Here is a 144,179-nt window from a genome sequence, read left to right as displayed (position 1 = left end):
ATTAAATAATGAGCCCATGAATTTTGACTAAATATTTTCAAAAACAAAAACTTATTAAAAACATTTTTAACATGTTTTTATTATTTTGTCAAAATTGGCACCTTTATTTTATCATTTTTTTTCTTTTCACCAACCATTTTTTACCTATAAATACATGGCTCATCATTCATTTTTTCTTGCCAAACACAAAAACTTAAGTTATTCTCTCAAAACCTTGAAGAAAATTTGAGGTACTTTCTATTTTTATTAAATTTTTTTCAATATTGTCATTTATATTTATATTTATGGTATATTCTTTGTAAAATTCGAAATTAATTATGTTTATATGTTATAATTAGTATTATAAGTGTTATGATGCATAAAAATAATTTTGATAATTTATGGAATATTATTTATAATTAAATACGAATTATGTAGTGTTTAAACGTAAAAACAATGTAAAATTCGTAATAAATACTTTTAACCAAAACTAAAATATATATAATTTTTTTATTAGTTTTTAAAACTTATATAGATCTAAAAAAATTATAAAAATAATTACTTGGGTCGAATTGGTATTTATTATATAATTAAACTCTATTATTATGTAATTCGAAGGTAAATTAAGAATAAATATAAAATAATAAAAAATATTTTTTTATATATTTTTCTACAGGTTATTAGACTGATAGAAACTTATAAAAATTATAAAAATAATTATTTGGGTTTATTTAGTAATTATATAGAATTAAAATTGTTTTGTGAATACATTAAGGGTAAAAACAAAAATAAATACAAAAATATAATAAAAACATTTTCTTAAATTTTTCTACTAATCTATATGATTAACTAAGACTATAAAAATTATGTATGTAATTTTTAGATATTTAATTTATTATTTAGACATTTTTGAATAATGTTCGATTAATAAAACACTATTATTTTTGAAGTAATTTAGGTATTTATTTAAAGGTAATTATATTTAATATATATAAGGCATACTAAGGTATAATAACTAAATATTAAATAAAACTTAGGTTATATTATTACATATATAATTATTAAGTACATTAATAATTCGTTGTGTGTATACACCTAAAGTGAAGGTTAATCAAAGATAATGTATAATTCATGTGAACTTCATCGCTACTCACGGTCGTAAGTGAATGATGTCTAGGTTGCCATTTATGGGTAAGCTTGTGGATCTCGAATGCCATGATTTAGATTCTGGTCAAGAATCCTGGGCCCCAGTTACATCTGGTCATTCCTGACTTATTTGATAGCAACGAAGTTTGAGTAGAGTTGTACAACATCTTGCTAAAGATTAACCCGAACTTTCTAAAATTGGAAAATTACTATAAGTGGAAACTTTCCATAAATAGTAACCTTCCGAAAATGGAAATTCTTTAGTGAACCATTACTATCAATATAGTACTATATACTATTGTCTGTTAGGCAATGTCTGATCATACGTTCTATCTCTAGGTTGAGATCTCGGTCACGTCCTTCCGTTCAATTCTTTCGTGTGCTACTAAGGTGAACTTCATAGCCCCACTTTTTACTGTTTCATAACTGTTTTACAACTTTTGGGGTGAGACACATGCTTGCTTTATAACTGTTTTACACTTAGTCACAAGTACTAAATTTTTAACTATGCTGTCATGCTTTGATTCATATTAAATCCCTACCGTAATATCGTCAATTGCTACGTTTAAATGCAAACTTAATTATTGTGAGTAGACCTATTGAGAGTAACGTCTCTAACCATTCGACTGTTGGTCTTTGGTTACATAATAATGATTCCACGACACTGACAGTACAAGGTGTCATAGGGTAAACTTGTTTAGTAGCGATATTACAAAATGCAGCAACACTTTTAGATTGATATTTCTATATCAATCAACTTTAAACTAAATCTTGTGGTCTAAAACTTTGGATATTATTTATAAACCTGTGAATTTCACTCAACCTTTTTGGTTGATACTTTAAGCATGTTTTGTCTCAGGTGATGATTGAGCTAGCTGTTTGCAACTTTGTGATGATAGATTTGATGCTTGCATGGAGTCCACATCGCATATTATATTTTAGTTCATAAACATTTATTTTACGTTTTAATAATAATGTAAACATGTATTACTGCTTCCGCTGTTTTATTAACAAAGGTTTTATTTAAAAAGTCTCATATAGAGTCGTTCTCGTTTATACAACTGTGTTATGATATGATTGGTCACAATTACCCCTGGTCCTTTTTGGGGGGTGTGACAGATTGGTATCAGAGCAGGCTGATGTAGAGAACTAGGATTGCATTTTATGTGTGCCTTATACAATTAGGTACCTTAGCAATGTAGGACTACAACTTTCCTTGACTATAGTGCCTTTAATTGTTGCCTTAAACTGTTAGATGCTACACTATACTTTAGAAACTTTACTTATCTTAGAATGCCGAGCCAACCTAAGAACTCTGCTCACTTTCCTAAGTACTATTCAATTCCGCCACCACATTTAAATGCGACACCGTTCTCGACATTCCTATGTCATCTATCATAGTTTTGTGTATTACATATGTATTACATGAAATGTTATCCATGATTTTTGAAACTCCTATATTTGTTACTATTCATACTCAAACGTATATAACCTCCTTGTTATATCACGTACCTATATGCTTTATGCCTTTATGCATCGGTTTGTGAACCGGAAAATGTCATTGAGTTATCTCAAAGACATTATAATGTCATCACTACTCATATTCATTACTTTTAAATCTTTGATTTCTCGTTATTTTTTTATCATTGAATTTTCTTGACGGATGGCGTCTACGAAACTCTAGAATAGAAGGGTTTGGATTATCGATTTAAAGGATCCTATAGCTCAAGCCGTAGACCTGAATAGGCCATTACGAATTGAAAGTCTTTAATCGAAAGATTATCAGATTACATACTTATCATTTTATGATCTTGACACGTCATACTGCTATTATTGGAGTATAGACACATCATATCTTATTATATCTTATCATATCTATCTTAATAGACTTTGTCTAACACTTTTTCTAAATTTCCTCCGTAAATTACGAAAATCTTTTTGCTATATATACGTATATCAAGAAGACAAATATATCATTCAATATTCAACACTCATCTTATAACAAAAACCCTTATTCCGATCAGATAATATGGATTTCTCACTTGATTCCTTGAACTCCTCAAGCTCTAATGGCAGTGTAACCGGAATGAACCAACCAATTAGTCATCACCTTTTCTGGATGAATTGGGGGTGGGTTCGTAGTCTACTTAATCAATGGAGAAGTGAAGAAGGTGATCCTTTTCACCCACCACATTGCCCTATTGGCGAAGAACCTGAAGCACTTACCGGCGAACCCTTTCGGAACACTATTTTCACCCTCATTTCCAGGATATCCCGTCACGAATATATAATATCTAGAATTTCAGATCTTATTCATCCCCTTGTCCGAACCGCCAATCATCCCGGAATAATAGAAGAAGTCAACGAGCTTCGCGCTCGAGTAGTGGTTTTGGAAAATATGGTGCAAAACCTACGAGCACCAGCAGCAGCACCAGCAGCATAACCAGCACCACCAGTACCATCAGCATCACCGCCAACAGCATCAGCTTCACCAACAACAACATCTGCATTCCACGCCTCAACATCACACTCAGTACCTCAAACATTAACATCATACGCCCCATAGATACCAAGGAATATTAGTAATAATGAGTTAAGATGTATTGACTCATTCTTTCTGAAGAATTATATATGTATACTTTATATATATATGGTTTGGAACAATAATAAATATTTTCATACTAAGCTATTACGTGTGAATCTTAACTAGTAAATACTACTCGGATAATTCATATCACTAATATGCTATGATGTACATCCTTCGTTAATGACTTAACAATCGTTAATCACTGCTTCAGCACACTAAACTCCATTTTCATAATAAATCAAGTGTATTATTCAAATACATGTTTGATTTTACACTTCCATTTTTGATGTACTCAAAACTTTCTAGAAAACATTATTCGTGCCTTGTGAATCTCACAAGAAATCCACGAGCACCAACATCATATACCGAGATATATCAATAACAATGAACGATGAAGTATTGATTCATAACTTCATTAGCGAAATATTTCGCGACAATTATTAAATCTCTAAGGTTTTGGAGATTATTAATTCTCATTTCAACCGTAAATCAAATGAGTTTAATATTATATTAACTTATTAAATCCATGATTACATCTGAAAGAAAATATATATGTACGTATATTTTCATAAAGATTGTAATTAAATATTCTGTTGTACAAACTGTTGACGGTGAAAATATTTTAACGGGTAGGTAATACCCGAGAAATATTTATATCTCACATTAATATGTTACACCGTACATTCTTCAATTCTGATTCAACAGTCATTAACTATACTACTTACATTCACATATGTATCCGTTCACTAAAGAACAACCATTTTCATACAAATTCAAATACATATTCTGATTTTGACATATCGGAATTTAAGTAAAACTTTAGCAAGTGTTATCTTCTTAAAGATCACTACATTCATGAATTATATTCATTCGTATTCTATGATGAATTATCACATCAAACCACCGAACTTACCATTCCTTACTTTTGAAAATCACAAACATTTCTTCGTCAACTGTTAGATCCATTGATGGATGCATCTTACGCTTAAACACTTCAAATTCAAAATTTTTTAAAACATCCTTTGAATCTTGACAATCACAATCAGCGTTCAATCATCTAAAAATGAAATTTCTTGAAACCATCTCATATTGATAACCGACGATTCAAATATGGCTGCATTAAATGCAGAGGAAACAGCAAAATTGTAGATAGCCTAAATGGCCAGGAGTTTGATGATAAAGAATGGGGTATTGGGAACGCTCGATAGAAAATTTGGTGCTGAAAAACGGATTGAGCAAACCATGAAGGAGACCGTGGACAAATCACAAGGATTAAACCTGTAATCAAAGAATCTAGATGATTCGATTTCTGATGAAAATCACAAAAGATCTCCTTACGCATTCTAAATCCTTACAGAAGAATTTTTCTCGTTATCATTTGATCTTAGAAAATTCTAAGATATCATCGTATCTTTCGTTATAAATATCCTCCATATTTCTGAAGATACATTCATAACTACTCTTGTCCGAAATTATTTATCACTTCGCACTTTCTGTGTTACATAATAAAGGAAACTGTTTTAGTTTCTATATTTCTATAACATACAAGTTTAAATTTTGAATGATTTAAGGTAGTGTTGGGAATTGAAGCATGAGTTAGTATAATATAATGATGTCAGGCCAACATGATTATATTACAGTAAGTCATGCTAAATTTTTAATGGAAGATGATGATTCATAGACTTTATAATCATCATTTGCCATGTTACATGACTTTTACATTCTACTTAACCTCTGAACATATCAAGAACATATATTCTTGATAGATCTATCCTTAGTAATTCTAGAAATTTGACAAATCAAATCGTGCTATTACCTTTCCTTCTGCTTTGTATATTATGATCATTTGAAACTCCATACCTACGAATTCTAGACCATTATTCACTTGACTTGAAGTCGGGAAGGAAAAACAAGAGCATAGAGCTCCGACATGTAAGGGAAAATATAAAGCCCGATAACAACACGGAAATTACAAATCGTGTATATCAATGCGTATAGCAACATAAAGACACGGGAGAATTAAAAACACTATAACCCTGATATTACTCAATAACATCATATATATCTATCGCAATATCGTGTAAAATGCTCTAGAATCGAGGATAATGAAGGCGTTTCTACAAGTGATAATCCAAGATGCGCAAATTTGTATCGGAAGAGTGATTTACAAAGAGTTTTGATGATTTATGACATTGGTTGATCCCGATACGACTTAAGGTCTATTTAGTGCTCTAAAATGGTAAAATAAAGCTTCCAAGGTGTTAGGCTTCGTCCAAATAAAAGAGGATTGAAAAGAAAGCGAAACAGTGGATTTCAGCATATCTGGACGCCGTCCGGGGTTATAGGACGCCGTCCAGCCTCTTGAAACAGGACGCCATCCTGGATTTGAAGATGCTGTCTAGATCTTAAGGACGGGACGCCGTCCAGCCTTTTTGGACGCCGTCCCGTAGTAGGTTTCAGCCGACTTTTGTGCTTTTTACCTACTTTCTCCACTTTAAAACTACTGTTTTGAGGGACTGTTTCATAACTTATGAACCAGAGAGTACAGAGACGATTTTTAGGAGCAAAATTGGAGAACTCCAAGCTCTTGGAAGAGGCTCAACATCAAGACATCAAAGATCAAAACCTTCATCATCCAAGAACTCCTTGTTCTTGTAGGTTATTCCTTGTTCTAAAACAATGATTTCAGTTGTTAATCTGATTGTTATGTTGTCTGTTACCATGATTGTTGGCTAGTTTCTATAATGTTTGTCTAGATTAATAACCAAGGTATTGGATGTAATCTTATTGATTGAATGTATTATGTGTGATAGATTAAAGCTTGAATTAAGAACCATGCTTATTGCTGTTAAAATCATTTGTATCTAGTTAATTGATATGTTGTTGATAAAGAGAACTCTTGTTGATGTATCATATTGATTTACAATCAACTTGTCTTAGATTGATTGTTTACTAAACCGGACCAAGGGGGTAAACTAGATTAAAATGGTTAAACAAAATAGGAATGAATTGTGTGGAGCGAATGCAAAGACAATAGTTATTCAAGTCTTTGATCTAGCTAATCAACTAGTCACAAATGAAAAGGTCTAAGTAATAGGGAACCCTCACTTAGTAATTCTAGTTTGAGTACTCGCTAAAGAGAACTCTTGGCGGGTCGATTTAGGTGATTAGCATGCTTTTAATAGTTATTTGATTACAAATACAAGAACTATAGTGAAAAGGGAACCCTTGATCTTGTGATTGTGTTTGCGTGTTTATTCAAGAGAACTCTTAGTGAACCTATTAGATAACTTACACACATAATTATTCAATCAGGCCTTAATATCAAAACTTACATCCAATATCGAGGGTAAAATATCTAGATGAACATTTCATCTCTTTGATTTAAATCAAAACTATCTTACTTGCTTTCTTTGCATTTATTTTCATCTTATAAATTTAAAAGACCAAAAATATTGTTTTTACATTTAACCTTCTCTGATTTGGTTAAATCGTTAAATGGCCACCAAAACATAAAACTTGTACCTTTAAGTTTCATTTACTTAGTTAATCATAATATAGTTTCTAATTCTAGTTTAGCTAATACAACTGTCCTTGGAACGATACACGGAACTAAACCAGTTACTATACTACTACACGATCGGGTACACTGCCCGTTAGTGTGTAGAAATCTTTAATCGGTATTTTTTCATATTATTTTATACGACAATTTATACGACACTTCTCGCACATCAAGTTTTTGGCGTCGCTGCCGGGGACAGTTTTGTGTCAAAATAGAATTATTAACTGATTTGTGATTAAGTAGTTTCTTAATTATTTTTAAATTATTAATAGTCTTTGATTTTAATTTTGTAGAATCGGTATGTTTAATAGTTTTTGTTAGTTGTGTGATTGATAGTTTATAGGTCGCATATGCCACATACCCGAAGTTCAGAATCTCCATTACTTACACCGTTTACAGAACCTGATAGAAAGCTTGGTAGGATTTCAAAAGAAGTACTTGAAATTTTTGAATCTTCATCAAAGCAAGAAACCTTTGATTCAGAATCAAGTACGACCAAGCCTCGATATTCAGACTTTGGTAAACCCGTTCAACCCCCAAATTTTGAAATGGAAGGAGAAAGACCGTTGGTACCACGACAATCAATGGCAGCAAAGATGAAAGCAACCCGGACCGGACAAGGTAGTGCTATTACTCCACCTACTGGTGAGGTAACTTTTGAAATAAAAGGACCTATTCTTCAAATTATTAATAACAGGTGTCAATTTGGTGGTGGTCCGAATGAAGATGCAAACGAACATATTCGTCTCTTTCAAGAGATATGTCTTCTTTTTAAACTTAAACCAGAAACTGACCAGGCCATATTATTAAGACTTTTCCCTTGGACACTCCAAGGGGAAGCACGAAGTTGGTTAGATTCATTGGCCGAGGCTACGATAGAAACGTGGGATGGTATGTTGGAAAAATTTCTTAAGAAATATTTTCCAGCATCCAAGTCAGCGAGACTCCAACACGAAATTACCCAATTCTGTCAAAAGCCGATGGAAACCATGTACGAAGCATGGAATCGATTTTCCAAAATGCTAAGAGGTTGTCCAAACCATGGTTTGGATACCTTTCAAAAGGTCCAAATCTTTTACAAAGGTTGTGATGTAGCAACCCGAATTTCAATTGACCAAGCGGCCGGTGGTTCTCTTATGGACAAAACCGAGCAAGAGGCTTATGAAATAATCGAGAAGCTAGCCGATTATTCTCATGAGTGGCATCAAGAACGCCCAATTACTTGTAATGCTCAAGTCCAAAGCGCCGGCGCCTATGATGAACTTAGTTCCCTAAGTGTTAAAATAGACGGTGTTGCTCGAACCATGGATAAAATCACCAAGGAAATTTATAGTATGAAATTAGGTTGTGAATACTGTGGTGGTCTTCATTTAGGAAAAGATTGTGATGCCGGTTTAACAATGGCTCAAAAAGAAGAAGTGGCTTTCATAAGCCAAAGAAATAACAATCAATTTCAAGGAAGAGCCCAATTTAACCGGAACTTTAACAACCCCTACAACCCTCAAGGTCAAAATTCCAATTACCAACAAGGGTCAAGTAGTGGGTTCCAACAACAAACTCCGGGTTTTTATCAAAAACCCCAACAGGAAGAAAAAAAGTCAAATTTGGAGAGTATGTTGGAAAAGTTGATTTCATCACAAACTCAGCTTGTCACAAATATAAACCAAACCAACGAGAAAAACGAACACCAGTTTCGAAATCAACAAGCCTCAATTCAGAATTTGGAGAAACAAATGAGTGGTTTAGCTAATTTACTTAGTGAGAGAAAACCAGGTAGTTTACCGGGCGATACAAATAAGAACCCTCGAAATGAGCACGCCAATGTTATCACAACACGGAGTGGTTTAGCATACGATGCTCCAAAAATGCCCGAAAATTCTGATTTTAGTGTTCCGTTGAACCGAAATGATGAACCGGTTAAGGAGCCGGAAAAAGTGGTTGAAAAGGAAGAACGGGAAAAACCCGTAGTGAAACCATATCAACCACCGCTCCCATACCCAAGAAAACAACAACAAGAAAGGCTAGAGGCCGAAAGGTCAAAATTCCTAGATATGTTTAAACAAATTAACATAAATATGCCTTTCATTGATGTAATCTCAGGTATGCCCAAGTATGCTAAGTTCTTAAAAGACTTACTTACTAATCGGAAGAAAATGGAGGAACTTTCATCCGTCACCATGAATGCTAATTGTTCAGCAATTTTGATGAACAAAATACCAAAGAAATTAGCAGATCCTGGAAATTTTACCATACCATGTCTCCTGGGAGATTTGGAATGCATTAAAGCATTAGCGGATTTAGGGGCTAGCATAAATTTAATGCCTTATTCATTATATGTTAAGCTAAACCCCGGGGTACTAAAACCAACCCGAATGGCAATTCAACTAGCGGACCGCTCTGTTAAATTCCCTCGTGGAATTTTAGAGAATATGTTGGTAAAAGTAGGTACCCTAGTATTTCCGGCTGACTTTGTAATTTTGGACATGGAGGAGGATACACGTTTGCCTCTTATATTAGGTCGACCTTTCCTCAATACCGCTAGAGCTATGATAGATGTTCATGGGCAGAAATTGACCCTTAGTATTGAGGATATGAAGGTTACCTTTTCCGTTGACCATGCCCTACAATACCCCGAGTCTACTGATGATCAATGTTATTATGTGCAAACCATAGACACATATTCAGAGTTGTTGCAGGAATTTCCAGAATTGCAAGGTATGGGAGAATGCATTTTTGCGAAAGGTGATGAAGAGAATATGTTGGAAGAAGTGGAGATGTTGACCACCTTGATGGCTAACGGTTATGAGCCAAATGATGAAGAATACAGAAAGTTGGATTTAGGAAATGAGTACCGATGTAAAACATCTATTGAAGAACCTCCCGTTTTAGAACTCAAGCCACTTCCAAAACACTTGGAATATGCTTACCTACAAGAAGGTTCTACTCTCCCGGTTATCATTTCATCCGAACTCTCTGTAAGTGAGAAGTCTAAACTTGTTTCCATGTTAAAAGCCCATAAAACGGCTCTAGCATGGAAAATTCATGACATCAAGGGTATAAGTCCCTCTTATTGTACGTATAAGATATTAATGGAAGATAACTATAAGCCATGTGTACAAAGACAAAGGCGACTCAACCCTAATATGCAAGAAGTTGTTAAAAAGGAGATTGTCAAACTCCTAGATGCAGGTCTCATTTATCCAATTTCGGATAGCCCTTGGGTGAGTCCGGTCCAATGCGTGCCCAAAAAGGGTGGCATGACCGTTGTCACAAATGAAGACGACCAATTAATTTCTACCAGGACTATCACGGGTTGGAGGGTATGTATTGATTACAGAAAATTAAATGATGCTACCCGAAAAGACCATTTTCCTCTTCCTTACATTGATCAAATGTTGGAAAGGTTGGCAGGAAAGAACTTTTATTGTTTTCTTGATGGTTTCTCGGGATATTTCCAAATCCCTATAGCACCAGAGGACCAAGAGAAAACGACCTTTACATGCCCTTATGGTACTTTCTCCTATCGACGTATGCCCTTTGGCTTATGCAATGCTCCTGCTACCTTTCAAAGGTGTATAGTAGCTATTTTTCATGATATGATTGAAGACTTTATGGAAGTATTCATGGATGACTTTTCAGTTTTCGGTGATTCTTTTGACTCATGTCTTCATAATCTTGAGCGTATGTTGATTAGGTGTGAAGAATCAAATCTTGTGCTAAACTGGGAAAAATGCCATTTTATGGTAAAAGAGGGCATTGTATTGGGTCATAAAATTTCTTGTGCAGGTCTGGAGGTGGATAGAGCTAAAGTGGAAGTCATAGCCAAATTACCACCACCGTCAAATGTAAAAGGCGTAAGAAGTTTTCTGGGGCACGCCGGTTTTTACCGGCGGTTCATTAAGGATTTTTCCAAAATTGCAACCCCCATGAACAAACTTCTTGAGAAAGACGCTCCATTTGTCTTTACGGACGAGTGTCTTACCGCCTTTAACCTACTTAAAGCAAAGCTCACACAATCACCCATTCTCATATCACCGAGTTGGTCAATACCATTCGAACTTATGTGTGACGCTAGTGACTTTGCTATTGGTGCCGTCTTGGGGCAAAGAATTGAAAAACATTTCAAGCCCATTTATTATGCTAGCAAGACATTGCAAGGAGCCCAACTTAATTACACTACCACCGAGAAGGAACTCCTGGCAATCGTCTTTTCGTTTGATAAATTCCGATCCTATTTGATACTAGCAAAGACGGTTGTCTATACAGACCACTCGGCATTGAAGTACTTGCTTGCTAAGCAAGATGCTAAACCTCAGTTAATACGTTGGGTCTTGCTTTTGCAAGAATTTGACATCGATATTAAAGACAAAAAGGGGGCCAAAAACCTAGCTGCCGATCACCTTTCTCGACTTGAGAACCCGAATCTTGGGGTTCTCCATGAGACTGTTATCCAAGATAACTTTCCAGACGAAAATCTCATGAAGATTGAGAAAATTGATGATCCATGGTTTGTAGACATAGCCAACTATCTTGCGGGTGGATTCCTAGAAACCGGTTGCTCACATCAGAAAAGAAAGAAATTCTTTAGTGACCTAAAATACTATTTTTGGGAAGACCCTTATCTATTTAGGCAATGTGCGGATGGAATTATTCGTCGGTGTGTTTCGGGGAAAGAATGCACCGAAATTCTGCTTGACTGTCACCTTGGTCCAACAGGTGGGCACTTTGGTCTCCAAATCACGGGGAGGAAAGTTTATGAGGCCGGTTTCTATTGGCCTACAATATTCAAAGATGCCTACACTGTTTGTAAGGCTTGTGACGCGTGCCAACGGGCCGGTCAAATCACTAAACGGGATGAAATGCCTCAACAAAGCATCCAAGTATGCGAGGTGTTCGATGTTTGGGGAATTGACTTTATGGGGCCCTTTCCAAAATCTCATTCTTACCTATACATACTTGTTGCCATAGATTATGTTTCCAAATGGGCGGAGGCAAAACCTCTACCAACAAATGATGGCCGAGTTGTGGTAAACTTTTTGATGGAACTTTTCTCTAGGTTTGGCACGCCAAAAGCTCTTATAAGTGACCGGGGCACCCACTTTTGCAATAAGCAATTGGAAAAGGTGTTGAAGAGATATGGAGTAATCCATAAAATTTCAACATCCTATCATCCCCAGACAAGTGGGCAAGTAGAAAACACCAACCGGTCATTAAAACGCATACTTGAAAAGACCGTTGGTGCAAATCCAAAAGAGTGGTCAATCAAGTTAAACGATGCATTGTGGGCCTTTCGCACGGCCTACAAAACACCAATTGGAACAACTCCTTTCCGTATGGTATACGGAAAAGCATGCCATCTCCCGTTGGAGATTGAACACAAAGCGCATTGGGCGCTAAGGGCATGCAATTTGGATTACCAAGAAGCGGGTCGGTTACGTTTGCCCCAACTAAACGAATTAGACGAGTTGAGGCTCGAAGCCTATGACAACTCTCTAATTTACAAAGAAAAAACCAAACAATGGCACGGCAAAAGATTGAAACATCCAAAAGAATTCATGGAAGGAGATCGTGTCCTTTTTTACAATTCCCGTTTCAAGTTATCACCAGGAAAGCTTAAGTCCCGATGGACGGGACCATTTGTGGTTAGAAAGGTGTACCCTTATGGTACAATTGAAATGGTGAACTGGAAGGGTGATAATTTTAAAGTGAATGGCCACCGGGTTAAACACTATGTTGATGGTCCCCTAGAAATTGAGGATGAGGTTACCCTCAACTTCAAGAACAAAGCATAAATCAAAATGGGGACGAGTTTGGTGAACGACTCGTAAAAAAATGGTTCACAATTGTAAATAGGTTTGAAATGTGTGCACGATAAATTTTAGTTTGGTATGAAATGATTTACGTTTGGCCTTTAAACACGCGCGACTCAGAAAAACAGGTCAGTGAGTTTTAGTGCAATGGGACGCCGTCCCATTTTCCTGGACGCCGTCCCCATTTAAAGACCTGGACGCCGTCCCATTTTCCTGGACGCCGTCCCCATTTAAAGACCTGGACGCCATCCTCTTTTGCTAGACGACATCCCAAAATGAAACCTTGGACGCCGTCCTCCTTTCTGGACGCCGTCTAGAGTGACTGACTCAGAAAAAAAAAATACGTTTTAAATACCTATCCAACCCATTTCTTAACCACAAAAACACATTTTTATCCATTTCTCTCTGCCAAACACGAAACACTATCCAAAAACCCTAATTTCTACCTCAATTTCGCGATTTCTTCTTCAAATCCAAACTTCAAATCATGTTTTCTAGGGTATGGATACTCCATTTTTACACTTTTCTTTAGCAATTACTTGAATTGTATGTTTATATCTATAAATTGGTGAAGGATAAGTGTGGGGTGTTTGATTTGCATGATTATTGTTAAGATTAACATGCCTTAGTAGTTTAATTGCCCATAATGTGTTTATTTTGCAAAGATTACATGCTTTTAAGGGTTTGTTCATGATTTTAGGGTTTGTGGAATTTGAATCCGAATTTAGGGTGATTAGTTCATGATGTTGAGTTTGTGTATGATGTTAATGAATCTTGTGAAGTATTTAATTGTGTTGGTGATATTGATGTCAAATTGGCCGGGTCATTTTTGAATGTTCTTGAATTTTTTAGCATATTGTTGAATTGTAATGAACTTATGAAGTGTGTATGCTTGATTTTCATTTGTATGGGCCTGTTGAAGTAAATTGATGGAATGGAATGCCATAATGTATGATGTTATAATAGGTCATTTGAACTAAAATTGCGAAAAATGTGTTATGATTTGTGATGAATATCATTAGAATGCAAATTTAAATGTTATGACCTATAACACAACATGCTTGAATCCTTGAGTCATAAGTTGATGCTACATTGTGAAGTTGTGATTTTCATTTTTGAAAAGTTATTAACGGGTTTATGTTGACTATAGTTGACTTTGGTTTAAAATTGTGAACATACGCTTTTGCTTAAATGAGTCATAATACTTATGAACTTGAAATGGAATGATTAAGTTCTCTTGCTACTCGGTTATGTTTTAGCTAACATTAACACAACGGTTTCTATGTTCTTTTGGTCTGGTGTTAATGTTTTGCAGGGACATTCAAGCCGAGGAGGACCGGCAAAGAGAGGAAGGACAGCAGGTTTGGCTCCACCACGACAACCACCACCACAACAGCAACATCATTCATCATCATCGTCAGGAGAAGAAGAAGAGGAGGATCGAAATGATCCTCGAGTTTGGTTGACACAGGTTCAAAACGACGAAGACTACACAGAAACATTTGAGACGATAAACCGTAGGCCTATTAATGCCACTTGGTATTTTATCTGGGGCCCATTGGAAGAGGCGGGTATGCGCCGCCATGTTTCTAACTTACTCGCCATCCCCTACGGTAGAGTAGTCACCCACGCTTGGGAGCAAGTTTTCAGCATCAACGAACCAATTTATCCGGTGCTGCTTAAAGAATTCTACTCAACTGTGCGGTTTAACAATGTCAGCGATTATTTGTCAAATGACTTTCTTCGATTTCGTTTAGGGGGTGAGTACAGGGGTATAAGTAGTTTTGAGCTATGCCGAGTTTTGGGTATTTTTGAGGAACTCACCGATACCCAGTTAGGTGAATACTTGCGGGCCTCCGATTATGTTGGCCGGCATGAATTTAGTGATGTTTCTTATTGGCGAAGGATTTGTAGGCCGAATGCGGCTGCACAGTTTAGATCAAGCAGGCACAGGTACAACGAAATCGCAGCCTGGGATGATAAACTGCTTCATAGACTTATCGCATGCACTTTTAATGCGAGGGTTGAGGGTCACGAGAAAGTGAAAACGTTGGATTTATGGATTATGGACCAAATAAAGTGGGGTTGCTATACCGACATTCCTGGGTTGATCAGTAATTATTTCCTGGCCATTGCTAACGAGACACGGCAACAGAAGCCACTTCTGGGAGGCCACTACATCACCCGAATTGCTCGACATTTTAACATAGATTTCAGCAGATTACAGGAGTGTACGAACGTCATGAAACCATTAAAAAAGGTTTCTTATATTAATGCTGAAATTCTTATGAAAGATAGAAATGGGCATTTGGTACCTTTTGAAGCAGGTGGCGCAGGTGGCGCAAGTGGCAGTGGCGTGCAGCAAGAATAGTAGCAGGAAGAAGAGGCGGAAATGGAGGCACAGACTAACGTTGGTGATCAAGTTCCGTGGCATCCGTCCCAATCAAGTTGGGACAGTTTGGTTGGTAGTGTTAATAACATGAGGTTGAGCCCGAACGAACAAAGGATGCACAACAACCAAATGTGGGATAGTCAGAAACGAATGGAGCAACGCCAGATTGCTCAAGTACACAATACGGGATGGAACAGTTATGGTATTGATTGGAATAACCATAACTCAGAGTTGTTTTATTCCAACCCCGAGCAGTACTATAGAACGACACGTCTGACACCCCAATACTACACGAATCCTGAACATCCACCTCCCCATCATCCGATTTATAACTCTACCTCTGCGTTGCAGGATGCTCGGAACAGATTTGAGCAGGAATATCCACAGGGACGCCCGTACAGAGATGGTTCGGGTAATTATTTTTGGCCGTATGATAACTAGGCCTGCGTGCCTTTGATCATTTTGTACTTTGTTTTGAGACAATTTAATTTGTGTGGTGTGATTTTAGACAATATTTGGTTTATAATAACTGGCTAATTGTGTGGATTTATGAACGGTTGTGGTTGTAAAAACACCGTTCTTTTTATTATAAATTGTGTGGTTTGTTAATTTGTGCAGCGTGATTGAACTTCAAAGACTGGCATTAAGTTCAGCGACATTTGATATTATGATGTGTGTATGATGATAATCGCGGAATGGACGATGCTCTTATGCTGGCAGTAAGTTCAGCGGCATCCGTCTACATGTTCCACGATTTGCAGGTTAAAAATTGAAAATTTCTACAATCACCCTATCGCTTTACCCTCTAAATTTAATCCTTTTTCTGATTTCATGCAATGAGGGCCTTGCATGATCTCAAGTGTGGGGTGGGGAATAGAAATTTATCGGGAACTCGTTTCACTAAAATTAAGGCGTTTATTATAAAAATTTTAAAATTTTCAAGTAGCCTTAAAAACGATTAAAAGTCCAAAAACCATGTTATATGCATTATGATCTTAAAATCTAGAAAATAAATGTTGGTTTACATTTTAAATTATTAATAGTCTTTGAAGTTGCACTATCATTCAATTATTTGAATGAAAATCCTACTAGTTTAGTAAGCTAACTTGTAGGTCACTTGTACCAAAACGAGTGTAAACCGTGAGAGAGCGGTGATTGTATAGCGTGGTCGAAAATCGGATCTCGCGCCAGATCGAAAACCCTAAGGACGGTCCTCATTGTTTCTCCTAACAAGGACAATGTTGCGTCCGACCACTTGATATGACCAATAGGATGTATCTTTTCCATCCTCAAGGAAGTAAAGTCTTCCGAATGACACACTTACTGATTCAATTCAGAAGACGTAGTCCAGACCAGTTGTAGGGTGACAAAAACTCTTAAAAAGTCATTACTGACATCGACTGGAAATCTACCAGGCCTCAACGTCAAACAGGGAAACTGGTAGTCAAAGTTTATCTCAATGAGGGAGATTAACTAGTAAAACGGGGGGCACCATGTATACACAAAATGTTAGTGATTTATCAGATCCCCGGAAGGATAACCTCCAGAAAGGTAAAATATCAGCTTTTAAGACTGATAAACCTCAATCTTCATGATTGATTTAACAGATTAGATGATTACCTCATAATTGTCAATGATGTCCGGACGTAATGTGTATCCTCCTAAAGCACATTATTTTCTACCGACATCTCGTAATGTTAGGTACCGTGGGAGGGATTGGCTTGACCAATAGCGGGAAACCCGCACTCATTTTTAAAAATTCAGAAAATCCGATCAAAATTGGAAAACGTGCATAGTATTAAAAACTAGCATGATATTTTCAAAACCATAAAACGTTTTCATAAGATCCTGATTTCCCTAGGGTCAAATTTTTCGGATACTTGGCTCTAATCTCCCAAAAATGTGTGTGTGTGTTTCCATTGTGTATATAGCGTGCGTGTGATTTCAATAAAAGTGTGATATACTTAAAGCGTGTGTTTCCATTGTGTATATAGCGTGAGTTGTGTTTCATATCAACGTGTGTGTTTCGTGTGCTTCGAGTGATTCATGTAATGTTTGTAATCTATATTGTGTGATTATGTTTGATATTGTTCTACTTTGTAAAGAAAGAATTGCTTGAGGACAAGCTAGGTTTAAGTGTGGGGTGTTTTGATATTGCTTAATAACATCATATATATCTATCGCAATATCGTGTAAAATGCTCTAGAATCGAGGATAATGAAGGCGTTTCTACAAGTGATAATCCAAGATGCGCAAATTTGTATCGGAAGAGTGATTTACAAAGAGTTTTGATGATTTATGACATTGGTTGATCCCGATACGACTTAAGGTCTATTTAGTGCTCTAAAATGGTAAAACAAAGCTTCCAAGGTGTTAGGCTTCGTCCAAATAAAAGAGGATTGAAAAGAAAGCGAAACAGTAGATTTCAGCATATCTGGACGCCGTCCGGGGTTATAGGACGCCGTCTAGCCTCTTGAAACAGGACGCCGTCCTGGATTTGAAGACGCCGTCTAGATCTTAAGGACGGGACGCCGTCCAGCCTTTTTGGACGCCGTCCCGTAGTAGGTTTCAGCCGACTTTTGTGCTTTTTACCTACTTTCTCCACTTTAAAACTACTGTTTTGAGGGACTGTTTCATAACTTACGAACCAGAGAGTACAGAGACGATTTTTAGGAGCAAAATTGGAGAACTCCAAGCTCTTGGAAGAGACTCAACATCAAGACATCAAAGATCAAAACCTTCATCATCCAAGAACTCCTTGTTCTTGTAGGTTATTCCTTGTTCTAAAACAATGATTTCAGTTGTTAATCTGATTGTTATGTTGTCTGTTACCATGATTGTTGGCTAGTTTCTATAATGTTTGTCTAGATTAATAACCAAGGTATTGGATGTAATCTTATTGATTGAATGTATTATGTGTGATAGATTAGAGCTTGAATTAAGAACCATGCTTATTGCTGTTAAAATCATTTGTATCTAGTTAATTGATATGTTGTTGATAAAGAGAACTCTTGTTGATGTATCATATTGATTTACAATCAACTTGTCTTAGATTGATTGTTTACTAAACCGGACCAAGGGGGTAAACTAGATTAAAATGGTTAAACAAAATAGGAATGAATTGTGTAGAGCGAACGCAAAGACAATTGTTATTCAAGTCTTTGATCTAGCTAATCAACTAGTCACAAACAAAAAGGTCTAAGTAATAGGGAACCCTCACTTAGTAATTCTAGTTTGAGTACTCGCTAAAGAGAACTCTTGGCGGGTCGATTTAGGTGATTAGCATGCTTTTAATAGTTATTTGATTACAAATACAAGAACCATAGTGAAAAGGGAACCCTTGATCTTGTGATTGTGTTTGCGTGTTTATTCAAGAGAACTCTTAGTGAACCTATTAGATAACTTACACACATAATTATTCAATCAGACCTTAATATCAAAACTTACATCCAATACCGAGGGTAAAATATCTAGATGAACATTTCATCTCTTTGATTTAAATCAAAACTATCTTACTTGCTTTCTTTGCATTTATTTTCATCTTATAAATTTAAAAGACCAAAAATATTGTTTTTACATTTAACCTTCTCTGATTTGGCTAAATCGTTAAATGGCCACCAAAACATAAAACTTGTACCTTTAAGTTTCATTTACTTAGTTAATCATAATATAGTTTCTAATTCTAGTTTGGCTAATACAACTGTCCTTGGAACGATACACGGAACTAAACCAGTTACTATACTACTACACGATCGGGTACACTGCCCGTTAGTGTGTAGAAATCTTTAATCGGTATTTTTCCATATTATTTTATACGACAATTTATACGACACTTCTCGCACATCAAACCCCAAGGTAATTGTAGAAGTAAACAGATTCCTCTGGAGGTAAATGAAAAAGAAGAATGACAGAAACGATAGTCAGAAAAATATCCAGGATAAGAACTGGATGGAGCATTTTCACAATCTTTGGAAGTATGAATCGAGAAAGAAAGTATAGAAGTGGTGAAGATAATGAAACAAAAGAAGCTAATTTATAGCAAAATTCTAGAACCAACAATTAAGGCAATTTTAATTTCCTTAATTACCAGAGAATCAAATCTTATACAGATTATAAAGATTTCCTTTAAATCCCTTGAATTCCGGAAATCACCTTTAATTATGTCAAAAGTTAAGGCAAACTGATATTTCCTTATTTCAAACTTTTAAGATAACTTCATTTATACTCTTCCTATAATCGAACCATTTTATCCATATTACCCAATGTTGATAAAACAATATTTTCAACTCATATTCATCATTCTTGTTGTAAAGAATGACAATCTCTATCAAATTTCACGACTATGATTTTCATGAACTCCTTTCTATTTTGTCTACCCTAGCGTGGTGGCATAAACGCTCAAGGTTTAAATGAGCTCGATATTATTCATAACACATTTTATATATCCAATTTACTGAAATGACTTGTATAACATCATCATTTTGAATGATCTCCGCATTAATAATAAAATGCACTTCGTAGAAGAACTTGTAGAAATTATGGTTTGTATGATTTTAATTCTTGAAACAGAACAATATTCTATCCGTTGGAATTCACGCAAGGCCCCGAGCATACCTGGGAACGTGAAAACCAAATAAAACGTAAATATCCTCGTCTATGTACGAACAACACCGATTAATGGCAACAACTAAATTTCGGGACGAAATTTCTTTTAACGGGTAGGTACTATAACAACCCTCATATTTCCATGCCTGGATTGACTAATTTGACTATAGGGTTGTTATCCATACGTAATATATAATTAAATTTGACATTGATCAAATATTTATTTTTAGTCGACACTTTTTGTTAACTAAAGTTTACACTAATTATATAAAATAACTTTAGTTAATATTAATGCGTATTATATTTAAAACTATATGTAACATAATTATTAATTAAATGATAAGTTATTTTAATCATTATATATATTTTTAGCTTATAAAAAAATAAAAATAAAAAGAAATAAGATTTTTTTTTATAAATTAAATAATGAGCCCATGAATTTTGACTAAATATTTTCAAAAACAAAAACTTATTAAAAACATTTTTAACAAGTTTTTATTATTTTGTCAAAATTGGCACCTTTATTTTATTATTTTTTTTCTTTTCACCAACCATTTTTTACCTATAAATACATGGCTCCTCATTCATTTTTTCTTGCCAAACACAAAAACTTAAGTTATTCTCTCAAAACCTTGAAGAAAATTTGAGGTACTTTCTATTTTTATTAATTTTTTTTCAATATTGTCATTTATATTTATATTTATGGTATATTCTTTGTAAAATTCGAAATTAATTATTTTTATATGTTATAATTAGTATTATAAGTGTTATGATGCATAAAAATAATTTTGATAATTTATGGAATATTATTTATAATTAAATACGAATTATGTAGTGTTTAAACGTAAAAACAATGTAAAATTCGTAATAAATACTTTAACCAAAACTAAAATAAATATATTTTTTTATGAGTTTTTAAAACTTATATAGATCTAAAAAAAATTATAAAAATAATTACTTGGGTCGAATTGGTATTTATTATATAATTAAACTCTATTATTATGTAATTCGAAGGTAAATTAAGAATAAATATAAAATAATAAAAAATATTTTTTTATATATTTTTCTACAGGTTATTAGACTGATAGAAACTTATAAAAATTATAAAAATAATTATTTGGGTTTATTTAGTAATTATGTAGAATTAAAATTATTTTGTGAATACATTAAGGGTAAAAACAAAAATAAATACAAAAATATAATAAAAACATTTTCTTAAATTTTTCTACTAATCTATATGATTAACTAAGACTATAAAAATTATGTATGTAATTTTTAGATATTTAATTTATTATTTAGACATTTTTGAATAATGTTCGATTAATAAAACACTATTATTTTTGAAGTAATTTAGGTATTTATTTAAAGGTAATTATATTTAATATATATAAGACATACTAAGGTATAATATCTAAATATTAAATAAAACTTAGGTTATATTATCACATATATAATTATTTAATATATATAAGACATACTAAGGTATAATAACTAAATATTAAATAAAACTTAGGTTATATTATCACATATATAATTATTAAGTACATTAATAATTCGTTGTGTGTATACACCTAAAGTGAAGGTTAATCAAAGATAATGTATAATTCATGTGAACTTCATCGCTACTCACGGTCGTAAGTGAATGATGTCTAGGTTTCCATTTATGGGTAAGCTTGTGAATCTCGAATGCCATGACTTAGATTCTGGTCAAGAATCATGGGCCCCGGTTACATCTGGTCATTCCTGACTTATTTGATAGCAACGAAGTTTGAGTAGAGTTGTACAACATCTTGCTAAAGATTAATCCGAACTTTCTAAAATTGGAAAATTACTATAAGTGGAAACTTTCCATAAATAGTAACCTTCCGAAAATGGAAATTCTTTAGTGAACCATTACTATCAATATAGTACTATATACTATTGTCTGTTAGACAATGTCTGATCATACGTTCTATCTCTAGGTTGAGATCTCGGTCACGTCCTTCCGTTCAATTCTTTCGTGTGCTACTAAGGTGAACTTCATAGCCCCACTTTTTACTATTTTATAACTATTTTACAACTTTTGGGGTGAGACACATGCTTGCTTTATAACTGTTTTACACTTAGACACAAGTACTAAATTGTTAACTATGCTATCATGCTTTGATTCATGCTAAATCCCTACCGTAATATCGTCAATTGCTACGTTTAAATGCAAACTTAATTATTGTGAGTAGGCCTATTGAGAGTAACGTCTCTAACCATTCGACCGTTAGTCTTTGGTTACATAATAATGATTCCACGACACTGACAGTACAAGGTGTCATATGGTAAACTTGTTTAGTAGCGATATTACAAAATGCAGCAATACTTTTAGATTGATATTTCTATATCAATCAACTTTAAACTAAATCTTGTGGTCTAAAACTTTGGATATGATTTATAAACCTGTGAATTTCACTCAACCTTTTTGGTTGACACTTTAAGCATGTTTTGTCTCAGGTGATGATTGAGCTAGCTGTTTGCAACTTTGTGATGATAGATTTGATGCTTGCATGGAGTCCACATCGCATATTATATTTTAGTTCATAAACATTTATTTTACGTTTTAATAATAATGTAAACATGTATTACTGCTTCCGCTGTTTTATTAACAAAGGTTTTATTTAAAAAGTCTCATATAGAGTCGTTCTCGTTTATACAACTGTGTTATGATATGATTGGTCACAATTACCCCTGGTCCATTTTGGGGGGTGTGACATTATATATTAAATAAATAAACGTCGGTAAGCTAGGATCCAAATTATGGGTGAGCTGGAAATGGAAGCTCCGCAGTCGCGGAGCAAAACAGGAATCGAATCCCCCTATAAAAGGACATGCAATTCGACGATCATATCACAGCATTTCTTTCTTTCTTCCTTCTGTAAAGATATATATATATATATATATATATATATATATATATATATATATATATATATATATATATATATATATATATATATATATATATATATATATATATTATAATTATAATTTTAATATTAAGTTAATAATAATAATAAGGTTATAGTAGCGAATGTTTTAAGTTTGTAAGTCGAAACTCTGTCCGTGTAACACTACGCGATTAATACTCATTGTAAGTTATGTTCAACCTTTTTAAATTAATGTCTCGTAGCTAAGTTATTATTATGCTTATTTAAGCCGAAGTATTCGTGATGTTGGACTAAATATTAAGACTGGGTTATTGGGCTTTGGACCATAATTGGGGTTTGGACAAAAGACCGACACTTGTGGAAATTAGACTATGGGCTATTAATGGGCTTTATATTAATTAAATGATATCTCGTTGATTTAAAATAGAGAATTATAATTTGACGTATTTATATATAACCACATACGCTTGACTGGGTACGGTGGGCGGGATATCTATAAATACTAATAATTGTTCATTTGACCGGACATGGGGATGGATTAATAGTCAATGGACTCATTAAAACATGGGTGAATTACATTCAAGGGTAATTGGTGTAATTGTTAATAGAGTATTAAAACTTTGGATTACACACAGTCGATAACCTGGTGTAATCATTAAACAAAGTATTAAGACATTGTTACAGTTTAAGTCCCCAATTAGTTGGAATATTTGACTTCGGGTATAAGGTTAATTTGGCGAAGACTTTCGCACTTTATAATTATGACCGATGGACTATTATGAACAAAACCAGATGGACATATCGAATAAACCAGGATAAAGGACAATTAACCATTGGTAATAAATTAAAATCAACACGTCAAACATCATGATTACGGAAGTTTAAATAAGCATAATTCCTTTATTTTATATCTCATCGCACTTTTATTTATCGTCATTTTATTTATCGTACTTTAAAGTATTGCACTTTTAATTATCGTACTTTTATTTTATCGCATTTTTATTTATCGTCATTTACTTTACGCTTTAAATTAAGTTATATTTATTTTTAATATTTTGCATTAGGACTTAAAATCGACAAACCGGTCATTAAACGGTAAAAACCCCCTTTTATAATAATAATTATACTACTTATATATATATATATATATATATATATATATATATATATATATATATATATATATATATATATATATATATATATATATATACAAATATAGTTGTGAAAAATATAGCATTTAACTCAGCTAGCACCCTGTGGAATGAATCGAACTTACTAAAAACTACACTACTCTACGATTAGGTACACTGCCTATAAATGTTGTGGCAAGGTTTAGGTATATCCATTCAATAAATAAATAAATAACTTGTGTAAAATTGTATCATATTTAATAGTATTTCGTAGTAATCTATAATAGTATTTCGTACCCCTCTGCTTTAAAATCAAGTATTTTTGGTGCCGCTGCCGGGGAACAACAACGCCGAAGCGAAAACGCTATAAAAAATATATTTATTTTAATCTATTTTTATAAAAATATAACAAGTTTCAAATATAAAAATACAAAAAAAAAGAAATATATATCTATATATTGTAAGTGTTAAATTAAAAAGTTTTTATTTTTTTAGTTACAAAAACTAATAAGTATTTTTTTTAAATATAAGTTTTATTTAAATTATATTTTCTATAAATTAATAACAGAAAATAAAAATAAAAATAAAAACAATTAAAACTGAACCTGTCAAATTTGAACCTGCACGAATTCTGAACCTGCATATCTCCGCAGTCGTGGAGCCACTTGGGCAGAAAGAACCGCAGTCGCGGAGCTTCTCTGACAGGCTGAACCTAGTACTTTTATAATATTAATTAGTTTATTCTAGTTTTAATTTATATTTAGTAATATTAAGTTTTAATACTATTTTTAATTATATAAATTTAGTACTTTTATAAAATATAATATAAAAATAATATTTTTATAAAAATTGTATTTTTATAATTTTGGTTCCTTTTTATATGTATATCGTTTTTATCGTTTAATTCGTAATATATAGTTTTAAGTTATAGTTTTTGCCGTAGTATTTTATACTTCTAGATTTTTAGACTTTGACGTAAAATCCCTTAAGTACTTTTTCTTTAGATTAAGATTTAGGTGCTTTAGAATTTTGCGACGCAGTTTATAGATTTTAGTGCCTATTTAAGTAATTTCCGTTTTTCTTTTAGAATTCCTTTTAAGCTTTAATACCTTTAGACACTAAGTTTTAGACGTAAAATTTTAGTTTATAAGTTTTAGATTTATTTTCGACGTTTGTTTTTCGACTTCTTATTTTTTAACGCGCTTTTTCTTTTTCATTTCTACGCTCTAGTTTTTAGGACACAGATTTTTATCTTCTTTAAATTTCGACGAAAAATTATTTTAAGCGGTTAAATTGATAGACATCCAAAATTTTCTGGTTCGTAGTAATAGTTGGATTTGTTAGTGGCGAGTTATGGATTTCCGATTTAAAGGGTCCTGGCTACCTGCTGCATCTATTGGCTATTCGAAACGTGGGCAAAATCAGAAAAGTCTATTAATTTGATAACTTATATAATTTTTATCTTTATAACCAATAGGATATTCAGTGAATGCACCGAGCAAAACATTCACCACCTTTCATACGTTCACCACCTGTAACTCGATCAAGACATCTAGCCAATATTGTCGCCGTTGATTTTTCTTTAGAATCATCATCTAGTCGACCAAGTACTCCAACTCAGATTTCCGATAATCCATTTTTTGAACCCGACCTCACAATTGAGAACCCGGAGGATATTCAAGGACAATTCAGAGATCCTGAACCACTGATCATTCCTCCAGAACCACAAATCATACAACCAGAGGTTGTAGAGGAAGAAACCATTAAATCAGAATCCTCTAGTGATCCAGATTCAACAAATTCAATCAGGAACCTCTAAGTATGGAGGATCGAATGAGAGCTACACACACTGGCCAAGGTCATGCCATTACTCAACCAGACATTAATGCACCAGATTATGAAATCAAAGGACAAATCCTACACATGGTAACTAATCAATGCCAATTTAGTGGTACACCAAAAGAAGATCCAAACGAACATCTTCAAACCTTTAATATGATTTGTACTATATTTAAAATCAGAGAACTTGAGGATGAACAGACTTATCTCATGTTGTTTCCCTGGACTTTAAAGGGAGAAGCCAAAGATTGGTTAGAATCGTTACCTGAAGGAGCGATTGATACATGGGATGTTTTAGTTGAGAAATTTCTTAAAAGATTCTTTTCAGCATCTAAAGCCGTGAGACTTCAAGGAGAAATTGTTACATTCGCGCAAAAGCCAAATGAAACTCTATATGAGGCGTGGACAAGATTCGGAAAGTTATTGAGAGGATGTCCTCAACATGGTTTAGACACTTATCTAATAGTACAAATATTCTACTAAGGATGCGACGTTGCTACACGAAAAGACATCGACACAGCAGCTGGTGGCTCCAGTATGAAGAAAACCGCAACTGAAGCTCACAAAATTATTGATAACACAGCCTCTCACTCACATGAGTGGCACCAGGAAAAAGATATCCTTCGTTCATCTAAAGCAGCTAGAGCCGATTCTAGCCATGACTTTGATTTCATTTCTGCAAAGTTAGATGCTTTCGAGAGACGAATGGAAAAGATGATGAAAGATATTCATGCAATACGAATTAGTTGTGAGCAGTGTGGAGGACCACATTTGACAAAAGATTGTCTCAGTATTGAACAAACAATGAAACAAAGAGAGAATATTTCATACATAAACCAAAGGCCTGGAAATAATTATCAAAATAATTATCAACCGCCAAGACCAAACTACAACCAAAATCAGAATTATAACCAAAATGTTCCATACAACAACCAACAAGGTCCTAGCAATCAACAAGTATCTAATAATACTTACAACCAGCAAAGACCTATTTTTTCAAATAAACCACCTAAAACCGATGATAAAAAGCCAAATTTAGAAGATATAATGTCAAAGCTAGTTGAATCTCAAACTCAATTTTTCACATCTCAGAAATAAACTAATGAACAAAATGCTCAAGCATTTAGAAATCAACAAGCTTCAATCTAAAATTTAGAACAAGAAGTGAGCAACCTAGCAAGGTTAATTGGTAAAAGAAACAGGGGAGTATACCTAGCAATACAAAAGCTAACCGCCGAAATGAAATAGCTAAAGCCATTACCACAAGAAGTGGTATTACACTTAAACCACCTGAAATACCTGTAATTTCTGATGACTCTATTCCTACTACACAGGCACCACAGCCTGAGAAAGAGAAGGAATCAGAACCGGTAGTTGAAAAGGTTAATGAAGATAACACAGTTAAGGCAAAGCCTTATGTTAAACCATACCAACCACCGCTTCCTTACCCGAGTAAAATGAGAAAAGAAAGACTTGAAGCCGAGCAATCCAACTTCTTGGATATATTTAAACAAATAAATGTAAATCTTCTTTTCATTGATGTGATTTCAGGAATGCCAAGATATGCTAAATTTCTGAAAGATCTAATCACAAATAGAAAGAAAATGGAAGAACTCTCGGCTGTTACAATGAATGCTAATTATTCTGCAGTGCTGTTGAATAAGCTACCAGAAAAATTATCAGATCCAGGAAGTTTCACAATTCCATGTTTTCTGGGTAGTCTTAATTCAATAGAAGCATTGGCAGACTTAGGTGCTTGTATAAATTTAATGCCATATTCACTATACACTAAACTAGACCTTGAAGAATTGAAACCAACATGAATAGGCATACAACTAGCAGACCGATCAGTAAAATATCCTAGAGGGATAATGGAGAACATGCTAGTTAAAGTTGGTACTTTACTATTTCCAGTAGACTTTGTTATTCTGGACATGGAAGAAGATTCTCGAGTTCCTCTTATATTAGGAAGACCATTCTTAAATACGGCTAAAGCAATAATAGACGTGTTTGGTAAGAAACTGACCCTAAGTATAGAGGACGAGAGTGTTACCTTTTCTGTTGATAGAGCCATGCAACAACCGCAATCTGCAGATGATACCTGTTATTATGTTCTAACTATAGATTCACAAGCAGAATTGTTACAAGAATTTTCAGAATTATAAGGAACAGTAGAATGTTCTTTAGGAAAAGGAACTGAACCAATTGATGAAGCTGAAATGTTAGCCACACTCATGGCTAATGAATACGAACCAACAACAGAAGAACTTCAAATGCTGAAAGAGGAAGACAGATATCGACACAAATCATCAATAGAAGAACCACCGATATTAGAATTAAAGCCACTTCCAAACCATTTGGAATACGCTTATTTACATAGTGAATCTGAATTACTGGTAATAATCTCGTCTTCTCTTACAAAAAATGAAAAATCTCAACTCATTTCTGTGCTAAAAGCTCATAAACCAGCTATTGCATGGAAGATTCATGACATTAAAGGTATAAGTCCTTCGTATTGCACACATAAAATCCTTATGGAAGAAGGTCATAAAACATATGTGCAACGCCAACGAAGACTAAATCCTAATATGCAAGATGTTGTTAAGAAAGAAATAATTAAACTGCTAGATGCAGGTTTAATTTATCCAATCTCTGATAGTCTATGGGTAAGCCCAGTTCAATGTGTACCTAAGAAGGGTGGCATCACTGTCATCATAAATGAAAAAGATGAGCTTATTCCTACTAGGACAGTAACGAGATGGCGTGTTTGTATTGATTATAGAAAACTAAATGACGCCACCAGAAAATATCACTTTCCCTTACCTTTCATTGATCAAGTGCTGGAAAGGTTAGCTGGAAAGAGTTACTGTTGTTTTCTTGACGGTTTCTTCGAATACTTTCAAATTCCAATCGCAGCCGAGGACCAAGAGAAAACCACATTCACGTGCCCTTATGGTACTTTTGCTTACAAACGCATGCCATTTGGACTTTGCAACGCCCCTGCAACTTTTCAAAGGTGCATGATGGCGATTTTTCACGACATGATAGAAGAATATATGGAAGTTTTCATGGATGACTTTTCAATCTTCGGTGATACTTTTGAATCATGTCTAGTTAATCTTGAACGAATGCTTATTAGATGCGAGCAATCAAATCTAGTACTTAATTGGGAGAAATGCCATTTCATGGTTAAAGAAGGCATCGTTCTTGGTCATAAAATTTCAAAGGAAGGAATTAAAGTGGATAGAGCTAAAGTAGATGTAATTGCTAAACTTTCACATCCCACCAACGTTAGAGGAGTTAGGAGTTTTCTAGGGCATGCCGGCTTTTTCCGATGTTTCATAAAAGATTTTTCTAAAATTGCCACTCCTATGAATAAACTCCTTAAAAAGGATGCCCCATTCATCTTTTCAGATGAATGCATCAAATCTTTCTATATTCTTAAAGAAAAACTCACTAATGCACCGATCATGATAACTCCAAATTGGAATCTACCATTTGAACTCATGTGCGATGCAAGTGATTTTGCAATGGGAGCCGTTTTAGGTCAAAGGATTGAAAAACGATTTCAACCTATTTATTACGCTAGTAAGACGTTACAAGGAGCACAAACGAATTACACAACTACTGAAAAAGAACTCCTTGCTATTGTCTTTGCTTTTGACAAATTTCATTCATATCTCGTTCTAGCTAAAACGGTGGTCTATACGGATCATTCTGCTCTTAGATACCTATTTTCAAAACAAGATGCCAAACCACGATTAATCCGTTGGATCTTACTCTTACAAGAATTCGATATTGAAATCGGAGACAAAAAGGGAGCAGAAAATCTCGCCGCTGATCATCTTTCTCATCTTGAAAATCCTGAATTAGAGTTCTAAATGAATCGGCCATACAAGACAACTTTCCTGATGAATATCTCTTGAAAATCGATTATAATGAAATTCCATGGTTTGCAGACTATGCAAACTACTTAGTATGTGGATTCCTTGAAAAAGGGTTGTCGTACCAAAAACGAAAGAAATTCTTTAGTGATATAAAACACTATTTCTGGGAAGATCCACATTTGTTTAAGAGATGTCCCAATGGAATAATACGCCGATGCGTATTCGGAGAAGAAGCTAGTCAAATCTTAAACCATTGTCACACAGGACCAACAGGAGGGCATTATGGGCCTCAACTCACAGCAAGGAAAGTCTACGACGCTGGATTCTATTGGCCTACAATTTTCAAAGACGCACACCTTCTTTGTAAATCCTGTAATGTTTGTCAAAGGGCCGGAAAAATAAGTCAACTTGATAAAATGCCACAATATGTCATTCAAGTATGTGAAGTATTCGGCGTTTGGGGTATTGACTTTATGGGTCCATTTCCAAAATCTCATAATAATCTCTACATTCTCGTTGCCATTAATTATGTATCTAAATAGGTGGAAGCACAAGCTCTCCCAACTAACGATGCACAAGTTGTAGTCAACTTCTTAAAACGTCTTTTTGCAAGGTTCGGAACACCGAAAGCTTTAATAAGTGATCGGGGTACTCATTTCTATAATAATCAACTTGAGAAAGTTCTCAAAAGATATGGAGTAACTCATAAAATCTCAACCGCTTATCATCCACAAACAAGTGGACAAGTTGAAAATACCAACCGAGCATTAAAACGTATTCTAGAGAAAAATGTAGGATCAAATTCGAAGGAATGGTCCATGAAATTAGAGGATGCACTCTGGGCTTTTAGAACAGCCTACAAAACTCCAATTGGAACCACACCTTTTAAACTCGTTTACAGAAAACCATGTCACCTTTCAGTAGAAATTGAGCACAAAGCATTTTGGGCTTTGAAGACATGTAATCTTGATTTACATGAAGCTGGACGTCTACGATTAAATCAACTAAACGAATTAGAAGAATTAAGACATGATGCATATGAAAATTCGTTAATCTATAAGGAAAGAACGAAGAAATGGCATGATAAAAGAATCAGAAGTTCAAAAGAATTTAAGGAAGGAGACAGAGTTCTTCTTTTCAATTCACGATTCAAGCTATTTCCTGGAAAATTGAAATCAAGATGGTCTGGACCATTCACCGTCAAAAGAGTTTTCCCATACGGAACAATAGAGTTAATAAATTTAAATGGGATTGAATTTAAGATACCAATTATTAAGGTTCGATGGAATGCTCGTAGAGGACCTGAGTTCACCTGGGAGTGTGAAGATCAGATGAAAAAGAAATATCCGCACCTATTTCCAGAAGATGCGTCAACACCTTCAACAGCTTAAAATTTTGGGACGAAATTTATTTAACGGGTAGGTACTGTAGTGACCCGAACTTTTCCATATTTATATATATATTAAATAAATTTGATATTTACATGACTAAATGTTTCCAACATGTTAAGAAATCAAACTTGTTAAGACTTGATTAATTAAAATGAGATTCATGTAGACAATTGACCACCCGAGTTGACCGGCGATTCACGAACGTTAAAACATGTAAAAACTATGTGATGATATATATATGGATATATATATATATATAATTAACATGATATTATGATAATTAAGTATCTCACTAAGTATATTAACAATGAGTTATATACATAAAAAATGAGATTACTAAGTTAAGAAACTCGAAACGATATATATAACAATTATCGTTATAACAACGCCTTACTAAATACATATGTATCATATTAAGGTATTGTTACACTATATTTAACATGATAAAGTGATAATTATATATATCATTATGTATGTTAACAATGAACTACATATGTAAAACAAGACTACTAACTTATGGATTTTGAAAAGAGGCATATATGTAACGATTATCGTTGTAACGACATTTTAATGTATATATATCATATTAAGATATATTCATACATCATAATATCATGATAATATAATAATTTAACATCTCATTAGATATAATAAATAATGGGTTAACTACATTAAATGAGATCGTTAACTTAAAGGTTTCAAAACAACACTTACATGTAACTACTAACGATGACTTAAGGACTCAGTTAAAAATGTATATACATGTAGTGTATTTAGATGTATTAGTACACTTTTGAAAGACTTCAAGATAGATATCAAAGTACTTCTACTTAACAAAAAATACTTACAATTGCATCCTCATTCATTTTCATCAACAATTCTACTCGTATACACCCGTATTTGTACTCGTACAATACACAGCTCCTAGATGTACATACTATTGGTATATACACTTCAATGATCAGCTCTTAGTAGCCCTTGTGAGTCACCTAAACATGTGGGAACCATCATTTCCCAACTAGCATAAAATATCTCACAAAATTACAAAAAATATTATAAATCATTCATGACTTATTTACAAAAAAAAAACTTACATATCCTTTATATCTAATCCATATACCAACGACCAAAAACACCTACAAACACTTTCATTCTTCAATTTTCTTCATCTAATTGATCTCTCTCAAGTTCTATCTTCAAGTTCTAAGTGTTCTTCATAAATTCTATAAGTTCTAGTTTCATAAAATCAAGAATACTTTCAAGTTTACAAGTCTACTTCCAAGCTTTCTAATCCATTCCAGGTAATCATCTAAGATCAAGAAACCTCTATTATTTACAGTAGGTTATCATTCTAATTCAAGGTAATATTCATATTCAAACTTTGATTCAATTTCTATAACTATAAACTATCTTAATTCGAGTAAAAATCTTACTTTAACTTGTTTTTGTGTCATGATTCTACTTCAAGAACTTTCAAGCCATCCAAGAGCTTAGAGGATTACGAACGCAAGGATTCGACATTACCAAGTATGAACGACTATTCACAGAGTTTTACCTATTATGTCCAAGAGTGTTCGAAGATGAAGAAGAGAAGATCGATGCATTTGTTAAAGGGCTACCAGAAAGGATTCAAGAATATGTGAGTTCACACGAGCCCGCCTCCATATAAAAGGCAAGCCGTATGGCTCACAAGCTAGTAAACCAGATTGAGGGAAGGATTAAGGAGCATGCGGCCGAAGAGGCCAACATGAAACAGGTCAAGAGAAAGTGGGAAGAAACCAGTGACAAGGGTCACCAATACAACAACAACAACAACAACAATCACAACCACAATCACAATAACAATCATAACAACCGTAACAACAATCGCAACAATAACCGCAATCCTAAAAATAACTACAACAAACGTCCCAACAACAACTACTACAACAATCGTTTCAACAACAATAAAAATTCCAACAACAATCTCAACAACAACAATGGCAACAAAAACCAAAAACAGCCATGCCAAAGGTGTGAAGAGCATCACCCGGGGTTCTGCACGACATTTTGCAACAGGTGTAAAATAAATGGTCATAGCGCGACGAAGTGTGAGGTCTACGGACCAATGTATAACAGAATTAAAAGAACAAATAATGTCGAAACAAATAATGCTGCCATAGTTTGTTTTGAATGTGGAAAACCGGGCCACATTAATAGAGATTGCCCGAATAAGGGGAATACAAATGGGCAAGGCCGCGGAAGAGTTTTCAATATTAATACGACAGAAGCGCAGGAAGACCCGGAGCTTGTTACGGGTACGTTTCTTATTGACAATAAATCTGCTTATGTTTTATTTGATTCGGGTGCGGATAGAAGCTATATGAGTAAAGATTTTTGTGCTAAACTAAGTTGTCCACCGACGCCCTTGGATAATAAATTTTTACTCGAATTAGCAAACGGTAAATTAATTACAGCAGATAATATATGTCGGAATTGAGAAATTAAATTGGTTAGCGAAACGTTTAAGATTGATTTGATACCAGTAGAGTTAGGGAGTTTTGATGTGATAATCGGCATGGACTGGTTGAAAAAGGAGAGAGCAGAAATCGTATGTTACAAAAATGCAATTCGCATTGTACGAGAAAAAGGAAAACCCTTAATGGTGTACGGAGAAAAGAGAAACGCGAAGTTAAATCTTATTAGTAACTTGAAGGCGCGAAAACTAATAAGAAAAGGTTACTATGCCATTCTAGCACACGTCGAGAAAGTCAATACCGAAGAAAAGAACATCAATGTTGTTCCCGTCACAAAAGAATTTCCTGATGTATTTCCGAAAGAATTACTGGGACTACCTCCACACCGATCTATTGAATTTCAAATAGATCTCGTACCAGGAGCTGCACCAATAGCTCATGCTCCATAGAGACTCGCACCCAGCGAAATGAAGGAACTCCAAAGCCAATTACAAGAACTTTTAGAGTTTGATTTTATACGACCAAGTACATCACCATGGGGAGCTCCTGTTTTGTGTGTCAAAAAGAAGGATGGTACATTCAGATTGTGTATCGACTACTGAGAGTTGAACAAACTTACCATCAAGAACCGTTACCCACTACCAAGAATCGACGACTTATTTGATTAACTACAAGACTCGTCGGTTTATTCGAAGATCGATTTACGTTCCGGGTATCATCAAATGCGGGTGAAGGAGGATGATATTCCAAAGAATGCTTTCAGGACGCGCTATGGTCATTACGAGTTTATGGTTATGCTGTTTAGTTTGACTAACGCACCAGCTGTGTTCATGGACCTCATGAACTGAGTGTGTGGACCATACCTTGACAAGTTTGTCATTGTTTTCATCGATGAAATACTTATTTACTCAAAGAATGATCAAGAGCAAGAAGAACATTTGAGAAAAGTGCTAGAATTGTTGAGAAAAGAAAATTTGTACGCTAAGTTTTCTAAGTGTGCATTTTGGTTGGAAGAAGTCCAATTCCTAGGTCACATAGTGAACGAAGAAGGTATTCAAGTGGATCCGGCAAAGATTGAAACTGTTGAAAAGTGGGAAACCCCAAAAACTCCGAAACATATACGCCAATTTTGAGGACTGGTTGGTTACTACAGAAGATTCATCCAAGATTTTTCCAAAATAGCAAAACCCTTGACTGCATTAACGCATAAAGGGAAGAAATTTGAATGAAAGGATGAACAAGAGAAAGCGTTTCAATTGTTAAAGAAAAAGCTAACTACGGCACCTATATTGTCATTGCCTGAAGGGAATGATGATTTTGTGATTTATTGTGACACTTCGAAGCAAGGTCTTGGTTGTGTATTAATGCAACGAATGAAGGTAATTGCTTATGCATCCAGACAATTGAAGATTCACGAGCAAAATTATACGACTCACGATTTGGAATTGGGCGCTGTTGTTTTTGCATTAAAGACTTGGAGGCACTACTTATATGGAGTCAAAAGTATCATATATACCGACCACAAAAGTCTCCAACATATATTTGATCAGAAACAACTGATCATGAGACAGTGTAGGTGGATTGAATTGTTGAATGATTACGACTTTGAGATTCGTTACCACCCGGGGAAGGCGAATGTGGTAGCCGACGCCTTGAGTAGAAAGGACAGAGAACATATACGGGTAAAAGCTATGAATATAATTATTCGTACTAACCCTACTACTCAAATAAAGGAGGTGCAACAAGGAGTGTTAAGAGAAGGACAGTTAAAGAATGAAATACCTAAAGGATCAGAGAAACATCTTAATATTCAGGAAGAAGGAACCCGGTATAGGGCTAAAAGAATTTGGGTACCAAAGTTTGGAGATGTGAGAGAAAAGGTACTTAAGGAACCACATAAAACGAGATATTCAATACATCCCGGAGCGGGGAAGATGTACAAAGATCTCAAGAAACACTTTTGGTGGCCGGGCATGAAAGCCGACATTGCTACGTACGTAGGAGAATGTTTGACGTGTTCTAAGGTCAAAGCTGAACATCAGAAACCATCAGGTCTACTTCAACAACCCGAAATCCTAGAATGGAAATGGGAAAACATTACCATGGGTTGCATTACTAAATTGCCAAGGACTGCAAGTGGTTATGATACTATTTGGGTAATAGTCGATCGTCTCACCAAATCAGCACACTTTTTGCCAATGAGAGAAGATGATAAAATGGAAAAGTTGGCATGTTTATACTTGAAGGAAGTCGTCTCCAAACATGGAATACCAGTCTCTATTATCTCTGATAGGGATGGCAGATTTGTTTCAAGATTCTGGCAGACGTTGCAACAAGCATTGGGGACTCGTCTAGACATGAGTACTGCTTATCACCCACAAACTGATGGGCAAAGTGAAAGGATGATACAGACCCTTGAATACATGCTACGAGCATATGTTATCAATTTCGGAAACAGTTGGGATCGACATCTACCGTTAGCAGAATTTTCCTACAACAACAGTTATCATTCGAGTATTGAGATGGCACCATTCGAGGCATTTTATGGTAGAAAGTGCAGGTCTCTGATTTTTTGGAGTGAAGTTAGGGATAGACAGATTACGGGTCCAGAAATTATCCAAGAAACCACAGAGAAGATCATTCAAATTCAACAACGGTTGAAAACCGCCCAAAGTCGACAAAAGAGCTACGCGGACATTAAGAGAAAAGATATAGAATTTGAGATTGTAGAGATGGTAATGCTTAAGGTTTCACCTTGGAAGGGTGTTGTTTGATTTGGTAAACAAGGGATGCTAAATCCAAGGTACATTGGGCCATTTAAGAATAGATCGTGTCGTACCGGTAACTTACCGACTTGACTTACCTCAACAACTCGCCGGAGTACATAATACTTTTCATGTCTCGAATCTGAAGAAATTTTTTGCTAAAGCAGATCTCACTATTCAGTTAGACGAAATCCAAATCAATGAAAAACTTCAATTCATCAAAGAACCCGTCGAAATAATGGATCGTGAGGTTAAAAGACTTAAGCAAAACAAGATACCAATTGTTAAGGTTCGATGGAATGCTCGTAGAGGACCCGAGTTCACCTGGGAGCGTGAAGATCAGATAAAGAAGAAATATCCGCACCTATTTCCAGATGATGCGTCAACACCTTCAACAGCTTAAAATTTCGGGACAAAATTTATTTAACGGGTAGGTACTGTAGTGACCCGAACTTTTCCATATTTATATATATATTAAATGAAATTGATATTTACATAATTAAATGTTTCCAACATGTTAAGCAATCAAACTTTTTAAGACTTGATTAATTGAAATAAGATCCATGTAGACAGTTGACCACCCGAGTTGACCGGCGATTCACGAACGTTAAAACTTGTAAAAACTATATATATATATATATATATATATATATATATATATATATATATATATATATATATATATATATATATATATATATATATATATATATATATATATATATATAGTTAACATGATATTATGATAAGTAAGTATCTCAGTAGGTATATTAACAATGAGTTATATACATAAAAAAATGAGATTACTAAGTTAAGAAACTCGAAACGATATATATAACAATTATCGTTATAACAACGCCTTACTAAATACATATGTATCATATTAAGGTATTGTTACACTATATTTAACATGATAAAGTGATAATTATATATATCATTATGTATGTTAACAATGAACTACATATGTAAAACAAGACTACTAACTTATGGATTTTGAAACGAGGCATATATGTAACGATTATCGTTGTAACGACATTTTAATGTATATATATCATATTAAGATATATTCATACATCATAATATCATGATAATGTAATAATTTAACATCTCATTATATATAATAAACAATGGGTTAACTACATTAAATGAGATCGTTAACTTAAAGGTTTCAAAACAACACTTACATGTAACGACTAACGATGACTTAACGACTCAGTTAAAAATGTATATACATGTAGTGTATTTAGATGTATTAGTACACTTTTGAAAGACTTCATGACACATATCAAAGTACTTCTACTTAACAAAAATGCTTACAATTACATCCTCATTCATTTTCATCAACAATTCTACTCGTATGCACCCGTATTTGTACTCGTACAATACACAGCTCCTAGATGTACATATTATTGGTATATACACTTCAATGATCAGCTCTTAGCAGCCCTTGTGAGTCACTTAAATATGTGGGAATCATCATTTAGAAATTAGCATGAAATATCTCACAAAATTACAAAAAATATTATAAATCATTCATGACTTATTTACAAAAAAAAAAAAAAAAAAAAAAAAAAAAAAAAAAACTTACATATCCTTTATATCTAATCCATATACCAACGACCAAAAACACCTACAAACACTTTCATTCTTCAATTTTTTTCATCTAATTGATCTCTCTCAAGTTCTATCTTCAAGTTCTAAGTGTTCTTCATAAATTCTATAAGTTCTAGTTTCATAAAATCAAGAATACTTTCAAGTTTACAAGTCTACTTCCAAGCTTTCTAATCCATTCCAAGTAATCATCTAAGATCAAGAAACCTCTGTTATTTATAGTAGGTTATCATTCTAATTCAAGGTAATATTCATATTCAAACTTTTATTCGATTTCTATAACTATAAACTATCTTAATTCGAGTAAAAATCTTACTTGAACTTGTTTTTGTGTCATGATTCTACTTCAAGAACTTTCAAGCCATCCAAGATCCTTTGAAGCTAGATCAATTTTTGTCACTTCCAGTAGGTTTACCTACTAAAATTAAGGTAGTAATGATGTTTATAACATCATTCTATTCATATATATAAAACTATCTTATTCGAAGATTTAAACTTGTAATCACTAGAACATAGTTTAGTTAATTCTAAACTTGTTCACAAACAAAGTTAATCCTTTTAACTTAACTTTTAAAATCAACTAAACACATGTTCTATATCTATATGATATGCTAACTTAATGATTTAAAACTTGGAAACACGAAAAACACCGTAAAACCGGACATACGCCGTTGTAGTAACACCGCGGGCTGTTTTGGGTATGATAATTAAAAACTATGATAAACTTTGATTTAAAAGTTGTTATTCTGGGAAAATAATTTTTATTATGAACATGAAACTATATCCAAAAATCAAGGTTAAACTCAAAGTGGAAGTATGTTTTTCAAAATGGTCATCAAGATGTCTTTCTTTAAAAAAGACTTGTAACCTGTATTTCCGACTATAAACTTATACTTTTTCTATTTAGTTTCATAAATTTCAGTTCATTATGAAACCATAGCAACTTGAATCACTCAAAACGGATTTGAAACGAAGAAATGATGGGTAAAACAAAATTGGATAAATTTGCTAGTTTTAGCTACGAAAATTTTGTAACAAATCTAGACTAACCATAACTTAACTAACTTATATTGTATTCTAACATATATTATGTAATCTTGGGATACCATAGACGCGTATACAATGTTTTGACATATCATATCGACCCATATATATATATATATATATATATATATATATATATATATATATATATATATATATATATATATATATATATTATTTGGAACAACCATAGACACTCTATATGCAGTAATGCTTGAGTTAGCTATACAGGGTTGAGGTTGATTCCAAAATAATATATATACTTTGAGTTGTGATCTAGCCTAAGACTTGTATACACTGGGTCGTGGATTGATTCGAGATAATATATATTGATTTATTTCTGTACATCTAACTGTGGACAACTAGTTGTAGATTACTAACGTTGGACTGCTAACTTAACAAATTTAAATCTTTAAAACATAATAAAAAATGTCGTGAATATATTTCGATCATAATTTGATATATACGTACATATTTGTTATAAGTTCGTGAATCAACCAGTGGCCAAGTCTTACTTTCCGACGAAGTAAAAATCTGTGAAAGTGAGTTATAGACCCACTTTTAAAATCTAATAATTTTGGGATAAGAATACATGCATTTTCTTAAATGCTTTACGAAATAGACACAAGTAATCGAAACTACATTCTATGGGTGAATGATCGAAGCCGAATATGCCCCTTTTTGCTTTGTAGCCTAAGAATTAGTAAACCGGTCTACTAATTGGTTGCGGATGCTTTAGTACTTCGATGTTGTTTTATCATGTCCGATGGATGTCCCGGAATGATAGGGGATATTCTTATATGCATCTTGTTAATGTCGGTTATCAGGTGTTCAATCCATATGAATGATTTTTATGCATGCATGTTGTTTACAAGAAATGGAAATATGAAATCTTGTGGTCTATTATTACGAATTGATAAATATATAGGTTAAACCTATAATTCACCAACATTTTTGTTGACGTTTAAAGCATGTTTATTCTCAGGTGATTATTAAGAGCTTTCGCTGTTGCATGTTAACAAGAGTTGGAGTCAGCATGCTTGTATAATATTGTTTAAAAACTGCATTTGAAGATTTAAATTGATGTGTAATATTATTGTAAACCATTATGTAATAATCGTGTGAAAACGCTATATTTTAGATTATCATTTTTGATAATCGTCGTAATATTTTTAAACCTTTATCGATAAAATAAAGGTTATGGTTTGTTTTAAAATCGAATGCAGTCTTTGAAAAACGTCTCATATAGAGGTCAAAACCTCGCAACGAAATCAATTAATATGGAACGTTTATAATCGATATGAACGGGATATTTCAATTGGTATCCGAGCGTTGGTCTTAGAGAACCAGAAATTTGCATTAGTGTGTCTTACCGAGTTTGTTAGGTTGCATTAGTGAGTCTGGACTTCGACCGTGTTTCTTTTAAAAAAACGATTGCTTAACACTTTTTGTTGGAAACTATATATTATTAACATGTAAATATTATGTGATATATTAATCTCTTAATGTGTTAGATATTGTGTGATAGATGTCTACCTCTAGTACAAATCCCATTGACTCACCTAATAATAGTGAAGATTCGAATATATATTGGGAAGACTCACAAATTCCCGAAGAGGAACCGGAAGAAGAGGAACCGGAAGAAGAGGAACTGGAAGAAGAAGAGGTTCCGGAAGAGGAAATATTAGAAATCACTGAAAAACAGATAAATAAAAGAAAACCCTCATCCAATGGACCAAAATTAATAATGGTCAATGGTGTTTCCGCCGAGGAAGCAAAATATTGGGAAGATTACCAATTTTCCGATGAATCGGATCCCGATGAGGATTCCGATGATGTTATAGAAATTACCCCGACCCAATTTGAAAAGGAAAAAGAAAATAATAAGGGTAAAGGCATCAAAATAGAGAAACCTAATTCCAACCACGATGACCTTTATGTTAACATGAAATATCCCGATGGGAAATACCGTCAACACCCGTATTTCTTAAGTTTTAGCTATAACCCGGGAACATCTAAGCCACCAGGTTTTTCTAGACAATTTGTGAAAAGAACGGTTCGTATTAGGGGAGCACCATATATCCCTAGGAAATTAGCGAAACAAACCAAGTCCGAAGAAGAAGAAACAAGTGAGTCGGAATAAAGAGTTGTAATCATGGGATGTAATATATGTAATATAGTGTGCTTGTGCTTTTATGATATATGTAAAAATTGCTTGTATTGTTTGTTAAGTATCTTTTATGAATCTAACCCTCATCTATTTTTAAAGTATAAAAACACAAAATGAATGTTAAGGATAGACAACCAAAAATTTTAGAAGACCTACCCGGGGACATGATTGATGAAATCTTGTCTAGAGTCGGTCAGAATTCGTCGGCACAATTATTTACGGCAAAATTAGTTTGTAGAACACTTGAAGAACATTCCAGGCATGTCTTAGTTTATAAAAGGCTTTCTTTTGAAAGATGGGGTATATCAAATTGGGGAGACCTTAAGTTACGCTGTGTTTTCTTTAAAGCGTTAAATGCGGGGAACCCAAGTGTAATTTTACGCTACGGGTTAAGAACCTATTTTGACTCAACATATCCCAACATAGGACTTCGTGCTTTAGAAAGAGCTTCTAACATGCAACATAAAGAAGCATGTTATGCTTACGGGTTAGTGATGTTCGCTTCTCACCAAAGTGAGAAAAAGAACATCGGATTACAACTTTTAAATAAAACCTTCCCACAAGTGACGGGGCGACAAATTTTGTTATTATTATTTTTAATTTTATTGATTTAAAGTATGCCTAAAACATTTAAAAAAAAACCCCAAAAATCTTTGCTTTTAAAACAATCGCTTTAAAATGACAAATTTTAAAATTTTGTCGAGGGATGAACTAGGTAAACGTACCGAAATGACCTCAACCCAAAGAAAGGAACAAAATTTAAAAATTACTCCATTAATTGTTTTATTACTAAAGGTTTTATTAATATATATATATATATATATATATATATATATATATATATATATATATATATATATACTGCAGTCACGGAGTTTTTAGTGTACACACATCCGCAGTCACGGAGCATCAGAAATCCAGACCTGATAAAATGATCGACAGACCAGTTCCCAAATACCCTCTCATTATTTTCTGCAAAAAAACCCAACAAAAACACACAAAAACTCGTGATTTTTACTCATTTTTTACCAAATCTTCACTAAAATCATGATGAGAAGAATCCTACCAAGAAGTTTTTCAAGGAGATCGGTAATTTCTACATCCAAACACTCTTTAATTCGGATTTAAAGTGTTCTTGAGCATATTTTAAACTAATTTGATTTTAATGAATTCTAGCCTAATTGTGCTTAATTTGTTTGTATATTATGCTTGTATAACCTAGATTGATGCTATTTAACATGATTAGAAGCCTTAAACTTCAAAATTTTGAGTAATCTAGGGTTTGTGTTCTTGAGCAAAATTGAGGCTTTTTGATATAAACAGGTTATGGCCAAATTTTGTTGTTAGTTCATGCTTAATTAAGTAGTGTAACATGTTTAGGTTGCTAAATGATCAAAACTTTGATCCTAAACATGATTTTTGAGCATTAAAGTGGACTTTTTAAGTCTAAAATTCATGAACATGATTAATTTGATATGAATGCCATTTTAAACTTGTTTAATTACTATAATGATTATTTTTGACATGTTTTAGAAGATGAATGCTTAGGAACATTGTATACATTTTCATATATGTTTATTTGTAAAAGTGTAGAATTGTTAATTTTATGAAATTGTGTATAAGTTTAATATTGTTTTTACATGTCATTATGATTGTTTTGATTTATGATTTTGCTAACACTAATACATATTTGGATGCACAAAAATTGTGTTTAATGTGTTTTGCAGACTGAAAGGGGTGAATCTTCATCCGCTTCCCAGGCTCACAATGCTCCTCCTGAGAATGCAGACGAACAGGAGATTAACGACCAATACAGACAAAATCTACCGCATCAATTCATTTCATATTCAAATATACACGAGGCAGATTTACACCCTAATTTAAGATTTGACAGACGTTGGATAGATTATCCAAAATATCAGAGGAACTTACACATTCTTCAGTCAAAGGATGTTGAAGTACCCAGTGTGATAGATTGGGAACCGTTAGAAGCAGTGGGATTGACCGAACCAATCAGGGAATTACTTTACCAAATGTATGGTAATTCTACTTTTAATAATTGAGAACGTTTATTCACTATACGTAGGCCTGTATATAGGGAATGGTGTGTGGAATTATTAAGTACGGTTGAAATAAATGATCAGGTAGCTAGCTTAACCGATCAAAGTTTTATTAGATTTTTGTTAGGAGGTGTGATGCGCCATATGTCTCTATTAGATATGGCTCGGGCCTTGTGTATATATACGCCTAAGGAATTAGTATCTAATGATTGTCAAAGGTTGATAATTAATGGTAGAAGGGTTGATGAAATTTTTGATATGAATGGAATATGGAGTAGAATGACTAGCCATAACCAATTTCGTGGGGGATCTTACTCTTATACTGATATTAATAGAGCTGAGCTAAGAGTGATCCATAGGTTTTTAGAAAACTCGATTACACAACGAGGTAGGAATAAAGAAAAAGTAAATGAAAATGATCTATTTTACCTCATGTGTATTCGAGACCCACAGAGCGTTGTGAACATACCTTATTGTGTGAGTTATTATTATCGGTAATGGTAAGGGGTATGCAAAATAATAGTATAATAGGAGGTGGAATTTTCATTACTTTAATTGCTGAGTATCTCAATGTGGATAGAAGTCAATGGGGATTATTAGTTGCAGTACCAGAACCCCGTGATAGAATTGATTTACGCGTGTATCATGGTGCAAAGGTTTTAAAGAAGCGACATAATGCTGCAGTACCATATGATGGCACGCATCCACAGGTAGAACGAGATCAGGAGCAAGGTAATGCGGGTGGAGGAAACCAGATGACAGATATACAAAGAATAATGGCCCAAAATGATTACGATCGGGCTATATAACAAGAATTTCAGGCTTGGCAATATCATCAAGAATATATCAAAGCCTATTTAGCCTCCCAAGGTAGGAACTACATTCCTACTGAACCGGCCTATTTTCCTCCATGGACTGACGATACACGACCACCTTTTCCTACATACGACCCATTCCAAGCGTATCAAAACATATACCACGAAACTTGGAACCCCTTCTGGTACAATCAGAATCAACCCTAATTTTCTTAGTCTTATTTATTTTATTATTTGTAATGTTACTACTTTAATATTTATTTTGGTATTGTAATAGTTTTTATAGTTTTCTAACGTTTTAAATATTAGATTTTATAAATTTTTGAACGTGGGGTGATATACCCAACTTCAAATATATATATATATATATATATATATATATATATATATATATATATATATATATATGTTTGTAGTTTATCTTATGTACAAAATAGGGTAAAACAGCGCACTTTCAAAGACTGGCATTAAGTTCAGCAAAAGCTATTAATTTTGACGACAAGATAAAAAACAAATGTGATATAACAACTACAGGAATGAACAAATGATGTGCACCATTTATCATTCAAACAAACAACAATTTGTTGGAAACTTTGGTAAAATTTTAATCATATTTCTACGCTAATCACCCTCAATAATTTAAATTGTTACTGATTTCTTGCAAATGAGGGCATTGCAAGATCTTAAGTGTGGGAAGGGATTAAATTCTTTCAGTTTTAAAATTTTGACTTGTACACTTGGTTTAATAGCCACCGTTACATTTTACTAGTAACGCAGTAGTTGTATTAGAATCTAGTGCTCTCTGATTATAAAGAACAACCCTAGTCTTATATACTGACTACCCACTTCTAGTAAAATTTTTAAAAATTTTCAAATAAATGAATTCAAAATCATGTTTATACATATTTATGAACGATAAAACTAGGTGTTAATACCGAAATTATTTTTACCTCGGAAAGGACATAAATTGAGAAACAACCCAAAACGCTTGAATTCATTTAAAATGGAATAGAAGAGAATAAAAAGGCAAAGAAAGAGAAATAAAAGCCAAGTGTGGATAAAATTTACCAAGTTATTTAGAACATATATCACATATTTTTGTACAAATAATTGAAGATATTTTTGTTTTGAACGATATTAATCAGTTTTACCCAGTTTATTGTAATATAAATGGAATTTAAAAGGAAGTAAAGTCTTCTGAGAAAAAGACACGCTCTTCTTGATTTAGGTCAGGAAGTTGTCGTCCAGACCAGTTGTAGAGTCTACGAAAAACCTTGAAAGTTTTCTCGAAAATCAGCTGGAAATCCACGGACCTCAGCATCAAACAGGGTCGCCAAGTGGTCAGACTTATCCTAACCATGAGAGGATCTGTCTCGTAAAATGGGAAGGGCGTCGTGCAAATTAGCTTGATAAGACTAATGAATCAGACCCCCCAGAAAGGATAATCTCCTTAAAAGATCAAAAATCAGCATTTAAGCCTGATATTACTCAATCCTTGAGATTGACATTAAAGATTGAGAATTCAAACTCATGGAATTCGATGATATCTAAACTCGAGCTTGAATGAGAAAATATTTTGATCAAAATTACAAACTAATTTATTTTATGAAAACCCGTTTTCAATGCGTTCATTACCATTGAACGTAAAATCCTAAGAAGTCATCAGAATTCATTAGGTTACCTGAACCAAATCGGGTGTCAACTGTAAGAACGGTGGTTGCATAGCATGGTCGAAGACAGGACCTTGTGCCAGACCGAAAAAATTATAGGGTGATCTTTGCTATTGCTCCTACAAAGGATAGTAATTGCATCCGACACGTTGTGGACCATGAACATCTGCATGTCATTAGACATTGCCTTAACAGTTGCTTGTTCAACACTTTCCTTTACAACCGGGCGGTAGTTTACCGAAAGGTAATATACGGAGCAAGTATACTGGACATGTTGCTTTCCTAATACAAGGTTAGTAAGTGGGTGACACAAAACCGCAAGTTTTGAACTAAAATTTTAAAATCTGAAACCCACAAAACCCACAAAAATATTTTGCAAACACCGGTGAAGGATTATTCCGAAAAACTTATCTAGGGTAAAACCAAGATTGAATTTTCAAAAGATCAAATGTTTTCATAAATATCCAATTTCCTAAAGGATCTAAATTTTTATAGTCATGTGGGACTGTAAACCACAACGTTACTATCATTGTTCATACCGCTGTATCAAAATCACTGATGTACAAAGTGTGAAGAATAAAGAAGTGATTCTAGTAAAGTTATATTCAAGTTCTATATTGCTTGAGGACAAGCAACACTCAAGTGTGGGAATATTTGATAATGCTAAAAACGAACACATATTTCATAGCATTATCCTTCTAGAAAGACAAGCTTTTAGTTGCAATTGTTCTATTTTCAAGTGATTATCGCTTAAATAATAAAAGGTGAAGACAAAAGACAGATTCGACGATTTGAAAATGCAAATGACCAAAAAGCTAAAAAGTACAAGTTACAATCCAAGTGGTTCAAATTATTGATGAGAAACGTCTAAAAATGACAAGAGTACAAGCCGTAAAACGCAAAGTACAAGATATTAAATTATACGAAAAGGCGTTCGAAAATCCAGAACCAAGACATGAACCAAATATCAACGTACGACTCAACGGACCTAAAATTACAAATCAACTATGTACATAAATATAATATAATATATAATTAATTATGTAAACTATATATATATTATATTTATATGTTAAATAAATAAACTTCGGCAAGCTAGGATCCAAATTATGGGTGAGCTGGAAATGGAAGCTCCGCAGTCGCGGAGCTGTGAGGAGCAAACTCTCCGCAGTCGTGGAGCAAAACAGGAATCGAATCCCCCTATAAAAGGACATGCAATTCGACGATCATATCACACCATTTATTTCTTTCTTCCTTCTGTAAAGAGATATATATATATATATATATATATATATATATATATATATATATATATATATATATATATATATATATATATTTATATTTTAATTATAATTTTAATATTAAGTTAATAATAATAATAAGGTTATAGTAGCGAATGTTTTAAGTTTGTAAGTCGAAACTCTGTCCGTGTAACATTACAAGATTAATACTCATTGTAAGTTATGTTCAACCTTTTTAAATTAATGTCTCGTAGCTAAGTTATTATTATGCTTATTTAAGCCGAAGTAACCGTGATGTTGGACTAAATATTAAGACTAGGTTATTGGGCTTTGGACCATAATTGGGGTTTGGACAAAAGACCGACACTTGTGGAAATTAGACTATGGGCTATTAATGGGCTTTATATTATTTAAATGATATCTCGTTGATTTAATATTGAGAATTATAATTTGACATATTTATATATAACCACATACGCTTGACTGGGTACGGTGGGCAGGATATCTATAAATACTGTTAATTGTTCATTTGACCGGACACGGAGATGGATTAATAGTCAATGGACTCATTAAAACAGGGGTGGATTACATTCAAGGGTAATTGGTGTAATTTATAATAAAATATTAAAACCTTGAATTACACGCAGTCGATAACTTGGTGTAATCATTAAACAAAGTATTAAGACCTTGTTACAGTTTAAGTCCCCAATTAGTTGGAATATTTGACTTCGGGTATAAGGTTAATTTGGTGAAGACTTTCGCACTTTATAATTATGACTGATGGACTATTATGGACAAAACCAGATGGACATATAGAATAAACCAGGACAAAGGACAATTAACCATTGGTATTAAATTAAAATCAACACGTCAAACATCATGATTACGAAAGTTTAAATAAGCATAATTCCTTTATTTTATATCTCATCGCACTTTTATTTATCGTCATTTTATTTATCGTACTTTAAAGTATTGCACTTTTAATTATCGTACTTTTATTTTATCGCATTTTTATTTATCATCATTTACTTTACGCTTTAAATTAAGTTATATTTATTTGTAATATTTTGCATTAGGACTTAAAATCGACAAACCGGTCATTAAACGGTAAAAACCCCCTTTTATAATAATAATAATAATACTTATATATATATACTTATACAAATATAGTTGTGAAAAATATAGTGTTAAACTCAGCTAGCTCCCTGTGGAACGAACCGGACTTACTAAAAACTACACTTCTCTACGATTAGGTACACTACCTATAAGTGTTATGGCAAGGTTTAGGTATATCCATTCAATAAATAAATAAATAACTTGTGTAAAATTGTATCATATTTAATAGTATTTCGTAGTAATCTATAATAGTATTTCGTACCCCTCTGCTTTAACATCAACAATTAATTAATCATACTCGTGCAAACTAAAGCACCAAAAATGCTATTAGAGTCCCTCTCGCATCACGGGTGCAAGTTCACAAATGAAGACACACCAAGTGATAACTACAAACTCTAGAGTGTCCTAAAACACGTCTAGTGTCACCACCAATTATACTTTAATGTATGATCAATACACTAAAGTCACCACGAATTATACTATACTATGCCTCGACACACTAGAGCCACAATGAACTATACTCTTGTATGCCTCAACATATTAGAGCTGCCACAAGTTATACTCTAGTGTGCCATGCACACAGAGCCACCACGAATTATACTCTAATGTGCCTCGACAAATTATAGCCACCGCGAATTATACTCTAGTGTGCTTCGACATACTAGATTATACTCTAGTATGCTTCGCGAGTTATACTCAAGTGTGTCTCGACACACTAGAGTCCCACAAATTATACTCTAGTGTGCCTCGACACACTAGAGCCATCGCCAATTAATCACACACATAAATACACATATATACAATGAACTCACCTTAGTCACAAACAAGTATAATCATAATTGATTCCAAGCACACAACAATTTCACAAGAAAATTCGAAGTCATAGAATTTCCCTATACAATACACATATACAATGAACTCACTAAGTGTTAGCTTAACCCGTTTTAGTTGATTCTTTTATAGGCTTGGGCTTGGATAGAGGTAAGAGTAAGCTAAGTGATTAGCTTACTTTGTAAGAAGATGCTTTTAAAAGATTCATTAAGTATTAACTTGCCAAAGGCTTTTGGGCATGATAGATACATTTCGATAATCATGCTCTTGTTACTTAGCGTTATTTATGTCTAATGGGTTGAAATTGTTGCTTGTCTTTTGAATGGTAATCGCAATAATGAAATAGTATATTGATGTATTTTAATTGTTGAAATGAAGAAAGTGTTGGTCATGTTTGTAGTGACCCGAACTTTTTCATGATTATTTATTAAATCAAAACTATATTTGCATGATTAAATGTTTCCAACATGTTAAGCAATCAAACTTGTTAAGACTTGATTATTTGAAAATGAGTTCATGTAGACAATTGACCACCCAAGTTGACCGGCGATTCACGAACGTTAAAACTTGTAAAAACGACATGATGATATATATATGGACATATATATGTTTAACATGAGATTATGATAAGTAAGTATCTCACTAAGGATATTAACAATGTGTGATATACATAAAAAATGAGAATATTGAATTATGAAGCTCGAAACGATATACATAACGATTATCGTTATAGCAACGTCTTACTAAGTACATATGTATTGTATTAAGATATTGATATACTATATTTAACATGATAAAATGATAATTAAGTATATCATTAAGTGTATTAACAATGAACTATACAAGTAAGATGAGACTACTAACTTAAGGATTTCGAAACAATATATATATGTAACGATTATCGTTGTAATAGTATTTTAACATATATATATGATGTTAAGATATATTCATACACCATGTTATCATGTTAACATAACAATTTAACATCTTATTTAAGTATTATAACAATGAATTAATTACATTTAACAAGATCGTTAACTTAAAGGTTTCAAAACAATACTTACATGTAACGACTAACGGTGACTTAACGACTCAGTTAAAATGTATATACATGTAGTGTATTAATATGTATTAGTACACTTTTGAAAGACTTCAAGACACATATCAAAGTACTTTTACTTAGCAAAAATGTTCACAATTACATTCTCATTCATTTTCATCAACAATTCTACTCATATGTACCCGTATTCGTACTCGTACAATACACAGCTTCTAGATGTATTTACTATTGGTATATACACCTTTAATCATTCATTATTAGCAGCCATCTTAGAGTCAAAAACATGTGGAACCATTATTTAACAACTTGTATGATTAATGAGCTAAAAACAAACTTAAGGATCTTTTTTTTCTTTATAACAAGTAATCCCGTTTTTATGATTTCACCCCATTTTTCCATTCCATTTTCTCATACTTACACTCCAAATTCTCTCTCAAAATACTCCTAACATCATACTTGATCATCTCCAAGAATTTTCACCATCTTTTAGCTTCAATTACAAGCTTTAATCATCATAAAAACAACCATTCAAGAACACTTCAAGAAATCTTTCAAACTTGCTAGCTTACTTCCAATCTTGCAAATCCATTTCAAGTGATCATTCAATCTCAAGAAATCTTTCTTATTTACAGTAAGATATCTTTCTAATTCAAGGTAATACTTATACTCAAACTTTGATTCAATTTCTATAACTATAACAATCTTATTTCGAGTGGAAATCTTACTTGAACTTGTTTTCGTGTCATGATTCTACTTCAAGAACTTTCAAGCCATCCAAGGATCCTTTGAAGCTAGATCTATTTTTCTCTTTTCCAGTAGGTTTATCCACAAAACTTGAGGTAGTAATGATGTTCATAACATTATTCGATTCATACATATAAAGCTATCTTATTCGAAGATTTAAACTTGTAATCACTAGAACATAGTTTAGTTAATTCTAAACTTGTTCGCAAATAAAGTTAATCCTTCTAACTTGACTTTTAAAATCAACTAAACACATGTTCTATATGTGACAACCCGAAAATTTCTGACTAAATTTAAACTTAATCTTTATATGATTTCGATACGATAAGCAAAGTCTGTTAAACTAAGTCTCAAAAGTTTTGAACTGTTTCATATATTCAATTGACCATCGACTATTCCCGAGGATTCACGAACGTTTATTTATAAATAGAAATATATATATATATATATTTAAATATATATTATATATAATGGTAATTTGTAATATTACAAAATTTAATTATTTGAATTAATAAAGTAATATATGATATTATAACTTAAATGTATCTATATAAGGTGTATTGAATATATATACATAGTTTCGAATTTATTTGGAAAATGATAGTAGCACTCAATTATCATTCGATTGATAATAAACAAGTTATAAACGAACTTGTGTGATTTTAAAATAAACGGTGATCCGAAAATGAGCTATATAAATTTTAGGCTTATTAAAAACAGATTTAGAAGCTAATAAATTAGTTTTAACACTTTTTATATTTCACCCATAAATGAGAGAGACAGTTGATGTAATTTTTATTTAATAAATTAATGATCGAATTTTATATCATAATGACCAAAATAAATAAATATAGTTAATTTAAAAATATGGGATTTTTCTAAACACTTTTATCCGCTACTAATTCCGCACGATATACAGTCCGTGAAAACTGTCGGTAGGATAAACCAAAACTATGGCTGCTTAACTGTATCAAACATTCTTAATTCTTCAAATGATAATATAATTATTATTATAATAATACTTTATGTTGTTATTATACTATATACAGATATATATGTTTAAATGCTTATGATTAACCTTGGCTCACCTCACATCTTCACCATCAACATCCAACGACACCCTCAACCACCCTTCAACATCCCAATCCGTCACCGCGAACCACCACAACTCAACCATCATCTCCATTTATCTCCTCTCTCTCTCTCTCTCTTTTCTTTCTATTTTGGTCAATGAACCAAACACCTTATGAAAGATTATGTTTAACACCGCTAAGTTATTGTTTCTGCTAGACTTCATTACCCAAAACAGACTGCAACATGTTGCTGCTACACTCTAGAATCAACGACGCCATCACCTTCTCTCTCTCTCTCTCATCTATCTCACTCTTCGATATTGATTAGGAAACTGTCGCCACCACCTTCAGTTGAAACCACCGTCACAGCTTCACCTCCACCCTACTTCAAACCCACCAAATTCTCTTAGTTTCTTCTACTGTCGTTGCTGCCAATTTCTGTTTTAATACCGCCAGAAAACAACCACCAAACACCCCATTTTTACTGCTGCTGTTACATTCAACCTTGCTTCTACTCCTAATACAATTCTACTATTACACTCCTGTGTCTGTTTCAATGACAAACGAGTACCATTATTAAACCCACAACTATTGCTACAGTGTTTTAGTAGAGTTCGAACTGCAGCTACTGCTCTAGTTTCTGTTTTTAATCATTGTTGCTACTGCCATGAATATAACGATGATTGATATGATGATAAAAGACGATGAATATGATATGTAAATAATCGATCAAGTCAAGAAGACGATGAATAGGGTATAGATGAGGAAAAGAATACGCGAGGCTAAATGATGAAGCTATGATGACGAGTTGATATTGAAGATGATGATAAACAGTGGATCGTGAGCACGATGATGATTATGTGATAACGATGTATGATGATGATGGATAAAAGGAGATGTACGAAGATAGATGATGAGAATAAGAAGATGAAAGTGATAGCTGCATATTTTGGATTTTGAGTAAGAACAGAAACGTGATGGGCTTTTCATTTATAAAAGGAATATGTTACTGGACTATTTTTTTGATGTTGGGCCATTAATTGATAGTTGGGTCGTGTTTGTAGTTGGGCCAAGATGATCCAGACGACACGGTTTTATATTAAGTAGAAACTGTTTTGTTCAGGAAAAATATAATTGGAGGAGTGGTTTAGAGGGTGGGTGTTTAAGCGAGAGGTCTTGGGTTCGAGTCCGGGCAGTGGCGTACTTTTTTTTAGGAGCTTGTTTTTTCTTCAAAGGTTGTATTCTAAATTTATTTTTATTATTATTATTATTATTATTATTATTATTATTATTATTATTATTATTATTATTATTATTATTATTATTATTATTATCATCATCATCATTATTAGTAGAGTTAGAATTATATTTATGAATATTATATAAGTATTCATATTAAAACTATTATTATTATTAAAAATTATCAAAAGTATTATTATTATTATTATTATTATTATTATTATTATTATTATTATTATTATTATTATTATTATTATTATTATTATTATCGTGTCATTATTATTATTAAGATAAGTATTATTATTACCATTAACATTAGTATCATTATGGATATAAGTATTATTACTATCAAGACTATAAAAATTATCATTCTTAAAACTATCATTTTATTATTATTAATTATCATTTTTATTAAAACTATTATTTTTACTTATCATTATTAATAAAGTTATTATTATTAGTAAATCATTATTATCAAAACTATCATTTTTAACAAATAAATATTTTATACAAAAATTATACTTACTATATATACTATAATCATATTTCATATAATAATATATCAAACATACTAATATTTTTATATAAAATACTTACATATAACTAAATGTATAGATAGAAATTAATTTTTAATATATATATATATATATATATATATATATATATATATATATATATATATATATATATATATATATATATATATATATATATATAATATACAAATATAACATAAGATATATTATATATAAATAAAGTACATATTTAAATAGATTTTAGTATAAATTCTATATAACTACACATATCTAAAAAATTTATACAATCAATAAATGAAATTATTTGATTACCATTATATGTATTAATAAACACAAATGATATAGGTTCGTGAATCCGAGGCCAACCCTACACTTGTTTAATGACATCATATGAATTTTTACTACAAAATACAGTATGGTGAGTTTCATTTGCTCCCTTTTTAAATGCTTTTGCAGTATATATTTTTGTGACTGAGAATACATGCGCTGCTTTTATAAATGTTTTACGAAATAGACACAAGTACTTGAAACTACATTCTATGGCTGGATTATTAAACCGAATATGCTCCTTTATAGTCTTGTAATCTAAGAATTAGGGAACATCACTTATTTTGAGAATTAGTGCACCCCTAATTGACGCGAATCCTAAAGATTGATCTATCGGGCCCAACAAGCCCCATTCTGGAATTTGGAATGCTTTAGTACTTCGAGTTTATCATGTCCGATGGGTGTCCCGGAATGATGGGGATATTCTATATGCATCTTGTTAAGGTCGGTTACCAGGTGTTCACCATATGAATGATTTTTATCTCTATGTCGTGCGAAATGCCTGATATGAGATTATGTTTATGAGAAATGGAAATGAAATCTTGTGGTCTATTAAAATGATGAAAATGAATGATTATGATAAACTAATGAACTCACCAATCTTTTGGTTGACACTTGAAAGCATGTTTATTCTCAGGTATGAAAGAAATCTTCCGCTGTGCATTTGCTCATATTAGAGATATTACTTGGAGTCATTCATGACATATTTCAAAAGACGTTGCATTCGAGTCGTTGAGTTCATCAAGATTATTATTAAGTCAATTATAGTTGGATAAATTATGAAATGGTATGCATGCCGTCAACTTCCGATGTAATGAAAGATTGTCTTTTCAAAAATGAATGCAATGTTTGTAAAATGTATCATATAGAGGTCAAGTACCTCGCGATGTAACCAAATGTAATGTATTCGTCCATATGGATTAAGATGGGTCATTAGACTATATCTATATGATATGCAAACTTAATGATTTAAAATCTGGAAACACGAAAAACACCGTAAATTCGGACATTCGCCGTCGTAGTAACACCACGGGCTGTTTTGGGTTAGTTAATTAAAACTATGATAAACTTTGATTTAAAAGTTGTTCTTCTAGGAAAATGATTTTTCTTATAAACATGAAACTATATCCAAAAAATCATGACTTTGAAACAGTTTACATGAATGCATTTGACCATTAATTATTCCCGACGATTCACGAACAATTGATTTATAAATAAATATGAATATAGATATATATAAATAAATGTAAGTATATATAGTAATTGAAAATTATAAGTTTAACATTAAAATGAAATATATAAAATAGAAACAAAGTAATTAGGTGTATCTTAAAATAAATCATATATAATCATATATTATTTCTATAGATAATTATTATTTGTATATTGTAAAATATATAGAAATTATAAATAATAAATTATTATATGATTATTAAATATTACATAATTAATATATGAAACAAGGTAAAACATAATTGTTATATTAATAGTATTACTCTCATTTATATCTGTGTCATTAATAATATATATATATAATATATATATATATATATATATATATATATATATATATATATATATATATATATATATATATATATATATATAAAATTCGATGCAATTAATTTGTTATATTATTATTGTTAATATTATTATTATAGTTAATATCGTTAAAACTAGTAGTAATAAAATTATAATTTTTATTATTAATATTAGTACTATTAGATATTATTATTACTACCATTTTTATTATTATCTATAAATCTTATAAATATTATAAACATAATTACTATTAGTATTATTATTAATGATAATAGAATTAGTATCAATATTTATTAACTATAAATTAAACACACACATATACAAATTCAGTCATATATATATATATAGGTAAATACATGTACACTGATATATAAATATATAATACGGTTTATACATATAAATATAGATATAAAAAGAAACAAATATATGATTATTAATGGATATATATAAATTCGGATAAATTTATATACTGTTATATAGATAGAATCAGATACAAAAATCGACTTCTTTTGTACAACCACATCGAATGATATCAAATTTTTTTTACATATGGTCAACTGAATCCCTCCAAATTGGATTATTCCAAATCTGTTACACATCTTATTCACTTTTAATTTTTTATTTTTCTTATTTTCTTCCCTCTGTACTATCGGTCGACCATAGTACTATTAGATATTATTATTACTACCATTTTTATTATTATCTATAAATCTTATAAATATTATAAACATAATTACTATTAGTATTATTATTAATGATAATAGAATTAGTATCAATATTTATTAACTATAAATTAAACACACACATATACAAATTCAGTCATATATATATATATAGGTAAATACATGTACACTGATATATAAATATATAATACGGTTTATACATATAAATACAGATATAAAAAGAAACAAATATATGATTATTGATGGATATATATAAATTCGGATAAATATATATACTGTTATATAGATAGAATCAGATACAAAAATCGACTTCTTTTATACAACCACATCGAATGATATCAAATTTTTTTTACATCTGGTCAACTGAATCCCTCTAAATCAGATTATTCCAAATCTGTTACACATCTTATTCACTTTTAATTTTTTATTTTTCTTATTTTATTCCCTCTGTACTATCGGTCAACCACTAACACTACCCAACAATCGATCGTACCAGAGTTACTGCTCCAATTATTTATTTATCGCCTTTATCATCTATTATATGTATTACTATCAAGGAATTTAATGAGGAATAAATATACAGCTCACTACAACTCTGTTCTTCAATTTTTTTTAGTCATATCGCGATTTTGAAACCAATTACAAAATGTGTAAATGCAGTTATGTTTAAAATCATCTTCTCAAACTATCTGCAAAAGCTCATTGTCCAATTCTTTCTATCAAACTCCAATTTTTTAGTCAAAGTTTTTGGAGTAAAAGTCAATCGTTTGTTTTTCAATCAAATTCGGATTTCCAATTATGTTTTAAGTCCAATTGATGCTTCAGAAAGTTTCTAGGAATGAAATAAAGTATATTTTGTGTTAGAAATTTTGTCTAAAACGATCTAGAAATTGAGAAGTGATTTTGTGTTCATCGAATGGATTCAGCAACTGTTACAGTCAATTACTTTTATTTTTCTTTGTTTTGTTTTGTTTTTATTACTCATAATCGTATATGTATCAGGTATTGATCCTAAAATTGAAATAATAATTAGTAGATAACAATAGATTGATCTCAGGTCGATTAGTTTGAAAGGAAGAAGAAGGAGAATATGGAATGAAATAATACGGGTTATATAGTATTAGATAGGATATAAAACAGATAATGGGCAACAGCCCAGCTGGTTTGATGTGTTATCGGGTGTGCGAGAGGTCGAGGGTTCGAGCTCGGGTGTTGGAAAATTTTTTTTAAAGCCGTGTTCTTTCAAAGGTAGTCCCATTTTTATTTATTATTTTATTTATTATTGTTATTATTATCATATTTATTGTTATTATAAATTATTATTGTTATTAGTGTTATTAACATTATTATTACTATTAGTAGTATAATAATTATTGTTATGAGTATAAAAATTATTATCATTATTATTATTATCATAATTATAAATATTGTATCTATTACTATTATTAGTATTATTATAAGTAGTAATTATGATATTATTATAACTTTAATATTATTATCATGAATATGTTTAAATTATGATTACTATGAAGATAATACAAATTATTAATATTTTTAGTATTAGTAATTTTTGTAAATAATAAAATTGTTAGTATCAATATAAATATTATCATTAAGATTATTATGAGTATTATTAATATAATGATTAAAATCAATATCATAACTATCATTAACAATAAAAAAATAATATTTTTACAATTATTATTATTGATATCATTATTATTATCACTAATAGAGTTATTATTAACATAAGTATATTATTAATGTTATTATCATTATTTTTACTAATATTGACTCAGTATAATAAAAACTATTGTTTTGATAAACAAATGAAATACACAAATATATATATATTTAACACATATAATATAACCAAATTTAATATTTTTATATACAAAATGAACATATAAAAACATATATATATTATTAACATAAAAAGGATATAACTAATACATTTATATATAAATGTGTTCAATTACAACTATGAATATTAATAAATATACAAATGATATAGGTTCGTGAATCCGAGGCCAATCCTACACTTGTTCAATGTCGTCATATGTATTTTTACTACAAAATACAATATTGTGAGTTTCATTTGCTCCCTTTTTAAATGCTTTTGCAATATATATTTTTGGGACTGAGAATACATGCGCTGCTTTATAAATGTTTGACGAAATATACGCAAGTACTTAAAACTACATTCTATGGCTGGATTATTAAACTGAATATGCCCCTTTTTAGTCCGGTAATCTAAGAATTAGGGAACAGACACCCTAATTGACGCGAATCCTAAAGATAGATCTATTGGGCCCAACAAGCCCCATCCAAAGTACCGGATGCTTTAGTACTTTGAATTTATCATGTCCAAAGGGAGTCTCGAAATGATGGGGATATTCTATATGCATCTTGTTAAGGTCGGTTACCAGGTGTTCACCATATGAATGATTTTTATCTCTATGCAGTTTGCGAAATGCCTGATATGAGAATGATGTTTTGTGAAAAATGAAATCTTGTGGTCTATTATATTATTGGAAATGATTATTTATGATAAACTAATGAACTCACCAACCTTTTGGTTGACACTTTAAAGCATGTTTATTCTCAGGTATGAAAGAAATCTTTCGCTGTGCATTAGTTCATTCTAGAGATATTACTTGGAGTCATTCATGACATATTTCAAAAGACGTTGTATTCGAGTCGTTGAGTTCATCAAGATTGATAATAAGTCTATCATAGTTTGGATATATTATGAGATAGCATGCATGCCTGCCAACTTTCGTTGTAATGAAAGTTTGTCTTTTAAAAATAAATGCAATGTTTGTAAAATGTATCATATAGAGGTCAAATACCTCGCGATGTTACCAAATGTAATGTATTCGTCCTTATAGATTAGGACGGATCCTTTCAGTTGGTATCAGAGCGGTGGTCTTAGCGAACCAGGTCTTGCATTAGTGTGTCTAATTAGTAGTTGTTTAGATGCATTAGTGGGTCTGGACTTCGACCGTGTCTGCATGTCAAAATTTTGCTTATCATTTTGTGTCAAAAATTACCTGCTTATCATTCTTAGGGAATCACTTGCTTATCATTCTTAGTCTAGACACATCTTACTGCATTGATTGCATGAATAGTGTATAGACAAAATTCATATCTTAGCGTATCTATTACTGTAAACTTTGTCTGACATATTCCGTAAATTCCTCCGTAATCTACGAAATCTTTTGTTCTATATATATGTGTGTGTGTGTGTATATATATATATATATATATATATATATATATATATATATATATATATATATTCTATGTAATTAGAATACCATCCGACATTCGAAAATCATTTCATACCGAAAAACCCTTTACTAAATAGTACGAAATGGAACTCGTTACTAGTTCAAGTTCTTCGGAACCCGACAGCTATTCTGACATGGACGTTCACCTAAGCTCCTAAAGCAGCGTCACCAGAATGAATCAACCAATCATCCATCCCCAATTCATCTGATGGGTTCGTAGTCGACTTAATCAATGGAGACGCGAAGAAGGCGATCCCTTCCACCAACCGAATTCACCTCTTGACGATGAACCTAAAGCGCTTACTGGCGAACCTGTTCGAGACACCATTTTCTCTCTCATATCCAGAGTATCTCATCACGATTATATTCTATCCACAATTCTAAACCTTATTCATCGCTTGTTCCGACCGACAATCATCCAGGAGTAATCGAATATGTCAACGAGCTTCGCACTCGAGTAATCAATTTGGAGAATATGGTACAAAACTTACCAGCTTCAACAACATCACCGGCACCAACAGTACCACCAACAACCCAAGTTTCAAACATCACACGCCTCAACATCTCATTCTGTACCTCGAGTATAATCATCGTTCTACATGACATTCTACATCATTTATCTTCGTTCGACATGGCGATTATGTAATCTCTAATGTTTTAGAGATTATATATTCTTGTTCTAACGGTAAATCCGATGAGTTAATATCATATTAACTCATTAAATCCATGATTACATCTGAGGAAAATATATATGTAAGTATATTTTCATAAAGATTGTAATTAAAAATTCTTTTGTACAAACTGTTAATGGTGAAAATATTTTAACGGGTAGGTAATACCCTAGAAATATTTAGATTTCACATTAATAAGTTACACTGTACATTCTTCGAATCTGATTCAATAGTCATTTACTATCCTACTTACAACCACAGAAGTACGAATCTGTTCATCACAGAATAACCATTTTCATTCAATTTCATATTTGGATTTTGACCTATCAGAACCCAAAAAGTGGTATAATGAAGAAAATATTGGACAAAATAAAATTTGTTATAAATAAACAAATTAACTATGAGAAAAATTTTGTTAAGAATCCATGCTAACTGTTCCTAGCTAACTGTTCCTAGCTAACTGATTACATTTTATTTATCGCAATTTATTTATCGCAATTTATATTCCCGCAATTTTATTTATCGTCATTTAATTTCTGATATTTATTTTACGCACTTTAAATATCGGGACACGTATACAAGGTTTTGACATATCATATCGACGCATCTATATATATTATTTGGAATAACCATAGACACTCTATATGCAGTAATGCTTGAGTTAGCTATACATGGTTGAGGTTGATTCTATAATAATATATATACTTTGAGTTGTGATCGAGTCTGAGACATGTACATGGGTCACGATATGTATTAATTAATTCGAATATTATATATTAAACTATATATGAATTATTGGACTGTTAACTGTGGACTATCGACTGTGGACTAATAACATTGGACAATTAAAATGAATTAAAATATTAATTATAACATATGAAACTAAACATTTCTTCAAGTTTGCCACTTGATTTCATCTTAAACCTCATTTGTATCTTGACGATTACAATCTGCATTCAAACCTTTCATGATTCTTGAAAACACCTCAATCGAGAGGATGAACCAACCGCACTTCATCTACGAAAGGAAAAGATTGATGCATATAGTTATGCACCTGAAAACACTCAGAACCTGAGTAAATGTTTAACACGTATCTGTGCTAGCTCCTTTGGCATTGTTATTTTCGAAAATAACAATGCAATTCCTTTTCAAAATAGCAAATTTTGTCACAGCTCCATCAAGTCAACTTCAACTTTTCATTCGGATTAGCCTTATTATACGCGTGGTATATAAGTTTGCCTTTCGTCATCGGTACAGGGGAACCGTTTACACCCAATCACATTAGCAGAAAACTTACCAGCAAATTCATTATTCATTGGCTTAAGTCTCTCCGAAGAACCATTATATCTATTCATTAAAACCCTATCATGTACTCATCTGTATTTTGTGACGGTGATTGCCATATCAGATACCGGGAAGCATCAATCATTATTTTGAATCTCGCAACGTTTCTACATCAACAGTTATATATGTACATATAACATCTATCTCTTAGACTTACGTACTTCAGTTGTGAAGTTCTGAAAAGCACCCAGTCTACGAATCAATACTCTAAATGTTGAAAAAGCTGAATGAAGCAACAAAAACTGTAAACGGCTTTAACAGTCGAAAGTTTGATAACAAAGAATAATGTGTTGGCAAAGCTCAGAAAAAGAGAAGGTTTGGAATTGGAAAACGAATTAAGCAAACCATGAAGGAGGCTGTGGACAAATCACAAAGAATAAACCTTCCCTCAAAGAATCCAAATAATTCAGTATTTACTGAAGTCATTAACGAATACCTTGCTCCTGACTCTAAACCTTTACGGACAAATCTTCTTCATCATTCATCAATATTAGAAATTCTAAGATATCATCGTACCTCTTATTATAAATATCCTCGATATTTTCGAAGATATTTTCATAACTATTCTTATCTGAAATCGTTTATCTCTTCGCAATATCAGTGTTACATCAGAAGGGAAACTATTTTAGTTTCTAAATTATGAAAAATTCGAATTTAAAATATGAATGTTTTTGAAGTAGTGTTGGGAATTGAAGCATGAGTTAGTATAATATAATGACACTTGATCAACATGATTATATTACAGTAAGTCATGCTAAGTTTCTAATGGAACGTGATGATTCACAGACCCTAACGTCATCATGTGCAATGTTACACGAATCTTACATTCTATCTAATCTATAAACATATCAATAACATATTTTCTTGATAGTTCTATCTTTTCTCTTGATTCTAGTAATTTGACAAATCAAATCGTGCTATTACGTTCTTTCCTGTTTAGAACATTAAGTTCATTCGAAACTCCATACCTACGAATTCTGGACCATCACTTGCGAAAATAAAATAAACACATGAAGCTCCAAAATAGAAAGGGGGTATAAATCGGAGCAAATAAGAGAGAGCATTAACTGTGAATGACAATGATTATAGAAGACGGGAGCAGGGACTTCGAAATATAAGGGAGACTATAAAGCCTGATAACAACACATAAATTACAAACCGTGGATATTAATACGAGTAGTAATATAAAGACACGGTAGAATTAAGAATAGTATCACCCCAAGGTAATAGTAGAAGTAAACAGATTTTTCGGGTGGAAGATTGAAAAGAAGGATGACAGAAATGATAATTAGAAAGATATCAAGGATTAGAACGGGATTAAGCATTTTCACAATCTTTTGGATGTATGAACTAAGAAAGAAAGTATAGGAATGGTGAGAATAATGGAACGGAAGAATTTAATTTAATTTATAATGGAAATATCATACAGAGTAAGCGAGGCAGATCACCGTATTTAATTATAGAGATCTTAATTTCCTTACTCGCTGAAGAATCAAATCTTATAGATTTTGAAGATTTTATTTAAATCCCTTGAATTCCAGAATTCAACCCTCTACGTCAAAAGTTAAGACACACCTTATTTTCTAAATTCAACCAAGACGACGTCAGAAGATAAGACAAATCTTTAATCTCTCATATCACTATTTTGTGATAGCTTCACTCATACGCTTCAAGTAACCGAAACGTTTTATCTATATCACTCAATAATGATAAAAATTTATTTATCAACTTATATTCGTCATGAAAACATTCTTATTGTTAGTTATGACGACCTCACTCAAATTTCGGGACGAAATTTCTTTAACGGGTAGGTACTGTGACGACCCGGAAATTTCGAACCAAATTTAAACTTAATCTTACATGATTCCGACATGATAAGAAAAGTCTGTAATGTTGAGTCTCGAAAACTTTGGAACAGTTTACATGAATGCATTTGACCTTTCATTATTCTCGACGATTCACGAACAATTGATTTATAAATAAATATGAATATAGATATATATAAATAAATGTAAGTATATATAGTAATTGAAAATTATAAGTTTAACATTAAAATGAAATATGTAAAATAAGAAACAAAGTAATTAGGTGTATCTTAAAATAAATCATATATAATCATATATTATTTCTATAGATAATTATTATTTGTATATTGTAAAATATATAGAAATTATAAATAATAAATTATTATATGATTATTAAATATTACATAATTAATATATGAAACAAGTTAAAACATAATTGTTATATTAATAGTATTACTCTCATTTATATCTGTGTCATTAATAATATATATATATATATATATATATATATATATATATATATATATATATATATATATATATATATATATATATATATATATATATATATATATATATATATATATATATATATATATGTAATTCGATGCAATTAATTTGTTATATTATTATTGTTAATATTATTATTATAGTTAATATCGTTAAAACTAGTAGTAATAAAATTATAATTTTTATTATTAATATTAGTACTATTAGATATTATTATTACTACCATTTTTATTATTATCTATAAATCTTATAAATATTATAAACATAATTACTATTAGTATTATTATTAATGATAATAGAATTAGTATCAATATTTATTAACTATAAATTAAACACACACATATACAAATTCAGTCATATATATATATATATATATATATATATATATATATATATATATATATATATATAAAGTAAATACATGTACACTGATATATAAATATATAATACGGTTTATACATATAAATACAGATATAAAAAGAAACAAATATATGATTATTGATGGATATATATAAATTCGGATAAATATATATACTGTTATATAGATAGAATCAGATACAGAAATCGACTTCTTTTGTACAACCACATCGAATGATATCAAATTTTGTTTACATCTGGTCAACTGAATCCATCCAAATCGGATTATTCCAGATCTGTTACACATCTTAATCACTTTTAATTTTTTATTTTTCTTATTTTCTTCCCTCTGTACTATCGAACAACCACTAACACTACCCAACAATCGATTATACCAGAGTTACTGCTCCAATTATTTGTTTATCGCCTTTATCATCTATTATATGTATTACTATCAAGGAATTTAACGAGGAATAAATATACAGCTCGCTACAACTCTGTTCTTCAATTTTTTTGAGTCATATCGCGATTTTGAAACCAATTACAAAATGTGTAAAATGCAGTTATGTTTAAAATCATCTTCTCAAACTATCTGCAAAAGCACATTGTCCAATTCTTCCTATCGAACTCCAATTTTTGAGTCAAAGTTTTTGGAATAAAAGTCAATCGTTTATTTTTCAATCAAATTCGGATTTCCAATTATGTTTTAAGTCCAATTGATGCTTCAGAAAGTTTCTAGGAATGAAATAAAGTATATTTTGTGTTAGAAATTTTGTCTAAAACGATCTAGAAATTGAGAAGTGATTTTGTGTTCATCGAATGGATTCAGCGACTGTTACAGTCAATTCTTTTTATTTTTCTTTGTTTTGTTTTGTTTTAATTACTCATAATCGTATCTGTATCAGGTATTGATCCTAAAACTAAAATAATAATTAGTAGATAACAATAGATTGATCTCAGGTCGATTAGTTTGAAAGGAAGAAGAAGGAGAATAGGGAATGAAATAATACGGGTTATAAAGTATTAGATAGGATATAAAACAGATAATGGGCAACAGCCCAGCTGGTTTGATGTGTTATAGGGTGTACGAGAGGTCGAGGGTTCGAGCTCGGGTGTTGGCAAAAAAAATTTAAAGCCGTGTTCTTTCAAAGGTAGTCCCATTTTTTTTTTTTTTATTATTGTTATTATTATCATATTTATTGTTATTATAAATTATTATTGTTATTAGTGTTATTAACATTATTATTACTATTAGTAGTATAATAATTATTGTTATAAGTATAAAAATTATTATCATTATTATTATTATCATAATTATAAATATTGTATATATTACTATTATTAGTATTATTATAAGTAGTAATTATGATATTATTATAACTTTAATATTATTATCATGAATATGTTTAAATTATGATTACTATGAAGATAATACAAATTATTAGTATTTTTAGTATTAGTAATTTTTGTAAATAATAAAATTTTTAGTATCAATATAAATATTATCATTAAGATTATTATGAGTATTATTAATATAATGATTAAAATCAATATCATAACTATCATTAACAATAAAAAATAATATTTTTACAATTATTATTATTAATATTATTATTATTATCACTAATAGAGTTATTATTAACATAAGTATATTATTAATATTATTATCATTATTTTTACTAATATTAACTCAGTATAATAAAAACTACTGTTTTGATAAACAAATAAAATACACAAATATATATATTTAACACATATAATATAACAAAATTTAATATTTTTATATACAAAATGAACATATAAAAGCATATATATATTATTAACATAAAAAGGATATAACTAATACATTTATATATAAATGTGTTCAATTACAACTATGAATATTAATAAATATACAAATGATATAGGTTCGTGAATCCGAGACCAATCCTACACTTGTTCAATGTCGTCATATGTATTTTTACTACAAAAATACAATATTGTGAGTTTCACTTGCTACCTTTTTAAATGCTTTTTCAATATATATTTTTGGGACTGAGAATACATGCGCTGCTTTATAAATGTTTGACGAAATAGACACAAGTACTTAAAACTACATTCTATGGCTGGATTATTAAACCGAATATGCCCCTTTTTAGTCTGGTAATCTAAGAATTAGGGAACAGACACCCTAATTGACGTGAATCCTAAAGATAGATCTATTGGGCCCAACAAGCCCCATCCAAAATACCGGATGCTTTAGTACATCGAATTTATCATGTCCGAAGGGAGTCCCGGAATGATGGGGATATTCTATATGCATCTTGATAAGGTCGGTTACCAGGTGCTCACCATATGAATGATTTTTATCTCTATGCAGTTTGCGAAATGCTTGATATGAGAATGATGTTTATGATAAATAAAATTTTGTGGTCTATTATACTATTGGAAATGATTATTTATGATAAACTAATGAACTCACCAACCTTTTGGTTGACACTTTAAAGCATGTTTATTCTCGGGTATGAAAGAAATATGCCGCTGTGCATTAGCTGATTCTAGAGATATTACTTGGAGTCATTCATGACATATTTCAAAAGACGTTGCATTCGAGTCATTGAGTTCATCAAGATTGATAATAAGTCATTCATAGTTTGGATATATTATGAGATAGCATGCATGCCTGTCAACTTTCGTTGTAATGAAAGTTTGTCTTTTAAAAATGAATGCAATGTTTGTAAAATGTATCATATAGAGGTCAAATACCTCGCGATGTTACCAAATGTAATGTATTCGTCCTTATGGATTAGGATGGGTCCTTTCAGGTTAAACTCAAACTGGAAGTATGTTTTTCAAAATGGTCATCAAGACGTCGTTCTTTCGATTGAAATGACTACCTCTTATAATATTGATTTGTAACATATATTTCTAACCATAAACTTATACTTTTTCTGTTTAGATTCATAAACTTAAGTTCAATGTGAAGCCATAGCAACTTGAATCACTCAAAACGGATTTAAAATGAAGAAGTTATGGGTAAAACAAAATTGGAAATTTTTTACTTGTTGTAGCTACGAAAATTTTATAACAAATCCATATTAATCATATCCTAGCTAACTTATATTGTATTATACATGTATTATGTAATCTTGGGATACCATAGACACGTATACAATGTTTTTACATATCATATCGACCCATCTATATATATATTTCGAAACAACCATAGACACTCTATATGCAGTAATGTTTGAGTTAGCTATACAGGGTTGAGGTTGATTCCAAAATAATACATATACTTTGAGTTGTGATCTAGCCTGAGACTTGTATACACTGGGTCGTGGATTGATTCGAGATAATATATATTGATTTATTTCAGTACATCTAACTGTGGACAACTAGTTGTAGGTTACTAACTGTAACAACCCTCACTTTTCGACTTCTAAATTACTGAATTAACCCTAGGGTTATATGTCTGACTATATGTATTAAGGGTTGTTATATACAATTAAATATTGACCGAATAGTAATTTTTAGTCAACAATGTACGCTTAAATAAATAATATATTATTAATTTATATAATTTGACATAATTTAACTAAGTATATAAACTTTGTATCACTTTTATTATTTAGTTAATGTATTATATATTTAACTATATAATAAATCTAATTATATATAAATGTAATAATATTTACAAACTTACTAAAACTATAGTTTAATAATTAAAATCATAATTATTATTAAAAATACAAAATACCGAATTATTTATTATTTTTATGCAAAATTTGTATTTATTAATTAAATAAATAAAATAAAATAAAATAAAATAAAATATTATTGACAAATATTCTTGGAAAAGCATTAAATCAATTTGTATATTTATATAAAAAAATCCTTAAAATAAATGAAAAAAAAAAATAAATAAATAAATAAATTACTTTTTAATTAAAAATTTTAATGGAAAAACTACTTTTATTATTTTATTTTGTGCATTATCCCATGACCTAACATTTAATACTTTTTAATTTTAAAATCCCATTAAGAATTAAAATATTTATTTTTCTTTTAATTATTTTATTCTTTTTACCTAATTTTTTCAAGTATAAATACCCCTCATTTCTCATTCAAACTCACACCAAAATTTCTCTCATTCTCTCTTTGAAGAATTACTACTAGTAAGTATTCTTTTCTTACTTTTTATTTTTTTTTACTTTTTACTTTTTACTTTTTACTTTTTACTTTTTACTTTTTACTTCGGTTATTATTTTTACCGAAACATGTAAATAATGTTATAAATTATATGCAATTAAAAATAAAATAAATAACTTGTATACACTATTACTATTACTAGCACCTATAACCTACTACTTATATTGTAACATAAAAACATTTTGGGATATGTATTAGAGATGTATAGATCTTCGAACTTTCTTGATGAATGGTTTGTATGAGATTCTAGGCAGAGGGTTTGGATTTCCGATTTAAAGGGTCCTATGGCTCAAGCCCCTAGATCTAAATTAGCCATTCGAAGGGAAAGGGGTGATTGGAAGCTTATCTAATACGGCAAGTATCCTAAAATGGAAAACACTGATAAAAGTAGAAACTCTCTAGTCATAGAAACTTAGTAAAATAAGAAACTTTCTAAAAATGAAAACTTTATAAAAATAGTAACTTACTAGGAATAGAAACTTAGTAAAACAAACACATACTTAAACTTAAACATGGGCAAAACACTTAACTACTCTTAAATGTCAATAGGTTGACTTTCCTGCTCACTCGTTCAACTCTTTATTCCGAGGAATAACTCTCTCTACTTACTAAGGTGAATTCATGGCCCCTCTTTATTGCTAGCAAACTTACTTACTTTACTTGGGGTGAGACACATGCTGTTTTTACTTTTTATACTTTAGACACAAGTACCAAACTGTTAAACTATGCTATACCCGGCTATGTCCGACTAAGTCCCTACAGTGATATTTTTAATTGCTGCGGCATGCTTAATTATTGGGGGTAGGCCTATCGGGAGTAACGTCCCCGATACATTTGACCAAGTCATTGTATTACTTAATAATGAAATTAAACCGACAAGGACAGACACAACTTGTCATGGGGCAAAACTTGAACGTTTAGTCTAAATATCACGCATTGGCATAATTTTTTGATCCTGCGGGAGATCAACTTTACAAACTAAATCTTGTGGTCTAAAACAACGACAAATTTTTTGTTAAACCTATGAACTTCACTCAACCTTTTTGGTTGACACTTTAGCATGTTTTGTCTCAGGTGCTGTTTGATTCAAGCTCTTATACTTACCACTTATGTGATGCTACTTGGACATAGGATCAAGAGATATCGCATTTATTACTTCTGCATGTGAACATTTACGATATTGTTATTCCTGTCATTGTAACGACATTTCATTTTCCGCTGCGTACTCATTAAAGTTAAATTCATCATTTAGTATTGTTCTCGTTTATTATAATATGTTGGTATGTTTTGATATTAGTGACGTTCCTTCCAGACCCTATTGGGAGGACGTTACAGATTGGTATCAGAGCATAACCAGGCTGTTATAGAGAACCAGGATTGCATTTTTGTGTGTGCCTTATGTGTTAGCTAGGGTGCCTTAGCAATCTAGGAAACTATAACCTTTCCTGCCTTAGACTTAAAGCACTTAGGATTACCTTATAATCTTAACAACCTTGCTTTGATAATCTTGGCTTAAAATGCTAATCAAAGTCTCTTTCCTAATGTTAGGATGTCTAATTTTCATCAAACGAACAAAATGACTCTTTTCAAGCCAACCGAAGAAGATACTAAAGGGTCTTCCACTGAAAGACCAGCCCAAAGTCCACCTTATGGCTTTGGTGGTCCTCGTTCATCAAACTATAGTCCAGATACTTTACCTAATTCTCCCGATCACTACCCAACCCCGAAAACTGAAGACAGGAGGAAACGTCCTGAGGAAACTGGTCCGTCAAGGAAAAGAGTCCGATCTTCTTCTTATAATGATACTGCTAAGTATGAGGGTTTGCTTCGCCACATGGCGAGAGTGGAGGTCCGTATGGATGAGAAGGACCGCGAAATTAAGAAGTTGGTGGAGGAAAATGTTGAACTAAGAAAAGAATTAAGGCTCCTAAAGTACGAGGAAGAACGCAACACTCGTTGGGGAAAGCAATCACTTGCTCATCTCCAGGAGGATGTTAACTTCCGAATGAAAATGGAGAGAAGCCGAGTCGACAAGCAACTTGCCCTAAGGGAATACGACATCAATGCCGTTAACAGTCGTGTTACCAACCTTTATGATAATCTCGAATATCTCTACGAAAAGCAAAAAGGGAAGAACGAGCGATATGATAAGTTTATCAAAGAGTCTCTCGACTCTCAAACCGAAAGGTTAGAGAAACTTGTGAAGAATAACATGGAAAAAGTGATGAAGCAGTTTGAGGATGAAAAGAAGAGATATGAAGATTATTTCAATCTTAATAATCTTTAGTTATCTTTCCTATTTTTCCATCTATGTAAAGGCTATGCCTTAAAACTATTTCTAATTCCGAATCGTGTATTAAGGCTTATTTAATGCCTAGTTCCTTAATAAAATAAAGTGTTTTATTTATATCATGTGTTATGATAAAACTGTTCATGTTCCATTGGGAAATGGAGAGACTCTCATCATCCAAGGTGAAAAGAGTGGTTCCAATCTCAACATCATCTCCTGTATTAAAACTCGCAAATACCTTAAGAAAGGTTCTCCAGCTATTCTAGCTCACGTTAAGATGATTGAATCGAAAGAGAAGCGTATTGAAGATGTACCCGTGGTTAAGGACTTTCCCGGTGTGTTTCTGGAAGGTCTTCCGGGTCTTCCACCTCATCGACAAGTTGAATTTCAAATTGATTTAGCTCCTGGTGCTGCTCCTATTGCTAAAGCACCATACCGTTTAGCACCTTCCGAAATGAAGGAACTTTCCAACCAGCTCCAAGAACTATTGGATAAAGGTTTCATTCGTCCAAGCTCGTCCCCATGGGGAGCTCCTATTCTATTTGTTAAAAAGAAGGATGGTACGTTAAGGATGTGCATTGATTACCGCGAACTTAACAAGCTTACTATCAAGAACCGTTATCCGTTGCCACGTATTGATGATCTATTCGACCAACTTCAAGGGTCAATTGTTTATTCAAAGATTGATTTGAGGTCCGGATATCACCAACTTAGAGTCAAGGAATCTGATATTCCTAAGACTGCTTTTCGAACTCGTTATGGGCACTATGAATTCTGTGTCATGCCTTTTGGTTTGACCAATGCTCCTGCCATTTTCATGGATCTCATGAACCGTGTCTGCAAACCTTATCTCGATAAATTCGTCATTGTTTTCATTGATGACATTTTGATCTACTCCAAGAGTGAGAAGGAACATGAGCAACATCTGCGCGTGATTCTTGAACTCTTACGAAAGGAACAACTCTACGCTAAGTTTTCTAAGTGCGAGTTTTGGCTCAAAACCGTACAATTCCTCGGACACGTTGTTGATAGTAATAGAATACATGTCGATCCAGCTAAGATTATTGCTATCCAGAACTGGGAGATACCAAAGACTGCGAAGCATATTCGTCAATTTTTGGAACTTGCCGGTTATTATCGGAGATTCATAAAGGATTTTTCCCTTCTTGCCAAACCTCTTACGAAGCTAACTCAAAAAGGGAAGAAGTTTGAGTGGTCCGAAGAACAGGAATCTGCTTTCAAGATTCTGAAAGAGAAGTTGACCACAGCCCCGATTCTATCTTTACCTGAAGGTACTGACGATTTTGTTGTTTACTGCGATGCCTCAAAGCAAGGCTTTGGTTGTGTTTTAATGCAACGTGAAAAGGTTATTGCCTACGCATCTAGACAGTTGAAGAAACACGAGGAGAACTATACCACACACGACCTTGAGTTAGGTGCCGTGGTATTTGCATTAAAGATATGGAGACATTATCTATATGGTACCCAGTTTACGGTGTACACTGACCATAAAAGTCTTCGACACATCTTTGATCAAAAACAGCTGAATATGAGGCAAAGCCGATGGCTCGAGTTATTGAACGATTATGACTGTAAGATGGAATATCATCCTGGCAAGGCAAACGTAGTTGCCGATGCCCTCAGTCGAAAAGACGATGTTAAACATGTTCGTGCCTTAAATCTGAAAATCAAATCAAATCTTATATCACGAATCCGCGAAGCTCAACTGGAAGCTATTAAACCAACACTTATCGAAGGTGAAGGACCTATCGGTTTCGAGAACCAACTCCAAGTGAAAGCTAATGGTACACGGTACTTTGGCAACAGAATTTGGGTTCCTCGCTTCGGTAATCTCCGTGAACTAGTCTTGGATGAAGCGCATAAGACTAGGTATTCTATTCATCCGGGTTCCAGTAAGATGTACCACGATGTGAAGGAATTCTACTGGTGGCCTAATATGAAAGCCGACATTGCTACTTATGTTAGTAAGTGTCTCAATTGTTTGAAAGTCAAGGCTGAACATCAAAAGCCTTCTGGTCTGTTGACACAACCCGATATTCCGCATTGGAAGTGAGAATGTATCGCTATGGACTTTATTACTAAATTGCCCAAGACTTCTAGTGGCAATGATACTATATGGGTCATAGTAGATCGTCTTACTAAATCTGCTCATTTCTTACCGATCAAGGAGACCGACAAGATGGAGAGATTGTCACAACTGTATATCAAAGAAATTGTCTCTCCTCATGGTGTTCCTATATCAATCATATCTGATCGCGACAGTAGATTCACTTTCAGATTCTGGAAATCCTTACAAACTGCTCTTGGAACTCAACTCGACATGAGTACTGCTTATCATCCGCAAACCGATGGTCAAAGTGAACGAACCATTCAAACATTGGAAGATATGCTTCGCGCTTGTGTTATCAACTTCGGCAAAGGCTGGGATAGACATTTGCCTTTGGTTGAATTCTCTTACAATAATAGTTACCACTCAAGTATTAAGGCTGCACCTTTTGAGGCCTTATATGGACGAAAATGTAGATCCCCACTGTACTGGGATGAATTAGAAGACAGACAGTTAACTGGTCCTGAAATCATACACGAGACAACCGAAAAGATAGTTCAGATTAAGAAACGAATAGAAACTGCCCACAGCCGACAGAAGAGTTATGCTAATAAAGGTCGGAAAGATTTGGAATTCCAAGTTGGTGACAAAGTCATGTTGAAAGTATCCCCTTAGAAAGGCGTCGTTCGTTTTGGTAAACGAAGCAAACTAAGTCCGTGTTTTGTTGGACCCTTCAAGATTACTGAAAGGATCGGACCCGTGGCTTATCGATTAGAATTACCTGCTGAACTTAGCAGCGTACACGACGTATTTCATGTCTCGAATCTTAAAAAGTGTCTCGCTGATGACACTCTCGTTATTCCTTTAGATGACATTCGCATTGATGATAAAATGCACTTCATAGAGGAACCCGTAGAAGTCATGGACCGATCTGCTAAACGCTTAAAACAAAGCACCATACCTATTGTTAAGATCCGTTGGAATTCACGACGTGGCCCCGAGTATACCTGGGAACGTGAAGACCAAATGAAACAGAAATATCCCCATCTCTTCTCAACCGCTGATGCATCCGAGAAGTCTACCTAAAACTTCGGGACGAAGTTTTTATTAACGGGGAGGTACTGTAACAACCCTCACTTTTCGACTTCTAAATTACTGAATTAACCCTAGGGTTATATGTCTGACTATATGTATTAAGGGTTGTTATATACAATTAAATATTGACCGAATAGTAATTTTTAGTCAACAATGTACGCTTAAATAAATAATATATTATTAATTTATATAATTTGACATAATTTAACTAAGTATATAAACTTTGTATCACTTTTATTATTTAGTTAATGTATTATATATTTAACTATATAATAAATCTAAGTATATATAAATGTAATAATATTTACAAACTTACTAAAACTATAGTTTAATAATTAAAATCATAATTATTATTAAAAATACAAAATACCGAATTATTTATTATTTTTATGCAAAATTTGTATTTATTAATTAAATAAAAAAAATAAAAATAAAATAAAATAAAATATTATTGACAAATATTCTTGGAAAAGCATTAAATCAATTTGTTTATTTATATAAAAAAAATCCTTAAAATAAATAAAAGAAAATATATAAATAAATAAATTACTTTTTAATTAAAAATTTTAATGGAAAAACTACTTTTATTATTTTATTTTGTGCATTATCCCATGACCTAACATTTAATACTTTTTAATTTTAAAATCCCATTAAGAATTAAAATATTTCTTTTTCTTTTAATTATTTTATTCTTTTTATCTAATTTTTTCAAGTATAAATACCCCTCATTTCTCATTCAAACTCACACCAAAATTTCTCTCATTCTCTCTTTGAAGAATTACTACTAGTAAGTATTCTTTTCTTACTTTTTTTTTTTTTTACTTTTTACTTTTTACTTTTTACTTCAGTTATTATTTTTACCGAAACATGTAAATAATGTTATAAATTATATGCAATTAAAAATAAAATAAATAACATGTATACACTATTACTATTACTATTACTAGCACCTATAACCTACTACTTATATTGTAACATAAAAACATTTTGGGATATGTATTAGAGATGTATAGATCTTCGAACTTTCTTGATGAATGGTTTCTATGAGATTCTAGACAGAGGGTTTGGATTTCCGATTTAAAGGGTCCTATGGCTCAAGCCCCTAGATCTAAATTAGCCATTCGAAGGGAAAGGGGTGATTGGAAGCTTATCTAATACGGCAAGTATCCTAAAATGGAAAACACTGATAAAAGTAGAAACTCTCTAGTCATAGAAACTTAGTAAAATAAGAAACTTTCTAAAAATGAAAACTTTATAAAAATAGTAACTTACTAGGAATAGAAACTTAGTAAAACAAACACATACTTAAACTTAAACATGGGCAAAACACTTAACTACTCTTAAATGTCAATAGGTTGACTTTCCTGCTCACTCGTTCAACTCTTTATTCCGAGGAATAACTCTCTCTCTACTTACTAAGGTGAATTCATAGCCCCTCTTTATTGCTAGCAAACTTACTTACTTTACTTGGTGTGAGACACATGCTGTTTTTACTTTTTATACTTTACACACAAGTACCAAACTGTTAAACTATGCTATACCCGGCTATGTCCGACTAAGTCCCTACAGTGATATTTTTAATTGTTGTGGCATGCTTAATTATTGGGGGTAGGCCTATCGGGAGTAACGTCCCCGATACATTTGACCAAGTCATTGTATTACTTAATAATGAAATTAAACCGACAAGGATAGACACAACTTGTCATGGGGCAAAACTTGAACGTTTAGTCTAAATATCACGCAATGGCATAATTTTTTGATCATGCGGGAGATCAACTTTACAAACTAAATCTTGTGGTCTAAAACAACGACAAATTTTTTGTTAAACCTATGAACTTCACTCAACCTTTTTGGTTGACACTTTAGCATGTTTTGTCTCAGGTGCTGTTTGATTCAAGCTCTTATACTTACCGCTTATGTGATGCTACTTGGACATAGGATCAAGAGATATCGCATTTATTACTTCTGCATGTGAACATTTACGATATTGTTATTCCTGTCATTGTAATGACATTTCATTTTCCGCTGCGTACTCATTAAAGTTAAATTCATCATTTAGTATTGTTCTCGTTTATTATAATATATTGGTATGTTTTGATATTAGTGACGTTCCTTCCAGACCCTATTGGGAGGACGTTACACTAACGATGACTGCTAACTTAACAACTTAAATCATAAAAACGTAATAAAAAGTGTTGTGAATATATTTAAATCATACTTTGATATATATGTACATATTTGTTATAGGTTCGTGAATTGACTAGTGGCCAAGTCTTATTTCCAACAAAGGAAAAATCTGTGAAAGTGAGTTATAGTCCCATTTTTAAAATCTATTATTTTTGGGATGAGAATACATGCAGTTTTATAAATGTTTTACAAAATAGACACAAGTAATCAAAATTACATTCTATGTTGAATTATCGAACCGAATGTGACGACCTGGAAATTTTTGACCAAATTTAAACTTAATCTTTAAATGATTTCGACACGATAAGCAAGTCTGTAATGTTGAATTCCAAAATTTTGAACTGTGTTCATGTAATCAATTACCCTTTTACTATTCCTGACGATTCACGAACAATTGTGTATAAATAAACATGTAAATACATACATATATATATATATATATATATATATATATATATATATATATATATATATATATATATATATATATATATATATATATATATATATATATATATATATATATATATATATATATATATATATAAATATTGAAAACACTAAAATGTAATTAAATCATTTGAATTAAATATGTAAAATAATATACAAGATAAGGAAGTTTTTTATTAAAATAAATATATGTATAGATATATATGAATTATATACATAATTATTATAGGTATATAGAGATATAAAAGTTATAGATATTATGTAATTTTTAAATATTACATAATTAATAATACATAATATTAATATATTATATATAATTACATGTTAAGGATATAGTTATCATAATATTATTATTATTACTTTCATTATTATTATTAATATTAATATCAGTATTAGTATTAAATATATTATTATTATTACTGTTACATTTGTTATTAATAAAATTCTAATAATTTTAGGGTTATCATAATAAAAAATTTTAATATAAATATTATTATGAGAAAGATTGAAATTACAAATCAGTTATGAGTTATTATTTTTTTATCATTACTATTATTAAATATTATTAACATTATGAAAAATTAAGAATTTAATAACTTTATTATAGTTATAAAAATAAAAATTTTAATTATTTATGAGAATGATAAAATTTTAATTGAATGAATTATTAATTATCATTAAAGTAATCATTTTAATATTTTCATTATCATTATTATTATTTTTAACATTATCTTTAGTTCTTTACCATCATTTTTATATACATTATTAATTATTAATTATTAATTATTATTATTATTTTTATAATATTGCAACATTTTTATTAATATATTTAAATTTATTAATTAATTATTAATATAATATATAAAATAAATGTACGAATCTGTGTTATATCATCATCGAACTTTATTTTTTTGTTTCCTTTCTGATTCTTGTTGTACATCGACTTTCCAATTGCATCAAACCCGTTAGCCATCACTGTCTATATGAATTTTTTTTATTTTTATTTTCTTTTATTTGATTCTCCTTGTCTGAATTTTGTTACACATACCTATCGAAACTGTATTGGATTTTGTTTATGTCGGATGTTGTTACAAGTCCACTTCAGTCACAAATCAAAACAGAGAATTAATCGTTATATATTGATTACTACAATTGATGATTGAATAAAAACCCAAAAACTTTACAAACGAGTTCGTTCCTCTACTTGTGTCAAATTTTAACAAAAACTCGAATTCAAAACAATTAGCAAAATCCATAAATGCAGTTGTGTTGGAAATTATTTACTTAAACTATCTGTAAAGCTATAGCCTCCAATTTTTACAATCCAATCCGAATTTTTAAGTCAAAAATATAATTTCAAAAGTCAAAGGATTTGTTCTTGAGAAAATTCGAGTTAGTTCTTAAGTTTTATGTTAAATTGAGGATTTCTATAGTTTATAGGAATGATTTAGAACTCCTTTTATTTTATAATCAACATCTAAACATGTCCAGATTTCAAAATCAAGTTTGAGTTTGTATATTTTTTTCTTTTCTTCGATATACAGCTGCTGCTGTTTGATTATTATTTTTTTTCTTTTTATGTCTGCCAATTTAAAATCACCATTAAAGGTTATTTGTTTCGATTTAACATTTTAAACTCTGAAACTACTTGGGTTAATCTGGTCGACTAGTAATCTGATGAAGAAGAAAAGAATTAAAACAGAAAACTAGTTAAATACATTTGGAATTCTTATTATTTCAGAAAAGTAGAAACAGCGGAGTGGTATGTGGTGTTATCGGGTGAGCGGGAGGTCTCGGGTTCGAGTCTTGGCAATGGCGTTCTATTCTTTTTGAGGCCTATTTTGTGTGAGGTAGTGAGGCCTATTTTGTGTGAGGTAGTAATTTTGTTATTTTATTATTATTATTATTATTACTATTATTATTATTATTATTATTATTATTATTATTATTATTATTATTATTATTATTATTAATATTAGTATTATTATTGTTATTATCATTGTTATTATTATTATTATTACTAATATTACATAGGTATTATTATTATTATTATTATAATTATGATCATTATTATTATTATTATTATTATCATTATTATGAACATAATACAATTTATCATTATAAATATTATTATTAGTATCATTTTATAAATTGTTAGTATTATTATTGTTATTATCAACAGAAGTATTAGTAATAAAATCATTACTGACATTATCATTATTATTATAAGTATTATAATTGTTATTATTATTATTATTATTATTATTATTATTATTATTATTATTATCATAATTATAAGTATTATATATTATTATTATTATTATTATTATTATTATTATTATTATTATTATTATTATTAATATTATTATGAGTATTAGCTATGATATTATTATTAATTTTAAAACTTTAATATTATTATCATTAGGAAGAAAAGGTTTATTATTATTATCATTATGAAAATAATACAAATTTTTTTTTTTAAGCATTAGTATTAGTATCTTTTTACAAATAATGGAATTGTTAATATTAATATAAGTATTATTAATTATATTCACGAGTATTATTATTATGTAATTACTAAAATCAACATCATAACTATTATAAACAGTAAAATTAATATTTTTACAAGTATTATTATTAATATCATTGCTATTATCACTAATAGAGTTATTATTAACATAAGTATATTATTAATGTTATTATCATTATTTTTACTAATATTAACTTAGTATAATTAGAACTACTGTTTTGATAAACAAATGAAATAAATAAACATATATATTTAACACATATAACATAACAAAATATTTTATTATATAAAAGGAATATATGAAATATAAATATATTATTAATATAAAAATAATATCATTAATAGGTTATATATATAAACTTATTCGATTACGATTATGTGTATTAATATATATACACAAATGATATAGGTTCGTGAATCCAAGGCCAACCCTGCATTGTCCAGTTTCGTCATATGTATTTTTACTATAAAATACAGTATTGTGAGTTTCATTTGCTCCCTTTTTAAATGCTTTTGCAATATATATATTTTTGGGACTGAGAATACATGCGCAGCTTTTATAAATGTTTTACGAAATAGACACAAGTAATCGAAACTACATTCTATGGTTGGATTATCGAATCGAATATGCCCATTTTTAGCTTGGTAGCCTAAGAATTAGGGAACATCACTAATTTTGAGAATTAGTGCACCCCTAATTGATGCGAATCCTAAAGATAGATCTATTGGGCCCAACAAGCCCCATTCTGGAATTTGGAATGCTTTAGTACTTCGAGTTTATCATGTCCGATGGGTGTTCCGGAATGATGGGGATATTCTATATGCATCTTGTTAAGGTCGGTTACCTGGTGTTCACCATATGAATGATTTTTATCTCTATGCACTTTGCGAAATGCCTGATACGAGAATGATGTTTATGAAAATGAAATCTTGTGGTCTATTATACTATCTGAAATGATTATTTACGATAAACTATTGAACTCACCAACCTTTTGGTTGACACTTTAAAGCATGTTTATTCTCAGGTATGAAAGAAATCTTCCTCTGTGCATTTGCTCATTTTAAGGATATTATATGGAGTCATTCATGGCATATTTAGGACAGTACCTCGCAATGGGTCCAAATTTGATGACTTCGTCCAGATAGATTAGGACGGGTCTCTACAGGTGGTATCAGAGCGGTGGTCTTAGCGAACCAGGTCTTGCATTAGTGTGTCTAACTGATAGTTGTTTAGATGCATTAGTGGGTCTGGACTTCGACCGTATCTGCATGTCAAAAGGTTTGATTATCATTTAGTGTCAAAAATTATTTGCTTATCATCTTAAGTCTAGACATGTCTTACTGCATTTAGTGCATCGATAGTGTATAGACAAAATTCATATCTTAGCGTATCTGTTACTATAGACTTTTCCCGACAGCTTCCGTAGATTCCTCTGTAACTTATGGGATTTTAGTATTATATATGCATATGTAAATTATATATTGCAGGGTACTAATCTACATCCAATAATCTATTTCTTATCGAAAATCCTTCATCTGATCGTACGAGATGAATCCCTCAACCAGTTCGAGTCCCTTAGATTCCGATAGCTATTCCGATAGTTATTCCGACAGCTATTCCGATATGGATTTTCACTCGAGATCCGAAAGCAGCGTCACCAGAATGAATCAACCAATCATCCATCCCCAAATCATCTGATGGGTTCGTAGTCAACTTAATCAATGGATACGCGAAGAAGGTGATCCCTTCCATCCACCATATTGCCCTCTTGGCGAAGAACCTGAAGCACTTACCCGCGAACCTATGCGAGACACCATTTTCAGCCTCATTTCTAGGGTAGCTCGTCACGATTATATTCTATCCACGATTCTAGATCTTATTCATCCACTCGTCCGAACCGACAATCATTCCGGTGTAATAGAAGAAGTCAACGAGCTTCGCGCTCGGGTAGTGACTTTGGAGAATATGGTGCAAAGATTACAAGCACCAGCGGCAACACCAGCAGAATAACCAGTACCATCATTAACAACAATATCCACATCTCACACTTCAACTTCACAATCTGTCCCACGAGCATCAACGTTGTACGCACCATAGATACCAAGGAGTACCAGCAACAATAAACGATGAAGTATTGATCCATAACTTCATTAATATTCTGCGAAGAATATGTGGTTCCTAATAGTTTTAGAGATTACTTATTCTAGCTCAAACCGAAAATCAAATGAGATTAATATTATATTAACTCATTAAATCCATGATTACATCTGAAGAAAATATATATGCAAGTATATTTTCATAAAGATTATAATTAAAAATTCTTTTGTACAAACTGTTAATGGTGAAAATATTTTAACGGGTAGGTAATCCCCGAGGAATATTTAGATTCCACATTAATAAGCTGCACTGTACATTCTTCGAATCTAATTCAACAGTCATTTACTATCCTAGTTACATCCACAAGATATACGTATCCGTTCACCACAGAATAACCATTTTCATTCAATTTCATATTTGGATTTTGACCTACCAGAATCCAACAATTGGCATAATGAAGAAAACATTGGACAAAATAAAATTTGTTAAAAACAAACAAATTAACTATGAGAAATTTTGTTAAGAATTCACGCTAACAAAATCCTAGCTAACTGTTAATTCCGTATTACATTTTATTTATCACAATTTATTTATCGCAATTTATAATTCTCGCAATATTATTTATCGTCATTTAATTTCTGTTATTTATTTACGCACTTTAAATATCGGGACACGTATATAAGGTTTTGACATATCATATCGACGCATCTATATATATTATTTGGAATAACCATAGACACTCTATATGCAGTAATGCTTGAGTTAGCTATACAGGGTTGAGGTTGATTCTATAATAATATATATACTTTGAGTTGTGATCGAGTCTGAGACATGTACACGGGTCACGACACGTATTAATTAATTCGAATACAATATATTAAACTATATCTGAATTATTGAACTGTTAACTGTGGACTATCAACTGAGGACTACCAACATTGGACAATTAAAATGAATTAAAAATATTGATTATAACATATGAAACTAAACATTTCTTCAAGTTTGCCACTTGTTTTCATCTTAAACCTCATTTGTATCTTGACGATTCCAATCTGCGTTCAAACCTTTCATGATTCTTGAAAACACCTCAATCGAGAGGATGAACCAACCGCACTTCATCTACGGAAGGAAAAATTTATGCATATAGTAATGCGCCTGAAAACTCTCGGAACCTGAGTAAACGTTTAACACGTATCTGTACTAGCTCCTTTGGCGTGGTTATTATCAAAAATAACTTTGCAATCCCTCTCCAAAGTAGCCAATTTTATCACAGCTCCAATAAGTCAACTTCGAATTTTTAGTTGGACTAGCTTTATTATAACAATTACCCATTTGTCATAGTTACCGGAGAACCGTTTATATTCCACCACATTAGCAGTAAACTTACCAGCAACTTTAATGAATTTGGACTTTCCGAAAAATCATTATATTCATTGAAACCCTATTGTGTATTCATCTATACCCTGTAACAATAATTGTCATACCAATTACCGAGAATCATCAATCAGTATTTCGAATCTCGTAGCATTTCTACATCAATAGTTATATGTATACATATAACAATTATCTCCTAGAATTATGATCTTCAATTCTGAAATTTTGAAAATCACCCAGCCTACGAATCAATACATTAAACTTTGATAAAGCTGAATGAAGCAGCAGAAACTGTAGGCAACCGTAAACGACATTAATCGTCGGAAGTTTAATGATAAAGAATAGTATGTTGGAAAAGCTCAGAAAAGTTGGAACTGAAAAACGGATTGAGCTAACCACGAAGGAGACCAAGGACAAATACAAGGACCATACCCTATATTCAAAGAATCCATGTAATTCTGGATCCGTTGAAATCTTTAGAGAATATCTTGCTCCGAAGTCATGTTAAAATCTTGCGGAAAATTTTTCTTCATCAACCTTCGAACTTGAAAATTCCAAAATATCATCATAAATATCTTCGATATTTCTGAGGATATTTTCATAAATATTCTCGTCCGAAATTATATACCTCTTCGTGCTTCCTGTGTTTCATTATATTGAAAACTTCTGTAAAATTTAAGTTTAATTTATGAATGAATTCTGGAAAAATGTAAAGAATTTGATGCAAGAATTAGTATAATATAATGACACTTGATCAATGTGATTATATTACAGTAAGTCATGTTGAGTTTCTAATGGAACGTGATGATTCACAGATCATACCGTCATCATGTGCCATGTTACACGACTCTTACATTCTATCTAATCTATAAACATATCAAGAACATATTTTCTTAATAGTCCTATCTTTTCCCTTGAATTCTTGTAATTTAACCAATCAAGATCATGCTATTACAATCCCCCTCTTAGAACATTAGACATGTTCATTCGAAATTCCATACCTATGAATTCTGAACCATTATTCGGTTGACTTAAAGTCGAGAAGAGAAAACAAAAGAATAGAAGGTATGGGCTATGTAAATAAGGAAACGAAGGGAGTAGATTTATAGTAAAATGTCCGACAGAGCAATCGAGACAGATCATTGCATTTAACCAAACAGGATCCTAATTTCCATAATTTCTGAAGAGTCAAATCTTATTACCAAGATTTCCTCTAAATCCCTTGAATTCCGAAAATCAACCATGACTACATCACCAGTTAAGGCGAACCTGCATTTATTCATATCACTCTTTTATGATAGCTTCACTCGTACTCTTCACATAAATGAATTATTTTATCCAAATTACTCAATGATGATAAAACTCTATTTATCAACTCATTTTTGTCATGAAAATATTTTTATTGTTAGCCATGATGACCTCGATCAAATTTCGGGGACGAAATTTCTTTAACGGGTAGGTACTGTGACGACCCGGAAATTTTTAACCAAATGTAAACTTAATCTTTAAATGATTTCGACACGATAAGCAAGTCTGTAATGTTGAATTCCAAAATTTTGAATTGTGTTCATGTAATCAATTACCCTTTTACTATTCCCGACGATTCACGAACAATTGTGTGTATATATATATATATATATATATTGAAAACACTAAATTTAATTAAATCATTTGAATTAAATATGTAAAATAATATACAAGATAAGGAAGTTGTTATTAAAATAAATCTATGTATAGATATATATGAATTATATACATAATTATTATAGGTATATAGAGATATAAAAGTTATAGATATTAGGTAATTATTAAATATTACATAATTAATAATACATAATATTAATATATTAGATATAATTACAAGTTAAGGATATAGTTATCATAATATTATTATTATTATTACTTTCATTATTATTATTAATATTAATATCAGTATTAGTATTAAATATATTATTATTATTACTGTTACATTTATTATTAATAAAATTCTAATAATTTTAGGATTATCATAATAAAAAAATTTAATATAAATGTTATTATGAGAAAGATTGAAATTACAAATCAGTTATGAGTTATTTTTTTTTTCTCATTACTATTATTAAATATTATTAACATTATGAAAAATTAAGAATTTAATAACTTTATTATAGTTATAAAAATAAAAATTTTTATTATTTATGATAATGATAAAATTTTAATTTAATGAATTATTAATTATCATTAAACTTATCATTTTAATATTTTCATTATCATTATTATTATTTTTAACATTATCTTTAGTTCTTTACCAACATTTTTATATACATTATTAATTATTAATTATTATTATTATTTTTATAATATTGCAACATTTTTATTAATAAATTTAAATTTATTAATTAATTATTAATATTAATATAATATATAAAATAAATGTATGAATCTGTGCTATATCATCATCGAACTTTATTTTTTTGTTTCCTTTCTGATTCTTATTGTACATCGACTTCCCAATTGCATCAAACCCGTTAGCCATCACTGTCTATATGAATTTTTTTATTTTTATTTTCTTTTATTTGATTCTCCTTGACTGAATTTTGTTACACATACCTATCGAAACTGTATTGGATTTTGTTTATGTCGGATGTTGTTACAAGTCCACTTCAGTCACAAATCAAAACAGAGAATTAATCGTTATATATTGATTACTACAATTGATGATTGAATAAAAACCCAAAAACTTTACAAACGAGTTCGTTCCTCTGCTTGTGTCAAATTTTAACAAAAACTCGAATTCAAAACAATTAGCAAAATCCATAAATGCAGTTGTGTTGGAAATTATTTACTTAAACTATCTGTAAAGCTACAGCCTCCAATTTTTACAATCTAATCCGAATTTTGAAGTTAAAAATATAATGTCAAAAGTCAAAGGATCTGTTCTTGAGAAAATTCGAGTTCGTTCTTAAGTTTTAAGTTAAATTGAGGATTTCTATAGTTTATAGGAATGATTTAGAACTCCTTTTATTTTATAATCAACATCTAAACATGTCCAGATTTCAAAATCAAGTTTGAGTTTGTATATTTTTTTTTCTTTTCTTCGATATACAGCTGCTGCTGTTTGATTATTTTTTTTTTCTTTTTGTGTCTGCCAATTTAAAATCACCATTAAAGGTTATTTGTTTCGATTTAACATTTTAAACTCTGAAACTACTTGGGTTAATCTGGTCGACTAGTAATCTGATGAAGAAGAAAAGAATTAAAACAGAAAACTAGTTAAATACATTTGGAATTATTATATCAGAAAATTAGAAATAGCGGAGTGGTGTGTGGTGTTATCGGGTGAGCGGGAGGTCTCGGGTTCGAGTCTTGGCAATGGCGTTCTATTCTTTTTGAGGCCTATTTTGTGTGAGGTAGTAATTTTGTTATTTTATTATTATTATTATTATTACTAGTACTACTACTACTACTACTACTACTACTACTACTACTACTACTATTATTATTATTATTATTATTATTATTATTATTATTATTATTATTATTATTATTATTATTATTATTATTATTATTATTATTATTAATATTATTATTATTATTGTTATTATCAACAGAATTATTAGTAATAAAATCATTACTGACATTATCATTATTATTATAAGTATTATAATTGTTATTATTATTATTATCATAATTATAAGTATTATATATTATTATTATTATTATTATTATTATTATTATTATTATTATTATTATTATTATTATTATTATTATTATGAGTATTAGCTATGATATTATTATTAATTTTAAAACTTTAATATTATTATCATTAGGATGAAAAGGTTTATTATTATTATCATTATGAAAATAATACAAATTATTATTATTATTATTATTATTTTGTAAGCATTAGTATTAGTATCTTTTTACAAATAATGGAATTGTTAATATTAACATAAGTATTATTAATTATATTCACGAGTATTATTATTATGTAATTACTAAAATCAACATCATAACTATTATAAACAGTAAAATTAATATTTTTACAAGTATTATTATTAATATCATTGTTATTATCACTAATAGAGTTATTATTAACATAAGTATATTATTAATGTTATTATCATTATTTTTACTAATATTAACTTAGTATAATTAGAACTACTGTTTTGATAAACAAATGAAATATATAAATATATATATTTAACATATATAACATAACAAAATATTTTATTATATAAAAGGAATATATGAAATATAAATATATTATTAATATAAAAATAATATCATTAATAGGTTATATATATATAAACTTATTCGATTACGATTATGTGTATTAATATATATACACAAATGATATAGGTTCGTGAATCCAAGGCGTGACGATCGCTCCAAATCCATATGGACGAATACGTCATTCATCGATTTCATTGCGAGGTATTTGACCTCTATATGATATGTTTTATAAACATTGCATTCTTTTGAACAGGTATACCATAAATGAATATTTAAACCCATAGTTTTCAACATCTGATGATTTCTACATATAGACAATGACCGTAAATAATAGTTTACAATAATACTTCCGTTGACAATGTGGTCAAAATAGATACATGATGATGGTTTTGTGAATGCAACGTTTTCTTAAATAAAGCATGTATGACTCCATGCACAAAGCTTGTCTAACATATAAGCAAACAGCGAAAGACTTCTAGGAACCTGAGAATAAACATGCTAACAAGTGTCAACACAAAGGTTGGTGAGTTCATAGTTTTAGTGTTTCGCATAATCTGTATATAAAGGTGGATCACAAGATTTCAGTTGTTTCATCCAGAAACGTTTATCAAAATATTCTATAATATTGAGCACCCTGGTAACTAAACTTTAACGTTATAATAAGTACCCCTGTTTTAACATACATGCAACCAACATGTACAATACACGCAATCCAACGTGTACTAAACTCATATAGTATACGTCTGTTTTATAGTTCAGGCTAGGGTTTCTATACCTGGAATAGACGGGGATGTCAAGCCCTATGGATCCATATACAACTATTCGCGCCCACCAGTTCTTATAACCGGCAGTTACTAGTTACCAAAGCTAAGGGATTTTTGGTTCAAACTCAGTGTAGAATTTAGTATGTACTTGTATCCATTGCATTTAAAATAAAGTGCATGTATTCTCAGCCTAAAAATATAGATTACAAAAGCAATTAAAAAGGGAGCAAATGAAACTCACCTTAGCAGCATATAAAGTCGTTCACCAAAATGTGACTGAAACTCGGATTACCAAATAACCGTAGATCTCAACCTAGAGAACATATGTTGGTCAATAAATGTCTATCAAGCTAGGTCAGTTCATAGTGTATCATAATCCTAATGCTCGAGATTGACATACAAAAGTTATCAAAAGTTATTTCAAAAAGTCAATCTGATTCAATACTATAGTTGAATGATTATGATAATCGAAACATTTTAACATTTCACATAGTTTCCCAATTCTTGTAAAATTAGACTATAGTTTTTCTAAGGCTTTAAAATATGATAAAATAATCAATTTTGACAATTGTTCAACAAAACAAGACGTGCCTTATATAAGGATTCATTTACTCGGCTGGTAATATTCAAAAATCCAATTTATCAATCTTACATACAAGTTGTTTAAATATCAATTGCAGATTCAAAAGCAATTTTAATTAATGTCAATCATAATTGAGTTGATCATATCCTTTAACTCGTTCACCGAAATTATGCTATTTCTAAATGAAAAGTTATTGATTTTTCGTCCGCTTTCCAAAAACATGCATATCATATACCTTTTATCAGTAATATATGTATTTAATTCATGATTCATCATAAACTGTTTAACGACGAATTTAGCATACAAGCATGCATAAATATATATACTCGAGCACTAGACATGGATACACAATTAATATATAAAAGATAAGATATGAATGCTCACGTATCAATATTGTGATTCAATATTGCAGGAAAGTACGTAGACGCAATAGAGATGATAAACACTAGGTTTGACCTTTGACTCATGGTCATAACCCCCAAGCAATACCCATAACCTTCATAGCTATAACTCATAGTTTCCTTAGCTCTATTCCGCTCGAAAACCCATTTCAAAAGTGACCCGCTCATGGCCTCGTCGTAGTATTTTATGTACTAATACTACTAATAATAATAGGATTAATAATAATATTAATCTTAATAATAATAATAATAATAATAATAATAATAATAATAATAATAATAATAATAATAATAATAATAATAATAATAATAATAATAATAATAATAATATAAATAATTTAAATAATTTAAATGATACGTAGTAAAATGAATGGGGAAAGAAACTGGAACCAGATCGAGCTTTTATAGATGTCCTGAAATCCCCTGCCATGCGATCGCATGGCTAATGTGAGGGTATTCCATGCGATCGCATGGATCCCTTTTCCAGCTCACACATGTATTTTAACTCTTCCTCGTCGACATATTTATTTATTAATATATAATTTATATAATTTATATTAATTAATTATATATTATATTATATTCTCGTGCCTAGTTAACTTGTAATTTTTGTTCCGATAAGTCGTACGTCGTCACTCGACTTATGTCTCGGTTCCAGTTTTTCGAACGTCCTTTCGTACACTGAGAAAACTTTTACTTTACGTTTCGTGAGTCGTACCTTTATCAAAAATTAAACTTAATCATTGATAAACTATGTCACTCGAAGTGTAGCTTTAATCAATTAAGTGTTTTTGGTTATTTGCTTATATAAAGCATCGTCTCGTAGTATATACATATATATATACATTTTCATTTTAAAATAGTGTTTTACTGTAGCAAAGTTACTGTAGCAAATAGTGATTTTCGAAAACACTGTAGCTTTTTGGGTACTGTAGAAATTCAAAAATACCATAGCAAATTAGTGTTTTACTTTAAACATTTTAGTTAACTTATCTAAATATCAATCGAATCAATAATCGAATGTTACTATCGTTTACTAAATAACTTGAAATCATATATATATGTATATATATATATATATATATATATATATATATATATATATATATATATATATATATATATATATATATATATATATATATATATTGTTCGTGAATCTTCGAGAACAGTCAAAGAATAATTGATTACATGAATATAGTTCCAAAACTTTCGTGACTTAACTTTACAGACTTTTCTTATCGTGTCGAAAACATTAAATCATTTAAAGATAAAGTTTAAATTTGATCAAAAATTTCCGGGTTGTCACACAAGGCCAACCCTGCATTGTCCAGTTTCGTCATATGTATTTTTACTATAAAATACAGTATTGTGAGTTTCATTTGCTCCCTTTTTAAATGCTTTTGCAATATATATATTTTTGGGACTGAGAATACATGCGCTGCTTTTATAAATGTTTTACGAAATAGACACAAGTAATCGAAACTACATTCTATGGTTGGATTATCGAATCGAATATGCCCCTTTTTAGCTTGGTAGCCTAAGAATTAGGGAACATCACTAATTTTGAGAATTAGTGCACCCCTAATTGACGTGAATCCTAAAGATAGATCTATTGGGCCCAACAAGCCCCATTCTGGAATTTGGAATGCTTTAGTACTTCGAGTTTATCATGTCCGATGGGTGTCCCGGAATGATGGGGATATTCTATATGCATCTTGTTAAGGTCGGTTACCAGGTGTTCACCATATGAATGATTTTTATCTCTATGCAGTTTGCGAAATGCCTGATACGAGAATGATGTTTATGAAAATGAAATCTTGTGGTCTATTATACTATCTGAAATGATTATTTACGATAAACTAATGAACTCACCAACCTTTTGGTTGACACTTTAAAACATGTTTATTCTCAGGTATGAAAGAAATCTTCCGTTGTGCATTTGCTCATTTTAAGGATATTATATGGAGTCGTTCATGGCATATTTAGGACAGTACCTCGCAATGGGACCAAATGTTGATGACTTCGTCCAGATGGATTAGGACGGGTCTCTACACCTAATATGCCCCTTTTTAGCTTGGTAGCCTAAGAATTGGTGTTTATTATAATTGCCACCAATTGACGTGAATCCTAAAGATAGATCTATTTGGCCCAACAAGCCTCATCTGAGTTACGGATGCTTTAGTACTTCGATTTATCATGTCCGATGAGAGTCCCGGAATGATGGGGATATTCTATATGCATCCTGTTAAGGTCGGTTACCAGGTGTTCATCATATGAATGATTTTTATGCAGATTGCATGTTGTTTATGAGAAATGGAAATATGAAATCTTGTGGTCTATTATTACGATTTGATAAATATATAGATTAAACCTATAACTCACCAACATTTTTGTTGACGTTTAAAGCATGTTTATTCTCAGGTAATTATTAAGAGCTTCCGCTGTTGCATGCTAATTTATGGACAAGAGTTGGAGTTAGCATGCTTGTATTATATTGTTTAAAAACTGCATTCGAAGACTTAAATTGATGTGTAATATTATTGTAAACCATTATGTAATAATCGTGTGAAAACGCTATATTTTAAATTATCATTATTTGATAATCGTCGTAATATTTTTAAACCTTTATCTATAAAATAAAGGTTATGGTTTGTTTTAAAATCGAATGCAGTCTTTGAAAAACGTCTCATATAGAGGTCAAAACCTCGCAACGAAATCAATTAATATGGAACGTTTTTAAATCGATATGAACTGGACATTTCAGTGTTAATGTTTTAAAACAGAGTGTGTTATTTTCGTTTGAAATGGATCAAGAGGACTTTTGAGCGAACATGAACCAGTTTTGGGTCCAATCCCAGATCTAGATTTAGCATGTTTACACAGTTCTTTGGACAGAACATGATCCCAAGTTGGGATTGTGTAGGATCCATGAATGGGATCTATAATACAAATTATGGTCGTTTCAAGTTGGTATTAGAGATCGAAATGAACTCAACTCCGATACTTGTCTTTCACTTGCTACATTCTCTTCTTTCACTTTCTACACGTCTTCTATTACTGTTCAAACGAATATGCCGTCACCACCGTTTTCTCTATCAGTGTTTAACCTTTAGTGGTGTGGTGTAGGGACGTTGCATTGATTGCAAGAGCTTGTATGTATTTGTATGAACTTGATGATCTATGTGAAGGCAGGGTTTGGATGATTTTTTTATTCAAATATTATTACGGTACTGATTAAAATTTAATTTTATTTTGATTAAGGTTGTAATTGAATTTGTGTTTGTGTTTGTGTTTGTGCATAAAGGTACTTGGATTTGATCGAAAAGAATAGAGACGTTTGAAATTGAATAAAAAAAGTCGAAAGAAGTTAGGGTTCTTCTAGTAGGGGATGAAGATGATGAAGGAAAATCGAGAACCGAGGACACGCGTACTTATGTAACGGTATAATCTAACTAGCGTTAGATACATGACTAGCACTGTATGTTTTAAAAATCATAGGAACTACCGGTATATTTTTTTTTTTTTTTTAAAGATTACCGATATAATTTCGGCCTTTGGGGTAAAAAAAGAGATTAATGGTATAGTTAACCCTTTTTGATTTTAAATTCGGTTCAAAAATAATTTTAAAAATGTTCAAATTTCTGAAAAATGACTATTCATATTTAAATATTCAAATCTCGTAGATTTAATGGAGCTACTCCTAGACATCAAAATTTTAATGGTATTCAGTTTATTTATACTTTGGGACTTTCGCAGGCAAAAAAAGACATAAAAGCTTTGTTTGCTAACCACTCATTAAAAGGAGGGTTGTGACTCACATACATAAATCTAGTGTGAAATTACTTACTTTACGTACACTATTCCAATCTTCACCAATAGAAAATAGAAATATATTTGCCTGCAACTTCAACATAAAATATTCAATCATATATGGAAAATATGAAGGTGGGGAGGTCCCATGTAATACCCATCATGGGAGACAAATTAAACGAGACGTATGTACTTATATTAATCTATTTTTGTAGGAGATAGGTTTGGAAGCAATCTCTTTACCCGTCGAACAGAGAGAGGGACGACCTTCTCTACTCTTGGAGTGTTACACTCGGGGTGGAGAAATGACTTCTATTTATTCAAAGATAAAGAAAGGATTGTCTACGTCACACCTCCCCCGTACCTCACTCATGTGAGATTGGGTTATGTTGTTGTATGTACTTATATTGTGTGTATTGCTAAATAAGGAACAAGAATGCTTTGTAGGTGCTTAATTTTTCCCCTATAAGACTCCGTATTTATCTATTTTCACATTCATTATGCAAATTATGTATAAACCAAAAAGTTTGATAACTAGTGAGTATTATCTTTTACATATATTAATAAATAATAAATTATCCCTTATACGCATTTTTAAAAAAGAAATTTATTTAAACGATATGTAGCAACAAAATAAAGGTAAACTCATTAATATTAATATTAATATTAATATTAATATTAATATTAATATTAATACTTATATACTAAAAGTGGTGGTGGTTTCCGTCGTTTCAGTTATATCGAATTATCGTTTTGAGTTTACGTTCACATTACAAACGATCCCCAACTTCGGCTATATTTACACGACCCCTCAAGTTTACACTTTTTCAGCGGTAAAAAGTGTATGTATAATATTTTTTTAAAATAAAAGAAACTAATTCCACCCGAATTTATAACGGGCCATATCTTCTCGCTCGGTGCGAGTTAAATTTTTTCGAGACCACCGTTCAAGTCGAAAAAATCTTACGAACCCAACGGGACTAACTATACGCGAAACGGACACTACTCAAAAAACGCTAAACACCTCGGGCTATCTCCAATAAATTTCTTTCTGTTCACCGCGAGTTAAATTTTTCCGACAGCACCCTTACGCTCAGAAAAATTTATTGAATAAAACAAAACTAACTACGTTCTAAACGGATACTTTTTAAAAAATGCTTAACACAACGACATCTAAAACGGCGCTTAACACATGGGTCGTGTTCCCTCTGTAAATACACAACGCTACGTTAAGCATGAATACGGAGGCCGAAAGCCCCCGCCGTAACGTGCGGGCCGGTCCGAACGAGTTCTATAACTATTTGATTGACTATTTAACTTATGTAACCGACTAACCGTTGTATATATTTGACTATAGAAAACAATATTATGTATATCAAGTTACATAAAATTCTCCTGATCAAAAAAACTATATTTCGAAAAGTGTACCTAAACACTGGTGCAATAATTTCTACTAGCACTATACAATGGTTTATCTACTAGTGTATAAAACGTCAATATATTTTTCTTTAAAATTTTATCAACTACGAAATGATAGTAGAAATTATTTATCAACCCATTTTTTCAAAATTTTTTGATTAGATAAATCATTATGTGTAAATCCTACACTTTAAATACGACACACAAACATTAAATATAACAAAAATATCCTTGAAAACAAGCAAGACGTCACCTTTATTTTTAGTAAACTTTTTGATTTACTCAAATTTGAAACGAGATATATATTTTGAAAATAAAAGAAAAGAAATATAATAATAATACGATGAACACATATTATTAGACTAAGCTAATGGAATATTGAATACATTAGTTAAATTAAAATACAAAGAGGGATTTCTTGGGCAAGCCTCCAAGCAAGAAAAAAGGCACACAAAAACCTTCTTCTCTTCAAATCCACCACCACGCTTTTCTTTCTTTTTGGTATGACTCCTTTTTTTTATTTTCTTACACTTTCTTTATTGTATTCTTTCCTTTTTCCTTTGTTCTTTTCAGACCCATTGCCCATATGAGTGCATTTTTCAGCTTTTCTTAAAGGACAAAAATGCCCCTTTCCTTTACTCGACAATTTCAAGATGATATGAATATATTTTTTTCACCTGAATCTACACATCGATTCTCCTTATAGTTAACTAAAGGTGGCAAAACGTTTTATGCAAGTTACGAGTCAAACAAGCCTAAAATAATAAGATAATTTTTAAAAATCATATTAAAATAGGTCGAATTGGTTCGTCCGAATTTAGGTTAACACAATCACAAAGTACCACATTTGACACTTTTAAGAAACACAATGTGAAATAACTGATGTCTTCTGAAAATGATTACGGTCTCTTTATCATCGGGTAAGATTATGAAATTTACATCTTAGCTTCTCATACCTCGTCATCTCATCGGGATGAATAATATTGTTGTTATTGTTGGCATGGGCGAAACTAGTAAGGTGCTATGGGCACTTGTCTCAAGTAGATTTGTAATTTTTAATGTAAAAATTAAAATTTTTCTATTTTAATCCAAGTGGATTTTTCTTCTAAAATCTCTATATTTTCTCAAAAACAATCATATATAGTTCAAAAACCTCCATATTTTTTGCCAAAAAATTGCTATATTTTTTTAAAAAGTTTCCACCTCCTATGAAAAAGATTGCTGCTTCCGCCACTATATTTGTTGGTATAATGTGAAATAATTGATGTGCAATCAAAGACATTACATATAATTTAGACTTTTACTTAAGAAGAATCTCATTATTCGATTTACTAACACTCCTTTCTAAATTGAATAATAGTAACGTATGACCATCTTTTCTAGGTTAGTTAAGGTAAAGGGAAAAGCTGTTTGTTTTGGGGAAAGGAAAAGGAAGAATGAGATATATTTTCACTTTTCTTTATTTGGTTATATCTCACCAAACTTTGTTATTGAAGAGTACTGCTTTAATTTCTATTGCCCCCATTTAATTTCAAGCTAAAATTTTTTAGCTATCGTATGGTACGTCGTTTCTCAAATTAATGTTTTTAAATTGTAGATAGAAAATATACGTGTATATTTAATTTTTTTAACTTCAAATTTAAAGTAAAATAATGGGATATAAAGTATATTGTCAATATAAGTTGTAAAACCCAAACAAATTATTTACATCTATGAATCTAAAAATATAAATAATATTCACATGGTTAGATATTTATAAAAAATGTATCCGTATGGTATGCATGTCCTAAACACTAAACAATTCAGGGAATAAAGGCTGGCTATTTGTGGCGAGATTTGGCGACGCAAAATGGTCTTTTTATCGCCGTAATGTTTTTCAATGTTTGACCAAAACTAAAAAGAAAATGAAAAAGAAAATATTTTATTGTATCTGTGGCGACATCGTCAAAAAGTCTCGCCACAATTACTTAGTGGACTCAGTTGCTGTCAAAAAGGCGAAAATTTTGTGGTAATTGCTGGTCAAAAAGGCAAAAATTTTGTGTTGTAGTACTACTTGTTGTGTCGAGATTACGTCGCCGCAAAAGATCAGTTCTTTACCCTTTATACTTTTTATTGTAGTGAAATACAACTTTGATTTGATCGGGTCCTCATAATTTTATTAGTATCTTGGTTTCTATTTTAAATGGTATGGTATGTGTACATGTGTATAATAAACATTCACCAACTTAACAACAAAGATCCTAACTAAATGTAATGTCAAACACCAATTGTAGTAAAAATAATACTAGAAAGAGTCAAAGAGAAATAAACTACGAGTACATTTCTTTCATAAAAATACACTAGGGTTAACCAAGTAATTTACCCCAACCACCACCTATCTTTGGCTATATCCTTTCCTATACATGACTTTCAATTCATTTGAATGCTTTAATTTGCACCCACTTTTCTCACTTTCTCTCTAATTCTCTCTTCTTGAGGTGCCGCTCAAGATTTGATCTTTGAGTGAATGCAATTGGTTAATGGATAGTGATCTCTTGTGGTCTTTTGGGGGGTGGTGTCATATTTTATTTCCAGAAACAATCAATTACTGCATGGCTAAATTGAGATCTTCTTCACAAATTTCTCAATTCTCAAACCCTAATTCTTGTTCTCTTTACATTTCACTTTTGATCATCATTTTATTGATCACTCTCCTTCAATCGTCTATTTCTATGGCAATTACATCACCTTCAACACAACCAACTACTTCAACTTTTAGCTCTCATGATAAATCCACATCAACATCAACATCATCATCATCATCATCATCATTATCATCATCATCAACAACAACCACGATGAATTTTCGTCCGAAAAGAACTCATCGTCATGAATCACATTCAAAGCCTTCAAGATCATTTGAAGAAGGTGCTCATGAAGTTCCTAGTGGACCAAATCCTATTTCAAACTAGGTAAGAGAGTTAGATCAATGGTTTGTTGAATCAGTGTGATCGATTGGATTGGTATTATGCATGAACGAATTTTATGAAGTGGCGTCGGTGATAATTAAAGATACAATCAAAAAGCTAGCTATTTTTGAAATGGTGTTATAATGAATGGTATATGATATGATTACTTTTAATTAGTGGTTTGATATGGTTTGTTTTTTACCCTCATCTACATCATCTTCATCTTTATAAACTCGAGACTTTGTGTTTTTAAGAGAAAAAATGTATAGCAAGAGACACTTTTTTTTTATCTGTTATATCATATATCTATCTATATCTATGTATATGTATATGTACTCTCTTTTCCTCTATCTATTATATATATATTATATATATATTATATATGTTTTGTATATATATTAAGAAGAAGTCGAAGATGATGAAGATGACGATAATTATACTAGCTAGTACTTATTTTCTTCTTTTCTACTTAGGATTCTAGTGAAATTAAATGGTGGGGTAATTCATATTTTTATTTATTTATGTGATTAGTTTGTGTTAATAAATTGGTGTTTCTCTTTGCTTATGGTATAAATATAATTAAATTATAACGCATAGTAACAACATAAATTTCTTCTATTTCAATTTTTTGGACATAGCGTGAATTGTTTTTCTTATAATATATTTATATTTACTCAATAAAAGAATTGATACAAGCCATGAGAGGAAGGCACCATGGTCTTGTTTGTTGAGGTTATCCATGATGATAAGATGATATAATCATGATATATATGAACACCGTTTTCTTTATTTTGAAGAGAGAATCAGGGTTTTGTTGAGATATAAGTTGGATTTATTAACCATCTTTGTCTACTTCAAAATTGTAATGAGTTAGTATGATTCATGGAGAGGAATCAAGTAATAGTTGTAAAATTTAAAGAGGAATTCATGTTCTTATTTTTTAAATAGTCATATAAAATGGAGGGGGTGGGATATTAGGGTTTTCTTTGAGATGAGTAATGATTAAAAGAGGATTTAGGTAGTGTATAAAATAGTACGAGTAATGTTATCAAGTCATGGCAAAATTTCTTTCTTTGATGGGGTGATTATCAAATTATTGACTAATACTTTTTGGTCTTTGCTAAACACAAAATCCGATAAAGCCACTCACACAATCATCATGGCTACATGATTTGCAAATGACGACAATATATATGATTTTCTTCAATTATTTAATTATGTGGTAATTTATATTTATATTTATATTTAAATATCACTTTAAATTTTAAAATATTATTGTAGAACACTTAAAAACACGTCTAGTTTAGTGATATATGATAGAAAATAATGTTATACTAATTATCTACCATGCATGATAGACTGATGTCACTGATCTACTAATTGTCACAAGAGATCTAGAATTTAAATTTTACTAGTAACACATTTTACAGTAACTATAGAATGCAACTATTTCTACCTAGCTATAGCTATATTAACTTATTTGGATACTTAGATCACTGTAGGTCATTTATTTGATTTTGTAGATGTTATTACTAAGTTTATAATTAACTTTTATTTTTAGTTAATTATGATTTATTCATGTTGCATAAAAGCATCTTTCTTTTATTTGTGGGTGTGATGTAAGTAAGAACATCTTTTTAACATATATGCTAAATGCTAAATTATTGAAAAAATCTCGAATTGATCATGTCTGACAGCTCTTATAATGATTTTGCTAGTAATTTGTTTATTTTCATTGACAGTATTAATATTAATTTATTTAATACATGGAACAAGTTTTACTTTATTGTTATTTTATTTACATTTATGTTTATATTTTGTCCCAAAGGATATTTAATTAATTCATAAGCATTCGTTTCGACTTAATATTGAGAAATAAATTTTAGTTCACAGATTTTATTAAAATTTCGTTTTTTTTTTTAAATCGAGTTCAAAGATGTTAGTCAATATCATACTGTCGACGAAAACAAAATTGAATTTACATTTAAGTAATAATGATGAACAAAGGGAGAACCAAATTAATTCTGTATTAAATTGATTTAACAAATAGTTACAATGGATAGGTAAATACAAAAGAAATGAAAAATAAGCCACTAAACCACTAATTAAACGTTCTATGAATAAAGGAAAAAACTACCTACTACTTGGACTAAGGTTGCTCCCAATGTTGCCGTCCACAACCTCGCCCAGGCCACCGCCCACCTGGGCGCCCTTGGCAGTAGCTCGCCCAGGCATCCGCCCAGATGCTCGCCCAGCTCATCGTCCCTCGTTCCGTGCTTTTTGATCATATTTGTGGACGGAAATCTTGAACTTTTTATTATTTTTTTTGTTTTTCTGAAATGGATGCACAAAATATATGGAGGATGAAGCTTTAAGAAAATGGAGGTTGAAGCTTTAAGAAAATGGAGGTTGAAGGTGTTTAAATGGAGTTAAGAAGATGAAGCAAGATGGTGATATTTTTATTTTTTTTATTTTAATTGTGGGTCTCATAAAATTTATGGTCAAGTATGATGATTCATGGGAGCATATTTATTTTATTTTATATTTTTTTATAATTAATAGTTTTTACGTTTAAAGAAATTATTATTTGATTATGATATAAATAATATAATAAATTATATTTGATTTTATAAAAAAATAAAAAATAAAAAAAAATGGAAAGAATGAGTGTCATGGTTGGGAGTGTTTAGTCATGGGTTTAGTCCTGAGAAGGAAGTGGAAAAAAATTGCTGATGTGACGCAGAGAACTAAGCTGGAGACACGTCTCCATTGGGAGCACTCTAAGTAAAACAGAATTAACGAAACAAAACGAATTTATTTTAATCGCCTAGGTTTCGCGCTCGCGAAAGTCACCTTCGCGTCCACAAACTCAATTTCACTACCATCATAAGAAACCTGACCCACACGAAGATTGTTCTGTCAACATTTTTCAGTCCTCGCCGTCGTGAGATTGGATCTCGTCACTGCGAGATCTTCTTCCTCAGCTCCAATTGAGTTGTGCATTAACGTTTTAACATTCCTCTTCAGTGCCAACTGATGATCAACTACTCCCAAACCAGCTTGAAACTGAACTAGGTCTTCATCAAGGCTTTACTAAAGATGTCAGCCACTTGAGCATTCGTCCTTACATATGTTAGCTCGATTTCCCCACTAAGAACCTTTTCTCGAATAATATGTTATCACACATATATATGCTTTGGTGCGAGCTAGAAAAACAGGATTCGAAGCGAGATTGATTGTACTTTCGTTGTCACATTTTAGTTTGACAACATAATTCACCTCTTGAAGAATATCACCACTCAATCCTTTCAACCAAGTAGACTCTTGAGTTGTCATAGTTGCAGCTACATGTTCTGCCTCCGTGCTAGACAAAGTAACCACATCTTACATCTTACCACACCATGAGATAACCATTGAACCCATGTTGAAACGGTAACTGGAAGTCGAATGTAGATCATTTGCATCTCCAATCTAAATCTCATCAGTGAAACCATTCAACAAAAATCATCACCCTTCTTGTACCACAAACCGTGATCAATTTAACCTTTAACATAACAAAGGATCCTCTTAACCTCATCAAGATGAACAATGCCTGGACATTGCATAAATTGAAAAACAATATTAGCCAAGTAAGCAATTTTTGGCCTAGTGATGGTTAGATAGATCAAACATCTAACCAATTTCCGAAACCTTTGCATATCTTTTAGCTCTTTACATTGATCTTTCTTTATGTTGAGGTTAGGTTTCTTTGGAGTAGACATTTATTTTGACTGAGTAGACTCTGGTGTGACTCCCCCAAGTTGAAATGGTTAAAGAGACTCTTAGTATAGCTCGTTTGAAAAATGAAACACTCATTTTCCAGCTCATCAACTTTCAAGCCAATAAAACATCTAATCTCTGCCAAAATCTTCATCTCAAAATGAATCAAAAAATCACCATTTGAACGAGAGACTTCAGACTCGTTTCTCTGGTGATAATCAGGTCATCCATATATAGCAACACTAAGACATAAATATTTGATTCTATCTTAACAAACAAGCTAGAACCAACATCATAAATCTTAAAACCACAAAAGACAAGGCATTGTTCAACCTTATCATGCCAAGTTATTGGTGCTTTCTTTAGACCAAGAGATCTTTCTTCAACCGAAACACATAATTATGAAATGGACTTGAGATGAACCCAGCTGGTTGCTCCATGAATACCTAGCGATCAAGCTCTACATATAGGAAAGCATTATTCACATCAAATTGCCACAGTTTCTACCCCTTGAGATGAACCCAGCTCGTTGCTCCATGTTACCATCTTTGCCATAGGACTAAAAGTAGTCTCATATTCCAGCCCATAACTTTGAGAAAAGTCGTGAGACACTAATCGAGCCTTAAACCTATTAAAGGTTCCATCAATGTACTTTTTTGAACAACAAACCCACTTAAATGTAAGTGATTTACATGCTTTTAGTTTCTTGACAAGCTCCCAAGTCTCATTCTTCATCAATGCATCAATCTCCTCTTGCATTGACTTTCTCCAATCTGACGAATCTTTAGCTTCCTCATAACTTGTTGGTTCCTCGGCAATGCCTCCCGAAAAGAATCACATAGTAACTGTGTTACTTCCCACCTCATAATCATTAAGATGTATTGGTTGCATCTTTTCTCTTGTGGACCTTCTAACTTAAGTTGGCACAACTTCTTCTCTAGGTACTTCTTGAGTTTTAGAAATATCATCATTCTCACTCTCTTCGTGTGTGCCAAAATCAAGAAACAACGACTTGTACTCTCCATTTTCAATATCACTTTTTCTTGATTCATAAACATGAGAAGATACTTCATCAAATATCACATCTCTTGAAGTAGTAAACTTCTTTGTCTCATGATCCATACACCTCAAACATTTCATGTGAGAATCAATATCACTTTCGAGCCTCTGGGTCAAGTTTGGTTTGGTTAGCTTTTGGAACATGAGCATAAAAAATTGAACCAAACACCCTAAAATAACTTACATTAGGCTTTTGATCATAAGCTAGCTCAAAAGCAGATTTTTATGTACCTGGCCAAGATGACAACCAATTTGTAACACGACATTCACATTGAATCACTTCAGCCCATAGATCCCGGGGCAATCCTATGCCATGTAACCAAGAAAAGCACAACAAAACAAGATAAACAACCTTCCTTTTTGAGACACTATTTTGTTGAGGGGTGTCCTGAAAATTCATTTGACAAAAAATCCCATTATCTTTGCAATAAGTGAAGAAGTCATTTGACATGAATTTTCCATCATTGTTACTCCTAAGAGCTTCCACTTTTCTCCCAAATTCAGATACTACCGCTTTCTTGAACCGCATCAATGAATGAGAGTATCATTACCGACCACATGATGAGAATAACCCAAATCAATAATCCATCAATCATTTTTCCTTTACTTAATCACATCAACGATAAAGCATTGCTCCCATTTGATATCATCATCACTGCTTGTACAATGCACATTTGCTTTCAAAATACTTCCGAATGTGACATACCTTCCACATTTGAAACATGTGAGAAGGTTTCCTCTCAGAATTTCCTCCTTTATCAACACCCAACTCTTCTTCATTACCCTTGTTTGAAGAACATTTATTGTGATTCTTCCTTTTTGAAAACATCACCACATCATTCTCGAACCCTTTAGCCATTTGTTTGGCCAAAGCTTCTTGGTTGGAGAGGAGATTTTTAATTCATAAACTGAATGTTGAGTACCTACCCTTGAACGGAGGTAACGAGTGAGACATACTCTTTCTTCAACAAGCGAATCAAATACCTTCTTAATCGTGGATCACTCACATTCTCGTTTCCTGCAATTTCTGAAATTTCAACACAAATTTAACCCGCAAAAATATTCAGAAATTGTCATACCTTCTTGTCTAGAGATATCCAACTCATTATCCAAGAATTGCAACCTTGTTGTGTTCTTATTGGTGAAGAGTTTTCCAAGAGTATCTCACATTTACTCTGGTGAATTGACATCATGAACATGTTCTATGAACTCCATGCTAATTGATGTCCTCAATGCAAAGAGACACTTCCCACACTTTATCTTCCACTTTCTTCGTTATTCAGCCTTCTCCGGAGCATCTATGGGAATTATGCATTAGTTCCAGCCACAAATTCCCATAAGTCTTAACTTTGAAGGTAAGCCTTCATACACATCATCAAACACTTGTAGTTGTTGGCTATAAGTTTTTCCATCCCATTGATCATGCTTACATTGTTTTCATTCAGGACCTCCAGCAAGAACAAGTTTAACCTTTTAGTATTATGCACACAAAGAATTACCCTAGATTTAGGGCTCTGATGCAATATAACAAAATTTGATTTGCTGTAAATGAAAGTGATTAAATAATGATGAACAATGGGAGAACCAAATTCATTGTGTATTTAGATTAATTAATAAAGGGTTACAAGGAATGCTTAAATACAAAAGAAATGGAAAATAAGCCATTAAACCACTAATTAAAGTTTTAGGAATAAAGGTAAAATCTACCCACCACTTAGACTAAGTAACAAAATTAAGAAAATAAAGAAAATAAACTGGATTTATTTTGATTTAGTCGCCCTCGCTCATCCGCGTGAGTCATCTTCCTGCCCGCGAAATCAATTTCACCACCAACACTAGAAACCTCATCCACACAAGGATTGTTCTGTCAACATTTACCACTCATTTCCACCTCTAGATTGGATCTCGTCACTGCGAGATCTTCTTGCTCGGCTCCAACACCATAAACCTCACCCACACAAGGATTGTTCTGTCAGCATTTACCACTCCTTTCCGCCTAGAGACTGGATTTCGTCACTCGCTAGATCTTCTTCCTCGGCTCCAGTTGAGTTGTGCACTAAGGTTTTAACATCGACTAGATTTGCTCGGTTATTGTGATAGAATAAATATTTTTACATTATAATTAAAATTAAGGTAACATTGTTAGACAGTGAAAATCCCATAAGGTATAATGTATTATTCATCGGGTAACTCTATTTAAACATATTTAGTCCTAATTGACTCATAATTGACTCAAGCTTATAACCGAATTTGGGTCACTAACCAAACTGTCTAATACTCCCATGCAGTGGCGAAATCACGAAAGTTCATACTTGAAAAAAAATGTTAAATACTAAAAATAATTATATAAGTAACTTTTTCTCTTATTTGTTGCATCGTATTGACTTATATTCGCCATTATAGTTGCATATTGCTTGACTGCGTACTCTTTTCTGTAACATTTTTTTTTACTTCGCGGCTCGGTTTTTGCTAAAGATTGATCTGGACTTAGGCATAGAACTCTTCTCGAAGATAACAATCTTCTTCAAAGCTACAAAAAGAGTTTTTTTTCTCTTTATTTTTAAATTTTTTCGGGGTTTGAAACCTAGTCAAGTTAGGCTCATCCTGGCACCAATTTAATTTGTATAAGATTAGCAAGAATCAAAGATAATAGAAAAAAAATAAAAATATAGATAAGAAAAAAAATTGAAAAAGAAAAAAAAAAGATGATATACATGATGTTAAAGCAGGGCCGTCTCAACAATTTAAAGGCCCTAGACGAAAACAAAAATGAATCACATATACGTTAAATTTTTTTACTACGCATAAAAAAATAATACTCCAATTTATCTATTTTTTTTAATTACATTGTATTTAACTATTAAAAACAAGGTATTTTAAATTTAATTGATTTTTTTATTTAATTAAATATATTGAAAAAATATTTACAATTCAAAATTTTTGAGTCCTAGGCGGTTGTCTATCTTACCTATGCTCGAAGACACGTATGTGTTAAATGATATTGTTATTTGCTTGTTGAACTTATATGATTTATTGTTGCGGCTAAATTAAGATTATATAAAGAATAAAACAAGGCCGCTGATGTTGTATCGAATTCTAAGTTATATGTGGGTTCTTCTTCGGATTTCGCTTTAGTTAATCTAACTGTGAATGAGAGTGCGAGATCTGGTCCAATCAAGTCGTGTCCAAATGGCATCACCTCCGTCGTCGCTTTAAAATTCATTAAATCTTCGGATAAGAAACCGGTGATCGAGGAGTTAGAAAAATACTTTAGTGCAACTAGCTTCATGTTCCACAAAATCATCAGTGTTCATTGATGATTTGGATGTTGATGAAGACTTCTACTTTGCAGTTTCATTATGTTCCTTTTCATATATATAGTAAACATTAAATTAAATATAAATATAAAATATGAGTGATCAAATAAGGTTGAAAAATATACCATAAAGTACTATATAATTAGTTAAAGTTTGTAATGGAAAAGGCAATAAAAAATATTACAAGATCATCATCGTGTTGTTTCATAGCAATGCCATACTCTGCTTATTTTGTTGCAGCCACGGCTGCATAAGGAGTTTGCAGAATACACACATCAAACCACATTGCACAGATGTTCTAAATTCATGATATAGTGAACAAAGTCCCGCTTATATGCAGGGACGGATCTTTGTGAGGGTATCGGTGGGCCATGGCCCTCTCAAATTTCACTGATATAATAGCCATATTATAGATAGACACATTTGTAGCGTTGGCTTAGTGGTTTGCTTAGCATTTACTTTCATTACACACCCAAGTTCTGAGTACCACATGTACTTTTTTTTTTAATGGATTACCACTTCCAAATTATGTGGATGTGGATTAACCATTAATTGTTTTAAGTAGGATCAATGAAGTGTGTATAAAGGCTAGCATCTTATTAACCACGCAATGTTCGCATTTCATTTGTGTTTGGACTTCAATGGTAAAATTCAAAATATAAAGACACTAATTTATCCATCATAATAAAACTTAAAACACTTTTGTCAAGCAATCCAAAACACTTAATTTTCATTAATATAGTGAAGAAATCAGAAACATTTCTACACTACATTTAATTGGCCCCGGCCCCTTTTGAATATGTCTTCAAGATCCGCCACTGCTTATATGAGACATTTTTACTCGATGTAACAAGTACTAAGAAACGGTCAAAGTTTGTGGTAGAGGCCGAGAAATGTAGATTCGGTATATGAATTTTACCACAATTACATAAATACCCTTACAAAGTAAGGGAAGCAAGGCTTTAAGGCGAAGCGAATCCCGAAATATTGTCTCAGTTGGAATTGTTCTACGCAACTACGGAACATGAAGTTTCAAAAAAAAACTAAGCAGAGGTTTTGAAAGCTAGCCAACTACTAAAATGGTAGAAATGCCCCTTATGAATAGTACAATATGCCATGTTAACCCTAAAAAATACTACTGTTTGGTAAGAAGTTTTTTAAAGCTTTTACGAGTTCCTAGTTTTTCTAAAAAAACCGTTATCTTATAAAAAACTTAGTATGGTTTAAAAAGCTTAAAGCCTTTAGTCGAAGGAAAAATAACTAAGAGCTACTAAAACTAGCGTTTGAGGAAAAAGTCATAGTTTTTTGCCAGATTACACTTTTTAACAACAATAACTACTCTGCCAAATCACTAAATAAATCTAAGAAACTATCAGCTAACAACTATCAACTAACATATAATTTTTCAAAACATACCCTATTACCCTAAACATATAAAACAACAAAAGTCTTCCACTATCTTTCTTTGTTGTTTGCGAAAAAACAGAAATATATTAAAATGCTCCTTCATCAAAAACACTATCTTTTTTTTATTGTTTGCGAAAAACAGAAATATATTAAAATGCTCCTTCATCAAAAAAATAAAGGATGCCATAAACAAAAGTACAACATTGTGATCTTGACTCAGCTTCTAACTACTTGAGAAACAAACTAAGCCGATTGACACAATAAAATTGAGTTATATTCCCACACATAAGCTTGATGGCTAAAACAAAAATCGAAAGAAGTGGCCCATAGGAAAATCTTGAGGTTGATATTTCACACTATAGCCGTTCGACAAGTGAATTTTGCGTCAAAGATGAAAGCGTGTCTAGCTAGCCATATGACCAAAAGTGTAGTCGGGCTGATTATCCTCCAAAACTTGGAATTGTTAACACCCATACCGTGATACCAATCAAATAAATGAAAATTTTTATACTCACATAAACTCCTCCACGTAATAAAGAGACACAAAGTTTTCTTAAACCATAAAAAATGAAGCTGTAGAGATTGGGCCAAATTATATGGGCTAAAGAATTTATTTTATTTTATTTTATTCTCTTTGAATAAAACTCCGAAATATGAATCAAAATCGCGAATGAAAACACCAGCCATGGAAGAAACGAATGAATCGGAGCAAGTTTCTGATCATTTTATATGCGCCGTTTGCTTGTAATGTCTCCTATAACTTTATTTTGATTCAATTAATGCACAATTTGAAATTATCTTCCTGCTTAAGCTAGGGTTTGAATTGAATGTGTTGCTGTTCATGTTCAAAATATTAATTAACCATATATATTGTATATGCAAATGCAAATTGAAAGGTTCCAACAAGAATTTAAATATGGTAACAACTGTAACAATAAGCAAATATCAGTCTGATGATTTTTTATCTAAAGCGTTTGATAATGTATTCAAATATTTCGTGATAAAAAAGTCAATAGATTAGCATATAAGATGCATTTAGGCAATTAGATATTTAGATGCATAACTGTACACACTTCTAAATTTACCGATTTTGATGCTTTAAGTTCTATCAATGCTTGTATTGAGATACAATAATATACAAAATACTGTTATCAAAATTAATTTTATAAGTAATATGATTCAAACTATTATTATGCAGTTATTCTTATTGATCTTAATAATATTTAGGTTTTTGTAAGGATAAGTAAGAAATGTAAGGACTAATTTGGACGGATCATTTTCGTATGCACATTCGGAATTTAGACACATAAGCATCCGAATTCTAACTGCACTTTTATAATGATTGATTGATATACATGTATATTATTTACTACTAAAGTTTTAAGCTTCTTTTTGGTTGGTGATGATCATTATTAATAGAGTTAATTCTTTTCTGTTGCAGAGACCTTTTATACAAGCCTATTGTTTTAGGTAGGAAATGATTAAAACTAATTTGATATTGCAGTTGTATTATATTTATGTATGTTTATGTATGTCTATTGACTATTTTATTGCAGTTTGTGGCCATGTCACTTGTTTTTGGTGTTGCCACCGCTCAATGGATATGAGAGGCCAATCTCATTGTCCGTTATGTCGGCACCCGTATCGTCATTTTCCCGCCATATGTGGCATCTTAGACGTCTTTCTCAAAAAGATGTATCCGATTTTATATGAAAATAGGAAAACACAAACACTTGGTAAACTCTTTTACGCTTTCTCGGTAACCTTTATTTCTAGGTTATTGTGTTCTTGTATATTGGATGAAGAATGTACCTTGTTCGGTTTTATGATTTGTTCATTTTTTAGTAGATAAGAGTTGGAAACAACTCAAGTTAACCTATATATAGCGTTGTTTGTGCGATTGGTATATAAATTTATGTGATTACGTGGTATAGAGGATGAAGAACAAATATCATCTGGCTTTTTACCAGAGTTGGATGAGAAGATAGACCATTCGAGCCTTGCGGGCCCGCCTTCACATGACACTTTTGACGATAATTTGTCAACTAATCCTTCGTTGACTGAAGAAAATAAGTCAAATGGTGGGAGTTCGACTTCTGCCAGAAATTGTAAGCAGGTAACAGTTGCTGATGTGCTCTGTGCTGCTTGCATGCAACTGCTATATCATCCTGTTGCTCTTAATTGCGGTCATGGTATGTGTACTGTCACTCCGTTTTTTTTTCCTTTTTTTTTTTTTTTTTGTGTATTTTGATATGTGTTTTTACAATAATAGGATAACACTTTTTTAAAAAATCTCTTCGTATTACTTTTTAGTATATTGTGAGGCCTGCATTACGGTTCAAGAAGATCGGGTGATTAAATGTCAAGTTTGTAAATGTCGACATCCAAGTGGATTTCCAAAAGTCTGTAAGGAAATTGATTACGTCCTCGAGAAACAATTTCCTTCGGAATATGTACTTAGAAGAAGCAGTGCACAGCTCACACAAGAGCAGATTCAAACTGTAAATTCGTTCGAGGGTGAGTTTGATAGTTTCAATAGCAACATTAAGGTGTTTGTTTTTAATTGTGTAAGTCTTATTTTGTCTTATGTATGCGCATATGCACACATTTTGCCTGCAGACTGTTAGTTTCCTAAAGACATAAGATAAAATAATATCTTATTTTGTCTGCACACTCGTAGACTTAGAAATATGCTTCTAAGTGTTGTAGACATGATTAAGTTATTTTGCAGACATTAGAACAAACAGTCTTCACTATCCACCGTACATACCTCTAGGCCACATCTTCTCTACTGACATGGTTTGCAGATTCTCAGATAATAACATCTTAAAAAACAAACAACACCTAAGTTTTAGATAAATCTTTTTGCATTTAAGTTATGGTTTTATGATATCTAGTTCTTATATGTGTTATTTGGGTCAAACTAGACTAGATTGAACATTCATAATTAAACCGAAAACTACAAACCAACAGAACTGAAAACACGATCGTTCTACTTCTGAGGTGGTGAGGTCCCAAGACGAACTGTGAATCGGATTCAAACTTTGGCTCTGTTTTTAGTCCTATATAGCTGTACTTATGAAAATAGACATATAAAACATCTTTGTTTCAAATTTAAGAATAGTTAATTTTTAAGGAACATATCATTTTGATCCTGGTTTTGGACATTGAAAAATGTTTAAAAAAAAAAAACACTAGAACCTAGAACAGGATCATATGTCACCACTTCTACCCCTGGTTCAATTTTTAGAATTTTGTTAGTCTTCGAGTGTAGAACCATTTTTGCGCACCTATAGGTTCCTATATGCTTTGAACTTTCAAATAATGATGCTAATATTGTCTCTTGATTGTTCAGAAGCCAACGATCAAGGTACCAAGATCTCGTATCCAACTAACGATGAGAACTTTGTTCAGTGGTGGGCTATTAACGGTTCTAAATTTCATCCAAGATTTGGTTGTGATATGTGTGGGGTAAGTTTTTTTTTTTTTTTTTTTTTTTTTTTTTTTTTTTTTTTATATATATATATATTTTCTTTTTCTGCTTTTGTAGTAGCATGAATTTAATTAAGAAAATCTAAGCTTTTTGTAATAATCTAATAACCAGTATGGTTTTTTTTAAGGTATCTAGGAAAACAGTATGTCTTTTTAATGGGTCGAATCAAACAACCAAACGGGTTATATGGGTCAAACGGGTTGAAAGTCCTCCGATGACTATTCATCAGCCTCAAATGCTAATCATTGAGTCACATTGTGAGTATAAGTTATTTGCACTCGTTTAGAAATGAATTCTCAACATAAATATTTGTTATTTAGTTAAAATTTGATAAAATTTGAAGAAGTGTACTTGGATGATGAACTTAATCATTTACAGATGTGTCCGATAATCGGGGATAGATATCATTGCAAAGATTGTACAGAAAAGAAAGGTTATGATCTTTGCGGAGACTGTTATAACTCGGACTTTAAAGATTCCTGGCCGATTTAATCAGAAACATACACCACAACACAAGCTTGACTTGGTCAAACCGGTCCCAACTCGGGATGTTATATACAGATTGGTAAGTGGACAGCTGGCAATGATTTCTGCTGCTTCTCAACATCGGTCTAATTCTGCTATTGAAACCTCTGAATTTGCATCTTCTTCTCTTGGTGATCATAATAGTCATGATGATGATGATGATGATGATGATGATGATGATGATGATGATGATGATGATGATGATGATGATGATGATGATGATGATGATGATGATGATGATGATGATGATGATGATGATGATGATGATGATGATGATGATGGGGCTGGTTTAGTTCGAATCGAGCCTATTATTGATTCAGAAGAACGTGAAAGTCACAATCAAACTGCATTGTGAAAGATTATTACTAGATTTAACTGCCTTCATCTGCTTTGTCGATCAACCACATTTGTTTGGCGTTCAAACGATTAATCTGTCTTTCGAGTACCTGTATATTTTTTATTTATATATATATATATATATATAAATTGTGGTAAATGGTGTCAACCTATGATTGGTTAACACCATTCCTTAATAGTAACTTTTTTTTTTCTTTTTTTCAAAACATAATTTGCCCAACACCCCCCAAACCACTAACCCAATACCATCCGGATCCCCTGACCCGCTCCATCAATCCGACCCGAATACCCGCTATGTAGCTACGGTACTTTTTTTTTCGAAACCAACCCGCAGCAAAAGCGCGGGCCAAAAAACTAGTTATAGTAAACTTTTGAACTTGTATAATTCAATTGTAATATGTTAAATGTTCTTAAAAGCTGAAAACGTGTAATTTATTTTCTGAGTTATTGTAAGATTTTAATGGAAGGTCATGTGAAAGTTTCTTATCATTCGAGGTCGTCTAGACACTGATAATGTTTTTTCTTTTTCTTTCTTTTTTTTTTTTTTTGAATTTCAATCTTATTATTATATTTTGTACGCATAACATAGTCCCGTATACATATGTATTTAAGACCTATTCTTTTTTTTCTCTAAAATTGTAATTATGTATAACGCATAAATCTGAAAACTAATATCAATTCACCAAATACACATTTAAACTCATTAATTTATCATTAATTTACGCAGCCAAGTGGAGTAGCATTTGGCGGCGGAACATTTTCGGTGTCAGATTGTTATAAAATTCGCAAAATCACCATAAAAAGTCACAACGTGCAAAGCTCTTTGAAAGTGTCTTGTCATTAGAGGCCGTTTAGATGCTGATCAAGCATGGAATATTCGGGTCGGGTTCGGTCCATGCTTGACATCAAGAAAGGAGGATTTAAGGGTCAATTGGGTTTAACTCTCTGGTCCGGAGTACCGTGAATAACCCCCTGCGAGATGAGGATCTCAACGGGGGTGGTTAAACATAGACCCACCATCGGCGGGTAGTCCGGTCTGCGATGGCTCGCGCTGGGTTGTAGGGTTTATGTTCATAGAACGTTACCTGTATATCTAGAGTGCCTAGTGAAATGCTATAAGTCCGGTAGCGCGGGTATAATTGCGCTATCTAGATAGCGCAGCTAGTCCGTACGTTGATACTTAAAATAGTATGTGTGTAAGTTCTCCAAAAGTGGAATCCTTTGCCTTGCGGATTGAGTCCGTTATTTATAGGGTGATCCTTTTTGTCTTCTATCGCCACGTAATAAGGTTAACAAAATCGTGGCCTGCAAATAGTACATCCTTTTGTGAGCTGGTCCGACAAAGGTAAAAGGTGTTTTGTCGGACCCCATCCCTGTCTGCCATATACCCTCTGCCAGCTACAGCATCGCCTGACATGCATACGTCACCTAAGCGCTTACGAAGGATCTGCGCGGATTAGTTGACTATAGCGCTCATATTTCAGCGCGAGTCATGCATGGCTCACCTGGTGATGATGTTTGATGCGCTACACGAGCTAATCGGGTATGCGTATCATTAAGTCCCTCCAGTTCAATGGTATGCGCAGCTACTGCGCATGGCGTTGAACTCAACTTATGACCACCGTCTGCCTATTCTTCTCCAAGCGCCTTCGCTTTCCTCTATTTTTATTTGAATGCTGTTTTGTCCTGCTGCATTAAATTCAAGGTAATTGAGGCGACTTTTGTCGGTTGCTTCAATGATCACTGATTACTTCTGCCACCTTTGGTGTAACATCCGTGTTACATCCGTCCCACATCGGTTGGAGAGGTGAACGAAGCATGCCTTATAAGGGTGTGGAGACCTTTCCTAGCATGACGCGTTTTGGGACCACAAGCGCAGCAGATCCCATGAGAACTCTGCAGTTAAGCGTGCTCAGGCGAGAGCACTACCAGGATGGATGACCTCCTGGGAAAGTGCTAGTCGTGTTTGGTTGCCAAGAAAAATCCGTGCGCCTACGGGCAAAGCGGACAATATCATGCTACGGGGAACGTGTTACCTGGGATGTTACAGATGGTCAGAGCCAGGCCCCGGACCAAACGTACACAGCGAGGACGCTGTGTCCCATTAGGGGGTGGATTGTAACATCCGTGTTACATCCGTCCCACATCGGTTGGAGAGGGGAACGAAGCATGCCTTATAAGGGTGTGGAGACCTTTCCTAGCATGACGCGTTTTGGGACCACAAGCGCAGCAGATCCCATGAGAACTCTGCAGTTAAGCGTGCTCAGGTGAGAGCACTACCAGGATGGGTAACCTCCTGGGAAAGTGCTCGTCGTGTTTGGTTGCCAAGAAAAATTCTTGCGCCTACGGGCAAAGCGGACAATATCATGCTACGGGGAACGTGTTACCTGGGATGTTACATTTGGTTACCTCGTACCTCTTCCTTTTCAGCTTTTGACACGTGGCTCCATATCCGTCGTTCATATTTTAACCGCCCTTTTCAACTTCTCTTGAGATCTCTTCCGTGTTTTTACTCCCCTATAAATACCTCATAACTACATCTCCCATTTTTTACTCCATTTGTGTGTTCTTCAAGCCTGCGCAAATCTTCTCGACTTACTACTTCGACCTCGTCTTTTAGTTTTTTCAGGTTAGCACGTGTTTAGTTTCTTTTCTTACGATCTTTTTGAATTATTTGTTAATAGATGGCATCTTCTTCTTCTACTGGTGAGCCTCCGAATTGCGGAGTTATTAGGTCCATTATGACAGCGCGCAAAATCGCGCTTTTGGTGGACTGGTACCCACCTTTGGCCGATCTGAACCCCATAGCGCCCCTACCGAATCAGCGCGCGGATACAGTTATTGATGGTAAGGTCACCGTGTATCGGCAAGTCATGGTGGAAGGGAATGTGCGCTATCCTTCTACTCCTTTTTTCATGGAGGTCCTTAATCACTTCAACAATGGTCTTGGTCAGCTGCATCCATACAGCGCGTGTCGCGTTACCCTTTTCGAGATGATTTGTCACCATTACCGCTTCCCCCCTCGCTAGCTCTATTTAAACACGTGTTTTCGTACCGCAAAAGTCAGCAGAGTTGGTACGCCTTTGACGACAGAGTTAACTTCGTGAAGCACCAGAAAGCTGGGGTGCGCAAGAAATGGAAGAACTCATTCTTTTACATTGATGATTCATTTATTCCCCTTGCTTATTGAAATATTTGCGCGTGGCATACGGATGAGAAAAATATCCGGTTAAACGATAAACCCACTCTTTCTTCAGTTGATGCGCAGAGGCTCGAACACTTCTATAACCGTGAACTTCCCCTTCGCCAATACAGCAATGATATCTTGCGGATTGCTAACTTGTGTCCCTACCCGCCTGCCCTACCAGATATCAAAGATGTCGATGATAATGGTAGGCGGAAGATGGGCATTAACTTTGTACTTGTCTTCTTTCCATTGCCTCCTTCTAACTAATCTCTTTTGAATTTGTAGAGATGCGTCTAGACAGGCTTCTTGCGTCACGTGATATTGCGGACATTTACACTGAGGTGCCCGAAACGGAGAATGAGGGCGAGCGAGGTTTAAACATTGACCCTTCTGGTGGCGCCAGTGGTTCTGGTAGCGCCAAGCAACATGAGAGTCATGCGGGTGACGACTCTCAGCGAGTAGATGCCGAGGGGTCCAAGGTAACTGAGGCCCCGACTGAGAGCGGACATAAGCGCAAACGCGCTAAGAAGGCAAAAGGTAATTTCATTTTTTCTTAAGTTATGGACAATTGCGCTAGTAAGTATGTCACTAGCCGGTTATCCTTTTGCTTGCAGAGGTTCGCTTGCAGTTTTATGGTATGAATGACCTGCTGTCGATACCAAAGAAGACGGCGACCTCCTAATTCAACTATCTGGAGAGTATCAAACTCCCCAACTACTTCACGCATCTATCACCTGAAGCGGCGTGGCGCTTTGATGTTCAACTGACTATGTTGAACTTGATGCGTTCTCAATTTTTCCTACAGGCGGCAAGGGCTCGTTTGGATAGCGCTGGATCTTCTACACCAGGCGCATTGACTGCTGATCAGTCTCATGACCGCATCGTGCATCTGAACTCAAAGCTTGAGGAGACAGAAAAGGCGCGCGAAGAGGCAACTACCGCATTATCTGCCTTAGCTGCCGAGAAGGCGTCTTTGATTTCTCAGGTTGAAGGGTTAACCGGAAAAGTTAACTCTGTTGAGTCTGAAAAGAGCGCTTTATCTAAAGAGCGCAATGATCTGATCGGTCGATTGTATTCCTGCGAAGGCGATCGTGATGCGGCGTTGCATCAATTCGAGACCTTGAATAAGGGTCTGCCTTCGCTCGTTGCTTGTGCTTGCGATTCTAAATATGTGAGCGATCTACTTGTTGGCGCTATTCTTGCCTTTAAGGCAGGAGAGAGGCTGGTTTTCTGGAAGAAGATTCAGTCCCACGTTCAACCTTTCGAAGCTTTAGATGCTATTATTGCTAAGGAAGTGGATCCACTTGCGGCGTAAAAGAGTGAGGAAATTGCGCCATCGTTGACGAATATCATGGTCCCTTCGCTGGTAGCCTTGTCCAACGATCCTACTGCTGACGCCCATCGCTTGTTAAACTGTAACGACTCAACCCGTTATCCAATCGAATACGCAGCAAAAGATTTTTTTTTTTAATTTCAGAAGGGTGCGCGGCGCGCAACCCTTTAGGTGCGCGGCGCGCACAAGGCCTGACAGCCTCTGTCCGGATTTTCCAAATTTTGATTAAAGATCTCCCACTTTCCGACACTTTTAGACGAAACACTTTTCACAACACATTATAATAAACAAGACTAACGCGTTCCAATAATAAAACGAGTTTTACGACACCGGGCCCACGTCGGCCATTTTACGACTTTCGTACAAAATACAAGTTTCAATCCCAATTTACACTTAGACGAGTTAAGACTCTATAACCCAACCCGATACCAAGAGCATAATCCCGGGGACTACCAAATCCCCAATCAGCGTCCGCATATCCAAAAGCTACCCCATCGAGCCCAAACGCTCCTACGCAACTAGTCTAACAACTAGCTAGCCTCATAACAAAATACCTGAAAAAGGTAAATAACGAGAGGGGTAAGCATAAAGCTTAGTGAATGCAATAATTATACATATACATATATAATCTACTTACTTGCAAACACTTACACAAATACCGCATACATGCTAGCAATCTAATTAGCATACCATCGCAAGTATAAGGCTAATAATCTCCCATACCGTAAGCTAGCATAACAAATAGCATATATTCATCACAATATTAAATGCTAAATAAACAACGCACACAATATGGTTAACCATTCTCACATCATGGTGCTACCGGCTCTTTGGTTCACACCATACGCATTTGTCATGATGCTACCGGCTCTTTGGTTCACATCACAACTCGAGTCATACTCACGCTAGAGTGCTACCGGCTCTTTGGTTCACACTCTAACAACGCTAAGGTGCTACCGGCTCTTTGGTTCACACCCTAACAAATCATGCTATAGTGCTACCGGCTCTTTGGTTCACACTACAACACACGTACTATGACGCTACCGGCTCTTTGGTTCACATCATAGCACGCCCGCACATACTATGGCACTACCGGCTCTTTGGTTCATACCATAGCATACAAATAAATACATTATATACATATGCATATAATTATTCCACTCACCTTGGATTGCCCGCACAAGTCATGTATGTAATTCACATCCAAACGCAAACGAGCAAGCTTTACCTATAATACGCATATAGATATACACACAATCAACATACATTCTCTACAAGAGAATTCGATGCCAACACCCTTAACCGAGTGTTTCTATCTAACACAGCGACCCGCCCATTTAGTCACCTAAAATGGACTTCACCAATTACCACTACGGGTGGTAATTCTGACCCATTCAAACAAGTACAATTTAACCAAAATTATACTTGACACCATTTAAGCCAATATAGGTCTTAACAAAATTGCTTATCAACCAATTAATCCAAAATTAAAGTCATTACCAAATTTGACCCATCTCATTTCACCCGTTTTGACATAAGTCCCGAAAACGCCCAAAATCACTAACGACTAGTGATTATAATTTCAAAACACCAATTAACACCTAAATTAAACATTTATATACTTGGTTCATCAAATCTTGACCTCATATCTTAGTTTGACTCCAAATCAAGGTTAACACTCATTTTAACCAACTAACATGTTCTTATGAACATCTAAGTCGCCAATACATATACAATCTAGTGATTAACACCCAAACCAATGACAAATACTTCCAAATTTGTCATCTAACCCTAAACCCACAATAATCAGGTTCACTTACACTAGTAATACAACAAAACCCCCAATTTCATGAGAAATGGGGTTTAGAACCCCTACAAGCTCAAACCCTAAACATAAACAAGAATCTTACAATTAAATTCGGAGTTAGGGCTTACCAACACTACCAAAACGTAGCCAAAAACGAGATGAACAACGTTAACACCCGAGAATTTGATCGAATCAAGCTTCTTCATCTCCAAAATCCCAAATCTCTCTCTAGAATTCTCTCTCTCTCTCTCTCTCTAAGATAGATGAGAGTGTTTGTGGATGTGAAAGTGATTCAAAAGTGGATCTAAAACTGCCAATATGTCCACAGATCCGTCCTCAAGTGAAAAGACCAAAAAGCCCCTCATTTAACTCAAAAATAGAAAAGACATAAAAACTGTCCCAGGCCGCGCACCCTTGAATGTGCGCAGCGCGCACAAGGGTTTAAACCGATTCTGAAGTTCAGGGACTGATTCTGACTAATCCTGATTCTGATGTAAATTCTGAAAATGCATAAGTGTTAGGTAGACCTTTTGTGGCGCTTTCTGGTGCACACATTTTCTGACACATTCAGGAACATTTTCTGATGCACAAAATTCAGGATCTTACAAAAACGATCAGTTGTAATTTATTATTTCCTTCATGTACGTGATGACTTATTTGGGAATGGAATATTTATCTTTTTGTTTATCTTTTCGTGATTACCGTTTATGTTATAACGCGCTCAAATTTATAGGTGCGCGTAAGTGATATACACTTGGGCAAATTTATACATCGTTAATCATAGACAACACACGTGCGCTAGATACGATTCTACCCTTTGTGATTTACACGTTTTTGTCCGAGTGACGGTTGCTAAGTATTTGTATGACCAGGTATATGGGTTTTGTTTGTAATTATAGTATGATCATGCGCGTAAGATCATTTGTTAGCACGTTTCCTTTGACTAAGTTCTTGTTGATTTTAATCGTAATTATACTCAAGGCATGTCAACACTTAACTTATCACATATGTTGTTGTGCACACAACATATGCTTAAGTTAAACATACATGTGAGCGCATCGGGAGTCTTCTAAGTGCGCCAACACTTAGGACTGAGGTCAGGCGCGACCAACGCCGTCGTTTATAGTCATGACTTGCATATCTCAAGTTCTACGCGGGTAGGTTAGGTCAACCCAATGACGCTTAACCGTCCGGTTATAATAAATTAGCTTGTCGCCAAACAAGCTTCTGACGCACGGGTGCCGGAGAAAGCAACCCTTAAAAGGCAGGAGTGCGCTGCCTAAAAGATTGTGCACACTGTTTTCAAGTTACAGAACTACTTTACATATAATGGCACAAAGATTATAGCAGACAATAACTTGGAGACAATAATTAAACATATATAGATACTGCGCGTAAAGCGCTTAGAGATATTGTCATCAGTACAAATTTCAAATATGCCCTAAACAAGATGCGCATAAAAACTTCCAAATATTTTAACAATAAGACATAGGAATAACCATCCAGATCACAACCGTACTACCACGATCTCTCCCTCAGCAACTCATCCTTGTGTTCCTCGTACTCATAGTCAACGTCGAAAATTTCGTCTCCCTCGTCATTTCCAGCTCCTGAAGAGCTGGCTCCATCTTTCTTCGCCTTTGCCGTGACTTGAATACTTCGGATCTGTGGATACCAGTCAAATAGTGTTACAAATCAAAGAATGTGCGAGTATGTGTGCAAGTGCACTCTAATATGCGTCTTATGTTTCGGATTATGTAAGATTGTGCTCATTTTAATGTGGTAAGCTGATAATGCTAAAAACGAACATATATTTCATAGCATTATTCCTCAGGAAAGACAAGCTTTTAGTTGCAATTGTTATATTTACAAGTGATATTCGTTTAAATAATAAAAGGTGAAGACAAAAGACAGATTCGACGAATTGAAGACGCAAACGACCAAAAAGCTCAAAAGTACAAAATACAATCAATGAGGTTCCAATTATTGATAAGAAACGTCTCAAAATTACAAGAGTACAAGATTCAAAATGCAAAGTACAAGATATTAAATTGTACGCAAGGACGTTCGAAAATCCGGAACCGGGACCAGAGTCAACTCTCAACGCTCGACGCAACGGACCGAAAGTTATAAATTAATTATGTATATAAATATAATATAATATATAATTAATTATATAAATTATATATTTATATTATATTTATATATTAAATTCCGTCGGCAGATTAAAAGACAAAGATGTGTGGGCTGGAAATACGATCTCCGCGACTCGCGGAGTTTGAAAAAGAAAAGGGCCGCGAGTCGCGGAGCCCTAAATGTTGAAACTATAAAGCTCGCGCATTCTGATAGTAAAAAAATATCAATATATATCAATCTCTCTATCTATATACGTAATATTTATATTTATAATTTATATTTTAATTTTAATTTTAATTTTAATCCTAATAATAAGGGTATGTTAGCGAATGTTGTAAGGGTGTAAGTCGAAATTCTGTCCGTGTAACGCTACGCTATTTTTAATCATTGTAAGTTATGTTCAACCTTTTTAATTTAATGTCTCGTAGCTAAGTTATTATTATGCTTATTTAATACCGAAGTAATCATGATGTTGGGCTAATTATTAAAATTGGGTAATTGGGCTTTGTACCATAATTGGGGTTTGGATAAAAGAACGACACTTGTGGAAATTAGACTATGGGCTATTAATGGGTTTTATATTAACTAAACAATACCTTGTTAATTTAATATACAAACTTATAATTCGACGTATTTATATATAACCACATACGCTTGACTGGGTACGGTGGGCGGGATATCTATAAATACCAATAATTATTCACTTTACCGGACACGGAACTGGATTAATAGCCACTAGAATTATTAAAACAGGGGTGAAATTATGTACAAGGACACTTGGCATAATTGTTAACAAAGTATTAAAACCTTGGGTTACACTCAGTCGACATCCTGGTGTAATTATTAAACAAAGTATTAAAATCTTGTTACAGTTTATGTCCCCAATTAGTTGGAATATTTGACTTCGGATATAAGGATAATTTGACGAGGACACTCGCACTTTATATTTATGAATGATGGACTGTTATGGACAAAAACCAGACGGACATATTAAATAATCCAGGACAAAGGACAATTAACCCATGGGCATAAAACTAAAAATCAACACGTCAAACATCATGATTACGGAAGTTTAAATAAGCATAATTCTTTTATTTCATATTTAATTTCCTTTATTTTATATTTAATTGCACTTCTAATTATCGCATTTTTATTTATTGTTATTGTATTTAATTGCACTTTTAATTATCGTACTTTTTAACTATCGCAAGTTTATTTTATCGCACTTTTATTATTCGCAATTTCATTATCGTTATTTACTTTACGCTTTAAATTAAGTCTTTTATTTATTTAATATTTTACATTTGGTTTTAACTGCGACTAAAGTTTTAAAATCGACAAACCGGTCATTAAACGGTAAAAATCCCCCTTTATAATAATAATATTACTTATATATATATATATATTTGTATTTTTATAAAATTAAACTAATATAGCGTTAAGCTTTGATTAAAAGATTTTCCCTGTGGAACGAACCGGACTTACTAAAAACTACACTACTGTACGATTAGGTACACTGCCTATAAGTGTTGTAGCAAGGTCTAAGTATATCCATTCAATAAATAAATAAATATCTTGTGTAAAATTGTAACGTATTTAATAGTATTTCCTAGCAAAATTTAATAGTATTTTATACCCCTTTGCTTTAAACATCAAGTGATTTTTGGCGCCGCTGCCGGGGAACACTTAAAAGCCGGAAGCGCAACGCTAAAAAAAAGATTTTTATTTTTAGTTTACTTTTATTAAAATTCGCTTTTGTAAAAATACGTTTTAAATATTCGAAAACATAAAAAGAAAACAAAAATTTAAATATTTTTAAGAGTTTGTTAAATATTTAAGTTTTATAAAGTTTCTTTATTTTTAAAAATATAAGTTTTATTTAAAAATTTTGTTTTTATTTAAAACATAAAAAAAACCGAAAAAATATATATATATATAAATCTAGTTTTAAGATTTTTATTTATTAAATTATTCAGTAGTTCTATTTTTATTTTAGTTTTTAAATATAAGTTTTTTTTTATATAAGTATTTTATTTAGTTTTTAAAACAGAAAATATAAATAAATAAAAAACGCGTCGAATTAAAAACTGTACCAGAGTTGAATTTTAGAACCCCGCGACTCGCAGAGTTTTCCTGCTTCGGGCACCGCAACTCGCGAAGCAGCCCTGACACGGGTACACAGGAACCCTAATAGCATTAAATACGGAGTAATTATTAATTATTATTATTATTAACCCTAAATTACTTATTATTATTATAATTAGTTTTAAGTTTCTATTTATTTAATTTGTATATTTAGTTTATTTAGTTTAATTAAATTGTAAAATTAATAGTTTTAATAAATAAATAATATAAAAATAATATTTTTATAAAAATTGTACTTTTTACAACTTTTAGTATATTTTTATATTTTGTCCCTTTTTAATTGTTTTAGCGTAATATTTGTGTTTTTCGTTCATATTTAGTTTTAAACATAGTTTTTGCCATAGTTATTTTTACTTCTAGATTTTTAGGCTTTGCCGTAAAATTCCTTAAGTGCTTTTTCTTTAGACTAAGATTTAGATGCTTTAGAATTTTGCGACGCCTTTTTAAGTTTTAGTACCTTTTTAAGATATTGCCATTTGGGATATAGTTTTTCCTGTAAGCTTTAATATTTTTAGACGCCTTTTACCTATGTATAAATTATTATTCCAATTAGTAATCTCAATTTGCGATTATAATTTTAAGTTAGTGATAGTAATAAGGTTGGGTTAGTCGAGTGTTTTTAAGTTCTATAAGTCATTTCTTTTTATTTCTTATTTTCCGACGCCTTTTATTTTTCAACCCTTTTCTTTTACCTTTTTCGACGCACTCTTTTTCTTTCTTATTTCTCGCAATTCTAGTTTTAGGACATAGATTTTTTTTTCTACTTCTTATCTAAATTTCTTAAAATTACGAAAATTTATTTTAAGTGGTTAAATTGATAGACATCAAAATTTTCTGGTTCGTAGTAATAGTTGGATTTGTACGTGGACCGGGTTATTGGAGCCAAACAGTCCTCAATTATATTGAGACCAAACGAATCCTGCCCCTCTGCTGCATCTTTTGGCTATTCAAAACGTGGGCAAAATCAGAAAAGTCTATTAATTGGATAACTTATATAATTTTTCTTTCCTTTTAAAAACTAATAGGATATTCAGTGAATGCACCGAGCAAGACGTTCACCACCTTTTGTACGTTTACCACCTGTAACTAGATCAAGACATCTAGCTAATATTATCGCCGTCGATAATCCATTTTTTGAACCCGACCTCACAATTGAGAATCCGGAGAATATTCAGGGACGATTCATAGATCCTGAACCACTAAACTTTCCTCCGGAACCACCAATCATTCAAACAGAGATTGTTGAGGAAGGAACCATTAAATCAGAATCCTCTAGTGATTCCGATTCAACAAATTCAATTATGGAAGTAACAGAACCTTTAAGTATGGAAGACCGAATGAGAGCTAAACGCACTGGTCAAGGTCACGCAATTACTCATCCGGACATTAATGCGCCAGATTATGAAATCAAAGGACAAATTCTACACATGGTGACTAATCAATGCCAATTTAGTGGTGCGCCGAAGGAAGATCCAAATGAACATCTTCGTACCTTTAATAGGATCTGCACTCTATTTAAAATAAGAGAAGTTGAGGATGAACAGATATATCTCATGTTATTTCCCTGGACTTTAAAGGGAGAAGCCAAAGATTGGTTGGAATCGTTACCTAAAGGGGCGATCGATACATGGGACGTTTTAGTTGAAAATTTTCTTAAACAATTCTTTCCGGAATCTAAAGCCGTAAGACTTCAAGGAGAAATTGTTACGTTCACACAGAAGCCAAATGAAACTCTATATAAGGCGTGGACAAGATTTGGAAAGTTATTAAGAGGATGTCCGCAACATGGTTTAGATACCTGTCAAATAGTACAAATATTCTACCAAGGATGCGACATCACTACAAGGAAAGACATCGATATAGCAGCTGGTGGTTCTATTATGAAGAAAACCGAAACTGATGCTTACAAAATTATTGATAACACTGCTTCCCACTCACATGAGTGACACCAAGAAAAAGATATCGTTAGATCATCTAAAGCAGCTAGAGCCGATTCTAGCCATGACTTAGATTCCATTTCCGCAAAGATAGATGCTGTCGAGAGACGAAAGGAAAAGATGACTAAAGATATTCACTCAATACGAATTAGTTGTGAGCAGTGTGGAGGACCACATTTGACAAAAGATTGTCTCAGTATTGAATTAACAATGGAACAAAGAGAGAATGTTTCATATCTAAACCAAAGGCCTGGAAATAATTATCAGAATAATTATCAACCGCCAAGACCGATTTACAATCAAAATCAGAATTATAACCGAAATATTCCATACAACAACCAACAAGGTCCTAGCAATCAACAAGTATCCAATAATACTTACAACCAGCAAAGACCTAATTTTCAAAACAAACCACCACAAACCGATGATAAAAAGCCAAATTTAGAAGATATGATGACAAAGCTAGTTGAAACTCAAACGCAGTTTTTCACATCTCAGAAACAAACTAATGAACAAAATGCTCAAGCATTTAGAAATCAACAAGCTTCTATTCAAAATTTGGAACAAGAAGTAAGTAACCTAGCAAGGTTAATAGGTGAAAGAAAACCGGGAAGTTTACCTAGTGATACAAATGCTAACCCCCGGAATGAAACAGCTAAAGCTATTACCACAAGAAGTGGTACAACACTTAAACCACCTGAAATACCTGTAACTTCTGATGAAGCTATTCCTACTCCACAAGAACCACAACCTGATCAAGATAAGGAAAAAGAACCGGTAGTTGAAAAGGTTAATGAAGATAACACAGCTAAGGATAAACCTTATGTTAAACCATACCAACCACCACTTCCTTACCCGAGTAAAATGAAAAAAGAGAAACTTGAAGCCGAGCAATCCAAATTCTTGGATATGTTTAAACAGATAAATGTAAATCTTTCTTTCATTGATGTGATTTCAGGAATGCCTAGATATGCTAAATTCTTGAAAGATCTAATCTCAAATAGAAAGAAAATGGAAGAACTCTCGGCCGTTACTATGAATGCTAATTGTTCAGCAGTGCTGTTGAATAAGATACCAGAAAAATTATCTGATCCAGGAAGTTTCACAATTTCATGTTTTCTGGGTAGTCTTAGTTCAATAGAATCATTGGCAGACTTAGGTGCTAGTATAAATTTAATGCCGTATTCACTATACGCTAAACTAGACCTTGGAGAATTGAAACCAACAAGAATAAGCATACAACTAGCCGATCGATCAATAAAATATCCTAGAGGGATAATGGAGAACATGCTAGTTAAAGTTGGTACTTTAGTATTTCCAGTAGATTTTGTTGTTCTGGACATGAAAGAAGATTCTCAAGTTCCTCTCATATTAGGAAGACCATTCTTAAACACGGCTAAAGCAATGATAGACGTGTTTGGTAAGAAATTGACCCTAAGTATAGAGGACGAGAGTGTTACCTTTTCAGTTGATAGAGCAATGCAACAACCGCAATCTGCAGATGATACATGTTATTATATTCAAACTATAGATTCACATGCAGAATTGTTAGAAGAATTTCCAGAATTACAAGGAACGGGAGAATGTTCTTTAGGAGAAAGTACTGAACCAATTGATGAAGCTGAAATGTTAGCTACACTAATAGCTAATGGATATGAACCAACAACAGAAGAAATTCAAATGCTAAAAGAAGAAGACAGATATCGATATAAATCATCGATAGAAGAACCACCGACATTAGAGTTAAAGCCACTTCCAAACCATTTGGAATACGCTTATTTACATGGTAAATCTGAATTACCTGTAATAATATCGTCTTCTCTTACTGAAAATGAGAAATCACAACTCATTTCTGTGTTGAAAGCTCATAAACCAGCCATTGCATGAAAGATTCATGATATTAAAGGAATAAGTCCTTCGTATTGCACACATAAAATCCTCATGGAAGAAGGTCATAAAACGTATGTGCAACGCCAACGAAGACTAAATCCGAATATGCAAGATGTAGTAAAAAAAGAAATTATTAAACTACTAGACGCAGGTTTAATTTATCCAATTTCTGATAGTCCATGGGTAAGCCCAGTTCAATGCGTGCCTAAGAAGGGTGGCATGACTGTCATTACAAATGAGAAAAATGAGCTTATTCCTACTAGGACTGTAACAGGATGGCGTGTATGTATTGATTATAGAAAATTAAATGACGCCACCAGAAAAGATCACTTTCCCTTACCTTTTATTGATCAAATGTTGGAAAGATTAGCCTGAAATAGTTACTATTGTTTTCTTGATGGATTTTTCGGATATTTTCAAATTCCAATAGCACCCGAAGATCAAGAGAAAGCCACGTTCACGTGCCCTTATGGTACTTTTACTTACAAACGCATGCCATTTGGACTTTGCAACGCCCCTGCAATCTTTCAAAGGTGCATGATGGCGATTTTTCACGACATGATAGAAGAATGCATGGAAGTTTTCATGGATGACTTTTCAGTCTTCGGTGATACATTTGAATCATGTCTAGCTAATCTTGAACGAATGCTGATTAGATGCGAACAATCAAATCTAGTACTTAATTGGGAGAAATGCCATTTCATGGTTAAAGAAGGCATCGTTCTTGGTCATAAAATTTCAAAAGAAGGAATTGAAGTGGATAGAGCTAAAGTAGATGTAATTGCTAAACTTCCACATCCCACAAATGTTAGAGGAGTTAGGAGTTTTCTAGGGCATGCCGGTTTTTACCGACGTTTCATAAAAGATTTTTCTAAAATTGCCACTCCTATGAATAAACTCCTAGAAAAGGATGCTCCATTCATCTTTTCAGATGAATGCATCAAATCTTTTAATGTTCTTAAAGATAAACTCACTAATGCGCAGATCATGATAACACCAAATTGGAATCTACCATTCGAACTAATGTGCGATGCAAGTGATTTTGCAATGGGAGCCGTTTTAGGACAAAGGATTGAAAAATGATTTCAACCTATATATTATGCTAGTAAGACGTTACAAGGAGCACAAACAAATTACACAACTACTGAAAAAGAACTCCTTGCTATTGTCTTTGCTTTTGACAAATTTCGATCATATCTCGTTCTAGCTAAAACGGTGGTCTATACCGACCATTCTGCTCTTAAATACCTATTTTCGAAACAAGATGCTAAACCAAGATTAATCCGTTGGATCTTACTCTTACAAGAGTTCGATATTGAAATCCGAGATAAAAAAGGAGCAGAAAATCTCGCCGCTGATCATCTTTCTCGTCTTGAAAATCCCGAATTAGAAGTTCTAAATGAATCGGCCATACAAGACAACTTTTCTGATGAATATCTATTGAAGATAGATTATAATGAAATACCATGGTTTGCAGACTATGCAAACTACTTAGTATGTGGATTCCTTGAAAAAGGATTATCGTACCAAAAACGAAAGAAATTCTTCAGTGATATAAAACACTATTTCTGGGAAGATCCACATCTATTTAAAAGTTGTCCAGATGGAATAATACGCCGATGTGTATTCGGAGATGAAGCTAGTAAAATCTTAAACCATTGTCACACAGGACCAACAGGAGGGCATTATGGGCCTCAACTAACAGCAAGAAAAGTTTATGATGCTGGATTCTATTGGCCTACAATTTATAAAGACGCACACCTTCTTTGCAAATCCTGTGATGCTTGTCAAAGGGCCGGAAAAAATAAGTCAACGTGATGAAATGCCACAAAATGTCATTCAATTATGTGAAGTATTTGACATTTGGGGTATTGACTTTATGGGTCCATTTCCAAAATCTCATAATAATCTGTATATTCTCGTAGCCATTGATTATGTATCTAAATGGGCAGAAGCACAAGCTCTCCCAACTAACGATGGACGAGTTGTAGTCAACTTTTTAAAACGTCTTTTTGCAAGGTTTGGAACACCGAAAGCTTTAATAAGTGATCGGGGAACTCATTTCTGTAATAATCAACTTGAGAAAGTTCTTAAAAGATATGAAGTAACTCATAAAATCTCCACCGCATATCATCCACAAACAAGTGGACAAGTTGAAAATACCAACCGAGCTTTAAAACGTATTCTAGAGAAAACCGTAGGATCAAATCCGAAGGAATGGTCCATAAAATTGGAGGATGCACTCTGGGCTTTTAGAACAGCCTACAAAACTCCAATTGGAACCACACCTTTTAGACTCGTTTATGGAAATGCATGTCATCTTCCAGTAGAAATTAAACACAAAGCATTTTGGGCTTTGAAGACATGTAATCTTGATTTACATGAAGCTGGACGTCTACGGTTAAGTCAACTAAACGAATTAGAAGAATTAAGACATGAAGCATACGAAAATTCGTTAATCTATAAAGAAAGAACGAAGAAATGGCATGATAAAAGAATCAGAAGTTTAAAAGAATTTAAAGAAGGAGACAGAGTTCTTCTTTTCAATTCACGATTAAAGCTATTTCCTGGAAAATTGAAATCAAGATGGTCTGGACCATTCATAGTCAAAAAAGTTTTCCCATACGGAACGATAGAATTAATAAATTCAAATGGGATTGAATTTAAAGTTAATGGTCACAGAGTTAAACATTACATACATGGTCCGATGGAAGTTGACAATGAAGTTAATCATAATTTCACCACCCAAGAAAACCTTCAAAATGAAAACATAAATATGTTATCAACAACATATGAAAAATCAAAATTAGAATATAAGGAGGATTCAAAATTGAGTGATGAAGAAGAATTCTTATACAAACCTACCATTCCAAGAAACGAAGAAAAATGTGAACAAGAAATTCAAATAGAAGTGAAAGAACCAAGGAAAAAACACCCGAAAAAGGTTTACAAACCAACTCGACTTACTAAAGCAGGAGACCCGGATGAATTTATCATTTCTTGCTTGCTTAATGATGGTGCTGTATATAATGGACTCGCAGATTTAGGAGCAAGTGCAAATATTATGCCTCTTTCCTTATACAAAAGATTAGGCATGGGTAAATTAAAACCAACCAAAATAGGTGTTCAATCATTTGACCAAACCATTAAACACCCGGTTGGAATAGCAAATAATTTACTTGTTAACGTGGGAAGTTTGACCTTTGTTGCAAACTTCATAGTGATTAATATGGAGGAAAACCTTGATATTCCTCTAATTCTAGGTCGCCCATTTTTAGCAACCACCGAGGCATTCATTGATGTAAGAGAAGGTAGAATGACACTTAAGGATGGTGATACATCGATCACCTTTGTGAACCGAAAGTTTAGATCTCCACCAACCAAAACTGTTAGACCAATAAAAACGCATAAGTGTGGGGAAGATGAAGAAACACTTAATGATGATCCAATCACAAAGAATGCCGTTGATGATACGAAATTAGATGAACCCATTTTTAACAGTTCAACGAAGAAACTTTATAAACGGATTCACGATGCTAAGATTAAAGGAAACTTTAAGTTATATAACCGATTAATATCCAATTTATCGTCAAAAGAAAAGGCGATGTTAGTTGAATTTGTGAAAGTTACGGAGGAAATCAACAAATGGATTGAAGTAAAAGTCAAAGATATACAAATTGTTGATGATTCAATTGAAAATAATGTTAATCACAATTTCAACTAAGTATAGGGAGGTTTATGTATTTCTGTTAGAGTTAGATTTTCTATTTTCGTGTAGTTCTCGAAAATGGAACTCGAATGGTCTTTCCCTAGCAGACCTTAAAGAACTAGTCTTCTCCCCCCATTCTGAATTTTTAATTTTTTTAGGTTTTTACGAAATGAAGACTGCCGGTGAACTAAACCATGGTCTAATGCTACACGCTTTGATCACTAAACGTAATAATGACACACTTTCGAGTGATCGGGTATCAGTAATCAGAGAAAGATTGGACGGAGTAAGAAAAGAATCCAGATGCGAAGATAATAAGTTACAATTTGGTAAAGGAAAATCAAAATCCGCAGCGAAAAGAAGAGCACGACACCTAGAAAGATGTCACAAATGCGGAAAATGGTCACATGGAGGTAAATGTTCAAATAATCAAACCTATTCAAATACCGAATTTGTTACTTTATGCAGAGACGGACCGTTCATATGTTTAGAAGAAAAAACACTGAATGCTCGAGGTTACGCCTATGTAGCCATGGAAAATCAATTAAACCGACTATCTTATGAATGGGATAGATCATATAACTAAGAATACTATCTCACACGTAAGTCTGTACAGTTTTTATTATTATTATTTTTTTTAACTTTTTGATAATAAACGCTAATTTGTTCGCTATAAAGTATTAAATTGGTATTGAATAAAATTAGGTTTGGTGACCGAAATTATTGATATCATTCAAAAATTTATTACATCACGGCGAAATTTAACGTTTATTCTTAAGGTATAAATATCTTTCATCAATCAACCCAAAATATTTCAAAAATTCGTCATGAGTTAAATTAGGTCATGGAACCGAAATTACTTTACCGAAAAGAGGGGCGTATGTTTTTGATAATATTTGATTGATTAACGTGGGATAAAAAGCCAAAAAGATTTTTAATTTTATTTTTACCATGTTTTAAAATTAATATATAAAAATTAAAATAATATTGTAAACTTTTTAAATTAATATATTTAAAATTGTAAATATTTGAAAAATTAATCTTTTTAATATAAGTTTGTATGTTTAAAAACAAAAATATAATATAAGTTTGGTGTGAATTTTTAATTATTATTATATGAATTTTTAATTTTATGCATTTTAAATTTAAGTTTGGTGTGAATTTAAAAACAAAAATTTACTTTATTTCGCTAAGTTAAAAATATGATTTTTAAAATTCGTCGTGAGTTGAAGACTAGGTCTTTGAACCAAAATTGCTTTACCCGATGGAGGGACGAGAACTTTTATTATCATTATTTTTAAACTTATTGAATTAAAGTATGCCAAAAACATTAAAAAAAAACCCAAAAATCTAAGCTTTTAAAACAATCGCTTGAAAAAGACAAATTTTAAAATTTTGTCGAAGGACGGACTAGGACATCGATCCGAAACGACCTCGTCCTAAAACAAAGGAAAACAAAATTTTAAATTTATTTTATAAGTTAAGATTTATAAAAAAAAATAAAAAAAAATACAAACTCTGCGACTCGCGGAGTTTGAAGGGTAAAAATACCGCGACTCGCGGAGGACAAAAAATACAGAAAAAAATAAAAACGGCTGGAACAGATCAGTTGCACCCACACCACACCCACAAACTGCGAAAATACACGAAAAAACACTCCCAAATTCACAATTTTTCACCGTTTTTCATCAAATCTTTTACTAAAATCATGTTGAGAAGGATGCTATCAAGGAATTACTCAAGAAAAACGGTAAATTTCTACACCTGAACACCATTTAATCCGAAAATTAGTGTTTTTGAGCAATTTTATACCCAATTCGATTTTGATGCTTTTTAGTGTAATTATGCTTAAATTGTTTATGTATTATGTTTGTATAACCTAGATTGATGCTATTTAACATGATTAGAAGCCTTAAACTTCAAATTTTGAGTAATCTAGGGTTTGTGTTCTTGAGCAAATTTGGGGCTTTTTGATATAAACAGGTTATGGTCAATTTTTGTCATGAATTATTGCTAAATTAAGTAGTGTAACATGTTTAGGTAGTTAAATGATCCAAACTTTGAGTCTAAACATGATTTTTGAGAATTAAAGTGGACTTTTTCATGTCTAAAATTCATGAATTTGATTTTTGAGAGATAATGCCATTTGAAACTTGTTTAATTGCTAGTAATGATTATTTTAACATGTTATTTGAGTTGAATGCTTATGAACTTGGCGAACATTTTCGTATATGCTTATTTGAAAAAGTGTAGATTTGATAAAAATATGAAAATGAGCTTATGTTTGATATAAATTGAACATGTCATTGTAATTATTTTGATTGATGATTTTGCTGACACTAATGCATATTTGGATGCACAAAAATTGTGTTTGATGTGTTTTGCAGACTGAAAGGGGTGAATCTTCATCCCAAGCTCGTAATGCTCCTGCTGAGAATGCGGACCAACAGGAGGTGGAAAACTACTACAAACAAGATATTCCTCATCCAGTAATGACATTTTCTGATATGCACTTGGAAGATTTGCACCCGAACTTAAGATTTGACAGACGTTGGATAGATTATCCAAAATACCAAAGGGGATTGCATACTCTTCATTCTAAAGCTGTTGAAGTACCTAGGGTCATAGAATGGAAACCATTAGAAGCTGTAGAATTGGCCGGGCCAATTAGGGAATTGTTGTGTAGTATAGAATTAAATGATCGGGTAGCTAGTTTAACCGATCTATCTTTTATTAGATTTTTGTTAGGAGGTTCGATGCGCCACATGTCTCTACTAGACATGGCTCAGGCCTTACGTATATATACGCCTGAGGAGTTAGCATCTGCCGATTGTAGAGGGTTGATATTGAACGGTAGGAAAATTGATGAAAATTTTGATACGCATGGTGTATGGAGTCAAATGACTAGCCATCACCGATTTAAAGGGGGAAATTACTCTTATTTGGATATAAATAGAGCTGAATTAAGAGTAATTCATAGGTTTTTAGCCAATTCGATTACACAACGAGGTAAGAATAAGGAAAAGGTAAATGAACAGGATTTGTTTTACCACATGTGTATTCGAGACCCACAAAGCGCTGTAAGTATACCTTATTGTGTGGGTTATTATTTATCAGCTATGGTTAGGGGGATGAGACCGCATAGCATAATAGGAGGTGGAATATTTATTACTTTGATTGCTGAATATCTCGGTGTGGATATAATTCGGGGGGGATTATTAGTCGAAGAACCAGAACCCCGCGATACAATTGGTTTAAATGTATACCATGGTGCTAAAGTTTTGAAGAGGCGAAATAACGCCGCAGTACGATATAATGGTAGACATCCACAGGTTGAGAGAAACCAACAGCCAGGTAATGTGGGAGGGGGAAATGAAATGACAGAAATGCAAAGGTTTATAGCTTCACAAGAGTACGAAAATGCTAGACATCGAGCATTTGAAGATTGGCAAGTTCATCAAAACCAAATCATAGCTTATTGCCAACAAATAGGTAGAAACTATATTCCTACTCCATCGCCCGTATTTCCTCCCTGGTCTATAGAGATCCAACTACCGTATCCTACATATAACCCAGCCGAAGCATTTTATAACACATATGGTTATGCATGGAACCCCTATTGGTATCAGTATCATCCCTAGTCTACTTAGTTTTATTTATTTTATAATTTGTAATGTTGATACATTTAATACTTATGTTGGAATTGTATTAGTTTTTATAATTTACAAATTTTTATTTTTAAATTTTAATAATGTTTGAATGTGGGGTAATATACCAAACTTCAAAAATATGTATATATGTTTGCAGTTTATCTTATGTACACAACAGGGTAAAACAACGCATTTTCAAAGACTGACATTAAGTTCAGCAAAAGCAACTAATTTTAACGACAAGATGCAAAATATATGTGAAATAACAACAAGACGGAATGAACAAATGATGTGCACCATTTATCATTCAACACAAACACAAATATGTTTGAAAACTTTGGTAAAATTTAATCATTTCTACGCTAATCACCCTCAATAATTTAAATTGTTACTGATTTCTTGCGAATGAGGGCATTGCAAGATCTTAAGTGTGGGAAGGGGTTAAATTCTTTCGAATTTTTAAAATTTTTATCTTAAACACTTGGTTACCATTAAAAATACTAGTAAAGCAGTAGTTGTATTAGAATCTAGTGCTCTCTGATAATAAAGAACAACCCTAGTCTTATATACTGACTACCCACTTCTAGTAAAATTTTTCAAAATTTTCAACTAAATGAACTCAAAATCATGTTTATACATATTTATGAACGATAAAACTAGGTGTTAACATCGAAATTATTGTTACCTCGGAAATGACATAAATTGAGAAACAAACCAAAATGTTAGAATTCATTTAAGAATGGAATAGAGGAGAACAAAAAGGCAATAAAAAGGAAAATAAAAGCCAAGTGTGGGAAAATTTACCAAGTTTTTCAAAACATATATCACATATTTTTGTACAAATAAGTGAAAATACTTTTGCTTTGGACTAATCTAAAAAGTTTTGCCCGATGAAAGAAAAGAAGAGATGGATCTACACGATGAATCAATTCCATCATTAAAAGGAAGTAAAGTCTTCCGAAAAAGAAACGCGCTTCTTGATTTAGGTCATGAAGTTGTCGTCCAGACCAGCTGTAGGTTGACGAAAAACCTAGAAAAGTCATCACTAAAATCAGCAGGAAATCCACGGACCTCAGCATTAAACAGGGTCGCCAAGTGGTCAGATTTATCCTAACCATGAGAAGGATTTATCTCGTACAATGGGGGGGCACCGTGCAAATTAGCTTGATAAGACTAATGAATCAGATCCCCAGAAAGGATAATCCCCTTAAAGATCAAAAATCAGCTTTTAAGACTGATATTACTCAATCCCAGAGATTGACCTTAAAGATTGAGAATTACAAACTCATGGAATTCAATGATATCTAAACTCGAGCTTGAACGAGAAAATATTCTGATCAAAATTACAAACCGATTTGTTTTCTGAAAACCCATTTTTCAATGCGTTCATTACCATTGAATGTAAAATCCTAGGAATTCACCTGGAATTCATTAGGTCACCTGAAGCAAATCGGGTGTCAACCGTAAGAACAGTGGTTGCATAGCATGGTCAAAGACAGGACCTTGTGCCAGACCGAGAAAATTACAAGGGTGAGCTTTACTATTGCTCCTACAAAGGATAGTAATTGCGTCTGACACGTTATAGACCATAACTAAAAGTATGTCAGGGGACATTGCCTTAACAGTTGCTTGTTCAACGCTTCCCTTTACAACCGGACGGTAGTTTATCGAAAGGTAATATTCGGAGCAAGTATACTGGATGTATTGCTTTCCTAATACAAGGTTAGCAAGTGGGTGACACAAAACCATAAGTTTTGAGCTAAAATTTTCAAATGTGAAACCCACCAAACCCACAAAAATAATTTGCAAACACCGGTGAAGGGTTATTCCGGAAAACTTATCTAGGGTAAAAACTAGATTTAATTTTCAAAAGATCAAATGTTTTCATAAAGATCCAATTTCCTTAATGGATCTAAATTTTTATAGTCATGTGGGACTGTAAACCATATCGTTATTACCATTGTTTATACCGCCGTATAGAAATCACTGATGTACAAAGTGTGAAGAATAAAGAAGTGATTCTAGTATTTCAAGACTATATTGCTTGAGGACAAGCAACGCTCAAGTGTGGGAATATTTGATAATGCTAAAAACGAACATATATTTCATAGCATTATTCCTCAAGAAAGACAAGCTTTTAGTTGCAATTGTTCTATTTACAAGTGATATTCGTTTAAATAATAAAAGGTGAAGACAAAAGACAGATTCGACGAATTGAAGACGCAAACGACCAAAAAGCTCAAAAGTACAAAATACAATCAATGAGGTTTCAATTATTGATAAGAAACGTCTCAAAATTACAAGAGTACAAGATTCAAAACGCAAAGTACAAGATATTAAATTGTACGCAAGGACGTTCGAAAATCCGGAACGGGACCAGAGTCAACTCTCAACGCTCGACGCAACGGACCGAAAGTTATAAATTAATTATGTATATAAATATAATATAATATATAATTAATTATATAAATTATATATTTATATTATATTTATATATTAAATTCCGTCGGCAGATTAAAAGACAAAGATGTGTGGGCTGGAAATACGATCTCCGCGACTCGCGGAGTTTGAAGAAGAAAAGGGCCGCGAGTCGCGGAGCCCCAAATGTTGAAACTACAAAGCTCGCGCATTCTGATCGTAAAAAAATATCAATATATATCAATCTCTCTATCTATATACGTAATATTTATATTTATAATTTATATTTTAATTTTAATTTTAATTTTAATCCTAATAATAAGGGTATGTTAGCGAATGTTGTAAGGGTGTAAGTCGAAATTCTGTCCGTGTAACGCTACGCTATTTTTAATCATTGTAAGTTATGTTCAACCTTTTTAATTTAATGTCTCGTAGCTAAGTTATTATTATGCTTATTTAATACCGAAGTAATCATGATGTTGGGCTAATTATTAAAATTGGGTAATTGGGCTTTGTACCATAATTGGGGTTTGGATAAAAGAACGACACTTGTGGAAATTAGACTATGGGCTATTAATGGGTTTTATATTAACTAAACAATACCTTGTTAATTTAATATACAAACTTATAATTCGACGTATTTATATATAACCACATACGCTTGACTGGGTACGGTGGGCGGGATATCTATAAATACCAATAATTATTCACTTTACCGGACACGGAACTGGATTAATAGCCACTAGAATTATTAAAACAGGGGTGAAATTATGTACAAGGACACTTGGCATAATTTTTAACAAAGTATTAAAACCTTGGGTTACACTCAGTCGACATCCTGGTGTAATTATTAAACAAAGTATTAAAATCTTGTTACAGTTTAAGTCCCCAATTAGTTGGAATATTTGACTTCGGGTATAAGGATAATTTGACGAGGACACTCGCACTTTATATTTATGACTGATGGACTGTTATGGACAAAAACCAGACGGACATATTAAATAATCCAGGACAAAGGACAATTAACCCATGGGCATAAAACTAAAAATCAACACGTCAAACATCATGATTACGGAAGTTTGAATAAGCATAATTCTTTTATTTCATATTTAATTTTCTTTATTTTATATTTAATTGCACTTCTAATTATCGCATTTTTATTTATTGTTATTGTATTTAATTGCACTTTTAATTATCGTACTTTTTAATTATTGCAAGTTTATTTTATCGCACTTTTATTATTCGCAATTTCATTATCGTTATTTACTTTACGCTTTAAATTAAGTCTTTTATTTATTTAATATTTTACATTTGGTTTTAACTGCGACTAAAGTTTTAAAATCGACAAACCGGTCATTAAACGGTAAAAATCCCCCTTTATAATAATAATATTACTTATATATATATTTGTATTTTTATAAAATTAAACTAATATAGCGTTAAGCTTTGATTAAAAGATTTTCCCTGTGGAACGAACCGGACTTACTAAAAACTACACTACTGTACGATTAGGTACACTGCCTATAAGTGTTGTAGCAAGGTTTAAGTATATCCATTCAATAAATAAATAAATATCTTGTGTAAAATTGTAACGTATTTAATAGTATTTCCTAGCAAAATTTAATAGTATTTTATACCCCTTTGCTTTAAACATCATAAGCGCAGACTGGTTACACGTTTATTGCATTCCATCCGGTTAAGTATTTAAGTACTGATTTTTGCCTTTGTGTGCCCGCGCGTAATCTGTAGTTTTAATTTTCATAGCAATTAGTCACATATGTACACGTGTACCTGCTGAAGTCGATAGTCCTCCGCTGTTACTTTGGACTTGAGCGTGGCTTTCCCTAGCGGGTTAGGCAGCACTATAACGCCTTGAGAAATGTTGGTGGTGATGGCAAAGTGTGATAACACCGGTTGTCCAAGGATAGCGTCGTATTATGATTCCGCGCAGATTACGTTAAAGTTAACCACCAACGTGTGCTCCCTATCCCTGTTATGATCATCTCGCAAGGTCAACGCTGCTCTGAGTATCCCTTATGACCAAGTGAGGTCCCCACTTATTCCTCTGAATTGCTGTTTCACCTCTCTTATGTTGCTTTTCATCTTACAGGATAGGTCATTGAGGCAATGGAAGAACATAACATTGACGCATCTACCGGTGTCGATGAGCATGTTGTTGATGTATTGGCCGCATTCAGGCAAGTATCCTTCCATAACTAACGGGGCACACATTCTTTCATAAATAGGCTCGCGCGGAAGATGTGCCTTGAGGGATTCATACGGCAACAATGGTTCCTTCTCAATCTCCTTCCATTTCTGCCATGAGAAGACATAGATGATCTTGTCTTTCTCAACTCCTTCATTCTCCTTCTTGTACCCGCCTGATTCATCTTTCCCTTTATTCAAGTGTTTTACTTCTCCGCGCTTGAGGCAAACGACCACCTTATCAACCAATGCTTTGCAACGGTTGGTCTCGTGCCCAAAGTTGTCGTGAAAGTCGCAGAAGTTAGACTTATCGCGTCGCGCGTATTCGTACATGCGCGCACGTTTCTCAAACGTCTTGGAGATGGGCTCTGTCACGTATATCTTCTTTAGACTCTTGGTAAGGCTTCTGATTAGGGCTTGCTTGTTTTCCTTCGTGTCATTGTCTCTGTTCCGATGGTGTTGCTGGTTGTTGTTCCCTTGATGGTTTCGTTGGTGTTTCCTATCGCTGTGATGATTGTTACCATGGTGGCGGTACGGGCTGGAGTCATGCTGATTTCTTCCAAGACCGCCTGACTGACGACCGCCTCTTGGTGAGTCATAACCATCGCGTCGACCATTTCCTGAACCGCGGTAACTCGAGTACCTTGTAGTATCTTCTTCAGCGCGCATGTGCTCATGTGCTTCTCTGATTGCTTCTGCTAGCGTCTCTGGAGGATGCTTCCGGAGCCTTTGCCACAACGCTAAGTGGCGCTCTTGGCAGATCCCGTGTATGAAGCCAGATACCTTTAACGACTCAGCGCAGTTAGGGATTTTGGCTACTTCTTGGCAGTACCTATCGATGAACTGTCCCAAGGATTCTCCTCGTTCGTGTTTGATGTCATGGCATTCGACATGCGTCCTTCGAGTTGCGCGCATGTTATGAAAGTTGAGCAGAAACCGAGTTCTGAAGTCATCATAACAGCTTATCACTGGCGCAGGAAGGTTATTGAACCATTGTCGAGCTACGCCTTCAAGAAGCGGAGGGAAATCCATGCATTTTGTTTCATCTGCCCAGCGCTGGTTTCGCGCTATTCCCTCGTACTTTTTCAAAAAGTCATCTGGGTCTGAGAACCCGTCGTAATACCCTAAGGTAAGTGGTATCACGGGCAGTGGCGTCGAGATGTGGTTTAATATGTGCGCTGCAAATTTTTCCCCAGTGGGAGCGGTTTCAAAAGAGGGTTTGACGGGCACCCCTTTCATTCCCGCGTACAGGTTTTTGATCATGAGTTCGGCCTTCCTAGGATGTTCGAACTCGTGCACCATGTCATCCGGTGCAGCATTCATCAAGGCACAGATCAGATTGGCTTGACTGACGGCGCGTTGTTCGCGTGTTCGAGCCGGTGATTCGGTGGGAGCATCTCTTCCCGCTGAGTAAGCTCCTTGTGCACCGATAGTGGCGCTAGATCTTGGAGTGGTTGGAGAGGCATCCCGTCGCGACAAGGGCGAGGGTCTTGTGCTTTGTGTGCTAGCAGGACTGCTAGTGTGGCTTGGGCTACTGCGTGTGGCCTCAGGCTCTGGGTAGGCGGGGGTGAATCGCACGCTTGCGGTGTTCGAGGCCCAAGGTATCGGCCTGATTGCTTCTGGGGTCTTGAAGGGTGACGTTGGCGTACCAAGTGGGGGTATCTGGGCGCCCCTTGGTTGCGCACTGTCGGAGGTCCCTGCAGATCCTTTGGTTGCCGGCTTAGGTTCTGTGGGCGAGATAGCTCGCACCTGTGCAGGTTTAGGTACTTCTGGCTTGCTAGTCATTTTAACACCTGTTACTGTATCAAAAAGAAACAAGCGAGTTGTTAGCGGACATACAGAAAAAAGATCAAATCAAAATCTTTTAACTTGTGTGTCTCACGGATGGCACCAAATGATCAAGCATGGAATATTCGGGTCGGGTTCGGTCCATGCTTAACATCAAGAAAGGGGGATTTAAGGGTCAATTGGGTTTAACTCTCCGGTCCGGAGTACCGTGAATAACCCCCTGCGAGATGAGGATCTCAGTGGGGGTGGTTAAACATAGACCCACCATCGGCGGGTAGTCCGGTCTGCGATGGCTCGCGCTGGGTTGTAGGGTTTATGTTCATAGAACGTTACTTGTATATCTAGAGTGTCTAGTAAAATGCTATAAGTCCGGTAGCGCGGGTATAATTGCGCTATCTAGATAGCGCAGCTAGTCCGTACGTTGATACTTAAAATAGTATGTGTGTATGTTCTCCAAAAGTGGAATCCTTTGCCTTGTGGATTGAGTCCGCTATTTATAGGATGATCCTTTTTGTCTTCTATCGCCACGTAATAAGGTTAACAAGGTCGTGGCCTGCAAATAGTACATCCTTGGGTGAGCTGGTCCGACAAAGGTAAAAGGTGTTTTGTCGGACCCTATTCCTGTCTGCCATATACCCTCTGCCAGCTACAGCATCGCCTGACATGCATACGTCACCTAAGCGCTTACGAAGGATCTGCGCAGATTAGTTGACTATAGCGCTCATTATTTCAGCGTGAGTCATGCATGGCTCACCTGGTGATGATGTTTGATGCGCTACATGAGCTAATCGGGTATGCGTATCATTAGATGCCAAAAATGACATTGTACTGAGTTTTAATGTTCTTTTTGAACTTTTCAAATTTCAGTCTTATTATTATCTTTGTACGCATGACATAGTCCGGTATATATATATATATATATATATATATATATATATATATATATATATATATATATATATATATATATATATATAAGGTCTATTATCTAAAATTGTAACTATGTATAACGCATAAAATTTGGAAGCTAATGTCATTTCACTAGCACATATTTCAACTCTCTGAAAGTTTCTTGCCATTCGAGTTCGTTCAGATCTCAAAATTGACATTTTATTGAGTTTTAAAGTTGTTTTTGAAAATTTAAAATTCCAATTTTATTATTATCTTTGTATTCATGACTTAGACACACACACACACACACACACACACACACACACACACACACACACACACACACATATATATATATATATATATATATATATATATATATAGGCAAGATCAATAAGGAAGTAACCAATCGGGGGAAAATGGGGGGAAGCAAAATTTTTTATTTTTTTCGTTTTTCTGGAAAAAAAATTTCAGGCATTAAGATCACACGAAAATATGAACATTTAAAAAAGACACTTCATGATAAATGTTATTATTTAGGCGTGAAAACGATCGATAAAAATATTATTCAAGATAATGTTGATCGTGAAGAATGTTAACGGTTTTTTTCATGTTTTGTGAAGTAGAATTTAGCCCGATTTAGAGTTTAGGGTTTAACGAACTCCAGCCCGGAGTTCTTAATAGCACTAAAGCGCGGAAACCGGGTTTAGTCCCTAAACCCAAAACCCTAAACTCTAAATCGTTCGTGTTAAAAACTCAATCTAAATCCTAAATCTAAACCCTAAATTTCTAAACCCTAATATCTAAACCCTCTAAACCCTAATATCTAAAGCCTTAACATACGCTCGAAAAACACGATAATTGTTATATATTAATTCTTCGAGCGTTTTTCCGCCAACATTAAAACATTTATCACAAAATGTTCATATTTTCATCCAATCTATAATGTTCGTGAACAAAGTTTTTTCAAAAAACGAAAAAAAAAAAATTGTTTCCCCCAGCTTCCCCCCGATTGGTCACTTCCCCCTTGATCCTACCACTTTATATATAGGGAGAGGATCTAGTGAGAACTTTTTTAGTGTGAGAACTCTAGGAACTCCAAATACACTCAAAATACACTAAAATTCGAGCAAAAAGGGACACTGACGAACAAAAAAAAAAGAAATTTGAGCAAAAATAAAAAACACGGACGAACAAAAAATCATAGTCGAGCAAAAAAAAATTATATTTTTTTCGATTTTCAAAAATGTAGAACACATTTTTGTTCGACTATCATGTGTTCTACATTTTTTTGTTGGACTATCAAAAATGTAGAACACATTTTTGTTCGAATATCACAATTTTTGTTCGGCCGCCCTTTTTTTTGTTCGAATTACAAAAATGTAGAACACATTTTTGTTCGACTACCGCTGTGTTCTACATTTTTTTGTTCGACTATCAAAATGTAGAACACATTTTTGTTAGAATATCACAATTTTTGTTCGACTTTCTTTTTTTTGTTCGGCCACCATTTTTTTTTGTTCGACTTTCTTGTTTTTTGCTCGACTATCCCCTTTTTTGCTCGCACGCCACTTTTTTTGCTCTAATTTCCCCTTTTTTGTTCGAATTTCAGTGTATTTTTGAGTTCTCAGAGTTCTCACACCAAAAAAGTTCTCATTTGATCCATCTACTATATATATATATATATATATATACATATATACATATATATATATATATATATATATATATATATATATATATATATATATATATTTCATAAAAAAAATTGTATATGTAAACCAATGAGATACAATCAATTAAATATGTTATGTGTAGATGTTTATCTAATATTTTGTACTTGTTTATATTATTGTCAAAAGATAGTACTTCTTCCATCCCAAATTAAATATCTCCACACAAAAAATACATCATTTAAAAATTGCTATTCTTACACTTTACTTTTTTTATATTTTTTTCGAACTCTACAGTTTACCCTCAATTAATTAATTAAAAATTTCTCTCAACTTTACAAATTATATATTAAGAACTATATTGTAAATTTTATTAAATTACTTTTCATATTTAGAAGTAGAAAATTAATTTGGAAGATCCCGAAAAAAATACTGGACAAATAATCTGGGACAGAGTGAGTAGTCACAAATAATCCAGAACAAAACAACACACCACGAATCAACAAAACAAACAAACACCTACACAACAAATACGATCCACAACTAAAAAATACCTAATCACTTGTTGCTAAGTTCACTAGTCACCTCCTCAATCTCATTCATGAAAATAGTGAAGCATCCCAATTCAACTTGCATAATATAAAAACAAGTAAATGAATGTGAAACATCCATTATCTCAACACCATTAGCCTATGAATTAAACAGCTTTAACATAGGCACCATATAGTGTAGACTATCAATATCAATATTGTGCCTAATCAGGACAACAATAAGTTAGAGTCAACAAATATACAAAATAACTACAGCAAAATATCCTGTCAAAGTTGTACTCGCTTGTACGTAGTCTATTCTTCTTCACACCTTGCAATAATATAAACAATTTTTTTAATAACCTGAAATGTAAGCTGAAACAGTAAGTAAATTGTCGACTGAACTAACCATTGATTTTATGTTTTATCACTTGTTATCTAACACATTTTCCAATAAATGTTCTAACATTAAAACACATTCATGTTGAACTTTGACACATGACACTTTTTGTTGACTTAAAAAGGGTGATGAACCATTTCAAACAGATTATGCAAGATTAAGAAAAAGGAGAAATGAATATTCTTTTACCTTCATGATGATTGCCAAGTAGAAACAGCCACTAGGGTCAACATTCCAACCAAACCATAATTAACAACGCTGTCAACGTTTTAAATACTTCGAAACTTCTCAATGATGGTGTTCCAATAATCTGCATGAGGACAAGTTCCACGTTGTACATCCTGCATTTCACTTTCGTTAAGATAATATAAACTAGTGGTGCCAAATTTGATCAAGTTATTATGACTGGATCAATCAATGTGGTTCATGATTCAAATCAAACGGGTCAAAATGGTGCGATAAAAGTAGAAACACTATGGTTGAAAAGAAACGGGTAGAATGATTTGAGCCCAAAAGTGTACTCTTTTAATGCATATGATCTCATAAATCAATTTATGAAAATACCCCTCACATGCATCGCACATTACATGACTTAACGAAATTTTAACGGCCGTTACTGACAGGGCCCCCCCACGTAACTTTTGAAACAAGACTAAATTAAAGAACCTCACCTTTCTCTCTGGTTGATCATCTTGATTCTCAAGATCTGAACTAGTTATTATAGTTTTAATATCCTTGTTGTAAACGTCATCTGATAACACATCTAATTTTGGCTGTATCCTGTTTCTATTTGATATTGCTCTGTAAGCAGAATCAGTGTGTATTGTTTTCATAACCGAACCAAAGAAATTTGTCACAGGTACCTAATATTCATACAAGTAAAAATCAATAAGTTACAAGTTGAACATATTTGAATGTGAATAAGATGAAAAATGACACGTATACAACAACTGTCATACCTTTTCAACTTGTTCTTGGTATAGATCTGTTCGATAGTATGCAGTAGATAGCAGTAAATTTGGATTAAATGAGCTGAAAAGACTGAAAAACAACAAGAAGAAATCAAGATAGGCTGAGTAAGGTAAAAAGTAAAAAAGCTTTTATCATATAACTAATATTTGTACCTGCTTAATGATGCATTGTCATACATATTAAGCTTTTCAAAGAAAGCTAGGGTATAAAACGTGAATCGATCCACAACTGAAACACCAACCTGAATCATAACAAATTTAAATGTTAGTGAGATTATAATTACAATTATAATTATTTAAAAAGTTATCTGTATATCAAGATCATACTCACATCAGAATCCAAGTGATGCGAATATGAATTTTCCCCTTTCATGCTACTTCCAATAGCCAAAACACCATGTGAATGGAGCTGAAAAGGAAAACACGAACAATCTTAGTTTATTATTTATTATTAAAATTAAAGAAAACTTGTAATCATCTTTGATTCACTAACTCTTCATAAGAATTAAACATGAAAAATATTCAAAAGTACCTGGGAAAAGAGTGTAGCAGCTTGACAAGTATCTACCATAATTAACAGTTCCTTGAACCTAATTATGAGCACAAAAGAAAGCAAGTTACTATCCTAAAACCATTAGTAAATGAGATGGAAAATTTCAATGATGATATATGGAAACAATCATGTGGAAGTGGCAAAATGGGCGGGTCAAATGTGTAATTTGGTACGGCTCAATACAGGCAGGTCCAGTTGGGTTGAACTGAATCGCATTTTATCCAAACTTATTACAACTAATTTAGATAACTAGTGTCCCAACATTACTGCGGCAACTGTATTATTTCAGTGATAGTGAGCATTTGAGAGCTTATGAGGTTTTGCACATTAGAAATACATTCCGAGTGACTTTTTAACCGACCAACTTCATATGTTTTCTTTCAAATCACATCTTTTTATCC

General features: G+C 32.6%; 1 pseudogene; it reads left to right on the top strand.

Annotated features, from left to right (window-relative positions):
- Window positions 1–106,766: 106,766 nt before the first annotated feature.
- Window positions 106,767–110,553, top strand: LOC139874571 (E3 ubiquitin-protein ligase PRT1-like; annotated as a pseudogene).
- Window positions 110,554–144,179: the final 33,626 nt, after the last annotated feature.

The sequence above is a fragment of the Rutidosis leptorrhynchoides genome, chromosome 11 (assembly GCF_046630445.1).
Source record: "Rutidosis leptorrhynchoides isolate AG116_Rl617_1_P2 chromosome 11, CSIRO_AGI_Rlap_v1, whole genome shotgun sequence".
Taxonomy (NCBI): domain Eukaryota; kingdom Viridiplantae; phylum Streptophyta; class Magnoliopsida; order Asterales; family Asteraceae; genus Rutidosis; species Rutidosis leptorrhynchoides.
The sequence above is the reverse complement of the archived record's forward strand: the minus strand, read 5'-3'. Positions and strand labels throughout refer to the sequence as shown.